This window comes from Camelus ferus, chromosome 27, assembly GCF_009834535.1.
Source record: "Camelus ferus isolate YT-003-E chromosome 27, BCGSAC_Cfer_1.0, whole genome shotgun sequence".
Classification (NCBI taxonomy): Eukaryota; Metazoa; Chordata; class Mammalia; order Artiodactyla; family Camelidae; genus Camelus; species Camelus ferus.
This window is the reverse complement of record NC_045722.1, coordinates 10,000,272-10,115,985: the sequence shown is the minus strand read 5'-3', so window position 1 is coordinate 10,115,985 and position 115,714 is coordinate 10,000,272. Positions and strand designations below refer to the sequence as shown.

The 115,714-nt window shown below is 45.5% G+C and overlaps 1 protein-coding gene across 1 annotated transcript; it reads right to left on the bottom strand.

Annotated features, from left to right (window-relative positions):
- Positions 1-8,245: 8,245 nt before the first annotated feature.
- On the bottom strand, positions 8,246-89,595 carry HOMER2 (homer scaffold protein 2). Its single transcript, XM_032469428.1, is given in 10 exon segments — positions 8,246-12,950; positions 14,112-14,192; positions 14,901-15,011; positions 17,060-17,191; positions 17,193-17,217; positions 19,796-19,902; positions 23,314-23,406; positions 33,387-33,518; positions 45,593-45,749; positions 89,396-89,595. Coding segments are annotated over 10 exon segments (1,032 nt in total). The 5' UTR covers positions 89,401-89,595; the 3' UTR covers positions 8,246-12,761.
- Positions 89,596-115,714: the final 26,119 nt, after the last annotated feature.

The window sequence follows — 115,714 nt, the reverse complement described above, 5'->3', positions numbered from 1 at the left end:
TGCTGCCCGCCCCTAAACGGCCCTGCTCTCTTGAGCCTAAGTGCCGGGGATGTCCCAGCCCTCTACGGCCCTGTCCTGGGAAATCCACGTCCATCCTTCAGTCTCATCCCCATCGTGTCCTCCTCTCCTAAGTCTTCCCTGACCCCCTCGTTCTCCTATACGACCACTGCACCTTGTCCCGGACACCAGCCCTGCTGCCTCCCCAGTCTACAGCCCTGGCTACGAGGGCAGCCTGCCCTGGCCATGTTTCATATCCAAGACAGGCCATCTGGCCAAAGCGGATTCTAGGAGAGCCAGTCCATAACTAGAAGCATCCTATGGACTATCCTGGAGTGAAAAACCATAAGCTGGGCCAATCAGACTTACTCATTTATTTATTTGTTCCCTCTCTAGCATCTGAACTGGGGAATCAAGCAGGCAGCAGCAGGAGCCGGAATCACCCATCATGTGAAACCATGTAGTTGAGTCCATCTGCACAGCAGAGGTTCTCACTGATACGTAAACTCACGTGAGGAGTGTACTGGGTTTCCATTGCCGCCACAACTAATTACCACAAGCTTAGGGGCTGAAAACAACACGAATGTATTACCTTACTGTTCCATAGGTCCAAAGTCTGGCATGGGTCTCACTGGGCTGCGTGGCTTTCTGAAGGCTCCAGGGGAGAAGCTGTTTCCTTGTCCAGCGTCTAGAGGCTGCCTCTGTCCCTTGACTCGTGGCCCCTTCGTTTATCTTCAAAGCCAGCAACGTTGCCTCTCTCCGACTCTTCGTAACCGTATCTCTTTCTGATCCCACTCAGGAAAGGTTCTCTGCTTTTAAGAACTCATGTGATTAGACTGCCCCCCTCCCAAGAAAATCCAGGATAATCTCCCTCTCTGCAGGTCCCTAACCGTACTCACACCTGTAGGGTCCCTTCTGGCATGTAAGGTAACCTATTTACTGCTTCCAGGGATTGGGGTGTGGATGTCTTTGGGGAGCCATCATCTTGTCTAGCCCAGGAGCTTGCTAAAACGCACACTGCCAGGCCCGCCCCACAACGGTGCTAATCCAGGAGGTTTTTCTGGGAAACCCCAGACAGCTCTGAAGCAGCTGGTGTGCAGACCAGCCTTAGAAAAACACGAATACACACAAGTCAGCCAGGAAATGAGGGGGCTATGGCGAGGGGAGGGGGAGGCAGGCATCCTTAGAGTCACTGCGGGTTCCTTCCAGGCCCTGGAACCTGATGTCTCACAAAGTCCACAGAGTGGCCAGGGCTCACCCCAGCTCTGGAGAAGCTGGGTGTCCCCTGAACTCCTGTTCCTGGTCACCTGTGAGAGCCCTGCTTGAGGGAAGCCTCACAAATCCCCCGTCTGCTGAGTTCCATTAGCACCTGCGACGTATCATCTCGCCTCTCCACCTGGAGTCTAACACATCTGTGGACAGTATCTGTGTCTTTTCCCCTTTGTGTTCCCAGGGCCTGGGGCATAACGGGGCTCAAGAAGTATCTGTTAAGTAAGCACACGAATTAGTGATTTGCGGGCCGTGCGGGTGGGAAGAGCTATGTAAGAAGCATGAGAGAAGTCCCCTGGAGTGGGTGATTTTAATCGGGAGGGCCCAGGCCTTTGAGCTGGGTCTAAGAAGAGGGCTCAGGTTGGAAGAGGGGAAGGATTCCAGGCAGGGGAAGATCAGGAACAAAAAACCACAGAGAAGGCAACAGCAAGGCCTGGGCAGGACCAGGGAAGTGGCTGGTGTGACCTCACGGGGGAAGATGGAGAGACAGCGCCAGAACTTGACCCAAGCTGTAGGAAGAGGCCTCTGGCAGCTTTACATAAGAGGGTGGCGAAGGTGGAGGAGATCCTGGAGTGAGCAGATCAGGACTAGGACAGGGACAGCCTGGTGAGAAGAGGCAGAGATAAGCGAAGAGATCAGGATGACCAGAGGAAGAAGCCCAAGACTGTGGCTCACTGTGCCAGCTGCAAGGGCAGGGACATAAAGATGGTGCTGACACTTGGGGGGCGGTGGTGCCACGGTCAAGGATCGGTGGGGGAGGGGGCAGCACTGGACAAAGGGGAATGTGAGGAGCTGCCTCTGTCCCGGAGACTGGAGGCGGTGGTGGGGGTGAGCGTGTCACGGGAAGGTGACCCAGGTCGGATCCTCGGAGACCCCCACACTACACGGCAGGAGGAGGTGGGGGAGGAGAGGTCGGGGAAAGACGAGAACTGGGAAGGAGAACTTCAGTCATGGGAGGATTATTTCAAAAGAACAAGGTCAACTTTCCCAAATGCCCCAGAGAAGGAAAACACAGGACCTGATCTGGTGTGGTTTCTGCAGCGCTGGGCGCCAGAGCCCTCCCCCAAGGCTGCAGACTGCCTGCAAAGCAAGCAGGCAGCGGGGCCACAGAGTCACTTCCACTCAGTAGTGGGCTCTCGTGCAAACATGCACTGGCTCACCTAGCAGTGCCTTCAAGTTAAATCACCCTCCACCCCAAACCTCTGCTGTCACACAGGGGATGGCTGCACAGAGGGCCTAGGCAGTCGGGGTCTAGGACAGCCTCAGGGAGATGTCTGCAGCACCAGAATATCAGAGCAATTCCGGTATTCCCAAGGGTGCAAGCCTGACACAGAGGAAGAGGAGTGAGAGGGCGGAGCAGGAACAGGGGCCGTCTCAACAGATACGGACCTCTTCCCCCAACAATCCTGGAAAGATGCAGGCCCCAGCCTTCAGAGGTTCACATCTGGAGAAAAGGAGGTCCCAGGACTGACTGAGATCAAAGTGCATGAGCCTGGTAGAACGAAGGCTCAAAACAGAAATTTACTTGAATGAAGGGAAAATAGAGAAGGTGGTATTTCTTTCCCTCCTGAGCTGTGCGTTGAGATTCACACCTCCTCCACATGTTTGGGAAAAGTTAGTCCTCTGCCTGGCACAGACTCTTGCCATCTGAATAATCTGCTCAAATAGCTCTGGAAAAATCTTTTCTGGTAGAATGAGTTTCTGAGATTAGCTTTTCCCCCAATAGCCAGGAACACAAGCATATACACTCTGCTGCCTTCTGCTCAGAAGGGCAGCCCTGCAGGAGAAAAGTGTCTCTTGGGTTTAGAAAAGCTTTGGTTATCGGCCCCGTCTAGGCGGAATGTGACAGACTGGAGGGCAGGTGTCCTCTAAGCATACCAAGCACAGGGCTGCCCCAAAGCAGGAATCAGAAATGCTGGCATCCTCAAAAACCCTCATTGTGTTCCAAAGGCTTCTGTGCCTCAACCATCCATGCTTTGGCTCAGAAAGTCACCCTGGAAAACATCAACCTACCCCTGGGGAGATCCAGGGTTTCCAAAATAACTTAATACACAAAGGGCTTCTGAAAGATTTTTGTTCACTTAAAAACAGACACAAACATTTTACTGAACTATGTATTTCTACATAAACAACTCTTTTACAACAAAATCAGATAAAATCCACAAAGGTATACAAGTCTTTAAAGGAAAATATTTTTTCCCTTAAGTATAAAAAGATGACTTGCCAAATAACATCGTACTGAAACACATAAAGCAAAAACCGTTAGAAACACAAGAGAAACAGACAGAAACACAGCAGTAGTGGGAGACTAACACACTTTCCTCAGTCTTCAAATGAATCAAGTGAGCAAAGATTAAAGGCCCACAATATTATAATTAATAAGGTCAAATCAATACATGTAGGTTGAATTGTGTTCCCGTCAGAGAATATACCATCTTTTTCAGTTTCCTGGGAATATTTACTAAAATGAACAATTTATTAAGTCCCAAGAAAACATCAATAAACTCTAAAATGCAGAAGCTTGTACAGGCCATACCCTCTTTGACAGCAAGGCAGTAAAACTAGAAATTTATAACAAATGTTAAAAAACAACGAAAAGTATCAAACTACCTAGAAATTTAAAAGTATAATTTCAAATAACTTCAGAAAAAAATAAAGTCAAATCTGAAATAAAGTCAAATCTGAAATTACAAATTATTTATAACTTAGAATATCATACCTAAGAATTTAAGGGATATGGATAAAGAAATAGAAGAAAAGTCATATAGCCTTATGATTGCTAGCAAATGTATCTACTATAAACAAGAAAAGGTTAAAATGGCATTCAACTTGAGAAGGTGAAAAAAATAATGAAATAAAGGAAATTAATAAAATGAAAACAAACCAAAAAAAAAATCATAAAATGGTAAAACAATAAACTAAGATATAAGTCCCAGAGTTGGTTCTTTGAAAAGGCCAATAAAATAGGCTAATTCTGAAAAACTAATCAATAAAAAGGGAAAGCACAGACATGACATTATGGATGAGAGAAGAGAATACAGTAACTCCATGTGAGCAAATTTGAAAATCTTAACAGAGTCATCATATAGGAAATTTAAATTGCCAAAAACTTACAGAATAGGAAGAAAGTTTAAAGAAGCTAATGAGCATGGAATAAGATTGAAAAAGTTGTCAAAGAATTATTTCCTAAAAAGGCACTAGACTTGGACAGATTTATACATGTTACAAAAACTTCAAGGAGCAAAAACTTCTAAATATTAAACTGTTTAAGGGCATAGAAAAAAGAGAGCACGTTTCCCAAGTTTTTTTTTTTTAAAGAAGCTAACACAAACCTAACACCAATACCCGACAGAGACAGCAGAAAAAACTATACAACTATCCATCTTAACATAAACAAAATTCCAAAATAATATGAGCAAACCAAATCCAGAGTATTTTTCTTATTTTAAAGCTCTTATTTTCATCATACAAGTAATACAAGAACCGTGTAGAAAAATCAGAAAATACAGATAAGAACACAAAATAAAAATCTACCATAAACCAACTCATCATAAATAACCACTGTTAACACTGAGTGGAGATATATCCTGGAAGAACAATATATCATGACTAAATAAAATTTTTCTAGAAATGTAGAGAGGGTTTAACATTAGCAAATCTATTAAAATGATTCTTATTAATTCATGATAAAAACCATTCGATCATTTTGACAGATGTGAAAAAAGGCATTTAATAAAATTACAACACCCATTACTGATAAAACGTTCAGCAAACTAAGAAGAGAAGTGTATGACTTTAATATATAAATTCAAATATTAAGAATACCTTATATTAAGAGGCAAATGTGTACTTCTGGAGAAACAGTAGCGGTTTCTCCTCTAGAGTGGAGAAACACTATATTCTCGCCAAGTAAAAAGTGTATATAAAGAAGAATGTACAATATCAGCACAATTTATAGACGTGTTATTTAACATTGTCCTAAGATTGCTGGTCAATGTGATAAGGAAGTGAAATAAGATAATTAAAAATATGGAGGTAAAATTATCACAACTCAGAACTTCTTATCTACCTGAAAAAGCAGAAGAATTATTAACAATAAAACTATTAAAATGAAAGGAAATTCAGTAATTGGCTAGTTACAGAATAAATAAGTAACCAACTGCCAAGTTAAACAAGCCAGCAAACAATGACACCACTCTCTATGCAGAGTTAAGAAGAATGAGGTAGATTGATATGTACTGACAGGAAGATGTCCAAGATCTATCGCCAAGTGAGAAATGCAAGCAGTAGAAGGGTGGTATCATACGGTCAAAATGCTAAAACCTATTTTAGGAAAAAAAACTGAGGACTATGCATCAACTATTGACTTTATCTTGGGGCAGAGGAATTTTAATTATGGACAACTTTCAATTTCTAGATTATGTTTTTTCATAATGTTTACATTTCCACAACTTACAACATTTTAAGTCAGAAAAATCAGTGGACTTAATTTTTTTATAAAGTATTATTTTATTTTGGTGGGAGGAGGTAATTAAGTTTATTTATTTTGGAGGAGATACTGGGGATTGAACCCAGGATCTTTTATATGCTAAGCATGCACTCTACCACTTGAGCTATACCCTCCTCCCAATTTTTTTTTAAAAAAAGTAATGGTATACCTTTATACTAACAAGCAGCTAGAAAATATAATGGACAAAACAACTCATTTACCATAGTAACCACAACTACAAAAAATTACCTATACTATAAAAAATACACTGAGGGACATAATACTTTATAAATTTACTTAAATGAAAGGTTAAATATTACAAAGATGTTAATTCTCCCTATAGTAACCTATGCATTTTACACAATCCAATTTCCAATTCTTCTAAACATTACAAAATGATCTTGAATTTCTTTTGGAAAGATTAATATACAAAAAGTACTAGGACATTTTTGAAGAAGTTTAATTAATGGGGACATTTAGTCTAAATCTGCGATGATCAAACAATGTGGTACCAGCGCCAGAATGTGCAAACAGACCACAAGAGAAAGTTCAGAAGCATGCTTAACAATATATAAGAATTGCGTATGTAGTGAAAATGGCATTTTGTAACAGTAGAGAAAGGATAGATTTCCCAATAAATGATTCTGGGGTAGTTTCAAAAATAAATTCCACCTGGATCACAGATTTAATTGTTTAAAAGAAACAATGAAAGTATAAGAATAAAATACTGGTGAAAATTAATACAATCTTGGAATCAAAATTGCAAAGATAAGCAAAGGTAGCAACCATAAAAGGCAGATTTGACTAAAAAATTTTTTTAAATGTCTGAACATTTTTTTAAAAAGCCATACATGCAACTTAAAAGAAAATAATGTTTATGGGAAAAAAAATTCTTAGAAATCAATGAGACAGCTAAACACCTTGTAAGAAAACTGGCCAGAGCAGATAACTAGGTAAACTAGAAAAGAATAAAGTCTAATAAATATTTTTGCTAGTGCACTTTAATCAAAAAAATGCCAATAAAAGATGCCTATCAAAACTAGCCCTCCAGTTCCCATGGTAACACCAGCGTGAAAGAGGGAGTCCGACATTCTCACACATTGCTGGTGGGAGTTTAATTTGGTATCATCTTCCTGGAAGGCAATTTGAGTCAATATATATTAAAAGTCCTCAAAATATATATTAAAAGTCCTTTTTTATTGTTGGTCAGAATAAAAATATGTTATGCTGCAGTAACAAATTAACCCTGACATCCCAGTGGTGTAATCCTGAACGTTTATCCTTTACTCACACTACGTCCATGCAGGTGGGTGGGTAGGTCAGGATATCATGACAGGAGATGCAGTCACTCAGGGACCCAGGCTGACAGAAGCTCCACCCCTGGAATGTCACCATCTCTGGGGCCAGGCGACAGACTGGAGACCTTCACAGGGGCATCTCACAGTCTTAGCCTGGACGTTTCATACGTCACGTCAACTCACACTTCATTGGCCAGAATTAGTAACAGGAACCTGCATGACTATAGGGCCTGGAAAGTGGCGTCTCCTGTGCACTCAGGAGGGAGAGGGGACAGAGCAGCATGTGTTACCGCCCATCACACTTTTGAAACAGCAAGTCCAATTTTAGAAAATGATCCTAAGTAAATATTCTGAAAAGTTCACAAAGATGTTAGACGAATGGATTTCATCACATCCTTGAGCACAACAGTAAAAAACTGTAAACAACTTAAGTGTCCAAGGAATAACCAACATAGATGTTAAAAATGATGCAATTACATATTTACTATCATAGAAATATATTCACAATAGAGTGTTTAAGGACAAAAATGCAAGTTATAAAATATTTATGTATCATATGATTATATCTCTTGAAAGAAGTAATAAAACACATAGAGATGCATAGAAAAAAGTCTGAAAAGATATATACCAAAATGTTAACAGTGGTTATAATAAGATGGAGTAATAACAGGTGATTTTTTTCCTATTACTCATCTGCAGTTTCTTTTTTTTTTTAAAAAGTATATATTACTTATGTGCGAAAAAGGCATTTAAAAAGGAAAAAAACCCCAGTATTCTTGGGAGAGGCCACTTATCCACCTCATACTAATCATTAAATTCTTACATTTGATGCAAGAAATGCCTAATTGTCTGTCACACTGTAAGACACTGCTGCAACGATTTAATGAAGTCAGGACTTTATATTAAAAGCAGTACAATAGGGGAAGAACAGTAACACGTTCCCCACAGCGGCATATCATCGGACCTGTCAATCATCTGCCAAACGTCCAAACAGCCTGGACTCCACCGTGGTTTCTTTGCGCTCCTGCCAGGTGCACCGGGGGTCTGTGGCTGGGGGGCCACTCTTCACAAGGCTCTGCATTCGTCAAAGAGAGTAGGGCACTGTACAACTCTGCTCAGAACAAAAGACCCCCACGTTCTTCTCAGAAACGGATTCCAGAACACACAGCATCACCACCAGGGTGATTCAAGACTCCTCTTAGCTACATATATTTTTTACTGAAAACTCTTCCTTGTTGTTTCTCCCGCCTCCCACTGCTTCTCCCCCAACACACACACACACACACACACACACACACATCTGTCTCTCTCTCTCTCTCCAAAGTTCACTAGACCATTCCATCCAGCTGCCAAATTCTTACCAGTCACCTTCTTGCCTGGCTGGTGTTTAAAGAGGAAGTGGAAACCTCATATTCTTGAGATAGGTGTACAGAAAAGACATGTAAAATGACACACGTTTCCACACAGGATTCCTTCTCCATGCCGTCACCCCCCACCATCCCCAGAATATACAATATTTGGCGGGGGGGGGGGGAACCGGGTACTCAGAAATTAGGATCCTTTTAAACCATGCATGTCATCTAAAAATATATATGGATGTTGATTTGCAAGCTTCTAGTTTAAATCACTGCTTCAAAATTCAGTGGTGTTTCAAGTGAAAAAAGAATCATAGCTTTTAGAAGGACGACCAGCACAAACCGTCCACTTTTAGTGATGAGCAGAGGGCAATGGCTTGGCTCTCTCACAGGACAGCCTCTGCCAAGTGCCTCTGCTAAGTCCCATCACGGCCGCCTGCTTTCTAAAAGTGTACCAGGCCACACGACACATCCCACAATAAGGTCCCTGGCACGCCCTGGGGTTGGCTGTCATCCAAAGTTGCCCCTGATTTCTATAAAAAAGCAGTCTGTTCTATAGAAAAGGAGTCTTTTCAAAACAGGCAGATCGTGATGCCCCCAGGCAGCACATTAAGTATATTCCACCCTTCATTCGATGTTATACGGCAAATGCAGTACATACCAGCCAGGCGTCGGCCAACCACCACCCAGGCTGTGGCCGTGGGCTGCGCGAGTCTAGAGACAGTCCATGAGGAGTCTGCAGGACAGAGACCAACCGCCCACTGTGGACAGTCAGTCCTCCCGGGGGTCGGTCAGGTCCCACTAATCTGCTCTGACCAGTGGCTGGCCTGCTCCCTCCCCAGGGCTGGCTCTGGTCTGGGAGGAGGGTGGGCCGGGATAGGCGACCCCCATGCCCCCACCAGAACTCTGCTTACTGCTCTGCCATCGCGGGGCCTCCTGTTTCTTTTAAAGAAACTGCTGTGTCTCCTCAAAAACCATCAAAGAAAGAACTCAAAAGTGTTCACGTTTCATCACTCTGGCCTCTCAGAGCACTGACATTACTTTAACCAACAGTCTCTTGGAAGGATCCCTGCAAAACCAGAACCATTCAAAAGTGGAACCAACTGTTGTAGTGAATGTAAATGCCCTTCTGATTCACTCATTTACACGCTGTCATTTGCTGTGGATATATGTTAACATAGTGTAACTGCAAGGTGCTCTTATCAGGATACAAGAGAATCTTTTTTTCTTGGCACCCAAAGGTCACCCGAGGGAGAAGAGCGCATGGCTCACAGAGCTAGATCAGGGTCCAGGAGACCTGGATGCAGCCACACTGCTGCTCCTTAGCTGGGTGACCCTGGATGTGTCCCTTCCGTCTCTGCTTCCTCTGCAAAATGGGGAGTGATCTCTGCCCTGTGCTCTCACCTCAACCAGGTCTAAAGTGGCAGCGTGAAGGACAGTGTGGAACGGACGTAGCACCGTGTGGACGCTGGCTTTCTTTCAAGGCCTGACCGCACCATCCCTGCCTGTCACTCGGGTGGTTTTCTCTTCCCTGGGCACCAGGAAGACTTCATCTCCCCTGGTCACTTTCAACTGTGCAATGCATCCAGGGGGTCTTTACTTAGGAATGAAAATTATCTTTAAGTGTCATTATAGGTAAAGGATTCCAAATTTTATTTTGCTTCTTTTAGACCTCAGGTTTCACAGAGACAGGAGGAAAAAAAGGCTAATCAAGGTCCAGGCAACCAGTCTTGGAGATGTCAAACAAGGAATCATCACCTGGAAGTGGAAATGCAGTCCTGGCTCTAAATCCTCCAGCAGCACAACGTGGCCGGGATGTTTGTGAGTGAAAGGTTTACACTCTGCCGGTGCTAGACGTCAGATAAGGACAACCAAAGGGCACCAGTGCTGAGACTGGAGCTGGACGTCCTAACAACCCAGGGCGGGGTAAACTGGCTCCAGGGAAACGGGGCGAACTCAGCGGTCACCCTTGTTATACCCGGTCTCCCCGCACAGCGCCAGGGGCTGTCAGGCAGGGCCAGTCTCTCCGCTGACTGCCTAGGTTGTCCCGGGCCATGTTTTTTCTTTTTAAGTAAATGAAGAAACATTAAGCTCTTTAGAGAAAAAAGCAGGAGGAACTGAAAGGCTTTTGTCAAGTTGTGCTTTCCCTGCTGAGCCCAACTTAGCTCCCCCTTTAGAGGAATCCCCACTGCTCTTAGCTCCTGGGCTGCAGGACTTAGAGCTGGCTGGGCCGCGCAGTGCGGGGATCTCAGCTCCTCACCCATCACCTACAAGGGCTCACCAAGCTCTTGCCCGGTCGGTGGGTGGGAGTCACGGGTCCTGACCGCACAGGGACACCGCGGCCCACCGTGGTAACGGCCCTGCTGCCGCCAGCGTTTTCTACAGTCTCTGCTAAGGAACGTGCAAGTGGCTCTGACAAGTCTGTCCTCCCCTGAATGTGCCCCCTGAGCAGGCGCCAGTCAGTCAGGACGGTTCCTTCTGGATCAGTAAGCCACCTAACAGACAAGGTGGTGGGCCTCCAAGGACCCAAGCTGAGGCTTCAGAACTGCAGCACCCACTGCTCCCGGGCGGCGCCTCGCCCAGTCTGCTGACAGGGGGACTGCTGGGCTGTGGGGCCGACTGGCGGCCAGCCCAGCTGTCTGGTCTCCTGGCCAGCAGGGAGCTGCTACCGCTGTCCTGCTCTGGGGAGAGGGCAGGAGTGCCCGGTCTCAAATCACCAGGAGGGCTGACCGCACTTTCCACTGCCACCTGCCACCGGCCCCGTGCACTCCACCGAAGCTGCCCCACTCAGCCTGCAGGTCTCCCCTTCGTGCCCCGGAGCCCCGGCTCACCAGCCCTCCTTCTTTCCCTGTCCCAAATAAGACCTCCCTGAACAGGGAGACGGTCTCAGCCACACGAAGGAGAGCAGCAGGACTTGTAAAGTTGCCTTGGGGTCTAGGTCTCAATACCCCTCCCTAGGCTATTTTATTGTTTATCTAAATTCAGCAGGGAGAGATTCTAACATGTGGGAAAATCCTTCCAGAGGGGACGTTCTCTCGGTGGTTCTCAAAGCAGGTAATGGGGCATCAAAGCCTCTCCCTCCTCCAAAGGCATTTAGAAATGCCTATGGCCAGGGATTCAGACCATCTTGTATGTGGCAAACCAAATGCTCACTGTCCCCCCGAGGATCTTGGTAAGAGAGGGGAGGTTTACGGCTCTGGTTCCTTCCTTAGTAGGAACCAAGAGAGGCAGGAGGCGGACCCGGGCAGAACTCCTCTAAGGCAAGGCTCAGCCTCTCTGAGCCAACTCATCCCCTTGTGGGCCTGCGTGATTTCTTTTTCAATTGTCTAAACCCAATAAAGGATACCACCCTAGATTCCAAGCCCTGGGCAGCCCCTACACCCAGTCAGTGGTACTGGAATCCTCAGGCCACAGGCCCCATGCCCTACAAGGCCTGGAGAGGAAAGGTGGTCCCAGTGGCAGAGGGCCCATGGATGGGCTCCTGGGGGGGCAGGCAGAGCGCCCCAGACCAGCTTCTGCTGCTTCCACTGCCACCCTCCCAGCCCCAGAACCACCCGAGCCAGTCCCCGAGTCTGACCACAAAGCTGCATTCACATCTAATCACAACCCAGGGCGCCAAGGGGTGGATTGTTCAACAGGGAGGGGCTTGATGGGCTCTGCTGGGGGATTTGATTAAAACACTAAATTCTGTTTATACGTTTAATCGAACAAATATTTATTAAGCACCTACTTGGTGCCAGGCACTGTGCTAGGCACCCTCACCACGTGCTGTTCCTACAGCACAGTCATCTGCTCAGAAATTAAAACCAAGAAAAGGAACATTGTCGCAACCCTACAAACTGGGGGCGGGTGGCAGCGGGCCCAGTGGATGCAGGCAATTCCAGCGCCAGGAAATGCACCCACCAGAAACTTGTTTCCTTTCTCGGGACAAGTCTCAACTAAGTGGTTGTTCTAAAGCATCTCCTCATTTACTGAGAGGGAAGTTGCTATCACACGCCCCACGCACTGGTGCCTGGTAGACATCTGAATACTCTGAACGTTTCTCAAAAATAGGAGGTGGAAAGGGTATTCATATTTGGATTAGAAAATACTTTTTTTTCAGTTCATATGGTTGCAACAGCCCTTAAGAAAGATATAAACATCCCTGCCCTGACTGCGTAAACGTTTAAGGTAGACCTAGTTCTGGATTCCTGAGTCAGAACTGTCCAGTGGTCCACAGCCTCGCAAGGCCAGAGACACGAGGGGAGATGCTACTCTGGAGAGGAGAGAGTGGACGGCACACCTGGTGTGGAAACACGACACACTGCGCCTGCATTTACAGAAGCGATGTGGACAGGAGGACTCACGAGCGGCCTAGTTGTCGGAGCCCAGCTTCGAGAGGCCCCGGCGGAAGTCGTGCAGGTCGTCGATCTTCCCGTCCAGCACCTCCAAGAAGCTCTTCAGCTCCACCTTTAGATGGCGCTGTCGGTACTTGCTCTCCTCGATGTCCGTCTTCAGGGAACGCACCTTGTCTTCCAGGTTCTGATTGTCTCTCTCTGCCGCCTGAAGCAGAGAGAGAGAGAGAGAGAGAGAGAGAGAGAGAGAGAGAGAGAGAGAGAGAGAGAGAGAGAGAGAGAGAGGGTTTGGGGGACAGAGCCATAGGAGGGGCTGCTGATTCCCACGGCTGCCAGACTGCCTGTTCCCCTGCGGGCCTGCCTCCTTGGAGCCCTGGAGGTGTTTGTCACCCTGGCATCAAGTGTGGGCCCCTCCTGTCCTGCTGTCCTCCGGCAGAGGTGCCAAAAGGCGGCTGCCCAGCCAACATCTGGCCTGAAAAGCGATGTCCCCACACAGAACGCTTAACTGGGCAACCTGCCCAAGGGAGCCTGATGTTAACTGACGCTTTCACAAAGTGCCCCAGGCTCAGGGTGGTCAGCAGAGGCCCCCTTTGAGTTCCATTCAGAGAGACAGAGAAGCAGCACAAATGGGAGACTGACTTGTTTCCCCGGGTTCCACTGAGAAGGTGAGGCCTCCTTGGCCCCAGGCCAGTCTCTGGCCGTCAGTGAGGGAGGACTGGCCATGCCAGACACAGGGACAGTGGGTCTATGCACCATCTGTCCCGTGGTGTTGCCATGGAAACATTCAAGCTCCCAGTGGCAGGACCACTGTGAGTCCTTACGTGAAGCTTAGGCCCTGCACTCTTCACAGCAAATAAGAGCTTCCCTCTTACGGATATAAAGTGAGACTTTCTGAACATGTGCACAGGAACCTGTTACTTTGTGTGCCTGAACAAAGTGCTCTTGAAGAGAGGGGACCCTTAGAGGTGAAAAGACATGGAAATGCTCCTTCTGTGGATCAGAAATCTGAGGCCAGAGAGCAGGGCCTGCCCAAGGTCATGTCCAAGATCACTCGCTGGGGAGGTGGCACAGCCCTGGGTCTCATGCTCTCAGCCCTCCCTTCCGTCCCCTGCTGCTCACTCCTCCACTTTGTGGGTGGGAAATAGTCACCAACACTATGGTTACGTATAGGACACCTTAAGTGGAAAAACCAAAAGACAAACACTGCCAAGTCTGCACCCAGGGGCAGAGCGGCCTCCGGCACAAAGTTAGCTCGGCTTTTCGGGAATACAAAGTCCCTCTCCTTTACCAAGCAAGGCGTGAAAGGGAGAGGCCTCCGAGAAACGGGTAACACCATGGATGCCAAGGTGGGCGTGCTCCCCGCCCTTACCTCTAACTTCTCAGAGACGTATTCACACTCTGACATGAGCTGAGGTATGATTTCACTTTGTTTTCGGAGGTCTTTCAACTCCTTCAGGAGACAGAAATTTGAAAAAGAATGTGAAAGCAAGTCAGATACAATGTACTCTTAAAGATCTCCAAGTCCTGCATACAGTGATGGAAGCAGCTTTTGGAATCTGTGTTGTCTGCATAAATAATAATGGTGATGACGCTAGTACTTAACACACATCAGGTAATTCTAAAGGCTGAGTGTGTTATGTGCACTAATGCCCAAAGTCCGTACACCACCACGAGAAGTAGGTATTCTTATGACTCCTGTTTTGTAGACGGGGAACGGAGGCTGAGAGAGGGCTGGTAACTTGCCCATGGTCTCTAGCCTCCGTGTACTTAGCTGTCCTGTTCCCCAGAAAGTAAATGACCGTATAACTGGAGGGGGCAGGGGGGTCTTGCTGCATTAACTTGACAGCAGAATGCACCTTCTGATGAGAGATCATCTATGAAAGTTTCTGGGTGTTTTGTTAATGTTCAACTCCCTCTAGGATGTGAGTGACTGACTATATAGTAAGTACAACGGGGAGATTGCAGAGGGCGATGGCCTGTCCTTTGCTCTGGACTATCTGTACCTGGGAGTGACTCTTGGCTCTGTCTTTGTGCTGATGTCCAGGCAGCTTCCAGGGCCACTCACATGCCCCATAGCCTCTTGCTGTGTCCTAGGGTGGAGATCACCCTCCGAGGCCCAGGACACGTGAGCAGCACCGCTCAGAGCCCCGTGACTCACCGTCTCCTTTTCCCGGAGTTCTGACTCCAGCTCCTCAATTCTTCTCTTCAGCTGAGTGTTCTTCTCCTTCTCTCTGTTTATCTCACTGCACTGCTCTTCCAGCTCGTCAATCTTTTAACAAATATCACATTAACGCATGAATGCCAGTCTAGTCACCAAAGAAAAGATCACCACAGCTCTGTTGATGCCTTCTTTCAGAATGAACCATAAACCAACCCACTTGTAAATTTTTCCTTGTGGCCACGCACAAACTCCATGGGGCTCCCCCCGGGCTGTCTGCCCCGGCTGGCACGGGGTGCCCTACTTGATACCAACAGGGTCAGATATGTTACAAAACCAGGCTTCAGGATGCTCTGGGCTTCTGGTTTTCTTGCACGGCCACAGGACAGTAGCTTTAGGTTTCCTTTAAGGATCCGTCACAAGTCAGGGCCAGATGTCCCATGAATCTATCTGCTTCTTCCCAGGGTGATTTTTCGCAGCATTTTAATCATGCCCCGAATGACTCTGTTGCATCTCGAGGGTTTAAGCCAGCAGGGGAGGGAACTGAGCAACCCTGTGGAACAGTGGCCACCAAATGAGGTGTGATGACATTTCAAATGTTTTAAATGAAGATGACCTCTCTCCACTGATGCATGCAGAGGAGGCCTGGCCTGGGGGCCTCTTCCTGGAGAGACGACAAGTGCAGGCTGACTTGGCAAATCCCCAGAGTGCATCTTTCTCTCCTTCCCAAGCCTGACCCCCCTAGAAAGGGCGCAAAGGCCTGAAAACCTTGGCACTGCTGTCTGACATGTGGGTGCAGAGCGGACGGTAGGAGCGGAACCAAAAAGAAACACGAGAGCACCAGTGTGTAGGTCCCCACAAGCAGGCAGCAGCAGTCCTCGGGGTGAGGGGCGCTGGGTGGTCGCCACGAGGACAATTCTCAGAGGTGACCTGCACCAACCCTCAGCCACAGGAGCTGCTGGAGATCCCACCACGTCCTACCTCCCGCCCTGGAAATCAAGTTCCCAGTGCTTCCTGTCCAAAGAGCCTGCCACTTCTCTCAGGGAGCAAGTTCTAGGAGATGCACTTCCTTGGCTCCCCCCAACTGCTCTTTGGTTCTTATATTCAAGACACAAAGCAAGAAACTCAGCTCTCTGGTTGGAGAAAGAAAGGGCGATCGATCCCCCTGGCAGGCAGATCAGCCAGGTACTGGATGGAAAATGTGGAGTCAGCACTTTCTGAAAAAATGACACGAGACAGTTTTATGTGCCACCCGCGTGGAAGTAAGACATGAAGCAGGGGAGTGGTTTCCAGTGGCTCCACCCAGGACAGGTGGGCAGGTTATAGCCGGGAGGCAAGGTGAGCGAGCACCAATCTCAACGTGACACATTCCCTAAAATCCTGCACTTACAAAGCAGACTGTGCTCACCGACTGTGGGATAAATGTGCTGACCATCGAAACAGCACAGCAACTCCAGGACCTCAACTGGGGATACTCTGGCCACCCCAAAAGCTACCTCATCAACTCAGCCCAAATGCAGAGAGTGAGTGACTAATGACAGGGAAGGGTACAGGCGAATGCTGAAAAAACTGGAATGCTTGGGCATCAAGGTCCCAGGGTAGAGGGCAGGACAGTGATCAGCATCCACCCACCTCCCATGTGAAGGGCCGTATTCCTTTCCTCATTTTCAAACTCACAGTTTGTTTGTTTTTTTTTTTTAAGAAAGAACAAGTTGCATGGAAGCAGGGTTTCTGAGCTCCCATTTCCTGAATCTGTTTTCCCCACTCCCCCTCTGGGTCCCTTTTCTCCACCAAAGATCACTGAACCACAGAAAATGCCAAGGGAGGCCGCCCACAAAAGGCCAGCCCACAGAGAGCATCAGAGGGTGCTCCTGGCGAGAGACAAAGCCGGAACCTCCCATTGATTTGTCTTCTCCTCTGCAATAGGAATTATAAAACTTGGTTCAATAAAAGTCATAAATCAGCTCTTTACATGGCTCTATTCCCACCAAGGAAGGTGGGGAGATGGAGGGGGCGCCCAGGGAGAGGCAGCGAGTCTCCCTCCTGCCCGTGGGATGAGGGCCACGTGGGAGGCGGGGGTGGGAATGGAGAGGAAGTGGCGGCCCAGGGTCCTCCCTCCTGTGGCTGCCTGTCCCCTCGACACCCCTGCCCGCGCTCACCTTGTTTCGGAGCCGGTCGTTCTCGTCCCGGCAGATGGAGAATTGCCTCTTCCACTGCTCCACGCTGGCCGCTGACTCCTGCAGCGCTGCGGTCAGCCGGGCATTGCTCTCCCGCAGGGTCTGCAGCTCGATCCTCCCATTTCTTCACATTGGCAGCACTGCGGGGCAGGGGACAGCGGCGGCCGGGATGGTGGACACTGTCCACCCCGCTGCCCAGGGGAGGGGGACCCAGCCACCCCCTCAGTACGTCCCTGGTGGCCGCACCCTCTCCCACTGGCGAGCTGGCAGTGAGGACCACGTGCCAAGAGGGCCTGGCGCCTCTCCTGAGTGGGAACATGTTGCCTTGCTGGGCTATTTTCTCAAGGCGTCGCTTTAGAAGGGAACAGAATTCTCAGAGAAGGAAGAGATGGAAGGAACTAAGAAGGAAGCCACAGACTGTGGTGGAGACCTTCCCTTCCTGCTTCCTACTGACCCCTGGCTGTGGGCGGCTCTCCCATGTCCCATGTCGGGTTCCTTGCTGAAAGGAGCCTTGGGGATGGAGGTTCCAAGGTGCTGGGGTGGACCACGGGCCCACTGAGATTCTCACAGAAGCCACAGATCCTTTCAACAAGCCCCCAGCACCTCCCCCTGGAGCCCAATGACCCAGGTTTAAACAAGCAGACAGCCTGGCTCCAGGTGATAACCGCCCCACTGTGACTTGCGCCTCCCCAGCCTTTCAGGGAAGCCAGATTTGACAGCCAGGGACGCAAGGACACAGGAGATGGTGGCTGGGAATCCTGAACTGGGTTTCTGACCACAGTGTATATGAGGGAGCCCCAGGCTGGCCCCATGTCACCTCAGGGGTGAGCCACCACCACAGGTCTGAGGGACGCCTCCACGTCACCACAAAACCCCATGATAATATTTGATCCTCTGTGATCAAAGCGAAGTTTCAAAAAACAAACTGGAATCATCAGGTTCCCCTCAGCTGCTGTTCCATTTCAACATTCCTTCTGTTTCCTTGCTTTGGAGCCCACATATCTGTGGTGCTGGGACCTGAGGTGACAGGGCAGAGCTGCAGGTGACAAGCCCATCACAAAGTTTCTGGCTTCTAATCAATGCTGCCTGGCTCAGGAGAGCTCTCTAAGGACTTCTTCTTTTTAAAAATTTTTAAAGTAAATACAACTGCATATGAATGATCTGTGTTATCTTTCATACACCTCAAGGTCCTAGGAATGCGACTGGAAAATACTTTTGGTTTCAAACACCACAGACTGAAAACATGGTAAAATATTATTATCTGGTTAATCTCATGAAATTAATTTTCATTAATTTGATGACTGGGAAGTTGAGCTGGTTTAGGGAAATGGCTTCACACCCACTCCTGTTAATTCACTTGTCTATTAAACTAGGATTTTAAAACATTTATTTTTAGGGGTGAAAGGTTTTCATCCAGGCAACCCACTGGGACTTAAACAACCTAAAATAGTCCTCAAAATCGCCTGATGAGTAAGAAAAGAGACTGGTCACAGTTTTGTCCTTTGAAGCACCTGACAAAACCCACAGACCAAAGAAGGTGGCTGGATCTAAGGGTCCCGTGTTCTTTCTGGAATTCCTAGTTCAGATCACAGGAGTTAAGCTCCAAGCACTGATCAGGCTTGCTGGGTTGCCGAGGTGGGTGCCAACCGTTCGGTGTCTCCAGCTGTGCAGTGTGACTGGCTGCCTCTGGGAAGGTTCCTAAAGAGACTGCAACTGCAGCCTTGAGTAAAGGCAGGCAGTGTGGGGTGGTGGAAAATTTACCTGCTGTGTGACCTTGGGCAGGGCCTCACTTTACCACCTGGGACTCGGTTTCCTTATCTGTAAATGGGGGAATTAATATGACAGAGCTCTTAAATGGGGCCACTCTGAGGAAAGCAGCTTCTCAGCCACAGAGAGACTAGGGGAAGCCGGCCATGTTCCCTGCCAGGTGAGCAGAATTTCCCCAAAGGACAGCAGCTCTGAGGGCGCCATGAGGTCCAGTCCAATCTTTGGGAGATGGGCCACATTCTCAAGATCCAAAAACCAAGCACAGCCTGGATAGTCATTAAAAATTAAAATCTTCTTGATGTCATTATGGCAACTGTGTTACATTTATAGACCAATTCAAGGGAAGTTGATACTTTTTAAAATATCAAGGGTTCCTATCACATCCCAATAAACTTTATTTGTTAAATTATTCATTTATGGCCCTCAAAAATCACTTGAGCTTTCTTTATACACTTCTTGCTTATTCCTATGTATTTTATGGTTCTACTTCATACTGTAAAGGAAATCTCTCCTTTAAATATGTATTCTATGTGATATCTGTTTGTACATAGAAAAGCTATTGATTTTTGTGAGATTTTTATATTATTTTTTAATAGTTTCTTAGGTGTCTATATGTTTTTCTTGGATATTCAAGAAAATATTCAAGAAATTCAAGAAAACTCAATCTTGTATACGAATAAATGATAAATTTGGCTTCTCAGAAAACAAAACACAAGCACAGGGACACACCTCTCTTTCACACACACACACACACACACTCACAAACACTGATGCTGATGTGGACAGAGCTCAGACATGAAGGCAGCAAGTCTTCCTTTGGCCAGGAGACAAGACTGGGTGCTCCGAGCAGGACCCAGTCTCCTCTCTCAGTTTCCTGAAACCTTGCCCAGCAGGCAAGGCTGCAGGGAAGCACTAAAACTGATGGCATCATCGGGATTCTAACACCCTCACCTCTGTGTCAGAGCGATCTTCAGCTTGTCGTTCTCGGACTTGAGATGTGTGTCGGCAGGACCCGCACAGGAAGCCTTTTCATCATCCGTCCCGTTGACACTGGACGCCTGAGTAGAAGATGGGGTTTCACACCCAGATTCCTGGCCAAAGTGATTACCTTCACACGTTATTGCTTGTCGCCACAGCAAATCAGGCACAATGAAGAACTGTGTGTTTACGAGTGTGGGAGGACCAGCGCATCCAACCAGAACACAGCAAAGACTAACAAGTCCAAAGACCAATAACCATATCTCCGGAGAGTCCATGAGGAGTTCAGAAAGTCTGAGCATTTTACTCACAAGGCAGCACCTGGGGCTGTTAATCAGAGCCTTTTCACTCAAACTTTACAGATAAACCAAATACACGAGGATCCTTGGTCTCAAACAACACAGGACAGAAGCCATAGGTTAAAAGGGGAGGAGGGCTGTATAATAAGAAATAGTGAATGAGGACAGAGAAAATGTATAAGAAGCTGAGACAACTTAAAATTCCTGGGGCCACAGAGAGATCAACACAATCATTAAAAAGAAAAAAGGAATCAGATATGAATGTCTGCTGTCTCCATTACCATTAGAATTGTTATGAATACTCTGAAACGTCTTCTGTAATTTCACATGGAGGTGAAATCTCATCTGGTCTGGAATAAAATCTTAGAAAGATCTTACTTAGCCTCCAATAAGCAGAAAGGCAAGGAAAGGAATCATGAAGTGAGTGATGTATGACTAAATTTCTACATTGCAAAAAAAATGCCATAAACTATATTAGAATGTAAACAACATGGAGAAAATATTTGCAGCAGGCACTAAAAATAAAATGCTAGTATCTTTCCTATATTAAAAAAAAACTCTTACAGTCCCCATGTTTTAGAACTACACATTGAAATATTTATGGATGAAATGATAAGATATCTAGGATTTGCTTTAAAATAAAGGGGAGGGACAGGGGGACAGAGATAAACAATTGGCAAATTCCTACTTGTTAAAGCTTATCTATGGGTCCACAGGGATTCATTTATACAATTCTGCCGAGTTTTGTATATGTTCAAAACTATCCTCATTAAAAAATAAAGTTCTTGGAAATCAACACCAAAAAGGGGAAAGAATATGCAATTGACATTTACAGAAGAAGAAATGCATAAAATCCGTAAACAAGAAAATTTAATCTCACTGGTAAAAGAAATACAATATGAAAAAAGCCAATAAAATACATTTTTCTTCTGTCAAATTCAACAAAGCTTTGTTGGTAATGGTGTGGGAGGAAAAATCGCTCTCATTTCACTGCTGGTGGGAGCCGGAATTGTACATTTCTGTAGGGATGTTTGCAGTATGCATCAAAAGCTTTTAAAACGTCCCTACCTTTAACCCAATAGTTCCATTTCAAGAATTTATCCTGCAGAAACCATCACGTGCACAAAAGGTGTGCAAAAATGTTTATCACAGTGTTATCTGTGATGTCATTAATGAAAAATGAGGACCAACACAGATGTCCCAAATTATAGGAGTTTAATGGAATAAGTTCTGATACAAACACTGGAACACTATCTAGCCATTAAGATAGTTTTGAAAAAGGATATTTGAAAACACGAGGAAATAATCACAACACATATAAGCTTAAAAAAAAAGTTAAAAAGAATAACATAAAAATATACTGGAAAACTACATTTATAAGGAAGAAACATACCAAAATATTAATAAAATATCTTTGGTAAGAAAATAGGTGATTCTTATTCCCTCCTTTATAGATGGCATATTTTTTATTTCTGCAATAAATTTGTATTGCTTTTATAGTTGGAAAAAACCCACATTAAATGTTTTTGTAATCAGATTGTTTAAAATCTTTAAGTATTTGGAAAGCTCGGTCAAAATATTCATTCTCTAAGAGATTCAAAAAGCCAAGCAACTGTACGATTTCTAATAAAAGAAAAAAATGTACAATGATCTCTATATTTGGGGAAACATCAGGGAGGATAAAGAAGAACTAAAAGCTGAGAGACAAAAAGCCAGTTATATGTAATTAATATACATATATGTAAAATATCAACTTCTGGGTATACACGATTTTTTAAAGTTTAAAATACTTTTGGGGAGGAAATAAATATTAAAACAAAAACCTTAAATAAAGAAATTGAGATATTAAAGATATCACTATAATATGTGGTATTCAGAAAAAGATGGTATATTAGAAACTCCATAGACCATGGACCATTTCAAGTGCCCAATTTTATGGACCCTCAGGGATTACTCAGTACAATAATTAGTGTACTAAATTAACAGTATCATTTAGATGATATTAAAGATTATTTATAAAGATTCAGGAAAGTTCCTGTCCACCTGAAGTCTAATAAAATTCATTTCCATAAATCCATAGGGACATCTTTCATATGATTCAGCTTCAGCTACTGCTGACCGTCAAGTCTAGCGTGTTGACCTTGACCACTCAGGATACCCATGCCTCCTGGGTCTCTTCCCACCCAGCTGCCCAACATCCATCCCTTCCTGGCCTCCCATTCTCCACCCAACGCCTCCTCGTTCATCTTCCGGATCTCAGCTGCTCCCTGACTTTTTCACCACCTTCACGCAACCCTCATACCAAGTCCTCATCAGTATCCATAAAATGTCTCCAATGTCTTCCAAATATCCCATAATAAATAATTAACTAAAACACTAACAAATAATAAATGATCCACCAATGAAGAATTCCAGGCCTTTCACAGTACCTCCAAGGACATCTCTGTTCCTCCCATAGCACACCTCATGCCCAGCCAGGAAGATTCCTACTATCACGTCATGTTTATTCCTGACCCCAGATCCCTGCTCCTCATGTCTCCCTCTTCCTGTCTCTCTACATATAACTCTGTCACTAGGTCAAGGCTTCTGCCTACCACTGCATGCACCAATCAAGACATCAGGAATGCAGGTATTTTTATTTCAGTTTAAAATAAGTCCCTCCTAGTCAATTATCACACTTTTAAGTAGTTGGATTACTCAGTTCCTGGCAAAGCTACATTTCCTTTGGCTAAACCAGAGCTGTTGGAATACCACCTCCCACCTGATTTTTGTTAAAATAAGGAGACAGATGAGGACACTCTGGCATTGATCAAGTTTTCTCTGTCATGGGCAAGGGTACCTGCATTTGTCCACAAGCATCCTTCATGCAGACCTCACCACTCAGTACAGAAAGAAAACATACTGCCTTGGCATTTGTATTTAAACAGTGACCAGAGAACGTCTCAGACCAGGGACATGTATTAACTCTAATCTCATCAAATGTTTTCCATCCAAAATACATCACCACATCCTGAAAAATTCAAGAGTCTCATAAAAACATGTCACGTCCATCTCACTGTGAGCAGGCTAATAGCTTAAAAAGCCTACAAAACGCCCTACTGCAAAAATTTCCTGTTTCTTGTCAAAAGTGACAAGGAACAAAGAGACTCAATTGCTGATCACACTCATTTTTTTTATGGACAAATGACTTACTTGGGAATGATTACTCGAGGTCTCAATTTTCTCCTGGGACTTGTCTCTGGCTAATCTGGCAGCTTCTTTTACCTCCTGGAATTTCTCTGCAAACTGAACATGAAGAAGATTTATCAAGATTTTCCTTAACCTCATACACAGCTGATATGCAGAACCCATCTTTATTACTTTGCATGCATTTTAAGCCAATAAGTTCTGTATAAATTCAGAGGAAGAATTTTGAGATTAAAAAGAAATGAACATAAGGAATGCTTTTTCAAAAAAAAAAAAAAATCCTATTGGCCAAGGTCAGATCTGAGTGAATTTCTAAGCTACTGAAGCTATTTTAATGACAAAATGTTAAAAACACACGCCTCTGGTAAACAGGACCTAATACAAATGCAACACAAGGAATTTAGCTGTAGCACACAAGGAATCCACGAAAAACTTCATAATCCCTATCAAAAGATCCAAGAATGCTTACAAGTCAGTGTCATGAAATACAAAAACATCCAACAAGCTGGGGAGAAAAAACTGTCCTAGATTTTAAAAGACTGAGACATAAAATAGCAAAATGTAACGTGTAGCCTAGGACTGAATCCTGTTTTGAAAAGACCAACTATGAAAGACTTTAGGGCAACAACGAGGGTCATGTGAACACAGACTGGGTAAAATGACATCAAGTACTTACTATTCATTTTGTTAGAAGTGCTGACAATATTGTGGTTATACTGGAGAATGTCATTATTTGGGCATAAATACCGAAGTATTTAGACGTGAAATGTTTTGATGTTCACAATTTACTTTAAGGCACTTCAACAATAATAAAACCGATGAATAAATGCCGCAAAGTGTTCGCTATTAAATCTACGTGATGTGTGCATGGGTATTTGTTATACTGTTGCTCTCTCTGCTTTAAAAAATGTTTTAATATTTTCTTAATTAAAAAATTCTTAAAATCCCAGGGTAATCATATCAATCACTTGCTTTATAGTCACTGACAAGGCAGCTGATTTTAATTAGCAAATACATCGTTTGAACAGAGAACATTCTGTGGTAGCTGACATCACACGGCAAGAGAAAGCCAAACATGGTTGCTGAGAAACAAGGAAAGCTAGCAAGTGGCAAGGCTACTGACAATTCTGTGGCTTTTGCTGAGAAGTCAATTTCTGAGCCTAGGCCACCCTCTGAGAGGTTCACAAAGCCAACAGGAGTCATCTGCTTTGGGAAACCCTGCAGGGTGACAGCTGCTGGTGAACCAAGCACTCCAGCAGAAGCAGAAAAGGTCAGCCTTGCAGTGCTCTGGCTGGTGTTGCTCCTGCAGGCCTGTAAATAAAGCCACAGCTACAGGGTTTCGTTTAACCAAACCAGAGCTGTCAGAGAAAAATCACATTACCTGTTGTCTAAAAGGTGTGAGGTCCAGCAGGGATGGACAAAGCATCCCCTTTCCTTTGCAGGGGCCCCGTGAATAAAAACAAGATGTCATGAACTCCTTGATGGCAGGGTCTGTGCTTTTCCTCTCTGCACCCTCCTCCTGACACCCAGCAGAAAGCAGGCACAAATAAGTTTGTCCCATGAATGAATGAGCTCTGGGTACCAGATTTGCACACCTCCACCCATTTGAAAAAAAAAAAATCACGTCAAAGTACAGGCCGAACTTAAGTACCTAGGAAGGACTGTTGGTAAGTACCTGGGAACATTCTGCCTCATCATTCTGCTTCCTAAGCACCCCTGATTGGATAAACTTAGGAGCGAGGTAGAGCATCACTTGAAATATGAACACTACCCCAGAAGAGATTCTATGCAGGCACCATAAAGGCCTATTGACCTTATTAAGACATTTGCTGTACACCTGAAACGAACACAATGCTGTAAATCAACTATACTTCAATTAAAAAACAAACAAAACAAGACATTAAAAGATGCAACTCTTAAAAGGTATTATCTTAAACAGCTTTGTGCCCGGTATCAATTAAAAGTCAAATCTCATTTGAAGAAAACAATAGTACATGAGGTTTTCAACAGACACCTCTGCTAAGGAAGTCTGCCACTGCTGTGCTCAGGAAGGGAGGGGCCAGCTCCTTCCCCACAGGCATCCCAATCTTTACCAGGCTTCCAAACCAAATGCACTGTTTTTTTACAGATCCTTCTTGCCCCTGTCAGGGTTTCTTTCTCCCATGGGTCCTACTCAAAGTTGCTTATAAACTAGATTGGAAACATCATGGGCCAGGGTCATGCTTACTCAGTCAACAAACATGGTCTGAGCCCCACTCACTCCTTCAGCGAACAAGCACTTTTTCACCGTGAACTGGGCTGTGTACCGAGCCAGGGGCTGGGGCATGTGCACTGTGCAAGTATCAGACAGAGGCCCAGAGCTGGGTAGCAGGAGACAGGGGCCAACACGTCACTAAGCAAAGCCCTGCCAGGCTTTGACAGAACAAGTCACTCCTGGACAGAGCTTGGGGCCTCCATTCTGTCTTTCTCCTCCTACCTGACCCTAAATGTCCCCAAATGGGGAAAACCTTAGCTCAACTCTTGGAGACTCTTAGCCCAGAGCACAAACCTTCAGTTCCAATGGGCCCTTCTCTCTTTGTCCCTGACACCCCTCATGGTGGCTCCTTGAGGCATCCGCCAGGTTTGCCTTGAGTGCGGGGAAACTTACCACCCTCTTCCCCTAGACCCTCAGCACAGCCACATCTACATGTTAAGGAGTGTGATGGCTTCTTAATACACATTCTCTCGTTTGCTCTTCACCACTCTCTGCAAGACAGGAACTCTTATTTATAGTTTCCAGATAAGAAAATGGAGTCTTAGGTTAAAATTTGCCCACGGTCACATGATTAGTAAATCGTAAACCGGAACTTGGGCCAAGTTCTGATTTCCACATGATCATCTACCCAACCAATTACTTTTTTAAAATTTTATTATTTTTTAAAGTTTATTTTATTTTCGGAGGGGGTAGGTAATTAGGCTCATTTATTTAATTACTAATTTTTTAATGGAGAGATGGGGATTAAACCCAGGACCTCATGCATGCTAAGCATGCAGCTCTATCACTTGAGCTATACCCTCCTCCCCATCCAATTACTTCCTTATGCCAACAGGAATGCCAAGGGTCTTGCCCAGAGCAGTTGCTAAATATTTACTGACTGGGTTTTCCATTTGCAAAGAGAAGTCCTTACCTTAAAATGTAAAATAGAACTGTGCTCACTTCCTCTTTAAAAGAAAATTATTTATAAAAGCTCTAACTTCAAAACAGGCCATAGGAACCTTTAAGGCAAAGATAAGGAATGAGGAACAGAATATTAGATGTGGAGAGAGGGGTCTGGGTGACAGGCTCTGATTTTACAGCTCTCCTCAGCTTCGTCATTTAACTGTCCTTCTCAGTTACAAAAGAGAGACAATGCACAGCTGTCACACATATGTCAAGACTCACATCCTTCCAGGACTTCAAGGTGACAGTGCTATTACACAGGCATACCTCATTTTATCACGTTTCACAGATGCTGTGTTTTTGACAAATTGGAGGCTGGCTGCAACCCTGCATTGAGCAAGTCTGTTGGTGCCACTTTTCCAAAAGCATTTGCTCACTTCATGTCTCTGTGTCACATTTTGGTAATTCTCGCCATATTTCAAACTTTTCCATTATTATTATATTTGATATGGCGATCAGTGGTCTTTGATGCCACTTTTACAACTCGCTGAAGGCTCAGATGATGGTGAGCAATTCTTAACCATGAAGTGTTTTTTAATTAAGGTATATACATTGCTTTTTCTAGATACAATGCTACTATTGCACACTTAGTAGACTACAGTAGAGGGTAAACATAACTTTTATGTGCACCAGGAAGCCAAAAAGTTTGTGTGACTTGCTTTACTACAATATGTGCTTTATTGTGGTGGTCTGGAACCAAATCCATAATATCTCCAAGGTATGCATGTGAACAATCACAGCTTTGAACACCTCAAAAAAGGGGAAAAAGGGACATGTATTCTTGACTCCTAGGGATGAGATAAGACAAGTGGTTTAGAAAGTACAGAGTCTCGCTATTCACTCACAGCTACCCTAGGTGCTGTTACTACTGTCAGGACACAAATACGGGGCACAGATGGATTTTGTAACTGGCCGAGGTCACACTGGGACTGACCACAGGCCATCTGACGCCAGTGCTGGACACTACCGTGCCCTACGATTTACCTGCTTAACTGCTGCCTTAGCTAAGGTGCCCAACTCTGATAAGGATCAGCCTTTCAAATGAAGGCAAATGAATTGCTCTGAACCTTGGTTTGTTCAGCTATAAAATGTGGGTAATAATACAACCTCCAAGAGTCACTGGAGGATGAGAGATGGGGCTTTGCTGGGTGTACAACAGGGATTCAACCAAGAGCTGGATTTGGCTTGTTTCTCAAGTAAGATGTCAGCGAAGTCTTAAAACCACGGACTTTAGTAAAAGAGCGCCACAAAAGGGTGAATTCACTCTTCAAAAAAAAAAAAAAAAAAATGAGCTAGTTACCTCTATGTGCTAGGGATTGTGCTGGGTACACTGAAATACCAAAGAAAGACTTGGTTCCTGTCCTCAGAGGAATTCTGAGTCTGTAAAGGATTTTGTTTTACATTCAAGTGGGTGAAAATCAAAAAAAACTTTTTCCAAAAATAAGCCTAAAATGTAATGAAGTAGTGGGGAAGGCATAGCTCAGTGGTAGAGTGCATGCTTAGCATGCATGAATTCCTGGGTTCAATCCCCAATACCTCTATTAAAAAACAAATTAATAGAAATAAATAAACCTAATTACCTCCCCCCCAAAAACAATAAATACATTAAAAAATTTTTTTAATGTAATGAAATAGGATAAGCCCTGTCAGATAAATTTTAAGTAAATAAATAATCATTTAAAAAGAGGTAGTATTCACACTACTATATACAAAATAGATAAACAATAAGGACCTACTGTATAGTCCAGGGCAACTATATTCAGTATCTTGAAATAACCTATAACGGAAAAGAAACTGAAAAAGAATATATATATAATATATATAAAACTGAACTCCTATGCTATATACCTGAAACACTGTAAATCAACTATACTTCAATTTTTTTAAATAAATTTTAAAAAGAGGTAGTATCAGTTAGTGCATGATGGAAACAGGCCCTAACATTTACATACAAATTCGCTATGACACAGGAGGAATCATAAATTAATAGCAAAGATTATTCAAAATATAATGATTGAGATAATTTTAGTAAACTGAGGGGAAATGAATTTAAATCCTTACCACAAACCAGTCGCATGATAAATACTGATGAGTTAAAGGGGTAAGTATTTTTTTTTAATCTGTATGCAAAAAGAATTGAACATTCATCAGTTCTGCTTGAGGGGTGAGAGGGTAATTTTCTAAACTTGGAAGAAATAAAAGAAAATCACATAAGTGACAGATTTGACTGCCTAACAATTTAAAGCTTTTGAATATAAAAAGAAAAAAAAAACTAAATCAGAAGGGAAACAACAGCCTGGGGGAAATATCTACAGCTAGGCTAGTACAACAGAAAAGGGCCATTATCTTCAGTATAGAAAGAGTTTGTACAAACTAAAAAGGAACATATGAAAACGCCAATAGATACATGGCAAAATTCACAAATAAAAAATACAATAAGTAAGCAACTTATAGAAAAGACCGTTCAGGCTTGCTGGAAATGCAGATCTAAGTACTGAGGTACCATTCTTTGCCTGCTGAATTAGCAAACGCTAAATACAATTATAATCCCCCCGGTGCTGGCAAGGTATTCCTGGTAGCCTTGGGTATTGGGACAGCCCCACTGAGAAGCAATTTGGAACTACGTATCACGAGTGAAAAAAAATGTTCATACCCACTGACCTAGTGATATCACTTGTGGGAAAGCATTCTACAAAAATAATTTAGAATATGGGGGGAAGGCTTTCCATATAAAGACATTAATCGTAGCATAAGCGACAATAATGAGAAACTGGAAGCAACCCAGGGATCCCTGGGAGAAGGATGGGAGAACGTTTCCCCCCACAGCCTCCACCTGTTTGGAGAAAAGCACTGAGGTGCCAGATGACAGTTGTCTGGTGAAAAGTCCCCTCTCTCCAAGTCTTAAGCTTTCTAATATTTCCCCCCTTATCATAAAAAAGCACATATGCTTGTACATTTAGTAAGTATTGTTTAGGAAAAACATTTTTTAAACCTATGGTTCCATCATCCAGAGACAGATAAGCACTAACCACATAAACTTTTGATTTTTTTTCTATCTGCATATATGCATCCACTACACGTTTCTTTTTAAAAATAGAATGATATTGTACATCTCTTTTTATAGCTACTTTTGATATTAACAATATGACAATACTTCCAAGCAATTATATGATCTTCTATTACATCATCTGAATTACTGCACAGTATTACACTGAAGGATACACTGTAGTTTATTTAACTAATTTCCTACTGCTAGACATTTAGGCTGGTGTCTTTGTCTTTTTGTTTATGCTGTCATAAATGATGTGGCAAGGAAAGTTCTTGTAGCTAATTCTCTGTACTCAGTTGTAATTATTTCCTCAGAATAGATTCCTATAAATAAAACCCACAGATCAAAGGATATTCAAACCACAAAGATTTCCAAATATATGCCAAATTCTCATGTCTTTACTTATTAGGATCATTTTCTGCAGTTTTAACCGTGTGGTAACAATTTTAATCAAAATCAAAATCATCCGCATCTTCATCATATCATGATAGAAAATGAATGACTATTGTTTTATTTTATTTGTGGCTTTTTTGGGCCTTGGCTACTGAAGACCCTGTGACAGATACTACCTATCTGCTTATCTAAAATCCATTTCTTCTTCTCCTTAGCTTAACAAAATCTTAAATCTGCCTAGAGCAGGAAATTCCCTAGGGGGTAGAGAATGAGAACTGATCTAAGCTGATCATGGCAACCCACTTCCTTGCCCTTTTTTTCTCGGAGGGTGGGTGTGGGAGGGTGGCCTAGGGACCCAAGATTGACAATGGAAACCCAAAAAGAAGTCTGCCAAGTGAATTTATAAGGACGCTATATCGAAGGTATCACTCTTCTGCCTCCTCCCTCTTGCCATGAATGCAGATGTGATGGATAGAGCTTGAGAAGCCATCTTATCACCATGAGGGAAAAGACAATCAAAGAAACATACAAAACATGCAGAGTCCTACACCCAATATCATGAAGCCACTGTACCAATGCTGGCAATAGCCAGCCACAGGACTTCTTTTTTGTACAAAAAGTATAAGTACTATGATTAGTTGTTACCTGAGGCCAAAGGCATTCTAACTAAAACACATCAAAAGAATGATTAATATTTCCCATTAAAAAAAAATGGCCCTTAAATCAGAAAGGTAGGACACAGGGCAATGTTCTTACAACTACAGTGAGTTAATGAAGTGAACGTAAGGATTCAACTTTGCACTAGAGACGAAATAACTGAAATGGGTCGAAACCAAATGCCACATACGGGGCAGGGCCTAAACGATCCCATCCCGGGATCACTCCCCTTCATGGCAGAATGTATTTCCTTCTGTCTGCGATGAAAGAGATGGAGCCAAACTTCTCAAGGTCAGATGCCAGAAACCATCTAAACTTTAACAACTGGTTCATTCTTACACTTCGTTCTCCTTTCTTTTGTCTCTTTTCCGAAGTTCCTCCTTTTGTCAGAACATGCAAGTCCCCTTTCAACACTCTTCAGTGGGCTGAGGTATTATGTCCTCTCGGATGGGTGGACAGAGCCCCAGCTTACCTCTGGGAATACACAGCTTCTGCTATTTTTGGAAAGCCTATGTAAAGAGCAGAAAGCGTCCCTGTAACACTTTCTGGATTTCTAGTGTGAAGTGGTCCTTACAATGGAAGCAGTAAAGACCAAGGTATCTATTTTCCTTCTAGGGGGTGGAAAGAGAAGTGTGTATAAAGTGTTCTTATGTGAAAATATCTACACTGGTGTTCCTTTTTCTAGCCGACTCATAGTGTTTGATTACCAATTCCCTTTTCAGGTCTGTGGGTGGCTGCTCTGTGAACTCAGGAATATTTAGCCACAGCTGTCCCTTCAGCAACACGCCCTGGGAACCCGTTAGGCGCAAGTTCCTCTTTGCTAGCTAATTGCCACTTGTCGAGACTGCCAGCCTCACTTCAGGGTAATTTGTCCGTGTGTGGTTAATCGTTCTCTTCAAAGAGAAGGGGAGACGTTCATTTGAAACATTCTGAACAAAGGAGACATCTGAGGGCTTATTTGATAAGTCTCTGTGACAATGGCAGGTCACAGTCACAGAGCAGGACTCCAGTGCCCCAGGAGGGGACTGAGTGGCTCAGAAGACAGGGCACTCCTCCTTAATGATAGGACATTTTCCTCCATTCAGGAAAAATTAGAAGTGGCCACGCTTGGAAGCAGGTGCAGCTCAAGGTCTCCCCAGTTCTTGGAGGCACAAAGAATGGAACTTTAATAACTTGTCCCCATTTTTGCTTTGAGTTCTCCCTTCTTTCAATTCTTTACATTGAAATGTTCCCCTTTCTCCTTTCTAGCCTCCTTGAGTCCTCCAAAGATTGAAGACATTGTTCCAGGAAGCTGAGAGTGATCACCTCAAACCATCCTGGGCCCTGGGTGGGATCAGGAGCAGATGAACTGAGGCGGACCCCGCCAGGACCCCATTTCTGACAGAAGCCCCCCAATCCTGCCCTTCCCCAGCCGTCTGAGGCTTCCAGTCTTTCGGTCTGGATATGAGACACTCAGCAGGGGAGGCATTGCTCCCCCCACCCGTCTCCTCCCCACCATGTGGTCCCCACCAGCCACTTCAGACAGAGGTTCCAGTTAATTATTCTTTCCACAAACCATCATACTCGCTTCTTTGTCTCCCACACCCGCTCCCCAAGTTCTGCCAATTTAGCTCCTCAATATTTCTTAACTCTCTCCAATTCATCATCTCTGATCTGGACTAAAACAAGCTAATCTGTCTTGATGCCAGAAAAAAAATCTACCTCAAATGCAAATCTGATCATTTTCCATCTTGGCTTCAAATCCTTCATAGGCCACAGGATAAAGTCCAGAAAGTCTGGCATGACATATAAGGCCTTCCAAGGGCTGGCCTCCATCAGCCTTATCCACCCCAGAAACCTGGACACCCTGTCAACAGTGTACGGTTTGCAGCCTCCCTCTCACAGTGTCAGGATTCTGCTTATGCTCCTCTTGTTGTCTGGAGGAGGATGGAAAGGGGAAATCCTCCCCGTGGCAGAACTGGGAACATCTCCTTGTCTGGTGTCCCCATACCTTTGCCCTGTACATCTCTTCCACCTGGCTGTTCCCGAGTTAAACCTTTTTATAATAAACTGGTGATCTAGTAAGTAAGATCTGAGTTCTGTAAACAGCTCTGGCAAATTAACTGAACTTTATGAGGAGGGGTGGGAGTCACTGGAATGTCTGATCTATAGCCAGTCGGTCAGAAGCAAAGGTGACAACCCAGGCTTACAAGTGCCTTCTGAAGTGGGAGGAATCTTATAGGACTGAGCCCTTAGCCTGTGGGATCTGATGTTATCTCCAGGTAGACAGAGTCAGAACTGAATTGCACTGCAGGACACCCAGATGGGGTCTGAGAATGGCTTGGTGTTGTGGGGAGCAGCCCCCCTGGCCCCTGCCTACACACATGTTGGCAACTGGGAGCAGTAACCTTTTAGAATTCATACTAAGCATCACCTTACTCCCCCTCTCTGAGGGCTCCAACCAGAGAGTCACCAACGATGGCTGTCAGAGACACCATGGGTGCAGGGAGTGGGGTAGACACGTGGGGAAGGAAGGACTGGCAAAGCTACGTCCTGAGGCTGCATGCTCAGGCACTGATGCAGCACTGCTTGCTATGTTTTCCTTCTCCAAACGTCTCCATTTTCAAAGAACCTGGCGTTTCTAAAAGGTCATCAGTTTTGGTAGCCTGGCGGTGCCAGAAGCGGAGAAATTGAAGACCAGAGAGAAATCTCTCACCAGCGGCAGCACGTGATCCCTTAACAGACAAGCACTGAGGAAGGAGCGCATCGGACCCAGCACTCACCGGGGGAAGACCACGTTACCTTCGTCAGCTGCTGCTCTGAGGAAAACCCCAGACCAAACACCGTGTTGGCTCTGCTGTCGGCCCACTGCCCGAACTTCTGCGACGTTTTGGTGAAAGTCATGTTGGGTGTGATTGTGCTGTTTATGATCACCTGTAGCAAGACAGCCCAGAGGGCAGACATTTAAACACTGAATCAGACACCAAAGTAACTCCTTAAAAAGTCCTCTGTTGGCAAAGCTGGCACATAAAGCCTGTGTCCCCACTGTTATGTCTGCCCCCGAGCTCCTCCCCTTCCGGCTCATCCCACGCTGAGTCATACACACCATCATGATAAGGGGCAATTTCAGAGACTTAAAAACAGACAGTCAGCCTAAAATAAGGCCTCACAAGTTATCAGTGAGAGAAAGTAGAGAATAATTTCCAAAGCTGCTATTTATTTTCCCAAAGCTGTCACGCATCCAGTCGCCCTGAACGGCTGGCCATGTCACACACCTTCTGAACAACTACACTATATACCTTCTGAAGCGCCTGGAGCCCCAGAATCCAGCTCAAACCATCTGGCATCTCCATGAGCCACTGGTGCTTGCTGCTTCCCCACGGGAAAGAAAAGGTACACTCCAACTGGGATAATTTATGGAGGGTTAATTTACAAACAGACCAATTCCACGAGTGTGGGCTGGGTGTAGGGAAATTGTAAGGGACAGTGCAGGGACCTGGGGCAAGATGCTGTCACCATTCCTTGACTTTAAAGGATGAAAGGTTATGGGACGTGGAATGAGAGAGTCGTGGAGTCCAGGCTGCCTGAACAAGAGGAGTGACCTTCTGCTGAGGGGCATGCCAGCACCTGGTGAGCTCACAGGAGGGGGAGCCGGCAGAACAAATGCCCTCACCTCTGTCTCTCTGGTCTCCTGCCACTGGCTAAACCCAACCAGAGCCAGAGGCCCCACGAGCCCACGGATGTCGTCGGCAGGTCAGCCTCTCAGGGACCAGAGCAGGGTAAAGAAGAGTAGAGAACATATCTGGAGGGGTAAAAGGATGGTGTCCAGCACATGGTGCCCTCATGCCTTCAATAAACATTTACTGAATGTTTGCTACAAGCCTGACATTCTGCCAACCCAAAGCTACAAAGATGAAGGAGTGAAGATTCCGGGTCTTCAAGTTGCAGTAGTCAGGAAGAGGGTAGAGATATGTAAATAAATAATCACTGCACAATTGATAAGTGTTATAAAGTATCAATAATAGGCTCCCTGGGCAGAAATCCTTGGAAGCCTCAGTGCTAAATACTAAACTACTAAAGATGAAAAAGCTCCTCATATCAGCTCACTTAAACCTCACAACAAACCCAGGACGTATGACCACCCACTTCACCTCGCAGGAGAAACTGAGCTGGCCAGTCACAGAGTATACAGACAAAACCCAGGTTGTTGGACTCAAAACCCTGTATTCTGAATTTCTCTATGTGCTTCTCCTTCCACACTTGACGACTCCTGTTCTTCTCCCCGCTGAGAAGTGCTGCCGTCTTCACTGCACTCCGGGCTGCCTTTCCTTCCTGTGCTGGCTCTGCTCTAACACCAAGTCCATGTGAGTTAAGACACTTTATCGCATGCTTTCCAGACAACTGGATGCAGCAGTTCGTCAAAAGCTCTGCTTGCTTTCACTGGACACTATCAAGGAATGGGGGCAGAGGAGTGAGGTATGGAAAACATAGATCTAAATCAAGGGCAAGGATAAGGGAATGTTTCCTGGACTTCAAAGGCTAGCTGGGTTCTGGCTCAGCTCCAGGCAGGACCAACATCGTGGAATGAAAGCAGGCCAAGGGAAGGCACATGGCTGGGAGCTGGATCAGAGCAGATCACGGGATCCCAGAAAGTCAACCCTGATCACTTCTCCATCACCAGGCTCCTTGGACGGCAAAGCAATGACCAGACCCGTCCAGAAACTTGATTTATTCTAAATATTTCCGCTCCTTCACAACAGACCTCTGCCTCTAGGTCAGCCTCCACACCCCCTCCCTGAGGTCCCCTTGAAAGACAGAAGACAGAGGATGACAGACCTCTGAAGCTAGTCTCAAACAGAATGTCCCAGGGTCAGTCAAATTGGAATAATAATAGTGATGCTGCTCCCCGCCCCTGGTATCTCCTGAGAACTTAACAGTTCCTAAGACAGTTTTTCACAGTCTTTCATCTCATCCCCATTTTTACAGATGGGGAAACTGAGGTGCAACAAAGTCCAATGACTTGTTCAAGGTCCTAAGACTAGCAACTGGTTAAAAAGAATATAATGTATGTATACAAAGCAATGATTAACTAAATCTGTATTTACGCTCCTTGGGGGCTCATTCAACTTCTTAAATCTGTGGACTCATCGATTTTGGAAAATTCATCAGTTTCTAGAAAATTCTCAACTGTCCTCTCTATGCATGTTGCCCCCGCTCCATTCTCCCTCTCCTTCTGCGACTCCAACTACACATACACTAGGTCTTCTGAGTTGTGTCCAACATGGTTTTACACTCTTAACAATGTCACCCCCTGATTCTTGATTCTCTCCATTTCAACTTGATCATCATTTCTATTGATCTGTTGTCCAGTTCACTTATCTTGGCTGTTGATATATTTGAGCAGCTGTTAAACCCATCCATTGGGTTTTAAATTTCAGACTTTGTCATTTTTCAGTTCTAGAATATCCATTTGATTCTTTTAAAAAAATTCTAAGCTTCTAGAACTATTTTCCTTCTTTTCGTCTATTTTGTCCACTTTTCCCTATATTTCCTTGAATTTATTAATCATAGTTATTTAAAAATCCTTGATGCTAACTCTAACATCTGGATTATTTTTGAATCTATTTCTGTTATCTAGTTTTGCCCTCTTGATTCTAGGCATGTAGTAATTTTTTTTTATTGTACAGTAGAAAATAGGTATAAAAGGACTATTAGGGCTCCACATAATGTAACAACCTACCAGAGAGAATCTTCCCTTTCCTCTGCTAGGCAAGCAGAGCAGACAGGGAATCCCTAGCTCCCTCAGGGACTCAGCGTCAGTTCTGGTAAGGCTCAGTCTGCCTCTGGTTCACCCCTGTGTTTAGGGCAGGCCTCCTAAAGCTTTCACCTGAGAGCCTGGCAGGTCTTTATCTCCTCTTCCCTGAAAGATGGCAGGAGATTCACTCCTGTCTGTCACAGGTTTTCAGCTTCATTCCATAGCCTTCCAAATCTATGCATCTTCAAAATGTGGCAAACCTTAAGGGAGAAGCTAGCCATGTCTTTGGGGCCACTCAGGTCTCCAATTCTGTCACTCAAGTTCCAAAATCTCTTCTGCTTCTCTGTTCCCCAGGTGTAGTCTTTCCCAGGGACCAAGCCTGGTTTTTCAGCATCTTGCTGCTCCTGAGTAGGGTATGGAGATACCCAGCGTCAATTCCCCTCTCCCTCTGGGGCTTTCCTGTCTTTACTGTTCTCGTCTCAGACCCCTTGGCAGGTGTTCGCTTTCTAAGCAATTTTACTCTGCCTTTCAGACATGTCCAGTTTAACCCTTTATACTGGCACAGACTCGGAATTCAGCAAATGTCCTGTGGGGAAAACCAGCCATGGGTTTAAAGCCCCTCAAGTGTCCACTTTGTCCCTCTAGCCCTATGCACCGCCAAATGTTTCGTTAGTGTCTCTTTCTCCCAGCATCATCTCCATACCTGGCCAAGCCCCAATCTCCACCCAGACACCCAGGACTGGCAAATGCTCCCAATAGAGAAAAGAGCGGCTGACTGTCACCTCTGAGTGGTCCTCAGCTCTCTGGAATTTCAGTCCCTCTAGTCCCCAACATTTCTACAGTTCCCTGATGCCTTCAGGTTGTGTTTATCCAACTTTTTCTAGTTGCCAGCAGAAGGAACACTGGCCTGCTGGAATCTATGTATTTTACTCAGAAGCTGAAGTGTTGAATTATGGAGATGCAACTTACTATGTGTCTCAAGTGACACTTTCCTATAATGTTTATGGGAAGTATGCAACCTCTCATAAGGTTGCCGTTTATATCAAGAAGCAAAATTGAACTTCAACATGCCAATGTAGCTTATTAGTTATAACTTCAAATAGGTAGCTAAGATTAGCTGCAGACACTCCCCAAGTCCTCCGATCACCCAGGGCTCACTCTAAGCAGTGATTCCAGACCTCTCACCTACCGTCCAGCTCTTTCCTCCCCTCCTGTATCCCGTGTGTGTTGATGGGGGCTGGGGGTGGAGGTAGAGAGGTGGGTCAGAACACCCAGCCTATAATTTAGTCCACCAAACCCACCCTACTTCATTTTCTCCAGTCTTACAAGAGAAGGGTCCATTCACCTGCCCAGAACTAAGCCTCCTTCAGTCCCCTAGGTCCCATCTCCTCCCCCCTACCCCCAGGATGTCCCTCCTACTCATACTAATGCACTAGGTGCTCATCACCCCATACCCAGAGTAGACAAAAGGTCTATTCACTCCTGGAACACGAACTCCCAGTCTTGAGGGACCTCTTCATCAAAACTTTGCAGTGGGAGCGCCTTTGTCTCTTCATCCCCTGCTGACATGCCCGCTCTGCTGGGGGACTGCTTTGATCCTGGTTCAGCACCACACCTCTCACTCTGTCACTGGCATCAAGGTGTCTAGGCATTTACCAAACACAACCTACAGGATCCCACGAGCTGGAGGTCAGCCAGGAGGGAGAAAAAGGAAAGCCTGCTCCCTTCACTGTGCTGCTCCTGCAGTCCCTCGGGCTGGTTCTCTGCAGACCTTGCCACGTTCTGGCTGTCTCCTAATGACTCACCAAAGGCTCTGGGACTTCTGGAACTTCCAAGATCCAGGGGGGAGGAGAAAGAAGAAAGAGGAAGAAAAGCCATCATTTACTCCCCCAGTACCCTTTACACTGCCACGACTCACCAGAGGTAGCTGGTCTGAACAATCTCAAGGTCCTAACAGTCAACCCATCTCTACAATTTGTGAGGCAATTGACTGGCTATTCTCCCAGGAAAGTCAGTGCACTGACCTTCTCAAAAAGCAAGACTGACAGCTAGGGCAATCTAGCCATCAAAAAAATGGTCAATCCTAGAACCTTCTTCCTTCCTTTCCCACTAACAAGGGAACTCCATCCTGTGCTACACTCGGCTCAGCCCACCAAGACCAAGTCCTCTCCTGAGACGCTGGGCAGACTGAAGCTTCTAAGGATGCATTCCTTCTGTGTATGTTCCTCTTGGGTCCCCAGATCACTTCCGGTTAATTGCTCTTGCCCCTGGAATCCACCTCAATGTCTCTGTTTCTCTTTGAGGCTCTGACTCATTTCTGACTTTTGCCCTCCTCAGGCATGCATGAAGGAGTGAAAGAAAGTAGACACATATGAGAAGAACTTTTGTCTACTCTGGGTCTGCTACGGTGAGTGTCCAGTGCAGCTGTGAGAGCAGGAGGGACGTTCTGGCAGTAGGAGATGGGATCTGAGGGAGGCTTAGTTCTGGGCCGGCGAATGGACCCCTTTCTTGTGAGACTGGAGCGAACAAGGTAGGTTGAGTCTGATGGACATAAGTTACCAGCTCAATTTCACTAGTAATGTGGAAACTACATTACCATTAACCACTGTATACTCACCAAATGCAAAATACGTCTGATGATACCAAGGGTGGGAATGAGGGGTGATGGGAGCTCTCAGAGATGGGCAAAATCACTCTGAAAACCAACGTGGCTTTCTGCGATAAAGTTTAAAATGCACATCCCCTACCACCCAGCAACCCACTCCCAAGTATATACCTGAGAGGAACCTTTGCATACATACACTGGGAGAAATGTACAGAAATGTTCATGGTAGCAGTGTTTACAAAAATAAATGTCCACCACCAGGCGAACGGATAAACTGTGGGATACTCATATAATGAAATACTATCCAGCTGTGAAAATTAGCCAAAGCTACAGGTATCAGCATGGATGATGACAAAAACATAATGTTAAGCAAACAAAAAAAGTCACAAAAGAAGACATCCAATATGGGCCTCCAGTATAATTCTATTTATATAAAAATCAAAAATAGGGGGAAGGTATAGCTCAAGTGGTAGAGCGTGTGCTTAGCATGCACAAGGTCCTGGATTAAATCCCCAGCATCTCCATTAAAAAATAAAAACTAATAATAAATAAATAAATAGACCTAATGACATCCCCAAAATTTTGAAAAATAAAAAATAGGTATAAGTAAATAATATACTTAGGGCAAAGGTCAACAAACTACAGCTCCCAGGCCAAATCCAGCCTGTTTCTATAAATAAAGTTTTATTGGTACACAGCCACACCCATCCACTTATAAACTGGCTTATAGCTGTTTCCTTACTACAGGAGAAAAGTTGAAAAGCCCTGAAAGAAACTATGATTCATTTTAAAAAAAATTACTATCAGGCCATTTAGAGAAAGTCTGCCAACCTCTGGTTTAGGGATTATATACACAGGTGGCAAAAATATAAAGAAAAGTAAGGGAACGCATAATACAAATTTTAAGAGAGTGGTAACATTTTGTGGGGTGGATTGGCAGGTGCATACATTAGGGCAGAGGCCGAGAAGGGACTTCTGAAGGACTAGTAGAGGACGGACTTCCTCAACCGGGTGTCGGGTACATGAGTGTTGGCTTTATTATCAGACATTAAATGGCACAGATACATAACTAAAAATAAAGCACACAAAACTAACAAAGCTGTCAGGGAGACTAATTTGCAAGGTGAGCAGAAGCTTGTGGAAAGAGAAGGTGGTGCCCTGTGCCTGAAGACACTGGAAAACTGTGTTGGGGGCAGAGGAAGTGGCCAGACCTGTGGGTTCTGGCCTCAGGGGAGATGGGGGCTCAGCAGACTCTGGGGTCACAGGATGGAGGATGTCACCCAGCAGGAGGGGAGGGGGACAGAAGTTCAAGAGCAGAGCCTGGGTAGAAGGTGACTCTAGGCAGCACCAAGGAAGAGTCAGCAAAGAAGTGAAGGAGTGCAGGGGGTGGTCGGGACAGTCAGGAGGGAACAAGGAAGAATGAGGCCCTGGGTGTGGATGAAAAGGGCACATGTGGGTGTAACTGCAGCAGACTCAGCAGGACCAGAACTGGTGCCTCCCTGGGACTGGGGAAGGCCAGTTGCTGGGTTGGGGGGGTGCCCTTAGAAGTGAAGTCCAAAGTGGGGAGAGGCCAATTTAAAGCACAAGCTTTAATTCGGGCTCCCGTCCCTATGCCTCTTCCTCTTTTTTGTGAATTCTCTCTGAAACTTTCACTGAGAAAAAAAGAGACTCGAGAGAAAAAAGACCCAGTTCCTGCAGATCCCTGGAACCAAGTTTTCGGAAAATGCATAAAACACACATAATCGAGAGGTACTTGGAAGAAGCAGAAAGCTAAGCTCTCTAGTCTCTAGTCTAGTTCTGGTCTTCAGAGAAGGCTGCTTGTTGCAAAATGGGAGACAGGTCCCCTGGATTCCTCTCCAAGGCAAGTTTTCCCAAATCCAGGGAAGTTAACTTGGAAGTTTCCCACAAGAAGTTGGGAATGAGTTACAGCAATTAAAACACATGTTGCCTGCTTCCAGAGTAGGTAGTAATAGATGCTTTTATTCTGGTTTTAATACCACAGTCAGGGAAGAAAAGATACTGACATTCATTGAAATCCTACTGTGTGCAGAGAACCTTCCATACGCTCTCTCCCTTAACAGAAGGTGCTCTGTATTTATCCAAAAGAGGAAATGATAACGGTGGGTGGAGGAGGGGACCCTGACTGTGTTTTTGAGAGCAAGTTCACATTCTCAGAAGAAAATACCCAACAAGTCAGGGTTTCAGAGGCTTTTAGCCTCTGAACCATGGCGATCAGGCAGTACATAGCAGGTACTAAATATCTGTGGAAACGATGACCTCCAAGATCTCTTCCAATACAGGTTTCTGTGAGCCTATAAATAACTGAGAACCAAGGGCAGGAGAGCCTTCCAGAGCACACGGGAGAAACACCTGCTCCAGGCATGTCTTGTCTACAGGCGCAGGCAATTTCTCCCAAGGATGGCAATGATTAACTCAGCCTGTAAAGACTGCCGACAGCACAATGAAATTGAGTGCTGCGATGGCTCAGTTAACAAATGCTCTGGAAACGGAGTTCCCTTCTAATGGAGTTGGCTGATCTACCCAAAAACCTCACCATCAATCATATGTCTGTTGGGGTGGCTGTCGGTGATGGGACGGCTCCCATCAGTGCTCCGGGAAGCTGGAAGGTGGGAGGCGCCCTCATGTGGCTCCCATCTGTCCACGCACGGGACTGAGCCTGGGTGACATTCTGAGGTTTTGGTCCTGGTTCCTTCTTGTCGGGGACACTACCCTGGCCCACTGTCCTTCGGTGGACATGGCACATCTACTGCAGCTTGACTCATCACCCACTCACTAACCCACCCATGTCTGTGGTGTTGCCCACTCTAGCTTGGTGCTGGGAATCCAAAGTCGAGCCAAGCCCGGTCCCCAGAGAGTACAGTTTCCTGGTGGCACAGAAGTGAGTGCACAGACCCCTGGGCAATGCTGGGGTGAGGCACCACAGGATTCCCACCCACTTATGTCTTTAGCGGCAGCTGGACCTGACAAGTGAAATACTTCCCCCGAGACAAAGGAAACACCTTAGTGTTTCAGGAAGAAAGAAGAAAAAATCTGAGCAGAGACTTTTCCTATGATGAGCAGCACCAATGGCTTTTAGGGGAAAGAGGCCTTCCCTGCGTCCCTCCCAAGGAGCGCATGTCAGCCGCTTGGGCAGGGGAGAGGAGTTTGCTGTGCCTCCCTTCACGGGGAGCCCGCGCTCCGCGGGCTGCCTGCGATGGGCCCTTTGCTCACAACGACCTCCAAGTCTCTTCCACCCCAGCAACTTGTTACTGAAGCACATCACCTCCTTCATTAGGGAGGGTTGAAGCAGGCTTGCCCTCCCAGACTGCAACAGCCTCCTGCCTAGGGAGGGACGGCTGGCCCAGAAGCACCAAGCAGAAGCTCAAGGTCATGGACTCAATGTGGCCAGGCCAAGAGAGAGAAAGGCAGGACCCGGGGCTCTGGGCCTGCCCAAGTTCAGAGGGGCAGCCTATTGGCCAAGACAGCCCCAAAGGCTAAAGGCATCAGATCATCTGTCATCTTAGTTCAGATAACATTTGGGATCAAAGGCCTAAAACAAAGTAGGGCTGTCCCAGTGTACTGGGACACAATGATGGGGATGCCAGGGGTAGGGTGGAGTGGGGGCATGAGGCCAGAGCCCTGTGACAGGAAGGGACTGGCATCAGCTCAGCACAGTGCACCCGATTCCAGTCCCTAGAGAGGAGGGAGATCTATCTGGATTATTCAGGCAGGGCAGGAGCTGGGGATGGGAAAATTAGGAGCTCAGTCACAGGTCGGGAGGAAGAAACTGCAGAGGACCAGGCAGCGGCAATAGCTGCCACAATGCTGGGGCATCACCATCCTGGGGTCCTTCTCCCTGACCCACCTGACCTGTGGAGCAGCGGGAGGCGCAGGGTCTGACCTGGACCTGGGTTATTGGTTTTGCACGCTGTTGCTCATCAGCTGGAGGAAAGGTCAGCAGGGCTGAGGGGGAACGGGGACCATGGCGTTCTGTGCTCTCGTTCTCAGGGCAGGAGACGTGCCCTCCACCCTGGGCCCCAAGTGCCAGTCACAGAAACTAAACAACAAAGGCTTGTCCCTACCTTCCCACTCCCCTGGGCCCTCTGTTCCCTCACAAGACACTCGCTTTTGCAGAACAAAGCCCTGTCACAGTTGCGGTGCCCCAGGGGCAAGGCAGGAAGCTCTGGGTGAGCTCTCGGAACCCCAGGCGACCCCAGGTGGCCCGGTACCACAGGAAGGGTGGCCTGAGACCCTTGGGCTCTGTCTCTGGACCCCAGTGGTGCCCCACAGGCTGGGCTCCCAATTCCCACTTTTTAAGTGACTCCATAACTTGGCGGATCCCTCTCACTGAGCCGGAACGAGCCCTGTCCTGCAGCTAGGGGCTGGCCCGCCCGCCCACACCATCTGATTTGTTAGAGCCAGCTCATTTGGCTCAGACCCCACACTGCCTCAGCCTTCAGGAACTGCAGAGCCGTCCTGATGCAGTGGCTGACACACTGACAAATCACTAAAAGCCCAGCTAATAGGACTAAAGCACTTTTTCTAAGAAAATCACTTTATCTGTATTTAAGCCACCTAGATCCTTGGATAACTCAACCGACAGAAGAGCAAACCCATCTCAAGGATGGCAGGTGAACTGACAGACTCTGTAGATAAAAGAAAGCACGTCAGCTGGGTTTACCACCCCTAGGAGAACACGCTGGTCAGAGCTGAGGAGATTCCAGACCAAAAGCACGGAGGAGGAAAGTGGGGACACAACCGCGGTATCACCACATCTCCCAGAAGGAGAAGACACAACAAAGGCCCCTTTTAGATATTCAGTCCTCAAACACAAGGTGCCTCACCAGATCCCTGCCCTCCCTCGTCTTCCTGCTCGTGGGGGAAGCCTGCTCCAGCCCGGAGGGTCGGGAGCTGGGGTCCGAGGAGCTGGGTGCAGGCACCAGCCCGGCAAGCCCCACCGGCAGCGTGAACTCGGCAGGTCATGGCCTCTCCTTGACCCCAGCCCACAAAATGAGGACTTCTGGGCTCCCCTCCTGAGTAGCAGGAAGGGTTGTGGCAACTGGAAGGAAGAGAAAGAGGATCATGGGGCCAAGCTCCTTTATCTGCAGCCCCCACGGTGCTGGGAGTACAGAGGAGGCCCTTACTAAAAGGAGAATTTTGCCTTAAAACAGGAGCCTCATCAGGAGATCAGGAGGCACTACAGCTCTCACGCCTTCCCTGGGGGATCTTCAGTGGAAGCTTCTGTTGCCTTCTGCTGTGTGGTGGGCGGGGTCATGAAGGGAGCAGCCTACAGCCAGACCCCGCTGTGCTCCCCAGCCCCCACCCACGTCCCCAGCCCCCACAGCCTACGAACGCTGGCCAAGAGGCAGAGGTCAGGACGGACTGCAGGGCGGGAGAGGAGGCGGCCAGTCAGAGGCTACTGCAACCATCCAAGCAAGACTGTACCAGGACAAGAGTTATGGCTTTGAAACAAGGTATGAGATATAAACATGAGACACTTCAAAGGCAGATTCATTTGACCAACTAAAAAGGGAATAATTCTGTGCTTTTGTTTTCCTTCTTTCTTTCTCTCTCTCTATTTTTTTTAGCAACAAATGACTGGGAAATGAAAATGGAGAGGTGATTTAGAGGGCTATTAGGGGAATTCTGCTTCAGATACACTGAATTTCAGGTGACAGAGGATAATCCATGTCCATCAGGATAAATCCAGATTAAAGACAGAAAAGAAATTACAAAGCATCAAGTCTACTTCGTTTCCTTTTGTGAACTGGGTGATATGTCTATTGAGATCCCTTTTTTATTCCACACCCATAACAATGTGGCAAAAGTATAGAGGAAGACAGCAGAATGATAAAAGCACCAGGTGAAAAATTATTTTAAGAAACTCCCATGCCTCATAGCACCAAAACCAGATGTGCTACAATACCTAGTGCTGGCAAGGGGGCAGTAAACTGGCATTCTCATCCATGCTGGAAGAAAGAACTCTTTGGAAAGCCATTTGGCAACATACATCAAGAGCCATAAAGCGTTAACATTCTGACCTATAACATTACTTCCAGGAATCTATCCTAAGGAAACAGCCAAAAGAAAGGAATAGATATGATGAATGAGTGAGGGTTTTTGTTTCGTGAAGATGCTCATTATCTATAATAGTAAAAAAACTGGAAGCCGTATCAGTGTCTAACCATAAGGGAGGAGACTGAGAACATTATAGGCCCTTAGAGGAATTATTAAAATAGCATTACAATGCTAGTTATGAAGACAATGTGGTAACAGGGAAATCTTTTTTTTTTTCAATTGCCATAATTTTAAATGAAAAAAGTAAAAAAAGTGGGATCTGTGATTATAAAGACATGATGACAATAACATCTCTGTTAAAAGGTGGTAGGATTTGGGGTGCAGCCTTTTCCCTTCACTTTCCACTTTTTGTTTTATTGGGTTTTTTTGTTTGTTTTTGGGGGAGGTAATAAGGTATTTATTTATTTTGATGGAGGTACGGGGGACTGAACCCAGGACTTTGTGCAAGCTAGGCTCTTGCTCTATCACTGAGCTATACCCTCCCTGTCCCTCCACTTTTCACATGTATCATGTTGCTTTTGATGAAAAATAAGTGACTGGGAATGTTAAAGTTGGGCGGCGGGATGGTACCTTGGCTCCATCCACACTGATGATCCGATAGCTGTTCCTCGTGACATCGTAGAAGTAGGAAACCGTGACCGCCTGCTTGCTCGCAGGCACCCAGTTCTTCTTGGTGTTCGGGTCGATCTGGAAGACGTGCGCGCGGGTGGTGAAGATGGGCTGTTCTCTGCAAGTGGAGAGATGGGCACGTGAGTTGATGGAACATGACGTTATGTATAATTTATGATTTCTAAGCCACCTAAGATCTTAATCGTTTATGGGGAAACATACATATGCATGAGAAAAATTAGAACAAGAAACAAGAAGTGAGGAGAAAAAAGAGACACCAGTGGAGTCGGAGTTGTTACTGAAACCCAACAACCTGAGGCTGTGGGGCAACTGACCTAAGGAACAATTGGCTTAAAAGGCAGCTCCTCGTGCAGTGTTTCTGCATCAGGTCAAGTGTCCTGTTCTTTTTCTGACATCCCGTTGGCATTTTTAGGATTTTGCAACAAATTTATTTGGGGGAATTCTGTAATAATTTTAGGATTCTGCAAACCATTGTGACTTCACATTATATTTCTATTAAATACTTCTCAAATTTGCAGCATTTTATGAATAATACATTCATTAATTGACCAAACCTTAAAGTTTTATGTTTCCAACTTTATAAACCTTTGGGTTTTATGTAAAATTTATCAGATCTATCTCTTTTGCTATTCGTGCCTCTGGATTGTTGTGGCTTTTTCACTCTACATGTCTGTAAATTCCTAATGTGATCATTAACCAAATTAACATAGTATCAACGTTTCTTTCTGTTGAGTGGGGAATTAATTAGATCTTGACAATAAGCATTAAGAAATAAGGCAGATGGATAAAAGTGGTAATTGATTTCACTGCATTTCATATTTCAGGGTATCTATTTCACAAAGTAATACAAAATGAATCACAGGCTCATTACAAAATATAATTATTTTTGAAGAAAGTCTTCAGGCAAACTGGCTTGAAAATCCTTTTAAGTGTTCTGAATAAGACAAAATAAGGGGGAAAAAGCCACCAGTATGTAAAAATAATCCTATCATTCATAAAATGCTATAGATTGGATAAGCACTTATTAGAGATAAAAATTAAATCAAAATTAGAAAAATTATTTTTTTAATCCTCACAATGTCAAAGAGATGACATAAAAGAATAGGACACCCAAGTGGATACAAAAATAAAATCAAAAGGGAAAAGTGAATTTTAAATATTCTGGTCTCTGGATGGAGTGGTTTCAGGCAAGCTGCCTCTGAACCCATCCTGACTATAGAAGGCTCATTATTGGAAAGAAAGCTGTTTTCCTAGCAGAGAACTTTTTCCTAGAAAAGCAATTTACTATGCATTTGAGCCTCACGCAAGGGATACTGAATAACACCATGAACACCAGCATGAACCGTCCATTGTGGTTGTAGAGAAATGCAAAAACTTTTTCACGACTATTCCCCTGAATGAATAAAAGCCAAGGGCATGCTCTTCATGCTACCTAAGTGCAGCTGTCTCTAGAGTCCAGCTTTCCAGAAGAATGGACAGAGCCCAGCATTCCCAGCCCCCCTGAGTCTTCCCTTCTAGGTGGTCCCAGGAGCAGGGAAAGTGTCTCTGGGATGTGGGTCACTAGGACGTCTGTCTTCCCTCACCAGTGAGGGAAGTTCACCCACCCACTCAGTCCTAAACTGACACCCAGCTGCAGGGTGACAGCTGCAGAAACAAAAGGAATATTCTCACTGTAATTTCCCCGCATCTGTGGTCCAGAAGGACCAGCCAGTGGGGGAGCGTGCGTGCGCCCGCCTCGTCAAGTCCACACGGGGAAGCCTGACATCTGCACCCCCAGCTGTGCTACTGCAGCCCAGGCTTCCCGTTTTGCTAACCATCCAAGTACAGCATCATAAAGGAAAACACCTGCTCACACGGAGTTCTGCATTTGGAAGAGGAGGGAGCGACTGAAAGGGCAGTAATACAGAAAAGGTTTTCTAAAAAGTCAAGTTATGCAGTGTATATAAATATCAAATCCTGCACACCTGAAACTAATATAATGTTATATGCCAATTATAGCTCAATTTAAAAAAACCTGATTTATGCTAAAATCTCTGTCTCCCCAGACAGAGCACTAACAAGCGGGGCTGGGGCCCACGATCAGGCAGGAGAAGAGCCTCCCAGGGGAAGGGGCCAGGCTTTCGGTCTTCCCTTGTGTCCTCCACACTGAGGAAGGGGGACTGGGTCTGGGTTTTGCACCCTTAGACCAGTGTTCCCTAAACCTCTGATAGGAATGAGCTGGAGCACTTAGGAAAAATACAAGTTTCTTGGCTCCAGCCGGGTTACCACTGCAGGAACCTGGCTATCCAGGGAAGGGGTCTGAGTAGCTCTGTTTTTAACAAGAGCTACAGGTGATTTTTATCCTCAAAGAAGCTGGAGAGAGATTCCCATTAGACATTACCAGATGATCTAGAAAAACATAGAAGTGACCCCCTACAGCCAGCATTGCTCCTCTGGGATGACACAGAAATGACTCCAGGACATCCCACAGCTTGAAGGGGACAACAGAGGGACCAAGGATCGGATCTCTGGGTGCAAAGGATGGGGGAAGGGGTCTGGGGAGGCAGAGGTGCTCTGGTCAGGGCACAGGGCAGCCTATGGTGGCCAAGCAGTGACCTTCAGAAAGCAATGTGTGTCCCTGAGACCTACAGGAGTGAGAATGTGAGGAAAGCAAAGTGGAGAGAGACAGAGGTGAGGACTGGGAGACAAGAGAAGGTGGTAGAGCTTTCCAACCAGGGACAAGGAAAAGCCACCATGAGTCATCTGCTTGGCATGTCTCGGGTCCAGGCGAGTACGCAGACAAGAAGGGTCCCATCTCCAAATCTGTCTGCTTAACTCTGGGGATGGACCAATGTCACTGCAGGTTGCCCTTGGGACCCCAACCAGAAATGCAAGGATGTTGGGACAGTGCCGTGGGCTCAGCTGGCCACACCCTCAGTGGCTGCAGCCCTGGCCACCGTGGTCAGGCCTCTGCAGGGGAAGTGGCTGCTCCTTGTGGAGAGAGGCACTGAGACCCGGGAAGGGAGCTGCGTGTCCTGCAACCCCATTCTGAGGTCGGCACCATGGGAGGAGGTCTAACTCCTGCATTCCTCAGGCCTGGGGCTCTGGGCTAGACAGGGCCAGCCTGCCAGCAGCTGTGTGCCCAGGAAACTACCCACAGTACTGGGATTTCCACACAAATAACCAAGTCTGAGGCCACCAGGGAGTTCTATTTTATTCTTCTAACATTAAAAAATCTAATGGTATTTAAAGAAAAGGCAAAAAAGAAAGACAGGATGGAAAGAAAAGCCAGTTAATATTGAGCTAATATTTAGTTACTAGCCAGCTAATATTTACTGATTATTTGCCACCTACCAGGTTTTACATGTGAGCTCTCATTTAGGATCACAATGATTCTATGGGGAGGGTGCCCACAGTGGGAAATGGACCTCAGAGAGGCCAAGGACCTACCTTGGGTTACACAGTGAGTAAGGGGCAGATCTGAGACTTGAAGTTAGTTTTAAGTGACACAGATAACCTCCCTCTTAACCATTACACTCTCTTTCTAAAAGTAACAGTTTCTGATGGGACTCCCAGTGATCTCCACCATGGTCTTCACGCCCCTGTGTGATCCCCTCCCTGTAAGCATGGGTGGGACCTGCGACTTGCTTTTAACCAACAGAATATGGTGAAGGTGACAAGATGTCACATGTGCAAACAGATTACAGGGAACTGTGACTTCTTTCTTGCTCGCAGACTCTCTCTTGCTGGCTTTGATGAAGCAGGTTGCCGTCTCAGGGAGGACCACCCTGCAGGAATTGAGGGTGGCCTCCAGCAAGAGAGGAATGGAAGCCCTTAGCACAACAAGCCTGAAGAACTGAAATTCTGCCAACGACCACTGAGAATCTTATCTTTCCGCACTCAAGCCTTCAGATACGACCCCAGTCTTGGCTGGCACCTTGACGACACCTTCTCAGAGACCTTGAAGCAGAGGCCACAGCTAAGCCATTCCCAGGCTCTTGACCTACAGAAATGTGTTTTGTTTTAAGCCACTATGTTGGTGGCACTTTATTACCCAGTGATAGGTAACTAACATATTGACCTTCACAGAAAATTTACTGCACACCTAGTAGATTGTATATGTTCTCATTTACCCTCTGGACAGGGCTGTGAGTGGGTATCATTATCTACATAGAAAACTGGGGGTCACAGGCCGATTTCAGGCAACTTGGAAAACAAATCTTTCCATTTTTATGGCCAAAATCAGAGTACAAACCTCACCACGAAATTCAGAAAAGCAGACCCCAACTCTGAAAGCACTGCCCTACCTGAGAAAGTAAAAGAGCTGGAACTAGGACACAGAAGTCAGTTCCTGTATGTGTGCAAATCAGTATAAATAGAAAAATTCAAGAGAGGCAGAACTTTCCAAGTCAGGAGGCCATCTCTCCTTCCCAGCAGGGAAAAGCTGAAGAGACTGTATATCAGAGAACAGAAACTACCTTCATACCCAATTTTATTCTCCTTTCTCTAGTGTTTGATGCTTAGGGAGTATATTTCAAATATACTCCCATTCCTTCTTCAGTGCTTTAAATAGAAAGCAGATGTTTCCGGACGGCAAAACGTTTCTTTAGGCAGACAATATAACCCACTGTTCCCTTGCATAGTCTTTTTAGAGCTGAATAAACACCAATTGCTGCTCATTGAACACATTTTGGAACCTGACAGTAATTGTCCCCAAGAATAATTAGACACTCTGTGGAACACATGTATGTTTGGAATATGAAAACCACTCGGCAGAGACCACTCCTGCTTTGAACGATTTCTGGCTTTGTGTGAAATGATTCTGCAAAGAACTGGCATGATTACTTTTTTCACGAAAAATTTAAAAAAGAAAAATATTTTATCATAATCCTTCACTTGCAATGCTCATCAGGCTTTTCCTGATATGCACATGTAAAAACCTCACGATTCTTATTATTCCTACTTCTATTTGATTTGAATTAAAACAAACCATTCAAACATTATTTTACAGTCATTTAAAGTGTTTCAAAGTCTCATAGGATGCCCTAATTAGTTTATCTGCGTTGAGTCTTGAATCCTTCCAAACATCATTCCTACAGCACCAAGAGAAAGGCCTGCCCCCAACCTCGAGGGGCGCGGCATTGCCCCCCTCAAGTTTCAGAGGCCTTCCCTGGCTCTATGCCCCACAGAACCAGCTCCAGGTGCATCAGAATAAGCCACAGGCCCCTGACCACCTGGCCCTGCCCCTTGCCAGACAGGCTCTGCTGCTTTTCTGTTAGCACTTTCAAAGCACCTGCGTTTTCACATGACCAGGCACATGCCCTTCGCTGGGCCTAAAATGTCCCTCCCCCGTGGCCAGCCAGAAGGGCTCCTGTTAAGTCCTCTGAGTCCTACCATAGCATCTTGAGACCTCTAATTTGTGCTCTCAGGATACAGGCCCTGGACTGAGCGCCTGTCATGAGGGACCAGAGCACGGGCTCACCAGGCTCTTAGGCTTTGTTCTAGAAGGTCAACAGGCCCCTAGCTGGCAGGGTCAATCGTCAGAGCCTAGGACAAAGATCTGGGGGAAAAAGGAGAAAACGGACAAAAGGTTCTAGCATATTCTTCCATGCAAAGAACTTAACTAATCAGTATACTGTGGTTCTACCTTCGTACAAAATCCCCATAATAAAGTTATCATTATTTGCAGATCTAGAACACCCAAGAAAATTAACTGAAAAAGTGAATATGAATAATAAAATTCAGTAAGGTGGCTGGGTGTAAAATTACTAATAAAAATGAAATCAATAGCCTTTCTATATACACAAATAACCAGATAGCCAATATAATGTATTTCTTTAAATTTCCATTTATAGTCAGCAGCCAAAAAGATAATTTCTAGGAATTTGTTTAAGAAGTAAGCAAGATCTGTACTAAAGAAAGAAAGAAAGAAAGAAAGAAGAAAGAAGAAAGAAAGAAAGAAAGAAAGAAAGATAACATGTCGGGCATGCAAAAGAAAACTTTAATAAATAAGACATCCTGTTCTTAAATGGGAAAAGTCAATACGAAGACATCAATTTCCCCTAAATTAAAACACACATTTAACAAAATACAAATGCCAACAGAATTATTTTTAGAACTAGAAAGGTTATTCATGTGGAAAACTTAACATGAGAGGATAGCCAAGAAAATTCTGAAAATGAAGGGCAACGAGGAGGTTTAGCCACATCAGACTTTGAAATATATTTACTATAAAGTTACAGCAAATGAAATGAGGCAGTATTAGCAAGTATATAGATAGACTAACGGAATAGAACAGAATCCAGAAACAGAATCCCAAGGAATTACATATACGATGTAGGCAGTACTACCTATCAGTGGGGACCAGGAATCATTCCATAAGCCCTGTTAGAACAATGGTCTAGCAACTCCCTGGGGAAAACCTGCAGCTGCTGGACCTTAGCCACAAGTCTGTCTCCTTGCCTAGTCTGGGCCCCTTCAAGTGGGTCACAGCAGATCCATTTAAGTTATTTAAGTTATTTCTACCTGCCCCCAAACTGCCCAGATTAACAAATCTGATAAATAAGAGATCTCACGTCAGTCACATCTGTCACAGATCTTCCTGCTCCACTGAGTGGGGATTCCCTTTTTGGGTCACATTTACATCAGGGAATAGAATGAGGCGAGGACCCCTGATGAACGCCGACAGGCTTTCCTGATGACACTACCTTATATCGTACAGGGCTTGACAGTTTTTCAGGAGCTCTCAGCCCACATTCTTCTGGGGGTCTCCAGTGATGTGAGTTTGACTAGGCTCCGGGACTGGTTCACAGGCTGAGGGCTGCCCCAGGGGGCCCATCAGGTCCTACTGCTATGTGCTTTGGTAGAGGGTCTGTCCTCTCCAAAAGGGGTAGTGGGTCCAGAGCAGTGAGTGTGGATCCCGACAGTTGGGAGGGGGAGAGGGGCAGAATTTCAGAAAAGCAAATCTGCAATGGAAGACAAATATTTGCATGGGGTGGGTAGGGGGCTTCTCTGAGGATGCAGGCTAGGTAAACAGATTATGGGAGGACGAGACCAAGGACAGGATAAAGGGAGAATTTAAAACACAATTTAAAGCCAGCAATATTGCAATGCCGTCTCGTGTTCAAATGGCACCCTTTTACTCCTATACAGAAACCCCCTCCCTCCCTCACACATCTCCTTCTACCCCAGCCCAGAGCCCAGAAAATCTGCGGGATTTAGCAGGTGAGGTGGAAATGACCCTTCAGGCGTGAGCAGTCTGCTCAGAGACCAGCAGGTGCTACTTGTGGTTATAGGAATGTGGAGGTGGGTGGTGGTGGCAAGAGATGAGAACTGAGGGTGGGCTAAAGCCAGACAGCCATGGTCTGAGAAATCGGTCTTGATCTTGGGGACCACCGCCTCCAACTGTGCTCCATGGAAAATTTATGTCAAAGCTATTTTCTCTCCCAAATACATTCCAAGAAATGTATATGTAGGGAAAATGTTAAATGCACTTGGACAGTTGTTCTCATAATTATGTGTTATCACTGTTAAGCAATTGTGTTCACTGCCCAAGACTGCTGGGAAATCACGTGTGATGCACCCACATCTATCATTTGAGCAACACATGGGCATGTGATCTGCACTTACAAACTTGCCACCACCTTGACAGGCACCTTCCATGCGTGATGTTTCACTGATGGAAGGGTTTCAACATATACTTGTGATTTTATTCCACATGTGGCATATTGAACATTTATACTAAAAAAACTCATTCCACTTGGATCTATGGTGGAAAACAGGAGTTTTAAACAACAACAAAAAAAGCAGAGTTTTATGATTCATGTGCTGTGAACACCAAAAGCCAAGAATCAGAAAACATCCAAGTGATGATTTCTAAAAAACTAGGTGGCAAGCTGCCAAGTCATAAGGATTAATGATTCCTGGGACAGTTAATTCAAGAGAGGGCAAAATATTGCCGAAGGAACAGTTTGTGCTCTTCCTTTTGCTGTAACACGTCTGTGCACAGAGATTTTCCTATTACACTGCAATGAAAACAAAACACAGAAGGCTTTACGCCGTACCTGAAGATACGACTTGGCAACATCATTCCTAATATTAAGCAGATGAGATTTTCTTATAGAAAATGGAAAAATAATGTCCTCAGTTTTAAATGTTGAGGGCTTTTGCATTCATCTATAGTCAAAATAAAATGGGGAGAATGGGGAGCGACTGCTAACGGGCTCTGGGTTTCTTTGAGGGGAAAAATATTCTAAAATTAGACTGTGTTGAGGGTTGCACAAGCTCTGAATACAGTTTCAAAAAATTGATGGATTGCATATTTTATATAAGTAACCTGTAAGGTGCATGAATTATATCTCAGTAAAGCTGTTTTGTTTTTTTTAAACATCAAACGTGGAAGAGGCTAAGAGAGAAAAAAGACCTGTTTTCTGGCTTGAGCAGCTGAGAGGAAATGTGAGTCATAACGATGGCCTATGGACCATCTAGAAGGGACGTTAGAAGGTCAATGGGATCCCTTTTTGGGGTGACTCTGCAGAGTTAGAAGATCAGACTGGGGAACCCACTACAGCAGCTGAGTAGAAATCACAGGTGGATGAAATCTCTCAGGGAGAGACCACCGGGAGAGAGGAGGAGAGAGACAACCTAACGGGGTGGGGGTGGGCACCTAGGACAGGGGCAGGAGGAGGAGCCATCCTCAGAGATGAAGACCAGGGGCCAACATCATTAAAAAGTCCACAAATGATAAATGCTGGAGAGGGTGTGGAGTAAAGGGACCCCTCCTACACTACTGGTGGGAATGTAGTTTAGTGCAGCCACTATGGAAAACAGTATGGAGATGACTTAAAAAACTAAAAATGACTTACTCTTGATCCAGCAATCCCACTCCTGGGCATGTATCTGGAGGAAATTTTAATTTGAAAAGATACATGCACCCCAGTGTTCACAGCAGCACTATTTACAATAGCCAAGACATGGAAGCAACCTCCATTGACAGATGACTAGATAAAGTTGTGATATATATACACAACAGACTACTACTCAGCCATGAAAAAGAATGAAATAATACCATTTGCAGCAACATGGACGGACCTGGGGGGGTCATCATACTAAGTGAAGCAAGTCAGAAAGAGAAAGAAAAATACCATATGATATCAATTATATGTGGAATCTTAAGAAAAAGATACAAATGAACTTATTTACAAAACAGAAACAGACTCACAGACATAGAAAACAAACTTATGGTTACCAGGGGGAAGGGGGTGGGAAGGGATAAATTAGGAGTTTGAGATTTATAGACACTAACTACTATATATAAAATATATGAATAACAAGTTTATACTGTATAGCACAGGGAACTATATTCAATATCTTATAGTAACCTATAATGAGAAAGAACATGAAAATGAATATATGTATGTATATGCACGACTGAAACATTATGCTGCACACCAGAAATGGACATATTACAAACTGACTATACTTCAATTAAAAAAAAAAAAAAAAAGAAGTCAGGGGCCAGGAACGCAACCAGAGAGCAAGGAAAGAGTGCTCCAACTCAAGAGTCCTCTGGATCCTTCAAGCCGACAGACCTTTCCAAAAAACCATCTGACTTCATATCATGTTACCAGCCACCCTGCTGCCCCACTTGTACCAGGAAAGGGAAGCAAAGAAATACATACCAAAATGATTTAACAGTTCGTCATTTTGTCCCAGGAATATAACAGGGTTTGATTTTAACTTTGTCAGGGCTCCTTCTACCTGTTAGAGACAGAGTTGAAGAAGAGGAGGGATGCTCCACAAAACCATGCTCGTCTCTTCTTCAGGAGTAAGAGGGGAACTGGGTCAGGCTGCAGAACAGCACACACTCCCTAGGGGCTCCTGATCGTCTCTGTGACCTTGGCCAAGTCACTTCCCTCAAGGGGCTGTTAAGATTCCCACTTCAAGGGACTGTTAAGATTAAATGTGACCGCGTGTGCGAACTGCTTTTTTGTTGTGAGTAGCAACCTGTGGAAGGAATATTATAACACGTTAATTGCAGGTGGGGGTAATTCTGGGAGGACAATCCCTTTTCCAGCTTGGCTCAACGTGCCCAAAGAGACCTAGCTCTCTCTCCCTGTTACTGGGAGAAAATTAAACAAAAAAAAAATCTTCAAAAAGAATAACTGTGTACTCTCATAATTTAAAAAACTCTTTCAAGTTTAAAACATTCAGAAGCCTGGGACTTGTTCTCTCCTCTACTGGCACATCAGCACTAGTCATGGCAAACTGGTCTCGTGGTCCATTTTCCTCTTTTGAGTCCCTGGGTAGCAGCAAGGGGGAACCTAGTACCATTTCTAGAAGCCAACCCTGGTGAAGTATCTGGATTACCACTTCAAATTTGGGTTTAGGGGGAAAGAGCTCTTTTTGTTTTCCTAGAAACCATTTGTTTAAAATTAGAATTGCATGGTGCGAAGGGGCTGGTAACTTGCCAAGTCAATTGCAAAAGGTGTAAAACACAAAACCAGAGGTGTAGACATACCTCAAAAGAGCATTTGTGATGTTTTCATTTACACTATTCAGTTGATCTCTCAGGCTAATAGATGTTTTATGTGTGTCTTACAACAAAACTTTCTTTACAAAAATGGGTGGCAAGTATAGAGTTGTCAGATTTGGCATACGTGCTCGTGCACACACAGAAATACAGAACTTCTGGCTAAATTTAAATTTCACACTGAACAATGGACAACTTTAAAATTATTTTTATTGCACTATAATTCAGATGTCTTAAAACTCACCCCTTTAATGTGTACAGTTCAGTGGTTTTCAGTTTATTCACAGACTTGTACATCCATCACCATCAATTTCAGAGCATTTTCATCACCCCTAAAACCCCATACTCATTAGCAGTCACTCCCATTCTCTGCCACCTCCAGCCCCAGGAAACTCCTGATCTACTTTTGGTCTCTATGGATTTGCCTGTTTGGGACATTTCATATAAATGGAATCATACAACATGTGGCTTTCATGTCTGGCTTTTTTTCACTGAGCACAATGTTTTCCAGGTTTATCTATGATGCTGCACATATCAGAGCTTCACTCCTTCTTGTGACTGAATATTAGTCCATTCTGTCTCTCCATTCATCAGTTGATGGACATTTGCACTGGAATCCTTTTGGCTGGAAGAGCCACCTTTTGGCGATTAGAAATAATGCTGCCACGAGTATCTGTATCCTGGATTTACGTGAACATATGTTTTCTTGGCTCTTGGGTGTACACCTAGGAGTGGAATTGTCATATGGTCAGATGGTAACTCTACGTTTACCTTTTAGAGGAACTGCCAGGCTTATTTCCAAAGAGGCTGCACCATTCTGCGTTTCCACCAGCAGTGTAGGAGAGTTCCAACTTGTCTGCATCCTTGCCAAAACTTGATATTGTCTGTCTTTTTCATTATAGCCCTCCTAGTGGGTTTGAAGTGGAGGCTAACAGACACAGCACGTCTCTAGAGGAACCATCGTGTACCTAACTGAAGGTGACCTACATACACCCTAGGCAGACAAGATGTGTACCCACTCCGTGCCTCCACTGCCTTTCTTGGGTTGCTGCTGTCCCAGGGACAAACCCACTCACACTAGGCTGCCCATTTCAGGGTCTCTTATTAACAGGAAATTTTTTAATGCTTTTAGAAATAATTGAAAACACAGAAAATGGGGGTTTAGAGAGAGACCAGAAAGGAGTTCGGTAAATACTGAAGCAGATGGTTTTTATGTAAGGCAACCTTGGGAGATACAAGCAAACCTGTAGACAGTGGGTGGGGCCATATTTCAAAGACTAGGAGGATGTCCTCCTGGGCTATACCATCCTCCACTTGTCTGGAGTGGCCTGGACAGAGCTGACGCTCAGCCTCCCCGTGACCTGGAGAGAGGTGGTCATAGACGTCCCGCCCCCAGTGCCTCAGGAGCCCGTCCACTGTTCTCACTTTGCCTCCAAGTTACTCTGGCCATCCCGCAGAGGCTTAAGCTACAAGAAGAGAGCTCCAAATCCTTCTAGAACTTCTCCTGTGCAGCTGGAAGCCCCTTGGCTGCTCTTGGCCACTGGTGCCTGCTGGTAGGGCCTGAGAGCCTGACCTAGTACCCACAGCCCAGAGCACACCACCTTCCTGCCCGCTTGGCTCGGCCACCTTCCTAGCTTCTGACGTGTCACCCCACCGCCACAGCAGCACTCCCTCAGTCCACCTTCCTTACTGCCACAGAAGCCACTGTCAGAAGAGTAAAGGACAACAGACAGACAGTGGATTACATGGTGGAGCTTTGTGTGCCTTAGGAAGCGGTTCTGCCTGAACCCTTTTCCCTGGACTCCGAGGTTCAGTCTCCCCACAGGGCAGAGTCCCTCAGCCTGGCTCCCTGGGGCATCTCAGGTGCCATCTCTTCTGGTCATCTGTTCAGAAAGTGTGCTGGGATTGTGGGAAACAGCTTGGCAATTCCTCAAAAAGTTAAACACAGAACTACCATGTGATCCAACGATTCCACTTCTAGGTATATGCCCAAAAGAAGAACTGAAATCCGGGGCACAAATACCTGTGCGCTCATTCTCATAGCAGCGGTATTCACAATAGCCAAAAGGTAGAAACAACACAAGTGTCCACCAGCAGATGAAAGGATAAACAAAAGATGTTATATACATACAATGGAATACAGTATTCAGACATAAAAGGAACGAAATTCTGATCTAGACTACATCACAGATGAACCTTGAAAATACTATGCTCAGTGAAATAAGCCAGACACAAAAGGACAAATACTGTATGATTCCACTTACATGAATCAAACAGTCAAATTCATAGAGACAGAAAGTAGAATGGTGATTACCAGGGGTAGGGGGCAGGAGAGAACTGAGTGTTACTGCTTAACGGTACAGATCTGCAGTTTGGGAAGATGAAAAAGTCCTGGAGGTGGATGGTGGTGATAGGTGCACAACACTGCGAATGTTCTCAGTGCTGGGGAATTGCGAATACACTTAAAGATGGTTAAAATGATCAACTTTATGTTGGGTATGTTTCCAACAACAGCAGCAGAGTGTGCTGAAAGCAGGGCCTTGGGGGACAGGGCGGGGAGGTGCACATAGCAGGGGCGAGGTGGGCCAGCGGGAGGGAAGCCTGCCTACAGCCAGCCTGGGAGCGCTGAGCTTCTAGGGGGGAGCTGTCCACCGCGCCCAGTGGCTCGAAGGAGCCCAGGAGCTGCACCCGCAGAGGGCCCAGAGACAAAAATGTCCACGGCACTTGCAAGCAAGCTGTACCTTCTCAGTAGAAAAGCACTGTGACTAAAACAACAAGAGGGTTTTCAACATCAAATTGCAAAGACTTAAAAATAAACCAACTGCCTGCTTAAAGAGTTCTGGGGATGGATTAGTGGTGACGGTTGTACAGCAATGCGAAAGCACTTAATGCCAGTGAAGTGCACACTTAAAAATGGTCAAGATGGTCCATCATATGTTGTGTACATTTTACAATAAAAAAAAAAAGATTAAAAAAAAAATCCAGCCTGCTAGAGCAGAACGCATCTGTCTCTTTTACACCACTAATGAGGTGTGACTGGATAGAACTCTCTGGGAGGCAATTTATCATTTTGTATCAAAAGCTTTAAAACTGCATCCTCCTGAAGCCAACAACTCCACTTCCAGGAAGCTAGTCAAGGGTAATAAATGAGCATACACAAAGGTACGCAGGCAGAGCTGTGTATTAAACACACACACACACACACATCCCTCTTGTAAATCACCTAAATGCTCCAACGTGAGGTGAGGGCTTGTTTAAACAAAGCATAATATACCCATGTGAGAAATACCATTCAGCCTGTAAAAACTGTAGTGTTTACTAACATGGAAAAATGTTTTTTTTTTCCTTTACCCATAATGATTTATTCTCTACTTCATTAGATTATAGTTCAATGATTTATATCCAGAAGTTACAGAATAAAAAGGCCAGCAAGCATTGCTGAGTCCAGCCTGTGTCCCCTTTCCTTCTGAACAGAACTAGCTGGGCCTTGAAGGACTTCAGCATCACTGAAAATCTCTTTTTTTCAGAGAAAACAAACAAAACAAAGAACTCATAGATTCCAGAATTCCATCAAAAGCTAGCCCACACTAGGACTGTGGACATTAAGGATATATACAGTATTAAAGTGAGAAGAGCAGGTTGCCAAAAAAGCATCGTACTATGCTCCCATCTTAATAAATACGCATACGAATTTAAATATGTATCAACTTAGCAAATATTTAAGAGGCAGCTCCACAGAATTGCTGCACTGAGCACTAGGAACATCCCAGGAACAAGACCACCATGGTCTCTGTCTCAGAATCCAGGAAGCTCCGTCCCCACTTACGGCTGAGCACCTGTGTGTGCATGAGAAAGATGATGGAGTGGGGACCACAAAGCTGGGGTTTTCTCTGGCGAGGGAGGGACAGGTTTACTGAACACATGCGAGGCGAAGACAATGAGCCTTCCTGCACCATGAAAAAGTGCTTGGGCAGGGGTGAAGCCAGTGTCTCAAGCTACAGGTCACATGTAGAACCACCCGGATGAAATAAGACAGGTGTGACAGGACTCCACATGCCACGGGGGATGGAGGGGTAGCTACTCTGGAGGACTTTGTGCAGCACAGTGCCTACAGTGAATATTATACCGTATATTTAGAATTTCACAAAGAGAGTAGCTCTTGTGTTAAGTGTTCTTAACAATATGCACACAGATAATAAGCAAGGAGGCCAAGAGGAAGCTTCTGGAGGGAAAGGATCTGTTTATAGACTGTGGTGATGGTTTTGCAGGCATGCTCTTACCTCCAGACTCACTACTTTGGGTACGTTACATACGTACAGCTTTCTGTATGTCACGTACATCTCAGTATTGTGGTTTTTCTTAAAACGCTTAAGTGACAAGGGAAAAGAAATGACAGAAGCTGGGTAGGGCTTTAGCACCAAAGGAACTGAGCCTCCACGGTGCCTTCTCAGCGCCCAGGTGCTCGGCTGGGAATCTCCAAACCACAGGCTGCTCTGGAAAGAGCCAGAGCCCCCGCTTTTAGTGGTTGTTTGGGCTGGTTAATCCACTGGTTTCCAACCTTGGGACCAAGAAGGAGCCATTTATTATCCGTCTCTTCCCTGTGGACCCCATTTGTTGAAAGATTTTGTCCTTCCAGGCAGTATTTATGAAAGAATAATTTGTTTTCTCACTTCTTTATTGACCGAAGTCACATACAACTGCCAAATAGCTTTTTAATCAGCAGGATTTCACCAAGGTGGCCTCAAGATAGGACTCCAGCCAAAGAGGAAGGTCCATTAGTTACCTGCTCAAGCAGCCCAAAGCAGAACAACTGCCCTTTGTCTGGGGGAAATCATGAAATAGCTTGAGCACTGGTTCCTGCTCTCCCAGGCCACTGGGTAGGAAATGCTGGACAGTCATCTCCTTTGCACCCAAGGACACTGCACATGACACCAAAGACATAGGCAGGGAAGCACAAGCAGGGAGGATCTGCCTCTGTGGGGATCGCAACAAGTCCCAGCATCATGTAAGGGAGCAGTGACGTGTTTAGCATTTAACAGTACAAGGCTGAAGCACTATACATCTTAAGGGAAGGAAACCTAGCAAATAAAAATGAATCCATTGTTCTAGGGCCACAGTGAGTTTACAGAAATAATGCACCCCCCTCTAGCCTTCTATTTGCTGCAATCCCACGCACATAGTAGGTCCAAAATATTTGCTATACTTAATTATTTGGCTTTGATGTAACGTGGAAATTATGTCAGATGTACCCAGCAAAGCAAAACTCCTTTCTATTATTTCCCACAATGTCCAGGGCAAGAGTGCAACCAGCTTATCTGGTCCAAAAGGACAGGTGTGGGGGCCCTGAAGCAGGCCTCCTTCAGTCCCTGGGAGTGTCCTGGGGACAGCTGTCAAGGCCAGAGTTCTGCAGAACTGGACCATACGCTCTGTGGAGCAGCTCAGTTGGGGGCATGGAGAACATGTGGGCAGTGGATTCCCAAGGAAACAGGGGGCTGAGAGGAGGCAGGGCTGCTGGAGCATCCAAGTCCAGACCTCTAGCAACACTCATAAAAGCCCTTCAGAGTGGGGGAGGTATAGCTCAGTGGTAGAGCAACGCTTAGCATGCATGAGGTCCTGGGTTCAATCCCCAGTACCTCCATTAAATAAATAAATAAACTGAATTACCTATCCCCCACCAGAAAAAAGCCCTTCAAAAATCTAACACTTGGTCCTAGGGACAGAATGATGAATGAGACGCCATCCTGGACAGCACACACTGGCAGTGACGCTGAGTGAGGACAGGGTGTAGAAAGCCAGCACCTGAGGGTGCAGACCTAAGGGCTCAGGGATGGCAGGGATCCTTGACCTTGTTGGGACAGTACCCATAAGCCACACGACAGGACAGCATGGTGCTCAGACTCCCTGCCCACTCATTTCCATGCTCTACTTGAACATGGGACTTGCTCATTCTGAGTTCTTCTCCTTGAGCTTTTCTACACGCTCACTTCTACAGCTTCAAGAACCATCTCTATGTGATGACGCCCAAATGTCTGTCTCCAGCCCAGGTGTCTCTCCTGAACTCAGTGCCCACGCCTTACCTCCCTGCTGCTGCCCTCCCTGCAGCCCTGTTTCAGGGACTCCCACCTTTGTATCTGCCAGCATGGCAGAAACTCGGGAGTCTCATGCCAGCAGATGGCACAATCACAGGATCAGCTCTGGTCTCTGACCTCTCTTCCCAGCCATGTCCTCCAACTGGCCACGGGTGTGCTGAGCCACGGATCTGCACGGCGCAGAACTCGGAGGGTGCCAACCACTGTGTGCTCAGAAAAGATCCGCACACAGACTGTCAACTGCCTGGCAAAGGGTAGACATCTGGAAGGCGTCTTGAGAAAGAAGTGGCTTTTTTCTCATTTGTACAAAGATGTCATTGGATTGGGAGGAAGCAGCTTGTTGACAAAGGGATCTCCTCCACCCTTGGGTGCAGAGCAGAGCCTGGGGCAGCTGGAGTGCCCAGGCGGGTCACTTGTGACCAAGAGCAGCCTTGTCCACTTACCACATGCTGTACAAATATTTTCCATGTGTCCCTGTCATTAAAAAGATTGGGAAATGCTGACCTCGCTTACAATAGCCTCTCTCTGTTTCTGGATCTTTTGTGTCAGCACATAAACAAGCTCAAGTTTCTCCCATTGGTACCAGACCTGTAAGTCAGGCGTGCCTGCCCCGCCCAACATCCCATTCTGCTCTCAGGTCACTGCTCGTCAATACGGGATCCTGGAGGACCAAGGCCCAGTAATGGGGATGGGCTAAATGAGCCAATTAACCACCTCCCTCCAGAGTTCTGCCATCTTTCTCATACCCGGGGCGCCTCCCCGCATTACATATAATTATACATCACTAGTCTAACAATTTAGTTCTTCAATTCTTCCGACAAAGAGGCTTCACGGGTCAAACTGACCTCAGATTCCAGCATTACTTCCAAAAAAAAAAACCCCAAAAGTCAGCCAGGAATTAAATAGAATGTCCAGTCCAGGAAGAGTTCAGTTGATATATTAATACAATAGAGTACTACGTCAGCATTTAAAAAGAGAACACGACTGTGACTGTATAAATATTGTTCCCTGCAGAGCCAAGAAATGTGCCGGAATGATATTTCCTTCCGTACAGTTTCAACGTCAAGGGACAAGTGCTCCTCAGAGGAAGACGTTCCCAGCATCCAGGCCAAAAAGAAGCTTCTCCTCCCTCCCCGTCTCCCACTGTTCAACAGCAGGCAGCACCTTTGTGCGCTTCACGTTTGGAACACATGCTTGTGATCATTTTTACTTTTTGTGGAGTTTTTCTATTGCCTTCTTTTTTCCTGTTGAGAAAAGAAACACAGCCCACCTTCCTGTAACCCTAGGGCCTTCCCGCTTCTTGTTCATTCTGAATGTTGCCTGGAATTCCTTCTGGTCTCGGTCCTGGAGGTAGTATTCTTGGAGCCAAAGGCTTCAAGTTCTAACTTGGACTGGGTGCTTCTGAGGCCCTCCCCACAGCCGTCAGTCCGGGAGTTCTTTTCCTTAGGCTCCCAGAAGCTACCGAGTCTCTTTTTGCCCCAGCTGCCTCCTTCGTATTCTTGACCCGGGTTTTGCTGGTGCAGACCCTCATGGTGGGTGGGAAGTAAGGTTTCTGTCCTTGCACACCTGTAACTGCCCTTCCTCTCCCCCTGACTCTTGATTGGTTTGGTGAGGGATTCCTAGGGCCGTGTGACTGGGTGGCTTAAAACAACAGTATCTTATTCTCTCACAGGGTGGAGGCCAGAAGTCCGAAAGCAGTTTCACTGGGCTAAAACCTAGCTTGTCAGGAAGGCTGAGCTCCCCCCAAAGGCTCTAGGTGAGAATCTGGTTCCTGGCCTTTTGCTTCCAGGGTTACATTCCTCGACCTCCTCCTCCGTCTTCAAAGCCCTCTGCTGAGGTCCTCACGTGGCCCCCTCTTTTGTCTGTGTGTAGTAAAATCTCCTCCTGCCTCTCCCTCGTAAGGACACTTGTGACTGCATTAGGGCCACCGGGATAATCCAGGATAATCTCCTCATCTCCAGACCCCTCCCATAATCACATCTAAAGACCCTTTCACCACATAAGGTAACACGTACAGGTTCCAGAGATGTGGGCCTGATAGCTAAGGGGGACACTTTTCAGTCTACCACACTGTATATAAAATTTTTTTCCAATGGTTAAAAAATTATTTTCCCTCAGAGCCTTGAAGGCCTGGCTGTACTATTCATTGTCTTGCATCCACGTTATCTGATTAGATGCTGATTTTGCTGGCTCTCCCTATTCCTGACTCCTCACTGCCAGAGCTCCACGCTCCCTCCCTAGCTGATCTGACCTAGTGGTACCAAGGCTTCAAACACCGCCCATCAACCCCGGGTCCGTGCTGGACCAAGGAAGGCTTTAGTCTCGAACGCCAGCACCCACACTCCCAGCCTTGCCTCTGCCAACGAAGTTCACTTGTCCTCATCTTCCCCTAATAAACACAGTGTCCCTGAGACCTTCAATTAAAGTTCCAGCTTTCAGAGGGGGCGGGGTGTAGCTTAGTGGTAGAGTGCATGCTTATCATGCATGAGGTCCTGGGTTTAATCCCTAGTACCTCCATTAAAAAATAAGCAAATAAGTAAATGTAATTACCACCACCCCCGAAAAAAGTTCCGGCTTTTAGCACCCCGTCTCATTCCTGCCCTGGGATGGACCTGGGGGCTTGGTTAGAGGCTCCCTGGGGTTCTGCATGGCGGGCTGGCCCCCACCACGTGTACTCTGGTCTCCTCTACTATGACATGGCCCTGCCTCCACCTGCTTTCCATCATCCAGAAACTTGTTGCAATCGTTCAGCTGCTGCTAATTCCCTCCCATTCACTTTACCGTCATAGGGTTATGCTTTTAATAGTCTCTTTATTATCACTTTAATGGGTTCTGGGGAGACAAGGTATAAGTAAGTGCATGTGCTGAATCCTCCGTCTTGAACTCTGAGTTAATCTCATTAATTTTTCAGTTATAACTTACATATGCTTAAAAGATAACAGACATCCTATTCTAAGCCCCTGATCCATGGGCTCCTGTTGGCGGGAAGTAGGGGTGGGCACGGCCAGGTTCAGGCTTACACCGCAGCTTGTCACCTCCCACCCGCCTCCGACACACACAGACCTTCCTCGTCTGAGCACCGCGGCTCCTGACACAGATCTGCCAGCACAAGTTATGGAACTGGAGACCTGCATGTGGGTTTCCTCTTTCCAGGATTTTTTTAAAAAAGCAAATTACTTCTGTGGCCTTCCTGTAATGCCAGGATACAGGCATTGGGACATTAAATGACGAGAAGGTACAACTTTAAATGGGGAACATCTTTTGCAGGTTTCATGAGCCCAAGAGAACCTTTTTACTCAAAAGCAAAGTCTGCCTGGTACATCCCTGCTTTACAAAGGCTCAAGTTTAAAAATAAACACGGGCATTTGAAGGAGCACAAAAATAGTTTGTGCCCGCAGCTCCGCCAAGCCCCACGGCACTAACGGTATATGCTGGCTCAGGAGGAGCTGAGAGAGGCCATGCTGAACTGAAAGTTCACCCTTGTGAGCCTCGAACAAGCAAGACACGAGTAAAGGGAGCCTTTTTTGTGCTTGATTGCCTTGTACGATACAGTGTCAAATGCACCCCATTCAGACCAGCCACAGGCGTCCACCTTGTCTAGCTATTCAAAAAAGGGCTGTGAAGGCAGCCCTGGAGCTGAAATCCGAGACCTCACCCAGCCTCTGTCTCCATTCGACTTTGTGGCCTCCTCCCCATCAATCCCTGTACCAGCCTCCAGGATTAACCAAACAGAAGCTCCTGCTCATCCACACCTGTGCCATCAGGTAGGCTGTGCCTTCCCCCAGAATGCCTCTTGCACATGTCCACCCCCTATTCAGTCGACTGGCACTGGACAGAACCCTACCATCTTTCAAGGCAAAGTGCAAATCGGTCACCTCTTCCATCAGAGGCACCTGGCTCCATCACTACCCCCAGGTCTCTCCCTGGAGCCCAGCTTTCTGTATCTTCTTTGTGGTCCTCATATTATTCTGCCTTGTCTTTGGGTAGCTACACCTCGAGGTGTTGTACACCTCAAATGGGGCTGTAAGCCCCCCTGGGCAGGAATCAGGTCTTCATTTCCTGAGCCCCTGTAGCACCTTGATAGAAGAGGTGCTTGAAGTTGTGGCCCAAAGCTTTGAGGGAACCCAAGTCGCAGGAGAACCACAGTGATGCACTGCCAGCTAATGTGACCCTGTGAAATTCCACAGGGCAAACAAGCAGATCTTTGCTGGACAGTGGTGGGAATCCTTGTCTACAGGACAAATGCTAGGGAATGTTCTCCTCCCAGGCACGCGTGCATTTGCGTGCACACACACACACACGGGCCTGCAGAGATACACTGACCCTCTCAGCTCCACCAGGACAGCTGGAGGCCCAGCTTATGGCTTCCCCACCAGCAGCTCCTCCCTTCACCCCAGGTGCTGCACAAATGACTTTTCCCAACGTGCCCTGCCTGACCTGAAAGCACAGCTTTACTGGGGCGAGCTTAAGGGCTGTGACTACATCTTCTGTGCCATGTCACAGCCAGAGCCTGGCACCCAGAAAATGTGTCTTAACAAAGGACTGAGAGAGAAGGGTGCACAGAGAGACAACAAAAGGGTCGGAGCAAACACCCAGTCAAGTTCCAGTTATACTTCTTTGGGCTGAAAAGAAATGTACAGAATATAGGTAGGTCTTCAGTAGATAGAATTAAGTGACTCTTGGAAGAACGACACGTTTTCCTATCACTGTGCTCTGGCTGTAACAGGTTATGAGGAAATCAGCTGGGGGCCATCACACTGGATCTTCTACAGGTTCGTGGAGAAGGTCTGATACTCGACTGTTAGCAGAACCAGGCAGCCAGCAGGTGTCCAGACAACAGGTGTCTCCGTGTGCCAGCCCGGAGTCTGGCCTGGAACAGCCGGGGCTTCTCCCCATGCACTGAGGACACACTGCACGTCTCCTCCAAAGTGCCGGATGGCTCATGTGAAGACTTCTCCCCACTTCACTGTCATCTCTTCAAGTGCTCTGCTTCAAGCTTTCATCCTCAGGTTCGCAGGTTTCCATGCACGTTTCCATCTTCAGTGCAATCCGTGTTCCTCTCCTAAGAGATCCGTTTTTTAAATAGGAAATGCCTTTCCAGGTCACACAGAAACACGGAGTTCCACTCAGCAGGTCTCGGCAGTACCTCAGGAAAGGTACTTCCTGGAGGTCCTGGTGTGTGTTGATCATCTGTTGTTGTCTGGCAGCATTAGTCTGGGCGCTAACACACACAGCTCACCTCATTTTCTCAATAATCTTGAGAATCAGTGTCTGTGTCTTCATTTTACAGAGGAAAACATGGGGGGAAAGATTAAGTCACTTGCCCAAGAACACACACGTTAGGTGGGAATCACTGAGGTCACCTAAGCCCAACAGATGCTACATGCTCCCTTCACACTTGCTCCACTGTGCGTGTCCCCAGGGATGCCCCACACCTGTGTTCCCCTGACCCTTCTCTCCAGGTGGTCCCCGTCACTGTCCTCTCCCTTGCCACAGGTTCAGGCAGAAGCCCTCTTGAGGACCTCAGCAGGTCTCTGGGCAAACATGTTGGTTTATCCGTCTCCATCTCTCACCAAGGCTGACATCCCAGGCCTGAAGGATTTATCAGAAATCCAAACTCTGTTCACCTACAGTGTTCCCACAGCCTTTCCCAAAATCCCAATAGTCAGCAGAAAACCCAGAAAAAAACCTCCTGAGTTCCCCAAACCTTCAGGTTCCAGCCCAAAGGTTCACAGCTCCGAAAGGTGCCTCTTGGGCCCGTCCGGACCATACTGATGAACCAGCCACCAGACAGTAAGATGCGGCAGCAGGCAGCAGCTGGCTCACCTGGTGCTTCTTCAACAGCTGGCCTCCTGGGTGGCCATGGAGACTCTCCATCTGGCCTGCCTGCATCTCTCGGCAGCCACCAGTCACCAAAGCAGGTCTCTTCCTACCACAGCACTGAACAATTAACTTAGGAAACCCTTTCCTCTCAAGTTCTTTGTCCACATTCACCCTCGACCCGTGAGGCAGGCCTCCTCCTGACTGTGTAGCCGTAGACCTCCTGACCTCCTCTGGACCACATCTACCCACCGGCCACCCTCTCAAACAGCACCTCCTCTGGGAAGCTAAGATTCTGCACCCAATTCCAATGTGGAGGTTTTCCCCTGCACCACCAAGCAACTCTCCGAAACACTGGGCGTCCTACAATTCAACTCAATTCTGACACTATCTACCTGGAGACAGCTGAGTCCGCAGGTAACAGGCTCAGCCCCACAAGACTCCCTCCTGCCCCCACTTCACGTGTCAATCGGACCAGCTGGCTATAGATTTCAGGTTCCAACCACCTGCTCCTTGGGTTCAATTACTTTGCTAGTACAGTTCACAGAACTCAGGGAAACATTTTACTTACTAGATCACTGGTTTATTGTAAAAGGATCTGACTCAGGAACAGCCAGCTGGAAGAGATACACAGGGCAAAGGATAAGAAAAGGACTTGGAGCTTCCATGCTCTCTCCGAGCATGGCACTCTCCCCAAATCTCTGCGTGGTCTCCAACCTGCAAGCTCTCTGAACCCTGTCCTTCTGGGTTTTTATGGAGGTTTGGTTACATAGATACGATTGATTATATCATTAGCCACTGACAACTGATTCAGCCTCCAGTCCCTTGCTCCTCCCCAGAGGTGGATGAGAGGGGAACTGAAAGCTCCAATTTCTTTTTTCTTTAAATATATTTTTATTGACGTACAGTCAGTTTGCAATGTTGCATCAGTTTCTGGTGTGCAGCACAATGCTTCAGTCATATAGGAACATACATATATTTGTTTTCATATTCTTTTTCACCATAAGTTACTACAAGATATTGAATATAGTTCCCTGTACTATACAGTATAAACTTGTTTTTTATCTATTTTATATATAGTAGTTAATATCCGCAAATTTCGAATTCCCAATTTATCCCTTCTCACCCCCTTACCCCTCTGGTAACCATAAATTTGTTTTCTATATCTGTGAGTCTGTTTCTGTTTTGTAAATAAGTTTGTTTGCTTTTTTTTTTAAGATTTTGCATATAAGTGATATCATATGGTATTTTTCTTTCTCTGACTTACTTCACTTAGAACGACATTCTCCAGGTCCATCCATGTTGCTGCAAATGGCATTATTTTATTCTCTTTTATGGCTGAGTAGTATTCCATTGTATAAATATACCACATCTTCCTTATCCAGTCATCTGTCAATGGACATTGAGGTTGTTTCCATGTCTTGGCTATTGTATCTAGTGCTGCTGTGAACACTGAGGTGTATGTATCATTTTGAATTAAGGTTCCCTCTGGATATATGCCCAGGAGTGGGACTGCTGGCTCATATGGTAAGTCTATTTTTAGTCTTTTGAGGAATCTCCATATTGTTTTCCACAGTGTCTGCACCAAACTGCATTCCCACCAACAGTGTAGGAGGGTTCCCTTTTCTCCACAGCCTCTCCAGCATTTATCGTTTGTGGACTTCGGAATGATGTCCAGACTGGTGTGAGGTGATACCTCACTGTAGTTTTGATTTGCATTTCTCTGTTAATTAGTGATATCGGAAAGCTCCAACTTCTAATCGCACTGTTGGTCCCTTGACAACCAGACCCCTTCCTTAGGTGCTTTCCAAGACCTCATTAACATAACAAACAACACCTTTAAGGCTCGCTCAGTTGCAGGAAATTTCAAGGATTTGAGGAGTTCTGTGCCAGGAACAGGACAAAGAGTAAACATATATTTCTTACTATAAATCACAGTATCACAGAAGCCTTCCCCAGCCTCTCTATTCCAGGCAGATACCCTATTATCTGCACCCCGCCACACATACAATTGGAACTCTCCTTCAGAGCCCTTTTCACAGTTGAAGTATCAGGCTCCTCACTGCCCACTCCACACAACTCTCCTCCCTAAAGCTCCCCAGCTTCAATCTCCGGTCATCAGATGCTGTCATCCACTACTCCTCACTGCCGCTGTAAACCACCAACCCCCAACCCCCGTGTCACTCCCCCTCATTTCTTGATGATTTTAGTTCCTGAATCACAGGCCCTCTCTCCTACACTGCTCCTGTCCTGATTCTCAGTCATTTAAATCCACACAGAGATGATCCTTCCAAATGGCCTCCCAGTTGCTTGAACCTCCCTCAGCCTCTCCAGCTCCCTGTCATAACCTGTCATTTATCAAAAGCTCCAAACACACCTACAATCTTCATTTCATGCATCCCACCTCTGCAGCTGACACACACATACCCACCTGTCCCAGCCGACATGCCCAAACACCTTTATCTGTTCTGCTTCCCACAGCATCATCACCTCTAATATGCCACAAAATTTACTTACTTGTTATATATATAATTTTATCGTGTGCCTCATTAGAATGTAACCTTCACAAAGGCAGGGATTCTTGTCTGCCTGGTTCTCTGATATCCCCATCACCATGTTATAACAGATACTCAACAAACACTTGTGGGTTTTTTTTGTTTGTTTGTTTATTTTAGGGGGGAGGTAATTAGGTTTATTTATTTTTAGAGGAGGTACTGGGGAATTCAACTCAGGTCCTCGTGCATGCTGAGCACGCACTCTACCTCTTGAGCTATACCCTCCCCCACAACACTTGTTGACTGAATCAATTTTAATTAATTATTTTTCTAATTATTCTATATCCATTTCCCCTGCTATACTGTAAGCTCTACAAGGAATGAGGCCAAATCCTTCTTAGCCAGCCCTAGAAATACTCAGTAAGTATTACTTAATGGAGTGAACGGAGGAGCAAAGTTAGGATGTAAGAGCTGCACTGCCGGGCTAAATCTGCTATTTGCAAGGGTAACCTCCACTTGGACTGCTTGGAGGCAGCTCTGTTCCCACTGGCTGCCACCTGAATACAGGTGGCTTAAATAAAGCTGTTGATTTTGATAAGCCCAAGCACGAAGCATCAGAAGCCTTCAGACAGGGAGATCAGAGCACATACAGTGCTTTCTGTCACCGCCATGCAAATATTTGACCCCGTGGATGTAGAGGAAATTAATTTTATCTGTCACCAAGAATAGTTTCAGAGGATACCTGAAAAATTTCATTCTAAAAACAGGTTACCTAGAAGACCCTCAACCATGAACTTCCTCCTAGCAAAAAACACTTAGCAACTTCCTACCTAGGTTTCAGATCATGATTTCAGTCTGTGACTTCCTCTTTAAGCTGCATGCAGGATTCACTAGGTTAGTTTGGCGGTTCGTGGGTGAGAGATTTGCTCTAGGAAAAAGAACGTATAAGTAAACCAATCAGGTTTCGTAAGAGGCACAAAGAGAACTAAATTTCACTACTTCCAACTTAGTCTCACTAGGATGGAGGGGCTTGAAAACCCCATCTCCTACAGAGATAAAGTGCTGACAGGGAAAGCAGTTCTGAAAACCACATCCCTAAAGCATCTTCCCACTCAGGTTCCCATCAGCCGGGTCCTTCTATCACAGGCAGAAGAACCCCACCTACAACACATGGGGGGAAAACGTCCTCGTGCATCTTTGAGATGAACAATGCAGGCAGTCACCTAAAGCCTTGAACCACTGGCTAGTGTGGGAAAGGGCCTGATTCACCGCTAAAAAGCAGGTGAGAGTAACCTGGGCTTTGGAGAGCTTACCACACTGATCTGCATCAAGATTAATTAGTTATTAGACATAACTAATCAGATATAGAGCCAGCCTGACAGGTTTACTTATTGGAGACTTAGATTCCTATTACATGATCTGACTAATGTCTTAATAGATATGATCACAACATACAACTCAAGAAGACTGAAGAATTAAGTCATTCTGAGACCCTGAAATGCAATCTGAGAAAAAGGACCAGAGAGAAACTGGAAGAGAGAAGGATGAGAAAGGGGAGACCAAGGAATGGCTCAACAGAGTTAGGGTGAAAGAAATCTGTAGAAAACTCAGCTGAGTGAATAGCGATGTGTTCACAGCAGAGTAAATACCTGCTTTTAACCCCTGCCCTCTGGAAGGTGTGCTAACAGAGCTTCCTTGAAGCATGACTGCTTTTCTTTTAGACCTCCAGTTGTACTTTTGAAACAAAGACTGTTTTTCTCATGACACTGTAAAAGTCTCAGAGTCAGACAGCATATATCGTCACCAATCCAGTGTCCTGGCTGTGTGATGTTAACCAAGTAACTAAACCTATCTGAACTCACTTCCTCATCCATAAAACACGAAGCTTAAATGAAATAATGCCTATAGATAATCAACAAACATCAGTTCCTTTCCTCCTGGCAGAACTCACTAGTCTACAGAAACCAAGACACCACAATGACTGTCTGGTATGACCCTAGGTCTGTCCAGCACACCATTCTGGGGCCTCAGAGATAAAAAGCCTGTGTATTCACAGAACAGGCAGACAGCTGGAAATACTCGGCTAGTTCTGAGATGCCACTACTGCTCCTGAGGGGAGAGTCATCTGCCAGAAGATAAAGTAACATTCTCTTCCCTGAACAGAGTCTCCAGAAATCTCCACCAAGCACATACAGAAACCAGCGCCAACACTACAGTGGTTGGGAGGATACAGAGGTGGCCTGAGGCCCCAGTCATCCCACGTGGGCAGTCACGTGGCAGTGTAGGGACAAATAAGACCAACTAAGAATCCACAGGGCTTATACAAATCAGCTGATGGATGCAGCCTCTCAGGGGAAAACTTGCATCATATCACATGACACCTGCATCCTCTTTCGTGACATTTCCAGGGTTGAGCCAATTTTACCGACTGCTTCAGAGGCAGCTGTTTGAAGCTGCATCCATTTTCCTCTGAGGACAACCTCCCCGGCCCCCAAGCTCTACCCCGGAGAGAGGGGCTTCCAGGGGTACAGTGCCACTCTCAGTGTACCCTACTTAACTGTTTAAGGAATGAGGCATTGTTTCCTTTGTGGGCAAAGCTTTCAGAATATTTAAAACTCATGGGAGAAGCCAAGGAGTGCCTTTTTTTTAGCTCCCTCCGTTGAAGCAAGTGATACAGCTTTCAATCAGGTTGTGGAATTCCAAAGCCAATTTTCCAGAATATTCCATCCTTGGTGAGACATGCCTGCCTTTTTTAAAAAACTGAGAAAAGAGAGAGAAAAACGGAGAGATCTCTGACAAAAGCCAAACTTGATTAAGTATCAGTTTTGTCCCATGGGAGGTTCTGCTGGTGCCAAAGTCAGGAAGGAGCCTGTTCCCACACCACAGGGGAGTCAACTGAGGCCCCAGGATGAGGGGAAGGCCCCCTCCCCAAAAGGACAGTGAATGCACTGTCTCCAGAAAGGCAGGCAGGCTTCTGGGGACCTGTGCACCCCAGAGCCGCACACCTGAGCATCTGCAAGGCCTCATCTCTCCCAGCAAAGCTCAGCCCGAAAGACAGTCTCCCTGAGGATGAGGAAAACCTGGCAACGCCCAAAGTTGTCTGCTCCTCAAAACAAGAAGGTTTGAACAAAGCTTTTGCTGGCATCATAGGCCACCACCTCCTGTCCCTGCACTGTGCACACCCCACCTGTGGCAGGTGCTCCCTGGCTCCCGCAGACACATACAGTGCCCAATTCGGCGCCCTGTGCCACCCTCCCACTGATCTGAGTTCCACCAGGTGTGTCCACACCGAGCAAGCCTCCTCCCCCAAATGGCAGCTGGTCATCTACGTGAAAATAGCCCTCACCTCTTGGCCCAAGTTCTCCCTTCTCTAAGCTGAACACGCCCCAAGTCCTTTAAACAAGTGGCTCTTAACTAATCTCTTTTGGGTCAAGGAGCCCTTTGAAAATCTGATGACAACTATGGACATCCTCCCCAGAAAAGTACACACATATACACAATTCTCTGTAGAGTTCGTGGGGAGAGGTGTTCACAGATCCCAGAACTGCATGGAGAGACCCTGCTTTAAGAAACCTTCCTTCAAATCACCGTCAGGGAACATGTGTCCAGACCCCTCCCACCGTGCTCTCCCTCCTCCAAATATCCTTCCACGTGTCTAAAACTGGATGAACTCTGGCCCCAGAAGCAAATACAACAGTCCGGATGCAGACTGAAGCAGGCCAGCACCTCCTCTATCATGGCTATTTCATACTTCAACTAAGGTCTCCAGGTTTTGGCCAGCCTTTGAGACAATCACATCACCTGGGCTGACTCACAAGGAGCTCACCATCAACTCGAAATCCCCAGCTCTTTTCCACACTGGAAAGATCTGCCCCACGCCCCACCCCAAGGCATGAACACCTCCCACCCCTTTACCTTGGGGAGAGCCTGGAGACCACACCCTCCGCGTCACCCAGCAGCATTCAGGCTCTTGGTCCTCCCTGCTCTGTTCACTCCCAAATTGGAGCCAGTCCTCCCCTCCTCCCTCTACTCTCAGATGCTCCGCGGGCTGACTGAAATCCTTGGAATCAGTGGGTATCCCGGCAGCACAGCCAGAATGTTCCCTTCACCTTCATGCCTTAACTGAAACTAGGCTGGTCCCTGAGCACACACTTCCCCTACCCCCCAGCACAGCTGGCTGCTCTTCTCACCTCCCACAGGAGCAGAACGCAAGGGGACACACGCTGGACCCTCCAGCATGTGGTTCTCTCCACGGCCTTGGAGGCGAGGCCATTCCAGCCACCTGCCTCCCACCCACCCACCCTCACCAGCCTCCAAGTTGTTTCCTGCTCTGGATCGGGGGCTTCATCTCTAAGCCCAGCTTCTTTCTCCACCCACCCCCTGTCACCGTCACCACCCACATGGATAACCCCCAACACCCTGGACTCAGTTCCTTGACCTCCTCCAGGAAAATGCCTTCTTCCCCACACCCTTCGGGGACTTCACCTTCTTCCTTGAATGGCCCATACCCATCCCACGGTCGATCACTGTCCCCAGTCCTGTGAGAAGACCCTGCCTCCAAGCCTGGCCAAACCCCACCCCAACAAGTACGCCACTGCCTCCTCCACGCCCACACCCAAGCACCTGGGCAAGAGCATGGAACTGGGTGGGCATGTTTCACTCTGAATGTATGTTCTCTGACCTCGAACTGTGGCTCTGCAATGGCCCACAAGCCTGGGTTTCTCTGAGAGGCTTGACACCCACTCCCAGACCATTTCACACCTTCTTCTTCTCAAGCTTCCCGCACCCAGTCCTCCAACCTTGCTCTCAGCTGATGACCCTGCCTCATACGTCCTGGAGAAAACAGGAGCCTTGGACCATAACTCGTGAATCTTCCACCACACCCAGATCTGCCTCTATCTGCTCCCACTGTGGCCTCCTTCCCTCCTTTCCAGGAGAGGGTGCCTCCCTCTCCCCACTCCAAGGGACAATTCTTCCCCTGGTGTCCTGAACCCCATCCTTGTCATCTTCTCAAGGCCTGGGCCCCTCTGTCATCCCCTCTCTTGGGCAGCATCCCCATCAGTGGCCCCGCGTGCTGGAGTTGTGCTTCTCCCTTTACCTACAGTTCTCATGTTACTGTCCTATTTCTCTGCTCCGTTAACTGTCAGCTACTTGAAAAAGGGGTCCTCTCCCACACAACCCCCATCCCTGCCTCCCATTCATCTTCCAGACCACCTTTGCCTGGCCCCACCTCGCCACTAAATGTATTCAGGTCAGGGCCACCAGCGGTTACCATGCCACCCAGTCCTAGCCCACTTCTCAGCAGCGCTCAATACTGATGCCCAAGCCCTCCTCCCTGAGACGCCGCCCAACTCCTCCCCCTTCCTTGGGCACTCCTCCTCTGTTTTCCTTGCTGGGTCCTCCTCCTCTACCACGCGCTCTACAGTGGGTGCTCCTGAGCCCTCTCCTCCTCTGCCTCCACTCTCCATTGTGACCCTCCCAGTCTACCTCCAGCCTGACCTCTGCTGAGCCCAAGATGCATGTAATTAACCGCCTTCTGCCCAGCTCCACTCGCCGCCACAAACCTAACATGTGGCTACTTGAACTTGACCCGCCACACACACTCCTAACCTGCTCCTCCTGCCAGCTTCCCCACACCTATTGCTTGCTTAACCCACAAACCAAAGGAGTCATTTTTATTTCCTCCCTCTTCCATCTCCTTACCCCATGTCCAATCCCTCTGAAAATTCTAACAAATCCACTGCCAAGCCATCTGTGGAACCCGCCCACTTCTCTCCCTCTGCTCTGTGACCTTCTTAAGCTCAGCCAGTATCCTCTTTGAGCTGGAACCCTGTAACTGCTCCTTGATTCAGGTCTTGTCCCCTTCCAATCCATTCTCCACAGAGTACCAGAGAAGTCTTCTTCAAACTTAAGAAGGGCCGGGCCACCGCCCTTCAATCTTACTCAATTTCCCGGCATCTCAAAGAGTAGCCATTGTCCATATAAGGTCCCTCATCCCTGCCATCCTCACCCCTGCCTACTTCTCCCCAACCCCCAGGCTGGGCACCCCCACCCCCCGCCCATCACCTGCTGCCAGCCAGGTCTGATTCCAGTTTCTCAAACATTCTGGGCAGCTCCTTCCCACACTAGGTCTTTACACCTGCTCCTCCCTCCACCTAGGACAGTCTGCTGTTCGTCACATGATGTAGCAGCTTAAATGTCACCTCTTCACAGAGGCATCTCATAACATACATTCTAAAGTCAGTCTCAGCCTTTGCTTCTTTCCCTCATGGCACCGAGCACAACTTGCAGTTATTTTGATTGTGGATCTATTTACAAAGGTTTTTTTTTAGGGGGGGAGGGCTGGGAGTGGGCAGAGACAGGTGGAGTCTGTCTCCCTCAACAGAATATAAATTTCATGGGGAGAAGAGGGGCTATGTCTAATTTAATCATTACATGGTAAAATATTGACATTTGGATATACTGGGTTAAAATCATTAAATTTATTTCACCTGTTTCTTTTGTTTTATTTATTTTTTAATTTTTTTAATGGAGGCACTGGGGATTGAACCCAGGACCTCATGCGTACTCATGTATGCTAACATGCCCTCTACCACTGAGCTATACCCCACCCCCTGCTTTTGCTTTTTTAATGGACAATAGAACACATAAAAGTACATAGGTGGCCTTCATATTTCTATTGAACTGCACTGGTCTGGTTGGTAAGGCTGGGGGAGAAGTGGATTATGATATTATGTTGACATAACATTGTATTATAATGAAATGTTTTATGTGATAAACAATATAGAGAGACAGGGGCCAAGTATTCAGGTACACAGAAGACAGGTAGGTCAGGCTAGTTTAGAGCAGGCTTGAACCGCCAAACTAATGAGGATGAAGTCATGAATCATTGCTACTTATCTGGATGCCCTGCAAGTAGCTTACGCCAACTCTCCATTACATGTGCAGACTGGAAGGCCCACGCTGGAACAACACAGCGTGTGTTTTAACACAGTCCTACAGCTCATATCCTAATAACCCTCCCAACTATAGTGGATCCCCAGGCCTCTGTGAACGGACACAGTCTAGAAACTCTTGTCTACATAAGACTCAAAGCTCCCATCCCCTTCTTTCTCCTTCCGATACTCAAAGAATTAGACTCATCCAAAGGCACAAGGTTTTTGTTATGGTCTGGTTTTTCTGATCACCTCAACTTTGGGCCCCTGCAAGACTCAGTATGGAGCCATGGGGAGAAGTACTCAGTCCATCTTCCATGGACACACGCTAAGTCAGATGGTGGGGAAGAGAGAGAGACAAGCCATCCCCTCCCTGCCTCTGCCCTCAGGTGTCCAGCTGACCCTCCAGGTCACCACATTAATGTTCATTTCCTCCAAGAGATTATCTGCTCCCACGGAGCAAGGACGTTTGCTTCTCACAGAGGTTAATAAACTTACAGATTTCATTACTCAAAGAGGTCACACTGGCAAGAATTTTAATGCATTTTTTAGAAAAGGTCTGGAAGAATTATTAACCACAGAACAATGACTGGCTACTTGGAGAAGAGAGGGCAGAAGGCTGACTGATGAAGATGAAGCAGGCTCTCCCTGCTCCCAGGCAGCACCCCCTAGGGCTGTGGACAGCAAAGCACTTGGAGTCCAACCAGGGTGGCCATCTCTGACTGCCCACGATCTGGGTCTGGGACTGCTTGCCCAGGGCACTCGGAATGTCAGCAAGCCATCTAGCTGTGGTCTCGCACCTTTATAAACTCACATTCTTGAATCTCCAACTGGCTCCTCAAGGCTGCTCACAAATCTGTATTTGCCCCAGCTAACTCCCTGCCCCAAACTGCACAACCAGCTGTATCAAATCATCTCCTCTCGTCCTGATCTAGCCCCTGGTCCTCAGATCAATTCCTTAGCTCACACTGAGAAGGAAAAGCCAGTCGACCCAGCTCCCTCATTCCCCTTTCCACCACAGCCTCAAAATGCCTCCATACTGGCACCTTGTGTGGTCTAAGGATGATCCTCCCAGCCCCCTTCTGGAGGTTCACTTCTCTAAAGTTCTTGTTCTAGTTCCCTCCTGCCTCCAACTTCACTGCACCAAGCTTGTTACCTCTCATTTTTCTCTATTATCTTCAATCTCCTCTTTTTCTTTCCCCTGTGCCTCCCAACATGCTTAACTAATGAAACAGAAATCAGCCTTTCTTCAACTCTGATTTCTGCAACACCTCTCTCCTCCAGCCTTTCTCTGATCTTATCACCTCACAGTCTCAATCACTGGTTTCTTTTCCTTCTCCTCAACTGCAGTCCTTCCCCAGAGTTCCATCCTCATCTTCGACCCACTCTCTCCTTGGGTGATCAAATACATCTCAGAAGTGATGGCTCTCAAATCTGTATCTCTGATTCTATCCTAATTGCTGAGTGCTAGAGCTGAATTTCTGCTGAATAGAGGCCACCCTGTATAAACCACTACAAATGGAAATTAACGATATCCACCCAGAACTAAACTCTCATCAATCCCACCCCCCTGAAAAATTGCATCTCCCTTGTGTTCCCAATCTTAATTAATGGCACCACCATCCACTCAGTCATACAGTCTAGAAACAGCTGAACTGCTGGCAACCCCACCTCTCCCTTCCTCTCATTCCAACAATCAAGATCCATGGGTCCACCTCCCATGTGACTCTCAGGGTAACTCTGGCCTCCAGAAAGTGCATCTTAAGAACATGGATTCTGCTCTCAAACAGACTTGAGCTTGATTCCCGACTCTGCCACTTCCTGGCTGGGAGCTTGAACTGATTACTGAATCTCTCAAGCCCGGTTTCTCCAACTATGAAAGTGAGTGTTGTTGTGAGCATTAGATATTGTATAGACATAGTAATTCCAAATAAGTTCTCACTAAATAATAGTTTAATTTGTATCCTAATTTAGCAACTTTAAGGGAAAGACCTTCAAGCTTTCTATCTCTCATCTCTAGCAAGATGCCTTATATATATATTTCTATTTTATTGTATTACATATATTCCTAGAAGCTGCCTCAGATCCAGTACAGAACAGAGCAAGGTTTACATTACATAAGTCTGTGCCATAACTGCTTTCTGCTCTCAACACTTTTTTCTTTTTTAATGGAGGTACTGGGGATTGAACCCAGGACCTGGTACATGCTAAGCATGTACTCTACCACTGAGCTATTTCCCTCCCTCCTCTCAACATTTCTTGCCTGGACTGTGACTAGTTCCTATGAGATCTCTTTCCTCCAGTCTCTTAACTCTGCTTGTCATTACCATCTCTGGAATAACTGTCCTAACACAAGTATTATTCTTCTCTTCAAAACTGAAAATGTTCTTTCAGTGCCTATAGACTGAAGTCTGTATTCCTTAGGATAAAGCACGTTTCTGCCTCCTACCACAAGTCACCTCTTCCTCTCTGAGCCCACTGCCTGCCACTGCCTGGGGGTCAGGCCCCATTCTTTGATACCAAGACTATCTGTTTCCCCTACCTCCAGCCTCACCCATGGCTGGCTTCCTGCCCCCTGCAGGGTTAAGTCCCAACACCTGGGCACAAAGCCCTTTCCTTCACGCCTATACCTTCCTGACCCTTCTCCACACTCACCGTGTATCCCACATTTCTCTCACCTCCCTGCCCACTACTAACAGCTAACGCTCATCAAAATGTGTGTCTTATTGAATCTTCATAACCACCCTGTGACGTTGGTACTATTATTATTCCCATTTCAGAGATTAGGAAACTGAAGCTCAAAAAAGGTCAGTATCTTGCTCTGGGTCATACAGCCAGCGAACAGCCAAGCCAGGCCTGAGTCCAAGGTCTGTTCTTGACCTCCATGGTTCACCGCTTCCCATGGGCAGCTCCCTCCATCTAAAGGCTTCCCCTCACCTTCCCATTCTGTCTGCCTGGGGAACTCCTATTCATCCTTCAAGACTCAATTGCAAGGTCACTTCCTTCAAGAAGGCTTCTCTAACTTCTTGCAGAGTTAAGCATTTCATCTTTGTTCCTACTTCAATAACAGGGCTCATCTCATTGCCCTAATTACCGGCCCACAATCCATCCCCCTCAGGAAGGCAGGGATCCTGTTTTAACAACCTCTGTCTTCCTGGTACCTGGCCCAGAGCAGGTGCTCAAGAGCTGGGTGGTGGTCATTGGTCAAAGGGTCAAGAAATTTGGTGAACAGATGAAAGGTCATCAGAAAGGCATTCAGATCCATGGGTGGGTGACAGTCAATGATATGAGACCCTGAAACCAACTACTGTATATAGTCCACATGGCCCCTGGTCCCATGTCCTCCCATGTCAATTCATTCGGTAATGTTTGTTTGATGTTCACCTCCCCCACCGGACTGCAAGTATCACGGGGCCACAGATGTTCATTGTGTTTGTTCCCAGCACCTACAACAGTGCCTAACGCAAGGTAGAGGGCCGCTATGTCTCGAATGAGTGAGTGAATGAATATACAAATGATTAACTGAAGGGGTCCCTAGAGAGCAACACAAATCTCTAGTCTGATTTTCACAATGGGGAGATACCCCTTGAGTAGCACTTCCCTATGAAAGCAACCGGATGGCAGACTGGTTTTCCTGTTGGCAGAGGTGGATCAGCTTCCTGACCTTCCCCGTCCTCTGACTGGTAACATTCCTCCACCCACACTGCCTGAGAGGCTTAGCGATGTGAGGGAAGGCTTCAGAGGGCAAACACATTGTCTGAGCTAGCTGATGACAGGGAACCAATTCTGGTACCACTCAGGACTAGGAGCGAGTGGCTGAGGACTCAGGGAATGCCCCCAGAGGATTAAAGACGAAGAATGGACCATTCTCAATCATGTGCTCAAAAGACACCTCGGGGTCACCTGCCAACCTCCCAACCAAAGCAGAAACAGTCATGATGAACCTGGCCACCATTTATGGAGCATTTTTGTGTCAGACGTGGTGCACAACGCTTTACATACATTTTTCTCATTGATCATCTCAGTCATTTAACAGACGAGGACAATGAAGCTTAGAGAGAGATGCCTTGTCCAAGCTCACACAGCCAGCTGGGGCTAGGCTCTGTCCTTAACCATCCTCCCCAGCCCCCCAACAGGTGGGCCTCCATAGCAATGGACTCATAACTTGCTAAGGCAGCCAGTTCTATCTTCAGTCCACTCGGAGGAGTTAGACAGCTAAAATCAGTCCCCATTCCACCTCCACCAGGAGCTCCTTTTCCTGCCCTTTGGAGCCTCCCGGAACAGGCCCCATTCCTTTTCCCCAGGAAGACCTTCTCCGTCACCCATCTCCCCCAGGACAACAGAAACCAAAGCAACTCTCCTGGTCTCCATTTATGTGGACAACTCCAATTAGAAGCTTTCCCAATTAAAAATCCCAAAAGGGATCCAACGCCTGGGGGGCAGGGTCTGCAATGTTCCTCACTAATTGGATCCCTGTGGACAACCCCTACCACATAACCCACAGACAAGATTCCCCCCAGAGGATGAAGGGAGGAGAGAGAACAAAGGGCTAGCTGGGTGGGCCTGCCCCTCCCTGGTGACCTGGACCAAGAGCTCCCCAGGGTAAGGCAAAAAAAGGGGGGTCCTGTCAGAGCCCCTCCCATAGCTGGGACCCAGCCTTAGCTCGGCTGGGAGGCACCTGGATCCTAGAGGGTCTCTTAATGCACAGCTCTCAGGTGAACTGCTTTGGCTGGTGGCCATGCCTTCTTCTAAGCTTTTCTGCACAGGGTGGGGATGCCACGGTCCCCAAATCCTCAGAAGAATAATAAGACTATCAACCAGGCTTGTGAATAAAAATGTAAAAAAAAAAAAAACAAAAACAAAAAAAAACAAAACTCTAGTCGTTGACAAATGTCTAAATGTGTTCCCCACAAGCATATTTTTATTCTAACAAGCTAATTTGAAATATAATTTAAATAAATTCTACCAGAGTGATACCATATGACTCACAGCACCGGGTGGCAGGACTACTGGAGACTTCATCGTACATTCAGCAGAGGCTTCAAACCTGAGGCTCTTCCCACACAACGTGCGCCCCGCGAGGAAGCCGCCGGGCGGCGATGCCCGTGCTCACAGCCAAACCTGTAAATACGACTTGGGGGCAGCCTGCCTGTGCAATACCTAGAAGTGCAGACGTGTAACCAGCGGTGCCTGGAGACAGACCAGTGTACCCAAACCGATGCAAATTCAAAGCTTTTTGCCCCAATTCCTCACAAGGCTTCTTTTGGCTTAATTTATTTTCATGCCAGGAAAAAGAAAAAAACCACACAGAGTCTAACTCTCAAGATTTATATAAGGTTAGGACTTGGTGCACCTGAGACTATCCTGGAAAATGCTTTTTCTCTGTTGTGAGTCTGTTTTGGGGGCTGCTCTTCGTGTCACTTTTAACAAAGGCAAAGGAAGTTTTTCTTTTCAAATGGAAAAGGCGCTCCTATCCCCACTCTATATACTAAAAGAAAGTTCTTTTTCCAAAGGTTTTAGATTTATCTAAAGGCAGGATTAATCCAGGTATTTTTTTTTTTTAATTGCCTGACAACTGAAGCAGGGACTGTGCTGTCCTTCTTGTATGTATGTCCCTGCCAGTCCCCCACCCAGCCCCACCCCACCCCGCCAAGGGAACGCTCTCTGCAGGAGGGGCCTGTTGCCCACAGGACACAGGGCTCTACAGGGGTGCTCAGGGGTGGGCATGGGTGCTTTCTGCCCACAGAGAGCCTTCTCATCCAGCTCTTAAAGCAGAATCACTCTGCCCTGATATTTCCAAAGAAGCAGAAACAGTTTGAGCAGCTGGGTCCCAGTCCACCAGCCACCCTTAGCAACAACGACGAATCCTTGCTGTTCTTACCAAGACTCACTAAGGAGGCAGTGACTCACCCAAAATTATACAGTCATTGCAAATCACCCAATGTTAATTGTGATCTTGGTCTCTGCTACCATTTCTTTCCTTTGGTAATTCATTTAAAGCAAACAACTGCTTTAAGAGATGATCAGATGTCTTTTTTATTTTTTAAATTATACAGTGCCTTGTTCTAGAAGGAATTTAATCAGGTTTGAAAAGATGTATAAAATTCAGCAAAATGACAAATGAGAAATAGGTTTGGATTTAAATGATGATGTGTATTTATAGTTATTGGCATGGAAAGATGTCCATTCAAGGTATTTTAAGTTGAAAAACTTGTTACAAAACAGATGTATGATATGATTCCATTTTGATAAAAATATACTTGCTATCTATGTAGACATATATTGAGACACAGAGACACATATACATGGGAAAAAAAGTCTGCAAAGACAGACATCTGAATGCTGATGGAGGTTATCTCTGCCACGTGGGATGACGAGTAATTTTCACTTCCTTCTTTATGCTTTTACGTTTTAGTATGAATATGTAGCATTTTTATAATTCGAAAAAAAGCAAAGCTATTTCCATTTTGCTAAAAAAAAAAAAAGTAGTAGATGAGAAAGGGTGAAGGAAAAACAAGGGTAGGGCCATAAAATTGAATGAGGAACAAAGGTGAAGGATGAGGCTTGATGAATTTGCGAAGGGTGACCACACATCTGGCCCTTAAGTTCCCCAGGAGCCATTACAGAAAAGAAACCTAATAATTTACACAAATCACTGAGTCCATCAGGCAAAAACAAACCACCTGCTCTGCTCTGGGTCCTCCTCCAAGGGACTGTGTACCAGCAGCAAATGCGCCCTTGACTCCATCCTAAAACCTTCAAGGCCAGGAGTTTCAGGATTGTTTCCAACAAGAATGATGGCATCTCCCCAGCATGAAAGTCAACCCAAAGAGAGTATTCACTCTTTCCTATTCACTCATTCATTCAACACATAGCTATTTAGTGTCTACCTCATGCCAAGTACTGGGAATTTTTCCAACTCTGACCCTAAGGGTCATCTAGATAATGAGGGCGATCCTAAATGCTAGCAGTCTCTCGAAGCATCTCCCCACAGTGTATGGGGGCACCTTCCCTAAGTTCCCTAAACAGTTCCTCTGACACCCTATGGATGACAACATTTTGTATAAATATGCCCATAAAGTGGGTCCTTGAATATATGGCTTGTCTCCTCTTCTAAAACATAAACTCCACAAGAGCAGGAACCCACAAGGGTAGGTCTGCTCATCCTGGACCCCAACAGACTCTCCAGTTGCCTTACAGATGGAGAGACTGAATGAACCTCAGAAAGTGAAGTTAAAAAACACCCACAACAGGACCAAGAGAAGATAAGTTCCTTCAATATATCTGAGAGACCGTGTCTATTTTAGTCAACACATACCCTCAAGAAAATTCTGATATTTGTAAGAACTACATAGTTAGGTGTGTGATTCAGGAGGAATGGAAAATTAAAGGAGAAGGAATGATCATCAGAAGAAAGCTAATCGGTATAGATTACCAAAAGAAGGCCCAAGGTTTTAGATAACCAAGATTGTGGCATCTGCACATTGCAACATAATCTTGGCTGCACAAAACAAATGAGTGTAAACTGAAGCCAAAACGAAATACAGTAGATGTTTGTAAACACTGACAAAATCAGCTAAGAGTCACAACAGCAGACAAGCCGGCTTTTCTGTTAGTCTTCTGCAGGCGGGTAAAAAAACAATTTACAATCCCAATACTCGGATGACAGCCGACAGCCTGAAGATTAACCCAAGTCACAATAAAAGCTAAATGGCTTGCTTTAGCATTAGGGAAAACTGCATCCAAATGTGATTTCTTTCTTTCTTGGCCCTTGCAACTCTCAATTAAGCATGCTATATAAAAGGTAATCCAAAAATTATCACAACTTCCAGGCCAGCATCCAAGCAAGGCTGCCCACCACATCCAAGCACTAACTCAATCAAAAATGTTTATTGTAGGCCTATCAGGTGCTAGACACTGTGCCAGGTATTGGGATACACTGGGGAACAAGGTTAAGACCCTATCCTTGTAGGATGCCACTTGCAGAAGGCAAATGACAAATAAGTAGACAGAGCCCGAAAGACAGCAGGTGTGCTGCAGTGAGCAATTGCGGGAACAAAGCGTGGCTATGTTAGTGCATAAACAGGGGTGATCAGGAAAGACCCTGAGCAGGTGATCCTGATGTTGAAATCCCAAGGATGAGAAGGAGAAAGGTATCTGCAGAGCCAGGGCAAAAGCATTCCTGGCAGAGGGAAGAGCAAGTTCAAAGAACCCCAGTAAGGGCAAGGAGAGAAAGGAGGCCAGTGTTAGCAGAAGGCAGTGCGGGACGACAGAGTGGCTGAGAAGACCCTGTTAGCTGGAGCGCGTTTAAGGAAGAGTGATGTGACCTGATTTAAAAGCTAATCATTGGGGACTCTCCTGTGGAGAATGGACTGCAGACACCCCAGAGTCAAAGGTACAGGGGCCTGTTAGGAAGTTAGACCAGGAAGCGACTGTTGGCCAGGACTAGGGTAGGAGCTATGATTATAGGGAGAGGTGGAGGCACTCCAAATAATATCCCAAAAGTGAAACCCCCAGGACCCACTGACTGCCTGGATGTGGGGGTGAGAGAGAGAGAAGAATCAAGGGTGACTTACAAGCAGGTGGATGCTGGGGCCACTGACTGGGATGGGGAAGACGGAGGGAAGGAGAGATGTGGAAGGACTATCAAGAGCTCCATGTATGGACAAGAGTAAGAAGCCCTGAGAAAGGGCTGTGTTAGAAATACAAACAAGGGAGTCATCCGCATACAGATAGGATTTAAAGCCATGAGAGGGGAGTGGGGTTGGAATGGGATAACATTACCTAGGAAAAGAGTGTTGACAGCGAAAAGGAGCCAAGACCAGTCCCTAAGCAGCCCCATCATTCTGAGGTCGGACAGAGGAGCAACCAGCAGGGAGCCTGAAAAGGAGCCATCCGAAGGGAAGAGGAAACCCAGGAGAGTGTGGTGGCAAGGAGGAGGGAGAGGCCATGGGTGAGGAACGCTGCTGGGAGGTGGCAGAAACAAGGATGGAGAGCTGGCAATGAGCAGGTCATTAGTGACCCAGCAGTTCTGGTGGAGAAGTGGGGGCAGAAGCCAGACTGTGGACTGTGAAGGGCTAACAAATGGTAGGCAAAAGAAACAAACAGAAACAGTGGGTTTGGATATCTCTTTTGAGATGTTTTCCAGGGTACAAAGAAGAGGAACAGAAGAGGGAGAGGGATGTAAAATAAGAGACTGTGCTACAGCTGTGCTGCCCAATATGGCGGCCACTAGCCACATGTGACTATTTAAGTTTAAATTCAATTAAAAATTCAGATCCTCAATCACACATCCCAAGTGAACTAAAGCATGTTTGTACATTGACAGGAAAGACCCTGGACAGAGAGGGAGGTGAAAGAATGAGAAGTGTTCCCTAACAAGGTGAGAGGGGATGGGATGGACAGTCCTATGTGGGGAGTGAGCCTCTGATAGGACAACAGGTGGGAAGGAAAACACAAGTGCAGCTGCATGTGGGGCTGTAGGTGTGGCAGGGAGATGAGGCTTTTCCTTGGTCTGTGGCTCTATTTTATCACTGAAAAGGGAGGCAAAGTGTATGCATGGAGAGGAGAGGTTGGAGGAGGGGAGAAGGTATGAAACAGCTCCCTTGGGGAGTGAGAACACAAACTTACTGGGGAAACCACACACTTAATGCAAAATACTTCTCAGAAGAGAAGCAGGTAACAGCAGTGAACATCTGAATGAGGAAACCATCTTTAGTGGGGAAGAAATAAACTCAGATTTTTCTTCCTCTTAAGTCTTGGTCATGTCTACACAGTAGAGCCATGACAAAGGATCATAGTGAGGTTTTCTACTGGCTGCCCTTTCTTGGTTCATCCCTCTCCATCCTACTCAACTCTCGGAAAGGATGACATTGGTTCTATTTTCAGTTAAAATGGCTCCCTCCAACCTCTGAACTGCTTATCCAGCCCTTAGCTCCATCTCAATTTACAGCCATGGTTTGTAAGTTCACATAAATTACAGAAGAGATGGATATATTAAAAATGGCAGAAGTAGGTAGGAGTTACAAACCAGCCCTTACCAACAAGAAGTAATAGACATTTATCAGGTGATGTTAAAATTACATGAAAGACATACTCCTTGTTTAAACAAAATCTCCAAGTTACTCCTCCCAGCTTCTCTATGAAACAAAAATTATTTTCTGACATTTTCCTTAAGCTCTTATGAGTAAACATTTTCATTTCCACAGAACTATTTGATCTCAACCACAGTCAGACTTTCAATATTTGTTTTTGATCATGCAAGTGTGTTGGGTTGGTTTTGTGTTGGCTGGGGGGAGGGGGAACAGAGAGAGTTAAAATGACCAGATCCCTTTTATCTTCCATCTTGAGACCTACATTTGCCAACTCCTTCTTCCTATATATATATATATTTTTAAGTATGAAATCTGAGAGCCTCAAAGGCTCCTATGCACAAAGAGCAGCCCTTTCATAGACTACCAAGAGGTCACTGAAAAGGTTACAGAAAAACTGCTTCCTAGCCAGGGTGCCTTTGGTAAAATCACTCACAGTTTCTGTATGTGTGAAATCTAGATTGACACCTATGTCTTAAGCAAGTCTCCTGGCCCATCTCTGTCGTGTTCCAACCACCCCCTCTCCCCGCTCATGTTGGTCTGAAGTTCTCACACCTCCCTTCTAAAAATTCCTCTTGGCTTGCCTCTGGTTCCTCCAAACACTTGACAGACCCCATAGATAAAATTCACTGAATAAAATTACTCCAGAAACTTACCTGGAATGAGGTGCAGTAAAGCCAAGGACCCATGCCACCAGGGACAGTCTTTCCCCTTTCCACTTCTCACCAATCCCATACAGAAAAGCAAGATCTCTAGACCCACCCAGCAGAAGTCTTTGGGTCATGAGAAGGACTGTTTGAAGGACACAAAGCTCAGCAGCAGAGGACACAGATTCAGGAACTCTGGTTCACTTATCCACCCCTGCCCCCATGCCCACTGTCAGGCTGTGGCTTTCACTCTGCCCATCAGGGCAGGGTCCTTCTACAAACGCTCATCAGCTGCCCAACCTGGGAGAAGTCAAACCAACCACTTCAAACCTCGGTTTCCTCATCTGTAAAATGGGCATAATAACTGTTTCCTGAGTATGGACAGCACATCATCAACATGTGTTCACATCGGGTGAGCAGATGTAAGGAGTTAATTGTGTTATTAGCACAGCAGGCTCCCTGACTCACAGCGCCTACTGCTCACAGAGACGCCAAGGAGAAATCAATCCTGCTTTTTAAATTACTTTATGTACAAAGAAGCATTAGTCACTTCGACAGAGTACTTCAACTTCTCTCCTGAGCATCCACTCAGCTATTTCAAAGACTGGAGCCTTACCTCGACTCCTTACAGACTTCCATCACCCTCAGCCATCTCAAAGCAGACTCAAAGTCCACTGTTCCTACGCTGGGGTTATTATTATTTGGTGTGTTCCCTTTCCAGGAAAACTTTGATTTCCATTTTGTTGGTAATAAACCCAATTGTGGAGAAAGACAAACTGCTTCTTAGACTCACAAACACAGGCCCTGGAGTTGATCGCGCCCGGAGCGAGCGGACCGCGGAATGGCTGAAACACCGAGGCCGGCCAGGGTGCCTGTACCCGCGCGGTGCCCCCGCGCCCGGGCTGCCTCGGAGGGGAAGGGCCACAGGCGCGGGGCTAGTCCGCGCCCAGGCCGGGGTGCCCCTGCCAGCTGCCCGCGCGCCGGGGCGGAGGGCGCAGGGTCGGGTGGCCCCAGTCCCTCAGGCACCGGCTGCGCGCTGGCTCCAGACTCCCGGCGCGGGGAGTAGGGGCCGGCCAGCCTGGGGGCTCGGAGCCGGGGGAAGCGAGCCTCGGCCCCGCAGCTCCTCTGGGGTTGCGCGCGGCGCGGGCTCACTCACCCCATCTCCGGCGCTGCTCCGGCGGCCGCTCCGACGGGGCCTCTAGCGCTCGCTCTCCGCCCGCTCTGCAGCGGCTCCCGGCGCGACACATGCGGTGGCCCGTGCGCGCCCGGCTCAGTCCCGGCGCCGCTCCATTCCGCGGGGCTGCGCGGCTGCCGCTGCCGCTGCCGCCGCCGCCGCCGCCGCCGCCGCCGCCACCAGGCGCGGGCGGGCGGGGGCTGGGCGGCCGTGCTCGGGCGGCTCCCGCCCCGCCCCGCTCCCCCCGCCTGGCTCCTTACGTAACCTCGTGGCCCCCGGGCAGCGGCGCCCAGCCAAGGGGCGGGGGGCGCGGCCGTGTGTGCTGCGTACCCCGGCGCCGCCGCGCGGTAGCCACCCGCCTCCCGGGCTGCCCGCTTCCCTTTGGGATTCGGCGTTGGCGCGCCCCCCGCCCTATGCCCACCCAGGGCTTGGCGCAGTGCCGCGAGCCAGCATCCAGCTTGCGGGACTAAGAGTCGCGCTTACAGCTGGAGGGGACTTGGGGCGACCCTTAGGTTTAGATGCAGGAATGAGGCCCCAGGAGAGGAAGTGATTTGCCCAAGGTCACACATTCAGATCTGAGCTCAAGGTCTTTAGAATGTGAGATGGGCATGGCCATGCCCCTCCTTGAAGCCCCCTTTAATCTTGCCGTCCATTGCCAGGCTGGGTGGCTCAGGGTACCCAACACCGAGAAATTCCGGAAGCCAATGTGGCAGGGAGGCTCCTACAGCCGAAGCAGGTGTTCTGGGCCCTTCCCTGGGTGAAGATGGGATGGGGTTTCCCAACTGGAGGGTAATCTCTTTTCAAGAGGCTTATTAAAGCTTGGCTTAGAGATAGAGAAATTGAAACGGCAAAAATGGAGCTTAAAGAAGAGCAGTCTCTTCATCCGCTGTCCACATATCAGGTCCCCATTCCCTACCAAAGGCTGGCACGGGGACTCACCTAACCTTCATCCCTGCTCTGGGCCTTTCATAGGATCATTTTCTCCTGATAACATTCTGCCCACATGAACCTGGGCGGTATTTTTTTTCACTCAGGACAGTAAAAGAATCAATGAACAAGCATATGGAGCAGGGCCACCACCCCAACCCTAACCTCATCTCTCCTGGGGCAACAACTTTACCTGCTAACCCTCAAGTCTACCGACCCCCTGTGAGTAATTTTCTCAATTACAAACCTGATCACATCACTCTTCCTAAAATCCCCCCATGGCTTCCTTCCTGCTGTCCCTGGGATGAAGACAAGCTACTGAACATGCCTACAGGGCCCAGCCGCACTGTGTCTCCTTTGCCCTCTCGAGCCTTTTCTTCTCTTATTCACTCTCCTTGCTTTCTACACTCGAGCCAACTGGCCACCCATCCTTCAGCCCATGTTATTCTCTCAGTCTGGGAAGATTTTCTCCTCTCTTGTCTCTGACATCCCAGCCCCCTTGCCTAGTCAATTCGTGCTCATTTTCAGATCTCAGTTAAACTGTCCCTTCCTTGTGGAACCTTTACCTGATGCCCTAGACAAGGCTGTGAACTTTTTTTTTTCATTACCCATATTGTTCGTGATATATACTTGTGAAATTACTAATTTAATATGTCCCCCAGGCATATATGCACACTCTATGAAGCCCATAGTTGTATCTCTGATGCCTAGAACTGTGCCTGAAATTCCTCCATTAATATTTGTTGAATGAATGAATTAGCAAATAGGCCAGGCCACAGATACATGGAATTGGCCAGAGTCTGTAAGCACAGGTTCAGTTTGTCTAGAGTCAGTACTGGATAAACATTTGGCCCTGGAGAAAACTTATCACAAGCTGAATTCCAAAAACCAGGTGAAGCTGGGGGTAGGGGTTCCTGGCCGTGTCAAAGGGAGGGGAATAAATGGCAGAAGCCAGCTTGGCTGGAATAGGGGCACCAGAAGATAGGTTCACAGTGCAGTTGGGCCAAGTAGTGTCCCAAACGCTGAACGAGAGGTTGCTTTTGCTCCTCTGAGGGAAAGGGCACACCCAAGTTACCTTGGGAAGATGTAGCAAGGCCAAGTGGGGCTGGTGAGTCACTTGGGCCGCTTCACACAGTCAGCGGAAAGCAAGAGCAATGCTGAAGGTATGAGCCCACGTGAAGTTAAATACGCCATGACTAAAGTGGCTGTCACTTTGGGCAAAGGCTTCCCTATGGGGAGAGAAAATCAAACAAGATTTGGAAATGGTTGCCCCTCCTTTCCACCAATTTTGGGCTGCCATCCCTGGGAGGGTGGCCTCCATTCCTCTCCTTCAACCCCAACTCCAGGCCCAGGTCGGGTGCCATCCCTCAGGAGCTTTCCTAGACAGCCAGAGTCTTGTCTAAGCTTCCAGAGTAGCCCTTACCAGCAGAATTTCATCATCTTCGAATCTCCCCTAAAGAGGAGCCACTTAATTTCCCTAGTAGCGCCTCCTCCCTCCATCGAAGCCAATACAGTCATCCTTTCTCTGCGGAAAATTTCCCATCAACATGGTCCCATGGCCCCTGTTGTCAAAGGAAATGATTGGTGAAGTCTCTCCTTTCAAGAGTCCCGAAGTCAAGGGAAGAGATTCCATGCTGGCTGCAGGGTGAGATGAGGCCAAGTCTTTTTAGGCCAAAAGACTTGAGTATCCTTTTAGGCTGAGCAAGATAAGCCAGTGAAGGGGGACAAGACTGAAGATATGAGAGAGAAGGGAAGGTCCTGGGGAGAGCAGGAAAGGATGGGGTCCAGTCCCTGGGACAGGAGGTGGCCTTGGAGAGGGGAGGAGTGTCTAGAGCGGAAGGTGAGAGGTCGAGGGAACACTTGCCTGGTGGGCTCCTTTTTCTAAAGGAAGCGAGGATACCTACTGAACATGCATGAGAGAGAGGAGCCAAATTTGAAACAACAGCCTTGGGGAAAGAAAAACTGGCGTTTGGTTAGATCCAGAGTTGTGAACAAGCAGGGCAGAGATGCCTGCAGAAGTCTGGGAGGCCAGACCTCGACCAGCACAACCTCAGGGACCTGGAATTCCTGTCATTCTAATGTGGGCAGGAAGAGGCTCCAGAGTCTGATCAGAAGGCAAGGATAGTTGGTGTGAGGGACATTCTGTGCTTTAACAGGGGCAGATCAGATAACAGTGGGTGGCTCACCAGAGAGCCATACGAGCCTGAGAAACTAAGGAACAGGGAGTGGCTCGACGTATGCCTTTCCTCTGTACTGTCAACAAATTCTCCCAAGCAGCCCACCCTCAGCACCTAAGAGGGTGACATTCTACATCTCTGGCTTCTTGTCTCTCAAATGTGAGCTCCTGGAGAAATGGCTGATTTTAATCTGGGGCAGGGAAAATACAAGAACAGCATAAAGCACTTTGTAGTACCAAAAGTAAGGAGGTACTCGGAAAAAAAGAAAGGATAGGGGCACATTGAAGGGACACTGGAGCTAACTGAAAGGGCTCCCAGTGGCCAAAGCTTTACAATTTGAGCAACACAATAAATAATATTGTACAGAATATAAAATACAAATATAAATACAAATATAAAATACAGAATACAAAATATAAAATAAATATATGAGTCCATACTGAGATAAATTATTAAATAAGGGGGAAAGAAACAAATCTCGCCTACAGAAGAATCCCAGATAATATGTGTGGACACTCTCCCCTCCAGGAGGTGGAGTTTAACACCTATCCCCTCTTCCCCACCTCTTCGAGAGTAGGCTGGCCTTAGTGTCTTAGTGATTAGCTTCTAAACAATAGAGAATGGAAAGGGAAAAACAGTCACTTGACAGTGGAGAAACCTGGCCGACATCAGCTTGACCAAGTGATCAGGGTTAACATCACCAGTGATAAGCCATATTGGTACCACATGCCCTCCGATAGGATGTGATGAGAAGTGTACTTCACCTGTATGTTATTTTTCCCCTAAGCCCATAACCCAGTATAATCATAAGAAACATACGAGACAAATCCACATGCAGGGACATTCTACAAAATACCTGATCAGTACTCCTCCGAACTGTCAAGGTCATGACAAGCAAGGAAAGACAGAGAAACCGTCACAGACCAGTGGAGACTAAGATGAGATGATGACAATGCATATGGGATCCTGGAAGAGAAAGAAGAAAAACCTGTGAAACACAAATAAATTCTGGAGTTTAGTTACGAGTAAAGAACCAGTGTTGGTTCCTTACTTATGCCATGTGTTCTGCAATAATGTAAGATGTTAATGATGGGGGAAACTGGGTGAGGGTAGTCAGGAACAATCTGTACAATTTTTGCAACTTTTCTGTAAATCTAACACTGGTCCCAAATAAAAAAGTTTATTAAAAAACAAAGTAGCCCTGGGAGTTCCCTGCACACCAAAATCCTCCAAGCAATCTAATCATTGGCCATGACAGAAAGGTAAACATGTGGAACACTGAACAAGTAACTCATCAGGTGATGCCAGGGGCTTGAAATTGTTTGTATAATTCCAAAAGCAAGCCCTTAAAATCCTTGCTTTTCCATTTTTTTAAACTGTAACCTATAATAAGAAATCGATTTTACACTGTGACCCAGCGCATACTTCAACTTTATCTACAGTTAAATCTATACAAAAAAATCTTTATCTACAGTTAAAATCAATGACATACAAAATGGAAACAAAAATTATATATATATAAACAAATGAAAGTTATACAGTTCTTCTCACCTGCAAAGCATTCATTCTCCTTTCTGTTCTAGTTTTAAAAGTAATGCTGCTCACAAGCCACTAAATTGATTTCAAAACCTATAATCCATAGTTTATTTTCTTTCAACAGCAAAATTAGGCTCACTATGTACATACGTAATATTACTAGGGTGTTCAGGTTTCTAATATTGCTGATCTAGGGACTCGAACTTTTTTTCTTCTAACCATAAAAGGTCAGTTCTCTCAACTGCATATGAAATAAGTGTCTTATTAAAGCCATTAATTAAATGGATAACTATCAAGTATTATGTAGCTATTAGGTTATGTTTTTCAAGATTATATAGTAACATAGAAAAATATTTCTTCTTTAAACAAATATTGATCATCTCCTTTGTATCTGGTACTATGCTGCACATTAGGGACAAGTGTTCAGCAAAAGAGAGGCAGTCTGTCCATCATGGAACTATAAGAGTGGGTAGGAAAATAATAATTAAACACTCACACAAATATATAAACTGTGATCTGTGTGCATAAGAGGGTCCTAATGTAGGTTGAAAGGGGTGGTCAGGCCTGAAGAAAAGAGGCCAGGGAGGGAGTGTAGGGAAGAGGTCCCAAGGAGAGGAAACTGCAGAGGCACTAAGGTGGCGGAGAACTGGGAAGTTTTGAGGAACTGAAGGTTAGTGTGGTTAGAATGCAGTGAGGTTAGCAAGGCATGTGATGAGGTGGGCAAGGCCTACAGGGCCCTGAGTTGGGGTTAAGGATTTGGGATTTATCCAAATGCACTGAGAGGTTGGGGAATGCCAGGATCTGGTTTACATTTTTTAAAGATCACTCTGGCTACTGGGAGGAGAAGAGATAAGAAAGAGACAAGAGCAAAAATATGGAGACCAGTTAAGAGGCTCTAGCAGATGCCCAGACAAAAGATAAGGGCAGAGATGAAAGGAAGCGAATTACAAGTTAGAGACGCATTTTGGAGGTAGACTCAACAGGACTTGGTGATGAGTTGGGTAGGGTATGTATTATCATATAAATTCAGAAAATAATCTATGTTATTATACTCTTTGTACTGTGACTATAATTAGGTAAAAACTACTAGTATGCATGGACAGGTCTGGAGTATAGAAAATGAAAAATTTGATTTGTTGGGACAGAAGAAGGAATATAGGGTAAAACACAAACATTGGAGTCAGACATGCCTTAGCTCTGCCACTGACTATCTCTGTGATGTTGGGCAAGATTTTTAACCTCTCTGAGCCTCAGTTCTCTCATCTGTAAAATGGGGATATCTCACTGGACCGTGAGGAAGATGAAATGGGAAAACATGTAATGTGCTTAGCTCAGTCCCTGGTATAGTACATTCTTAATAAACTGCAAGTATTTTTATTACTACTGGCTATAATGGCGGAACTGGGGTGAAATTCTCATTCTTTATTATGACTGAATTAATACTGTTATGGTATTTATATAGTTTGTAATTTAAAATTTAGTAGAGTCTGTTTGAGGATTCTGAAACTGTATGGAAACAGCCTATGCACTTTCTGCCTGGTAACATTTTGCCAACCTGTGTCCAAAGTTCTTCATAGCTCCGGGATTTCTCTACAGGGCACCTGAGGGTCAGAGAAGACCATGGGCCATCTCTTTAAGATGCCACCCCCAACCCCTCTGTTTCCAATCCAGCCAAGGGTCTGCTCTTAGAGAGGCAAGCTCTAAATTGCTCCTAACATCCCTCTATGCTTCCCATCCAGGGTCTCTTAAGTCTATCTGTCCTAGATGCCTCCAGGGATTCTGAAAGCTTTCATTCATTCATTCATTTAACCTTCACTGAGCACCTATTCTGAGCCAATCTATGTCCTCAAACAACCTAATAAACAAAATATGATGTAACCAAGCTATGAATAAGTTCCATGCGATACTGACTTTACCTGGGGAAGGCTTCAAAAAGGGGACATCTCAGCTGGATCTTAAAGGATGTATGGGAGAGAGGGCCAGTTCCTGCAAATAGACCAGCACATGCTAAAGCATGGTGGATTAAAGGGCATGACGCATGTAGGGAATGACAGGGAATGTCCACGTGGTTAGCTCAATAGTGTGTGATGGGAAGTGGTTGGGCATGAGAGGTAAGTTGGTACCACATTGTGAAGGACCCCTTGGGCATGTTAATGAGTTTGGACTTGATTCTGAGGGCCACAGGGAGCAAGTGAAAGCTTTGAAGTAGGAGGATGGTATGATTAGATTAGCATCTTATATCCTCTGGTAGCAGTAGGGAGGATGGGCTAGAGAGACAGAGACTGGAAGCAAGAGAAGTTTGATAGGAGGATCTAAGCAAGGTTTCAGCCAAGGCCAGAAAAGGAGAGGAAGTGTCTTGATCAGCCTCCAGGAAGGGATGGGAGCCTGAATTATGAGGGAGGAACTGGGGATCTCCTTCAATGCTGCTGGGGAGAGGGGTCAATCATCAAACAATCCAACAGCCTTAAGGAGAGGCTGCGCCTCCCTGGCTGCCTCCCAGCAGAATTTAACTACAAGAAGCAAAACTGGAAATGACCATGTGGGGCAGCTCAGCCAGCTGCAAGGGCCTCCCAGGGATATCCGGGTTATGCTGCTCTGCTGCCCTGAGCTAGCTCACTGATTACCCCTTTACTGCTCCTTTGGGATGTGTCAGCAGGTGAGTCTACTCCACTAGACAGTGTTCTTCAGGGGCAGGGTCTCTCCCTGGGTATTCCTTGCTCTGTTTGGGCTCCATCTTCAGACAAGCTTTAGTCTCACGTTCATATGTAGCGAGAAATGAGCAAATTCCCAAACAATTTAAATAAAAGTCCCAGAATTGAGTTATACTGTGTCTGACTGGCCTGCCTTGGGGCATGGACACATCCCTGAGCAAAGGGACCCATCACTGTGGCCAGGGGGATGAAATGCCCTTATTGGCTTAGTCTAGATCATCTGCAGCCCTGGAGTGAGGTGTGGAGGCAGCTTAACACAGAAGACCATGGACTGGGTGTAGGACTGGAGCAGACACCCACAGGAAAATCAAGGCTTGGGAAAATCAAAGTAAATGAATACAAGATGATGGCCAAAAATAATTGATGCCCACTATAAGATGAAGCTTTATATGTTTCCCAGTGCCAAGTAAAGAATAGATGGCTGAGTTGTTGGATGAAAAATAGTCAAGGATGTAGTAGAGTCATTCTAAGTTAACCTAATCCTGGAGAAGAACTTGGAAGGGCCAGTCCCAGAAAGCTGGAAGAGTAGGCACAATTCTGAGAACTCAAGGCAGAGAGAGTGGAAATGGATACTTTAAACTAGTCATTTGCAACCTTGGCTAAGGATTAAAATCTACCTAGAAAGCTATGACAAAATGCCAGTGCAGGGGTGCTACCTCCAGAAAGAATGATTTAAACTCCCCAGGTGGTTCCACTGTGCAGCCAAGGTTGCAAGCTACTGCTCTAAGCCTCAATGTCCAAAAAGAAGTGGATGTGAGACCCAGAGCCCCACGAGCTTGGAAACTGGTAGGAACAAAAAGGAGCACACCCTCCCTAGCTCATTGGCCAGGCCTTCTTGAAACGCAGGACTCTGGAGGGGAACTAAGAAACCCAAGAAATTTGTGAGGCCAAGGGGGTGCAGTACCTCCTCTGAACACAGGGCAGAAGGAATGAATTGTGAAGCCTGCTAGATCTCTCTGAGGCACTGGGGTTGTACGCATGAATTGCCTCTGATTGGCAGCAGCAACGGAGCCGATAGGTGCCTGTTTGTACATCCGGAATGGCTGGGGTGGGGCAGGCCCAGACGGGTGAGGCGAGATTCCAGAGCCATGTCTGAGGTAGACTCAACAAGACTGAGGATGAATTAAAAAGATGGTGGAGTCACATGTGGCACTGAGGTTTCCAAGTGGAGCTGTTGTGCACATGATCACGCATCTCAAGGACACGGGGAATCTCTGAGGGAGAGGAGCAGCAGAAAATCAGGGAGGAGAAATGGTGAGTGCAGTATTCTGAGATGCAGAATACTGAAGAACAAACAAGAGATGTCCAGGAAGCAGTCAGCAATGGCGACATACAGCTCAGAAGAAAGACGTGTGAGCCATTAGCAAGACAGTATCTGTGTCGAAGCAGCAGAGGTGGGAGGAAGGCAGGCACAGGGGAGGAAGGGATGCTATGAAGATGAAAGAGTGGCCATTAGCAGCAATCAGGGGGCCATTGTGTTCTAGATGTGGATCTATCCCCTTTTAGCTTGATTTAGCTGAATCAAATATCATCTCTTTTTTTAAAAAATGTAATAACTCTTTACCAGAAAACTAAGAGCATAACAAAAACAAACAAACAATAACAAATAATGCAGAATAGAAACAAGTGGGTTTTCAATTCCTTTCAATGTAGCAAATATTTACTGAATGCCTACTACGCCCCAGACCTGCCCCAGATGGCTCAGCTGGCATGCTTAGCTTATCAGACAAGCCCCACTCCTACTCTCTTCCCCAGCCCCATCTGGGAGGCCGCAGTGGCTCTGGTTCCCAGCATCTCTGCCTCTAGTAAGGCTCAGCTCATCCATCCGTTGTTCTAAGTGAGGTTCCCTTACAAACCTCGGTCCTCGTGGTGAATAACACCTCTCCTGAAAGCCACCTGTTTCACATCAGCTGCCCAGCAGGTTTCTGGCTCTGTCTGTTCCACAAATCCCTTGACTACGCTGGGCTCCTCAGTTAGAGCTGGCTTCTCCTCCAGCTCTTTTCCAGCTCCTGCACAAGGCAGTGATGCTTGATCTGGCAGTGGGCCGAGGAATGAGTACACCTTTCCTGGTCATTTCTAACCATCTCTCCAACAGCTCACCCCTCAGGGGTCTCCAAGAGTTTCCTTTCGGTAACTTCACAGTAATGATACCAGAATACTTAGCAGAAAATCACTTTGAATTAAGACAATACCTCTCTTGCTTTCTCAAAGCAAGAAGCAGGTTGATCCCTCACAGTCACCAGCCACCTACACAGACTTCTCTTTTCACTATTTCCTTCACGATTCCTCATCGTCTCATTCCCCAGCAAACACTTTCCATGCTCAGGTGGGTCAGTGGTGTGAGGGCTGCCTCTTTAACAGACCCTTCCCTTTAGAAACTTGCTTTCTGTTGGCTATGCTCTATCAGGCTCTTTGTACGCACCATCTCTTTCATCTTCATAATTCTCCAGTCCACCAGTTCTTTACCTTCCTCAAAACTAGCACAAAAGCTGTCTGAGTGCTTGGTCTACTTTACTCAAGTATCCCTTTAAATTCATGTGAACCTTTACATTTGCTGGTTTATCACTTTGTAAATGTCCTCCTCAACTGGTTTTTGGGTACAGTTGCCTGAACAAGTTTTTTCTCCAATTGTGGTAAAATATACATACCATAAAATGTATCATTTTCATAACTTTTAATTGAAATACAGTTGATTTACAATATTGTGTTAGTTTCAGGTGTACAAAATGATTCGGAGATATATATATACGATTCTTTTTAAAATTCTATCCTATTATGGGTTATTACAAAATATTGACTATAGTTCCCTGTGCTATACAGCAAATCCTTGTCATTTATGTATTTTATATATGGTAGGTGTATCTGTTAATCCAATACTTCTAATTTATCCCTCCCTCCTCCTTCCCCATTGGTAACCATGAGTTTATTTTCTCTGTCTGTGAGTCTGTTTTGTAAATAAGCTCATTTGTACTATTTTTTAGAGTCCACATATAATTTATATCATATACTATTTGTCTGTCTTTGTCTGACTGACTTCACTTAGTATGATAATCTCTAGGTCCGTCCATGTTGCTGCAAATGGCAATATTTCATTCTTTTTATTCCACTGTATATATATATATACACTATATATACTATATCTTCTTTATCCATTCATCTGTCAATGGACATTTAGGTTGTTTCCATTTCTTGGCTATTGTAAGCAGTGCTACTATGAACACTAGGGTGCATGTATCTTTTCTTTCTTTGTTTTTTCACATGTATCTTTTCAAATTAGAGTTTTTATCTTTTCCAGATATATGCCCAAGAGCGGGGTTGCTGGATCATATGGCAACTCTATTAACTCTATTTCTAGTTTTTTAAGGAAACTCCAAAATGTTTCCCATAGCGGCTGCACCAACTTACATTTCCACCAGTAGTGTAGGAGGGTTCCCTTTTTGCCACACCCTCTCCAGCATTTATTATTTGTAGATTTTTTGATGATAGCCTTCTGACCAGTGTGAAGTGATACTTCACTGTAGCATTTTCATAACTTTTAAGGGTACAGTTCAGCGGAATTAAGTACATTCACATTGCTATACAACCATCACCACCATCCATCTCCAGAGCTTGTTTTTTATCCCAAGTCCAAACAAGTTTTTCAATGCCCAGAAAGTAGGGACATGTTTAATTTACTTTTTATTCCTAGTTCTGCTCATAGTATGTGTTCCATAAATACCCTTGGCTAATTAGAGGAGATAATATAAAAGATGATGTTTAATATAAAAGGCACCAAATGGGCACCAATAGCCTACCAAACCATCTAAAATTAATTCTTACTAAAACAAGAAGGGGAATGCTGACCCAAGAAAAGGGAGAAAATATACAAACTTATTGTAGCTGTGGCCCAACAACAGGCTATGACCTGGCCTCAGCCAGAGGGGCTAGATGTCCAAAGACCTTGAAGATGATGAAGATGAGGAGGAGAAGGTCCTTGCCATCTCTGAGAGAACACAAGACCCTTGTAGAATCCCAAGGCCAAAAAACGAACTGACAGTGTAGGGGCAGAAAGTTTTTTCCTTCTACCCTTCTAGGTTCATTGGCTGGTTTAATATTTAAGTTGACATAAGACAGATGAACAGGAGAAAGACAAATTTCATACGTATGGGAGCCCCAGAGACATGAGACCCAAAGACAGTCAAGCAATTGAGGCTTACAAGCTAAGGAGAAGGGGGCAGGGGGCAGGGGACAGGGGCTTCAAAGGGGAGGAAGACAAGTCACAGGAAGATGAGAAGAGCAAATGTTTTGTAAACAAATGTTTGCCATGCCACGCAGTTAAGTCCTTCTGTTATAAAAAGTTATCTTTGGTATTAGCTCTCTTCCTGGCACATGCCCTCTATCTAAATTCTTTTAGTCAGGTAAGGGATGGTAAACAGCTCTGAGTCTGTGGGACCTTGATTGTCTTCAGCTGGAAATAACCCACACGTCCAAGTGGCATATTTTGGGGAGGCATGTTCTGTTCCTCCTTACCAGGATATAAAAGCGCTTGGAGGAATGGGCTGAGCTCATTACTACTAAGATCCCTTGAACAACTAGAGCAGTGTTTCCCAAACTTGCCTCATCATATTGATCACTCAGAGCATTTATTAAACAGACCAGTTTAGCATTTCTGGGGTGGGGTATGGAAATCTGCATGCTTAATAAGTGCCTGGAGTGATTCTTACGAAAGGCAAATTTGGGAAAGAATGAACTGGAGTGTTCCATCAGCAAGATGGGGCCAACCTAGCTGTCTGGGGCAGTGTAGGTAAAGGCTCCCAGCCAGACTTATTTCATGCTTCCAGAAGCTGCCTAGACTGTTGGGCTACTTTCCCAAATCCTTGCAGGCCCAGTGGGCCCCAAGTCTCCTGTTAGCCTGCTGCCTCTGCACACTTGGCCCTCCCTCCTCCAGCATCCTCCCAGCAAGGCCCAGGGGCTGCCTCTTACTTCTACCTCTACTCCTGAAGACCTCGGATGATCCCGAGTTCTGGCAGCCCTGTCCCTGTCCCCTGGCTTGGTTCCCCACAGTTGAGGGATGACAATGAGATGTAGTCCCAATTTAGAACAGAGTCAGGTATTCATTGGCCAGGTATTAATTAGGGAGTGACTAAAGATAGCTGGTGACATCATATCCTACTTTTAGACCCAGCTGGGTCATTGGATGGAAATAAGTCGGGAAGCTTATATCGACCGAATCTAAGGTCGGTGTTTACAGAGGGAGACACTGGATACCAACTACACTGTCTGAGGTGAAATTTCACCTTGAGGCCCTTCTGATACAAACCAGCTGCATGCAGCCTGGGAGCCTCATTCTCATTCCTGTTGCTCCAGTGGGCTGCCCCACCCCACATACAGCGCAACCATAATATGACATCCCCTCTCCCTACGCAAAACAAACCCAGGATACAATAGGTCAGAGGGGCTTATGGCAGGCTAGAAACTCAGATGTGCCCTCCTCTTAAGAAAGCCAGTAAGACTTCAATTAAAATGCAGTTTCTGAAACAGCTCCTTGTTAATGTCAATCCAGAAAGTTTCACAATGCAGTGCTTCCATGGAATATCAACAGGTGTTACGCAGCAGGGAAAGGTTCCATATTCCACAGGTTTGGGAAATACCGGGCTAAACAAATTGAAATAGGTTTCTTTACTTTTTTTTTTTTTTTAAGAACTTTTACTATGTCAATGTAGACTCAGGGAACTCTAATAAGTACATACAATGCACTGTATTTCCTAAATTAAATGAATTTGACAATGAAACCTTAAGTTGTTTTCCAGAGGACACACTTCTGGGAAATGCTAAAATAAAGGGTGTTATTACCCAGAGCCACCTTGACCTATAAGAAATAAGCAGGTGCTACTTAAGCTTGATCTCAGATGAATCTCTCCTCCCTCTGAGGTACTGTTCTCTGTAACCACAAAAGTCAGTTCTTAGTGTTAAGCAGTAGAGCATAGTGGTTAAGTGAGCAGGCTGTCTGGAGTTTTATCTGAGCTCTTCCACTTATTAACTTTAGGTGTATTATCCAACTTCCCTGTGCCTCTGTAAAATGGGCAATATTGGTATCTCCTCTTGAAGGCACTGGTGAGGATTAGACAAAAGTACACATTGAGCTATTGTTGTTAAAAATAGAGGCACTGTCCCCTGAAGGAGGCTGGGTCCTCCAGCCTACTTCTGGGCTTAATTTTCTAGCAGGTAAACTAGTGGTCACTTTAGAGAGTATGGAACACTTGGCATTAGGAGTACAGGAGAACTGAGAGGTGAATTAGAGGATAAGAATAAACCAGAGAGACATTATGCTAAAACTCAGAGCATCTGGGAAGCAATATGGAAGAACAGGCCAGGGGAATGGGCCCAGAATGAAGAAGAGGGTTCACTAAAATGTGGGAGAAAGGAAAATTAAAAAATCAAATCAATCTTGAAACAGAGTATATAGAAATATGTACTTATGTGGGTCAATCAATGCATTATAAATATAAAAAAGAGAAAAAAGTGGAGGAGGAGAAAGAAAAGAGTCAAACCTCACAATTTCTTTTAAGACAGTGTTAGCTGTAACTTGTGACACCCTTAAGTATCCCATCCTTCCCTGACTCTCTCCATAATACTAGTTTGGACAACGTGGAAAAATTACATTTACAAAGGAGTCTCCAGAGCATGGAGGGTCACGTAGAACTCTATTAAATAGAGATGGGAACTGTTAAGATACTAATAACCAAGAGGGAGCATGAAGAGGTTCATGCTAAACTGCAGCCTCCCAAATGAGGATTTCAATCATCTCACTGGCATTTCATGACTGACTTTCTACTGCCGCATAGCTGTGTGGGTCACAGCGGGCAAAGGCGTGCCTCGGAAACTCTTTAGAAAATGTTTGAGTAGGAATGGAATTTTAATAGCTTCTTGTTCAACTACAGTCTTCTTCAGATAAGAAATTTTAACTTTCTCCAGATTTCATTATGGCTAAGAATGAACTTATCAGGTCAGTTCCGGAAAAAGCAGATTGGTCTCTTTAAAAGCATAAAGCTAAAAAAAAAAAAAAAAAAAAAAAAAAAAAAAAAAAAAAAGCGCAAAGCAACTAGTCAGCTCTAAAGAGGACATTTGTGAGGCAATCTGGGAATTGTGAACAGTGTTCTTTGATGACATTAAGAAATAACAATTTTTTTAGGTTGATAATGCATTGTAAGTTTTTTTAAGAAAGGACCCTTACCTTCTAGAGATGCAAAGTGAAATATCTAAGATTTTCTTCAAAATAATCCAGTAGGTATAGAGGACAAGTGTTCAGGTATAAATGAAGTTAGATTTGCCATGAGTTGCTAACTGTTGAAGCTAAGTGGTAGGTAAGTGGGGCTCATTACTGTTCTACTTTTGTATAAGTCTGGAATTTCCCATTAAAACTTCACAAAGCAGAGATATTTCATTGCACAGAAAGGCCATCTCACATAAATGTATAAATATACTAGACATTTGATTCATTCATTCACTCATTAAAATATATATATATATATATATATATATATATATATATATATATATATATATATATAAATTTATGGTAAAATTCATGTAACATAAAATTCACCATTTTAACCATTTTAAAGTATACAATTCAGGGGCATTTTGTACATTCATAATGTTGTACAACCATCACCACTATTCAGATTTGGAGTGTTTTTATCATTCCAAAAGGAAAGCCCATACCCAGTTAAGCAGTCACTCCCCGTTCCCTCTTCCTCCTAGCCCCTGGCTACCCCAATCTGCTTTCTGTCTCTGTAGATTTGCCTACTGTGGATATTCCAAATAAGTTCAATATATTTTTTATTTTAAATTTTATTATTATTATTATTTTAAAATTTTTATTACTAAAACATTGAACAGGGTTAAAACTCAAAAGGTATAAAAGCATTTGCAGTGAAAAGTCTCCCTCCCACCTTTCTTCCCACAGCACATAGTTCCCTTTTCGGAGCCATTCAGTTTCTTACATTTCCTGCCAGAGAGCGAAATTTCCTTTCCCCCTTCTTTATCCAAATGGCAGTATTCTACACACATTGATTTGCAGTTGGCCTTTTTTCGTTCTATAACAGATCAAAAAGACCTCCCGCCTTCTTTCTACAGCTGCATAGTATTCCACTATTTGAAACAGCTTCAAACACTGTGTTAAGTGCTTTGGGGTTACAGAAATAAATAAAACATGGTCGTTTTTTCAGGCAGCTCATAGTCTAAAAAGTATTTTGTTTGGAGAAGCAGGGAAAGTTTATAAACTAAGGCTGATCATAATCTCATATCGTCACAGCCAGGCACTTGGAAGGAAAAAGAGAGATCTAAACTGAAGCAGGGTCGGTGGGTGGCAATCTGAGAAATCTCTGGGGATTAGCAAGGTATGGCTGCAAAGGTGAGAGCAAATTACTGCCTCTCTTCCACCTTCCCCTGTTAAGACATAACTGATCATCTCACTTGTTTCCTCTCTTCTTTCCTGATTAGAAAAGAAAGAGATTCTCACTGGGAGAATTTAGAAAGTGCATAGAGAAGCAGAAATTGTCCACGGTTGTTTGTAAGCATTTTTAATAGCTGCTTAAAACTGCATTGCATTGATACACCATAACTTACTAAAATTATCTCCCAATTCACTTCTGTATTTTAGAGATCCAGGAACCAAAGCCACAACAGATGTTTATTTTAAGGAGACAAAGGGACATCTAAGTGCATCCACTAAATGAGACAGGTAAGACAGCTGGAACCAGATATGCATATTTGAAAATTATCTCTCTGAAACTGAAACCATATTAATGAATAATCTTAGGGAGGCTGCAGGGAGAGAAAGAGAACAGTAGCTCACAATTAAGACTTCAGGGATTCCTGCAATTATTGGATAGTAAAAATATAAATAAAGAAACCCTGCAAATTAAATAGAAGAACATTCACTTAAATAGAATGGAACCTCTGTATCCTCCACAACTACAGAAGATGCCTGCCAACCATATGCAATAAATGTCTGTTGAATTGAACAGGCAGTCTAATGAAAAGGGACCTGGGATGTCCAATGGGGGATAGAAGAGGATTCATGCATGGAATACACTGATGCCTAAACACAGTCAGGACCATATACTACAACTGAGCGTCAAAGGCTCCAGTATATAGGTGGTGGGGAAGTCACAGGAATAAATACAATTCACATGAAGAGCACGGAGAATGAGAAGAGGCCAAAGGTAGAGTCCTGGACACACTGACCTCAGAGAGAGCAGTGTCATGGCAGCCAAGAGCTTTGAGTAAGACCTCCTTGACCTGAGGCCAGAAACTCTTCCTGCCTGAGGCAAGAGGAGCACAGAGCCAACAGGAGGCTCTGGGAACCTTTAGGGGTGTCTACATCAGCAGAGGTTCTGAGAAGGCCCAAGAGAAGGGGAAGCTGGTCTGAGGCCTGAGACCAGATCTCCATCATCAGGGACCTTAGCATCAGGGCTCTGACAAATGGACAGGACTATTCTTTCCCTAACATAATTTTCCCTGAAAAAGGAACTAATAATGTGCCTCACACTACCATCAAGGCTAAATTGGACTCCACTGACTCATAAGTCTTTTTACATTTTCAGTTCCGATCCTTGCTTCCCATACAACCCAGTAAATGACAGCACTCTTGTTCTTTCTACCTGAAGAATCTATTTCAGGAACACACAGTGGATGGTCTATAGTTGTATATCCTGTTATTACCTGTAGCACAGTGGGATCCTTTATAGCATTCATTCCCAACATAAAGGAAAAGAGAAAACACAAAATGAAGTAGAGTGATTATCTGGCTAGGTAAATCCCCTGAGATGAATTTTCCTTATAATGAAGTCAGCTGTGTGGAAAAAAAATCCAACAAATGGCTACTTCATAAATCTTGCCATACAGTGTTTGCATGGATCCTTGTAGCTCAGAAGCAGCATTTGACTAAGCTACTACATGGGGTAAAAATATCTCTGCACCCTGTTTGACTAAAAATGGCTGAAGATACACAACTCTTATCCCTGGAAAAATTCAATTCAGTTTGGCAAATATTTATCAAGCACCAACTGTGTTCCAGGGATGGAGGCAGAAAGCCATAATCCATGACCCCGAGTAGCACCCAGAATCCCAGACACCAGGGAAGGGGCACCTTGAATCACTGATGAGAAGGAAGAAGTCCATTCAAAGGGAAGGAAGGTGTATTTTCCACTGTAAATTAATAAACCAGTATCTCAGTCAGTGAGAAACCGGTATGGTAGTCTGGTTAAATAAGCCTGGTTAACACAGCCAATCCTTGATAACAAGCAACTCTGATTTCTGGCTTTTTCACCTGAGGCCTGGGCGCCAGATCATGCCGCAGGTGCAGGTAATTAAAATCATTTTGGGAGGGGAGAGGAAGCTCATGTGCTCCCTCTTGTCCCAAATCCCCACAGTGCACTAGGCACAGTCCTTGTTTCTGGTGACTCCTAGCCCTCCTCTCTTAAGCATTCTGAACCAGGTGAGGGAAGAAGTGGTGGTCAAAGGCAGGAGGGATGGGGGTGGTGGTGGTGGTTGGTGGTGAAGAGAAAATAGCAGACAGACAGACACACAGAGAGAAAGAGAGAGACAGGGAAATGGACAGAGGCTGTCAGGGAGGCAGAGCCACTGAGGGTAGGTATCTTTTTTTTAATCTGACATCATTTTCGAATAAATTTTAGTAATTTGGAACTGGGAGCCCCTAGCCTGGGTAGCTAGCCAGCCTTAACCTGACATTTTAAACACAACAACTGACTGTGGGGAATTTATTATAAAATTCAAACAGATTTTAAAGAATTCCTGGAAGCAAAAAATGATGGCTCTTGCTGTTAAACTCTGACTCTGCTAAAGTCAGCAGCCCTGGACCAGTGCCTCAAAACCCTTTCTCTATTGTGGAAGAAGAGAACTGATACGAGGGTGGAGAGAAAACCAGCTGTTTTTGCCTCAACAATTATTAACATTATGATTGTCATCTTTCCAGGGGGTAGACCACTCAAAGTTAGATGTTTGGACACAGGGATTTTAATTATTAACTCCTGCCCCTAGTATTTTCTAGGCAGAAATCTGTGTTCCTTGGCCTGTTACCCTGGGGTTTCACAGAAGTGCTTAGCTATATATTTAAGCAGGTCCAGAGCTGCTTTTCTTTTTCTTTTCTCTCTGACTGTAACTTACATACCATAAAACTCATCTATTGTAGGCATACAAGTCATGATTTTTAGCAAATTTATGGAGTTGTGTAACCATCATAACAATCCAGTTTTAGAATATTTCTATTGCCCCCAAAAGATCCTTCATGCTCATTTGTAGTCAATCCCTCTCCCACTCCAAACCTCAGGCAACCATTTATTTTGTCTCTATTTGAACTTCTTTTCTAAGCAAAATTTTGGCCATAACCATCCATCAACTCTTATACCTCTACCAGAAGGCAGGGTGGCCCTCTGGGTAAGGATACAAATTGCATTCTTCAGTGTTTACAATGGAATGTAGTTTTAGGCTTGTGTGTCTGTAGTGGGCCATGGCCAGGCCTCCCCATGGAAAGTACCCAAGTGGACATTAATGGAAAAATCTTAGGCCTTGCAGTATAGGTGCAGGGAAAGGGAAACTGCTCCAAGTTCTGGCACACATAACAGGAACTTCAAGGCCTAGGTGATGCCGCCTTCTCCTGAGTAGCAGGGGGATTGCTTTATGTGGAGGTACAGTTGGTCGCAGTAGCTCATGGTTCTTTATGCTTTGGACCTGTGGACACCTCACTTTGTGTGGGCTCTCAAGACACATGAGACTTTGAGTACACCTTCACAGGATACAAGAGAGCAAACAAATGAGCCTGCTGCCTCATCTATATCCCTCGCACTGCTTCTCTCTTGCTTCAGGGAGAAGCCAGTTTTAAGAGTAACTGTGAGCTGAGTCTCAGCTGTCACTTGAACCCTGACAGACTCCAAGTTCTGGCTCCAGCAGTGTCTAAGAAGGCGGCAGTGGTCCTGCTTCAATCGATGGCATGGAACATCTGCATTCTGCTCCCTCACTGGGGGTAATCTTGACTAGCCTGTCATACAGCTATTTCTCAAAACTCCAGCTCAAATATGTTGTTCCTCGGTTCTTTGTTGACCCTTATATGGGACGGAGAGAGCCGAGTTCAAATCACATTTCTTCTGCTTGCTTGTGTAACCTTGGACAAGTTACCTGTCATCTCTAAATCTTGTTTAAAAAAAGAGATAGTATGTATCTAGGTGGGTTATTGTCAGGGTAAAATGAGGTAATATAAAGCATTGCCCAGTGCCTGGCATGTAGTAAACGCTTAATAAATAGCAATGGTAGTGATGCTCACATTTTGACATGGGTGCTTTCACAGGCCTATTGTGAGATGTTTGCATCAGAACCTCTCCCTATTCAAATCAGCCAAGTCAGAGTGTTCTTTGGTCTGGAAAACAGTGAGGAAGGAGAGGGGGAACTAACATTTGTTAATTCTTATAATGTAGGTGGTAGAAAACAATAATCATTATAATCTCATTTTAGAAATGAGGCAACTGAAACTTTATCTTGGCTAAAGTCACTCAAGTTGATCTGCATCTAAAGCCAACACCTTTCCCACCTGAAATTGCTCAAGATCTTGGTAGAACAAAAGCTCTCCACCCACCTGTGGGAGGGGCCCCAACTCCTACCTGCCATGGGGAAAACAGTCAACCCTCAACAGTATCTAATTGGAATATGCAGAAATCCAAAGGAGACACATATTTTCCCATGTGAGCTGGGATCACAGCTCATATTCCAAGTATGACAGGGATGGTATTACACAGGGAGTCCCTGAGGGGGCTTGGGAGAGAGTAGTAGTAAGGAGCCCTGCGGTTGGCCTGAAGAGAGTGGAGTAGCTTTGGAGTCCTTCTCTGAAGAGCGTACAACAGAAGAATGGCCAATCTCCATCCTCCATACCCTCAAGTCCAGATTATGCACAGGGTCCTACTTCTGGCAATCCATATATTTTGTGTGTATATGTGCTTAGTGGAGATTCCCCTCCTTCAGTAAATTTCTCCTGGTTAATTTCACTTAGCACTGATGTTTTCCTCACTCTGAAGCCTCTCAAGACTTAGGTATCCAGTTAGAATTAGCTTTTCCTGCACTCCATTAGGTTACAATGCATTATTCTACATAGTCCATATGCTACATCATAACTATCTTCTGCTTGACTCTTCAATTAGACCTTAAGATCTGTGTTCTACACTTTTTGAATTTTTTCCACTTCCCCAACACTAAGTGTAGCAATATATTGGATACTTGATAAATGCTTGTGGAGTGACAAAATAAGTCACAAATCCTAAGAGTCTTTAGATTAGGGTTTTTTCCTACAGTTTTATCTGAACAGAAATAAAATACTTAAATAAATGACTAAACTTTGTGTTTAGTTTACAAAAATGAGCCAATTGAAGTGAAATGCTGAAGAAAAAAATTAGTATTTGCTGCAGAGAAATTATGTGCTTTCAACTCATTTCTGGCCAGTAGGGGTTTAGTCACAGGGAGGTTGTCGACCACCCTCCTGAGCTCTCATTTGTCATATGCCTTGAGAGGAACATATGGATACCCCCATCAGATGCAAAGGGGGTGCCTGTGACTACAAGTATAACACTGTTTTGCCAATGTTCCTGCTCCTTTTGGAGGATTCACCTTCATTCTGACTCACTTTCTTAAATGTTTACCTTTATATTTGCCAACTGTTGGAACTGGTGTTTCAACTGTTCTGCCCATCTGCTGGGAGAAAACTTTGAGATTATGTCACAGTTTTTGGAACCTCAAATCACATAGGTTTGGAACTGGAGAACTTAAAAATCAATAAGTCTAACTCCTTCGTTCATATGTTCACAATGCCTCTTCACTTCCTTGTGTCTGTCAGTCCCAGTGCTAGGTGTTGGAACTGCAGAGACATAACGTGTGTTTTCTGGACTCCTGGCACTTACACTGTAGCAGGGAAGATAGACATGAAGATAGACTCAAGAAAACGATGCAGGTGCCGTGATAAAGGGGTATCCAGGGAACACGTGCTATGCACAGGAGGTGAGCTGAGTCTTTATACGTGGTAGATATGGTAGAGTGTGTACTGAGGGGAGTAAGTGGGAAGAGATTAGTCAAATATACAACTAGAGGAAGCTGGTACCAGATCAATAAACATTTACAGAGCACCAATTATGTATCAGGTTGCCAGATTCCATGCCAATTGCTGAAGACATGAAAGATACAGCCTTACTCTCAAGGAGTTTATAATTTAGTGGATGTAAACAAATTACAATACATTGTGATAGATGCACTGCCTGTATATGTTAAAGATATAAAGGAAGAAATAATCAGTTCTACTCAGAGGTGGAGGGTGTGTATGGACGACCACCTGAAGATGACGTAATAGGCTAAGGTTTACCAGGTAGTGGGGAGGGCACTTCAAACACAAGGAACAACATGTGTACAACACAGTGTAAAGTCTTCCAGGAACTTTAAACAGTGTGATATGGCTGTGCATTTAGTTCACTTGGAGGGAGTAGCAGGGGATGGCACTGCACAGACAGCACAGAACTAAATCTCAACAGGCTATATTCCATGTTAAGCTTAGAATGCATCCTAGAAGCAATTAGGAACCACTGAAAAGTGGATCGATCAAGGGATAAAGGGAGTCAGTTTGTGTTTTAGAAACAGCCCTCTCTACGCTGGTTGGAGGATACACAAGAATCGTCTATATTATTATCATCAGTTCTTTTCTGTCTGTTTCATGATAATAAAAGAACACTCTACTAGCAGGGTGAGAAGGGTCTAGAGGGAACAGAGGGACTAGGTACAGGCTATCACCATGGTCAGTATGAGAAGTGATGAGTGTCAGAACTGAGAGTGGTGAAGGAAAAGAAGAGTGAACAGACACAAGAGATGGTCAGGAGCTGAAGTCCACAGGACTTGGGGAGGGACTGGGTGGGTGGGATGAGAGAGAGGGAGGAGGCCAGGATGGCTGCCAGGTTTCTGATGTGGGTAGATGGGAAGAATCATTCTCTGAAAACAGAGATAGAGGTGGATGAATAGGCTCAGGGAGAAAGATGAACTCACATTTCAACATGTGCTGGAGATGCCTGTCAGACATCCAGACAGAAATTTCTAGCATGCAGGAGTATTTATAAGCCTAGAGCTCAGATATGATGGATGGCTAGAGATATCCATTGTTGAGTCATCAGCACAGAATTGGAAGCTGAAGCCATAAAAGAGACTGAGTCTGCACAGGCAACTCAAGGAGAGTACAAACAGGGCCATGGGGCCACCTACATTTAGGGACAAGTAGGGGAATGAGGAGTCAGACAAGGAGACAGAGAAGAAACAGCAATCCAGGGCAGAAAGGAATCATGAGAAACTTGGAAACAGAGTGAGAAGGCTTAAGGGAGGGAGGAGAAAAGTGTCAAATGCTGCACAGATACTAAATAAACTTAAGATTTTAGATGGACAGTATTGAATTTGGCCCTAGGTCAACTTTGTCCTAGGGAACTTTGCCAGAGTGGTTTCAGTGGTGCGTCTGGGGGCAGAAACCTGACTGCAGTGAAGAGAAAAGGGGGGAGGTGTAATACTGCAGCTGTGGGTGCTCTTTGTAAGACACTCACCATGTGGGGAAAGGAGATCTGAGATATTTAGAGGACGCAGGATTGAGGGCAGGGTATCAGTTTTGTTTTGAGCCTGGAGAAACTTGAGCAAGTTTACAAGGTGTGGTACGGGTGGGGGTGGGAGGAGCCATTAAAGAGGGAGAGTTGAAAACAGAGGAGAGAGAAAGACTAGCTGCAGGAGCAATGTCCAGAAGAGCAGAGGGAGCACTGACCAAAGACAGTGGCAAGAGACTGGAAGACAAAAGGTGAAAGAGGGCAGAAAGGAGTCACACTGTAGGTACGAGATTGGGAAATCAAGGGAATTGATGCCGAAGCTTCAATTTTATCTGCAAAAATAAGAAAGTGAGGAAACTAAGGCCCAGAAGGGTGGTGACCTGCATGACAACTCACAGAGAGTAAGATTTTAATTCAAGTTTCTTGACTCCTTGCCTGGTGCTCTTTTTACTCCCTAGATAACACTCACTTGTTTTGAAGACACTTTCATCACTTGAACATCTGTTTCACAATGGGGCTTTTTGTGCCTTTCTTTTGAAAGACTACTAGGCAAGCCTTGCTTCACACAAGGGCCATGTGTCACCAAGGACAGTAAGCCTGCCTAAACCCTGGTTTGGGACCCAGAAGACTTGCCCTCTTAAAATGGGTAAGATAACGAAGTTCACCCTTGGATAGCGATCCTGACTTACTCATACCACTTTCCAGTGCTTAGAAGATGTGTCCAACACTCAAACTGTGACGATCACCTCACCGAAAAATATTCTGGAGAAACACCTGGAGGGGAGAGTATGGTGTTATGGGGGAAGGAGTGGTTGAGAGTAAACACTGGACAAGTCTCTTGGCCTCGCTACACGTTTCCAAGGTCCCTTCCAAGTGTAACACCCATATTTGAGAAGGAGGTGGAAAGGGCCAAGACAGTGAGGTAGATGACTAGAGCTAGCCAAAGGAGCACACGGAGAAAACAGCCACCAAAAAGTGAAAGGAGGATAATAAAGATTAGAGTCATCTAATTAGCCCTGGATGGGTCCTGTCAAAAGAAACAGAAATAAACAGATAGTGTGCAATTTGAGTCCAAATCACACCCACTTAGAAAACAGTTTGCGCTCTTACTTATATCACATTAGGAAAAAGGAGAGAAAACACCTTCGTATCACAATCACAAATTTTAGAATTAGAAAAGATAAAATGCACAAAATCATTTAAAAATTAAAAAGCTACTTATATGCTACTGCTAAGGAAAAACAAAAATGAACTGAGATGAAAACTGTCATGCATACGTTCCCTGATGATGCTATCCAGAGCAGCAGCCCGTCACCCTTCATGCTCTTCCTCTGCTTAATTACCCTTCATGGCACATATAATTTCACTTTTCTATTATCTCCCCCACTGGAATATAACCTCCAAGAGGACAGGGCTTATTATCCTTATTCATTGATATTTTCAGGGCCTAGAACAACACCTGGCATCTAACAGATATTCAAAAAATGTTTAATGAAGAATGCCTGAAGGTTGTAGTTCTAGTTCTGCTACTGATCAATTTTGTGATCTTGGAGAAGTCATTTCATCTCTTGGGGTGTTCGTTAAGGAAAAAAAAAAAAGGCATTCAACCAGATAATCCCTTTCAATGCTTTAATACTGTGATTTTATGTATATAATGAACCATAACACAAAACAAAGTGTGCTAAGTGGTAAACTAGAGTATAGTGGATAACTGTCACGTTTCCTGGCTGCCCAGCATCCTTTGAATACCCTTCTTCTGTTCAGACAATTTACTACCTTATGAGTCCTACCTCTCCAAGGAGGATACTCGCTCACTAGCCCAGCCTTCCTATTAGTTAGGGACAAGTCATTTGACTTGAGTTCTGCCTATGAAATGCACCTTCAAGAGATTTTCTTTTAAAGGTGAGCAATGTGAAAAAACAGGTACCTTGTGGAGTTCATTTTTTGGTGGAGAGACTGCAGGAGTTCCTGCCTTCTGGGGCTCCACATCAACCATGGAGTGGAAGAGTCTGGCTTGTGTAGCGGCAAGAAAGTTGTTTAACATGGATCAAAATTTGTGGAGTAGGGAATGAAAAGGAGAAAAGTGTTTCACTGAGGAAAAAGCAAGGCTTTTTGAAGTATCACAAACTTGATCCAAATCCTCCTCTACCACTTACCAGCCGTGCCCTTGAAAATTATGTAACCTCTTCAGCCCCAGTTTTATCATTTTAAAATGGTCATGATCTAAGGTCACTCACAGCCTCTGAAAGCAGGGCTCTTTTGACGCCAGAATTCCCCAGTGACTTCTGCTAGCGTGTTTGTCTCTAGATTGCCTGGTCAAAGTGAGGCTTTAAATGATGGGTAAAATTAGGTCAATTTGTAAAGTTGCTAAAAGATAAAACACTGAGATATAATAGTAATAACAGAGACAGCGAAGTCAACTAATAAAAGGTAATCTTTTCCATATGTATCAACAGACCCAAGGACATTACTATCCAGCAGAACAGAATTGATGCGGTAACAATTACCTTTAGTTGCCAAGCAAAGATTAAATTATGATCCATTTACTCTGGTTATGGTAGAGGAGTAAATACTACATTTTATGTATATTTCTATCAAAAGTGGTTCCATTGAACAAGTTTTGGTGCTTAGAGGCTAAGTGTCAGTTAACTGGAAAAATCTCTTTCATGGAACAGATTATTTCCTAGTGATGCCAAAAAATGAAATAAAATAACTGACAAGATTTCAGCATATGAGAAAACATTATGGGCATAAATGGTTTCATTTGAAAACTAGCTGGAACATGTAAACTTTTTCACAGAAACTCTCTGAAGCCTTGGAGCGCCTAAGTGCCATTTATGAATTTAAAGAAAAGAAATACACTCTTTTCTGTGTTAAGTCCTCATTATCTAGAAATAATGCCATAAAGTCACAAGAAAACCAGCAAGCTGGCCTCAACAATCCTCCTTTTCCCAAATAGCCTCCCCCTCTCCTGATACCAAGTAGGCAAGCATTTTTCTGAGTTTTCAACTGTTACATTGCTACCCATATTTATTCCAATTTCCTCTTCAAGTTTATACTTCCTATTCCTGCTTCCTAAATATGGGTATTTCCTGAGGCATAGGCCTTGGCCTTCTGCTCTTCTCCATAAATACTTTCTCCTTTGGAAAGATCAAAGGCACTGATGATTTCAACTGTTGTTTCTTCATGGATGACTCACACATTTACATATTCAGGCACAGCCTCTCCTTCCTCAGCTTTAGTCCTGTATTTCTTACAGCCCCCTAAGATTTTTCTTTTGAATATCTTCCTACCATCTCAAATTCTACACATCTTTTTGAGCTCTGAGCTCATTTTTGCTTT